At 38.5% G+C, this 144,179-nt stretch overlaps 1 pseudogene; it reads right to left on the reverse strand.

Moving 5' to 3' along the window:
• Positions 1 to 78,985: 78,985 nt before the first annotated feature.
• Positions 78,986 to 79,930, reverse strand: LOC149183452 (short-chain type dehydrogenase/reductase pseudogene; annotated as a pseudogene).
• Between the last annotated feature and the right edge of the window lie 64,249 nt (positions 79,931 to 144,179).

Consider the following 144,179-nt stretch of genomic DNA (forward strand, 5'->3'; position numbering starts at 1 on the left):
ACTTCCCTAAGCTCCTATTATATATCTTGAGAAATATGATGATGAAGTAAATGAGTTGAGGATTCAACTTTGTATTGTGCACATAAGCCACCTTATGACCCATGACCATTGTTGCCATGAAGACACTATGTTTGGTTCCCAGTCAACAAGGAGGAGAAGGTGTGACAAGGGGGGAGGTGAGGCGGGAAAGGGGAAGATGAAGATGGATCCAAGGAAAAAATTGAAGGCTATGAGAGGAAGCCAAGGATCTAAATAACTCAACCAAGAACTAGTGGTATAGACAATTGTGCAACTTGGAGACATGAATGAAAAAATAGATCTCTCCTAATCAATGAGGAAAGACGAGGGGTTAGAGAAATATTTACCACATGAGGATTGTTGATTTGGGGTAGCATCGAATGTGCTCTAAGCCTCAAATTTTGTAGGGTGGCTTGGGCACATGTATTCCAAAGAACTCAAAAATCATTTTGGGAAATTCCACCCATAAACAATTTTAGTAAAATAATTAATTTGTTAATGAGACCCTAAGTCTAAACTTAGAAAATTAAAAATACTAATGGGTATTAATCTAATTGTGGGTGTAACTTCTAGAAGAAGACGAGGATTAAGATAAAATGGTCTTAGCCACTGATTAGCTTTTAATCTAGGTCATTGAATGTCAACGAGAATATTATTTAAGGAAGCTTGAGGCTCATTTGGGAAATACACCAAGAGATTAAGAGATCGAATTTCTATTGAAGTGAGAAGTTCTCAGGAGGAAATTCTGATCGAGTAGATTTCTTGCAGTTGAGGGGCAGAGATAACATCCGAAGAGAGAGATATTTTCTCATCTAGAGAATCATCAACAGAGAGAGACAAAGAGTGATCCAGCGGCTCTCATGCAGAGGCTGATGCAAGGTCACGTAGAGGCAGCGTAGAGGGTGAGAGAGAGTCTGAAATTTTGCAGTAGAGTTAGTTTCAGAAGTCAGGAGCCGGGGTGTGAGACCGGGACGCTGAGAGCAATGACTCCAAGCAGAAAATAGATTAGCTGGCTGGGTGACGCAGTGCCTAAAGGGGCTGATGCAAGGACTGTGTGAGGATTGCACAGGCCCTGCCAGAGGCACCTCATCTAGTGACTGAATCAACCAATATTTTTCTCAGTGATTGTGTGAGGTAATCTCACAAATATTTCTACTAGTATTTCTCTCTATATAACGAAATAACCCTTTAGGTATTTCCAGATGTATTCAAAATTTTGATACTGCTTAATAATAATAAACCCTCAGATCTATTGCACAAGTTTTCCCGCATTGGGTTTTTTCGGGGTCATTTGTCCAAAAATAATGGTGTTATTGTGTTGTATTTTTTTTCTTGCTCAGTGTCTTGTTTCCACACCTAAATTAATTAAGTGAAGGATGCAGGGTATGTATTTCAATATTTGTCATAGGAGGCTGCAAATAACTTGTTCATGTAAATATAACAAGTAGGAGAAATATCATCAGTTACTGTAGTAGGGATTTTGGTTTAGGAATTTTCACATGGTATCAAAGCTACAGGTGGAACAAGAAGAGCAGTGCCAGAGAACCCAACGCTAAGTAGAAGAGGGAGATCGAAAAACTGCAAGAGGCAACAGTTTGAAACCCCAGAGGGTTTGCGTAGTTCTTAGCCGGAGCGCTGAGATTTCGAGGTAGTCTCTTTTTGAGTGAGTCGACGGAGAGAAGGGCTTCCAGATCGAGTTTTTGCCGTGGCAGAGGGATTAGCGTTGAAGCCACAGCGTGAGGAGAAGATGGTGGGACGCGGAGTTTTCTGCAAGCAGTTTGTTGGGCAAAAAATCGTTAGAAGAAAGAGGAGGAGCACGGTTGAGGGAATTTCTTCCTCAGAGAATTCCAAGCCAAGCAATTCGAATTTTGTAGAGTTGAGCAATAGAAAGGGGCAACAATTTTACTAGCTCCAACAGGGAGTGTGTAAGCTAGCCCAACAACAACACAGATGAAATAGGAGATTTTTGACATTTGTGGCAGAAATGGAAACCAATGGCTTGAGGGATCAGGACAAGTTGGATGGGGCATCCAACTACGTCACATGGAAGGCAAGAATGTCATTCCTTCTAGATGAGCATGCCCTCAAGACATACGTCAACAGTGTAGTGGTTGTCCTTGCAGATGGAGATTCGTTGAAGAAATTCAAGGCTGAGATGGCGAAGGAAAAAGGAATGATCCTTGACGGAGTGAAGGATCATGTGGTCTGTCACATCGATAGCAGAGGGACTACTAAGGAAATGTGTGATGCTTTGTCTACATTATATCAGGGATCTTCCGAGCAGCGAAAGATGTACCTTGAGCAGAAACTAAGATATGCTCAGATGCAGAAAGGGGAGCGTGTGGATCCATTCCCCACGAAGCTTCAGGAGACCCGTGATGAATTGTCTACTGTGGGGAATACAACTCAAGACTCATAGTTGGTTAGACTGGCCCTCGATTCTATCTCAGATGAGTGTCAAGTCTTTGTCCAGAGTATCCTGGGTAGAGAAGCTTTGCCAAAATGGGATGAGATGTGGGCGGCTCTAAAACAAGAGGAACTGAGGAGAGACTTAGTCAAGATTAAACTTAACAGAAGCAGCAGCAGTGGGTCGAAGCCCAAGGAGGAGGAGGAGAATGCAGCCCTTGCATCGAAGGGACAGCAGGAGCAATAGAGATGTAAAAAGGATGTATCGAAGATAGAGTGCTTCAGGTGTGGTGAGATGGGTCACTACACAACTCAATGTCTTCTCAGGAAGAAGGACAAGAATGAGAAACACGATCTAAAGGTTGCGCCCACGAAGATCGAAGAGGAGGAGTTCGCCATGAAAGTTGAGATACCTTTAGGAAGAAGGTGGGCTAATTTGGAGTTGTAGTTCGAAAGAGCTAAACATGACCAGGATCCTTGAGGAGCCCACCTCTTAGATCAATTCCTTGCTACGGGAGCCCAAATCAGAGGTAGTAGGATGGACTAGTGTCAGATGATATTGAGGATTGTCAAAGATATAGTTGTAGTGGGTAGGAGCGCCAGAGATTGAATAATACAGAGAAGAGTTGGCAGCAGTGTAGATGGCACAAAGCAGAGGTCTGCAGCAACGCAGTAGATTCAGAGGGTCAAAAGAGACTAGCAGCGGTCAGGCTTCAACATTCATGTGGTATCATACTGAATACGTTTAGTTTAGTAATTTGAGATGTTTTTCAATTGCTGATGGAGTAGCAACAATAGTTTGCAGTGTAGTGGCAATGCTATCAACAACACAGATGCAACACTTGAGAGGGAGTTGTAGTACGGATGTAGTGTTGACAGTGGCAGTGTCAGCGATAGTACAGTTGCAGTAACAACACAGTGGTTGGTGGACAACATGTCAGACATCAACAACGTAGAGGACGATGATATGAAGTCAGGGTGATGCTTTAATTGGAGGCATTACTAGAGCACATTCCTCACTAAGAGGTAGTGTTGATTTGGGGTAGCATTGGATGTGCTCTAGGCCTCAAATTTTGTGGGGAGGCTTGAGCACATGTATTCTAAAGAAACTAGAAAGGATTTTGGTAAATTCCACCCATAAACAATTTTATTAAAATAATTAATATTTTTTAATGGGACCCTAAGTCTAAACTTAGGAAATTAAAAATATTAATGAGTATTAATCTAATTGTGGGCGTAACTTCTAGAAGAAGACGAGGATCAAGATAAAATGATCTTAGCCATTGATTAGCTTTTAATTTGGGTCGTTGAATATCAACGAGAAGATTATTTAAGGAATCTTGAGGGTCATTTGGAAAACACGCTGAGAGATCAAGAGATCGAATTTATGAAGTGAGAAGTTCTCAAAATGAAATTTTGATTGAGTAGATTTCTTGCAGTTGAGGGGCAGAGATAGCGTTCAGAGAGAGGGAGAGATTTTATCAACCAGAGAATCGTCAGCAGAGAGAGACAGAGAGTGATCCAACAACACTCACGCAGAGGCTGATGCAGGGCCACGCAAAGGCAGCACAGAGGGTGAGAGAGAGTCCAAAATTTTGCAGCAAAGTCAGTTTCAGAAGTTGGAAGTCGGGGTGTGAGACCAGGAGGCTGAGAGCAGTGACTCCGAGCAGAAAATCGATCAGTTGGTTGGGTGACGCAGTGCCTAGAGGGGCTGACACAGGGACTACGTGAGGACTGCGCAAAGGCAGCACAGGGCCTGCCAGAGGCACCTCATCCAATGACCAGATCAGCTGGGATTTTTCTCAGTGATTGTATGAGGTAATCTCACAAATATTTATGCCATTATTTCTCTCTTTGTAACTGAATAACCCTTGAGGTATTCAGAGGTGTATTCAGAATTTTCTACTAGTTAATAATAATAAACCCGTAGATCTGCTGAACTGATCACTTTGATAGCTAAGTAAGATATACATTGTGAGTTTCTATTCTACGTCGTTGTAGCTTTGGGCTTAAGGTTTGACAACCTTGAGTATCCCTGGTTTCAGAGAGACATAGGGGCTCCCCCTAGTGAGATGGGTGTGTTTCAGTGGAAGAGCTTCAGTTTGTGAGACCTTAGCACTTTATCTTTTCTGGGATGAATTAGAGATAAAATTCAAAACACAGTTTCAAATTTGTGTTCATTTCAACAAGTAATTTGCATAGTTGTAATTCCTAATTTTTATAGGCAAATAAAATTTTAGATTTTGTTGTGCTCTCGTTTTAAAAAAAATTGTTATTTTTCTAGTATCTCTATTTGGAAATATTACACATTTTCCTCAACTAGTCAAAATTGTAATTGTTTATCAAAATTGTGATTGTTTATGATCTTACTTTTGCTTCTACAACCATAATGCTTACTAATCTCAGAATAGTCATTAACGTTATATCATTGCAACCAGTGGCTACCTACTTTGTACTGCAACGACGAGGAGTAATGGACGACCACTTTGGCTCCCTTCTCTGCCAAATGGATGGCGATGTCCTTGCCGATCCCGCCAGACGCACCTGTCACGATGGCAATTCGCCCTTCTAAAGGCAATCCCATTCTTTTCTATTGCGCAAAAACTACAAGTCTTCTTCTTGCTACGGCTTCTGCTTATCAGTGCTCGCTTCTGTATCTGAAGAAACCCTTCGCCCTTGTAAATATTTATAAATATAAATTGCCTCTGTATCTGAAGAAACCATTATGCACGCGGTGACGCCACAAGAATTGTTTATTTGGGTGCATTCAAGCAAACCTTTTTTAATATGGGATCGGATCGGATCGGATCGGATGTTTTGAGAAAAGTATTATAAAGTTTTACAATACAATATTATATATAAAGCAATGGTTAGGTAAATTAATATTGTTATTGTAGTTATTCAATTATTATGTGAGGAGAAGATATAATAATAATGACTTTTTATTTTTTCTTATTGTAAAATATTTTAATGATATAGTTATTGACATGTTTATGGCATTTTTTATTTAGTAAATGAAAAAGTTTGGGAAAATAATATTATACAGACTTTTAGTTAAGTCACTCTTGTTCTCAAATTTTTTATTTTATTTTTCAAACAAAAAAGAGATTATAATAGCTCTTTTTTTTCAAACAAAAAAAGATTATAATAGCTTCTCCATTGTAAATGAAAAATCACATTTTATGAAGGAGTCAATGTAATGAATCAATTCCTTATTGGAATAAGATATATACATGTTTCATGAAGTCTCTTTATTCCACATAGAGGGGCTTTAAGTACAACTACCTCCCTCAACGAATGAAGTTCAAGATTCAAATCTTCTACTTTATCCCATTAGGAAGGATTGGGATTCCCAATTAGTGCTTATTGTTGCTAATTTGCCTCATTTTAATCATACTCATAATCCAACACCAATTATTCCAAAATATTTCAAATTTGTTTATTTTCATTTGGTGTCATTTTTTTGGATCCCCACTTAGTGCTTCTTGTTACTAAATGGCCTCATAGTCATTATTCAACACCAATTATTCTAGAAAATTTCAAATTTTTTATGTTCAGCTGGTCTCTTTTTTCTTGAAGGATGATCTTATACATGGAGACAAGTATATTTTAGATATCATGTACGTAAATAGATCTAACACCAAATTGTTATGTTCTCCTAATTGAATACTTGACTTTATTTATTTATTATTATTGTTTTTTAATTCGAGAATAATTTTATAAAGACATTTAGTAAGGTTTGTCTCAACATAAACACTAGCTTTATGTGCACAATCTCACCACCGCTCTCTCAATCTCACCATAGCTCTCTCAAGACATGATTTTATGTAGGTATCCAAAGTATTCCCACTGTTAAATATAAAATTGATAAATACTAGAAATGTAATGGCCAAATGGGGAGGAAAAATCAAATTGACATTCTAATAATTGACATAGAGTTAGAATTAAATTATGTAAACCAAGGGTTTATTAAAATTTTTACTCCTACCAAAAAACATGGACCCTCCTCAAACACTTTCTTATGATTATCATGATTATAGAACTAACCAATACAAAAACCTTTGGAATAATGGAGGACCTCCCAATTGTTTGTCCAAGTTGAGTGGGTCCATTGGTACAAAGCCAATGAAGTAGGTGAATACCCATTAAATGTGCAAAAACCACATCAATTTTAAATATTGAATGTAGATGGGGGGATCTTTCATGCTCAGATCTCCACCTTTCACCTCTTCATCTTTGACCACTATATGTGCACCAACAAAAGAGGGGATTAATGAGTTAAATTGGACTATTTTTTTCCTAACCACATCTTTAGAAGACATAGGTTTGGAGGTTGGAGGACCCCTAAAAATAGGCATTCCTCCACACAACCATAGCACCAAAAAGAGAGTTTAATATTTACCGTGTAATAGATATAGAATGGATTTTTGATCCTCAAGTTGTTTTCCTTCATAGAGAAAATGTTGAGCCACATGAATTCCTTGTGGTAGCTCCAATTTGGGTTTGATATCCACCACAAAATCAATAGAAGTTACCCATAGATAAAGAATTTTCCTAGAAAGTGTTTATTATTGGCTAAAATATTATTGTGACATTAGAAACTAGTGCCTTGTTAGTATCCTTTAGAGCAAGCTAAATTGGCATATATTTTTCATATAGTCATTGCATCAAACACTTTGAATATAAATGTTTCATTAATCCCTTTGCATGGATCTTGAATACCAAATTGTATTACCACCACCAACACCAAAAAAGTGTTGAGAAACCATGGCCTCCTTCTATCCATGAGCACCTTCACAAACCTTGGTAGAAAAAACACTCCACTGAACAAGAAGAGTAACTATTACCAACCTCCTTGCAACTAAAAATTCATAAATGGTAACAACCTATGAAAATAGATTATGTCTCAACTTTTGACAAGACTTGTCCCACTCTCACCTTTATGAGATAAATAATGATTGATACTATCCCTTTTGTTGAAAAAACTTGACCCTGTGCAAATCAATATGTAAGATCTCATTCATTTTAAAAACATCAGACACCATCACCAGGGAATATTTAGCACATTAGGACAAGGCATCAATCTTTGAGCTCCATCGACAACACCCCTTTGCATGCCAAGGTTATCACCCCTAGTATAGAGGAATTTGATAGCGATGGAACTGATTTCTCTCTAAGATTTGAAAATTATAGGGTTTTTAACATGGCAGCGACTATTGTTCTAAGCCTATGGATCCATCCTCCAAAGGAGGGTTTGCATAAACCAAATCTACCTCCAGATCTGGTAAAGCAGGGGAAACCATTTCTAAAGGACTTATCTTCCGAGATATCCCAAGATGAAATTACAACTCCATATATCTTGCAATTTCTAGTCTTTGTCAGACCTTTCATTGGTGGGACTCTCTGCATCAAGATGAAAGAAATAGATTTGTTATCTACACTTGCTTCCCGACATCAAGAACGGATAGGAATCATTGTTGGTTTTATGTGGCTTCTTCTTGGAAGACGAAAACTTCAAGAGGGGCATTTATTTAGTGGTTATGGCATTACCAAGGATTCTTCTATCTCTCTTGTTGCAAGCTCAAATGATGGTGCCATAGGCGGGGGTTGGGGGCACATTCTGCTTCTAAGTACAAGTCCTTTAAGGATTCCCTCAAGCTAGGGCCCAATCCTCTGACACATAAATATCTCTCAGGGTATGCTTTCATTGTGGATCAAGCAAACAATATCCCATCTATTAAAATAGATCACTCCATCTCTTATGATTCTAGCATGGATTTTGGGCCACATGCCGTTATTTGTTGATTCAATGGGTTTTGGCCATCGACAATTGAACTTAGGAATTTGTTAAGATTAGGTATGTTCTATGCTAGAGCAATTTATTTCAATTTTCATAGTTAGCTTAATGTCTTTTCCAGATTAGCAATCACATCAGTATTAAAGTAAACTGCAGATAGAACATAAATATAAATCACAGAAGACAAGCCAAGACAAGAGACACAAGATGTGGCGCCAGCCAGGGACAAACCTAAATGTGGGGAAACCCTTGATCAATTATTTTTTTATGTTCTTCAATAATTCAGCAGAGAGAGAGAGATAGTACACATACATTTGAAGTCAACACTTTGACTTGCCAAGATAGAAGATCAGAGCTCTGAGATCTTCACCATGAAGATAACACAAAGTAGCAGATGATAGGCCTATAACAGTTCAACCAATTACTCAAGATACTGAAGCTTTCCTTACTGCTTCACTGATCATGTCAAGGTTACACATCTGACAACTTATATATGCTGTTAGGACTGAAGCATATCTTGGCAAATCTGATCTCTAGTTACGGCACGAGACCTAAGAGCTACTGCATCCTAAACATACTCCACAGTCCACCTATTTGCTGCGGATAGCCTTCATAATGATCTTCAATGATGTGCTGCCTTATAGGGTCTGAAAGCAGCACTTAAATAGGCCTCCAAATCTGTTGTCCCACGTTGCCCTTGACTGTCCCTAGTTAGGGAACTTTAGCATGCTACAACAGCCCTGAAACAATCCCAGAACAATCCTTAGACAACCTTCAATCCCTGTGGCTCACCTTAGTGTGATCCTTCTACTTCAACACTCGAGATTAGGGAACAATATAGCCCCAAAACATACCCACGCAAGTGTTTGCTATGGTGGTATGGCCTGCGGCCTACCACACAGCCTACCTGTAACTAACGGTGGAGCGTATAAGAGTTTTCATGACAGTAAGTGAGTGTCTCCATTAACTGCGTATAGACTATGTTTAGATGTCTTCAATGACCAGCGTATTAGGTCTCCTTGCTGTGCGTATTAGTGTCTCAAAGACCAGTGTATTAGGTCTCATTGCTACTGCGTGAACAAGTCTCTATTGATATGCATTTAGGCTTCTATAGGCAGTGTATTAAAGGGTCCTTCATGACAGCGTATAAGGGCCTCTTAGACAACGTATTGGTTGTCTGTATAAGGGCTTCTTGCATAGCATATTAGGGCCTCCATTTTTTCTGCTAAGATCATCATGCTGCAGCTAGGGCTTCATCTGTTGCTCTGCAACTAGGGCACCATACAAGACCAGCGTACACTTTTAGTGTCTCTCCTTCACCAAAACCCAAAGACGTGGAGAGGAGGAGATCACCTTAAGAGTATATGTGTGTTGCAAAATGACTTCAAGTCCTCTATATTTATACTAAAACGTAGAGGTTGAATAGACATGACCTTTGGGCTTCTTGAGCCTACATAAGTTGCTAGCCAACTTGACAATTAGTCTTATAACACAAATAAATTCATAACTCCATGAATACTTATCGGAATTGGATGATATTTAGATCAATCCTACACCTCTCGATGAGAGGGATCCAATAAAAATATTAGCTGCCATAAATAAGATGACCCACATGGAGTTTGGCCCTAGTTGCCAATTTTAACAGAACTGGGTAGTTCAAACTTGGACACCGAATGTAGATTTGTTCTTTTGATCAAAATGTTTCTTTATGGTGAAATTTAAGAATTTTCAAGATTGTGATAGAGCTTTTGATGAATGTCCTTGGTTTTGGGGTTGAGTTGGGCTTTGCATAAGGCACATTTTAACTTTTTAAGTATATTTCTATGTCATCTTTTCCCACGTCCATTTGGTTTAGGCTCCCAAATATTCCCCTTCATCTACTTCATCCTAATATTTTAGCCGAAGTGGGAAACTCTATCAGTTGTTTCATTAAGGTAGACACAATCAATCTGGATAAGGGTATATTTACATTCGCCCGCATATGTGTTGAAGTAAATTTCACTAATGCATTATCAAATAAAATCCTTCTTCACTAGAATGGCCTGACTTTTACGCTACCTATGGATTACAAAAATATACTTTGTCAACATCCAGGCCATCTGAAAAATGTCTTCCCTTCTTCTCAAGGGCACTCTCCTCCGACTTCCAAAAATAAACCCCGAAAATGGAATGACGCAAAAGTTTCAAAGGAATCTAATAAATTTCCAGTGAACCAGCCAAATAACGCACAATGTACCAAGTTTAGATCTGATTGTTGACGGTGGACAATGATCAGACACCGGAAGGCTAAAATCATTCACCTGGCGACTCTAAATTAGTTTCGAGATCATATCCAAATACTACACTAGAGGATGAACCTGACCAGCAAAAACATGAAAGGACAATATGGAAAGATCAAGTATTCAAGTTGGAATTTCATCCAAGACATTATGTTCTTTGTTATAAATTATTTCTTCTCTTTTCCCGAGAATGTCAAGAAGGATTTACAAAGTATATTGTATTTGAGAAAAGATCCTAGACCTGCATTTGATTCTTTCCCTTTGAAGATTGTGAATACAAAATGTTCGCATGCCTTTGATCTTGATCAAGACCCTTCTTCTGAATCTTATGATGACCGTCTTCAAACTGATGAGCCTCAAGAGATCAAGAATAATTCTACAGCTTTTGTATATACTCCTATACCTTGTAAAATTCCAGATAGATACAAGCCTCTGATTTTACCTCCTATATCCCATGCTTTCCCTAAAAATCATTACCTATATCTACCAAGATTTGATGGTGAATGTGACAACATCACTGCTGAGAGACATGTACTGAATTTTGAGTCTTTTCTTAACCTTTATGAAGTTGATGAAGAGGATGTCAGTATTAGGCTTTTTGCTCTTTCTTTGCAAGGCAAAGTCAAGAGTTGGTTCAAAACCTTGCCTAATGCGAGCATCTCAGATTTCCAGTAGTTCGTCAAAGTTTTCCTCAACAAGTGGGTGGCCAGACAGAACCCTTTCTTGATTCTAGAAGAGTGCCCATTGTTGACAGATGTCAGCATGCATTCATGGCTGGAAGTGATCAGCATCCATATGGACACAATGATATCCCTCTAACATGCTTGGAAGAACGTTGAAATGAAACCCACAATGTTGAAATCTCGGTCATCGTACAATACTGTCCATTTGCCATGTGGCATCATAATGGTTGATCATGATAGTTAGCAATGGTCTAATGTGATGGAGGACGAGGGTGGTGTCATGGCATGCTGACGCCCTCCCTCAATTTTATTCCTATCCAACTCCACCTCAATTGGAAGCAAGTGATCTGAGCAAATGTTGGGTGTAAGTTTAATGCAGAACAAATATTCCTCTAATGTTGCTCCTTTCATCACACTCGGTCATTGGCCCGTTCCTGAGTATTTTATGGTTGTCTTGGAGGTGGAACTTTGGTATTGCAATTGGGTGGACTCTCATCCCTCCCCAACCTCCAGTTTTTGCAGGATGATTTTGGCACCTGCAATGGCCTCCTAGGCTCACAATATTTTTCTGACCCTCCAAAAACCTTATATGTTTCCTTATCCTACGCGAGATGTAGTTCCAGAGAGCCATGGCTCGATTTGGTTCATCAATTTCCCTACTTTTAAGTCTATGGAGAAATTTGATAAGAGACGGTGAAATGGGAGCAGGGTGATAGAGCTCCATGGGAGAAATTGGGATGAGCTCAATAACTCAGAAAGATCACGTAAATTCGTGGCTTTTGAATTCCACTCTCTGGCTCATAAACACACATGGTATGCACCACGACACAACTGATTTCAATTTACCATGTCTAGTTTTCTCATGGGACCATGATGGTGTTGGTTGGAACCACACGAAACACCCTCTCTGCACATAATCTGGAAGAACTACTTGCACTACAAACAACTACAATGAAGTCCCAATGGTTGCTTAATGGTGTCTGGTCGTGACTGCAAGGAAATTCATGGAAACCCATCTCAAGGTATCAGTTGGAAGCACTGATAGAATCTCTCTCTTTAGACACATTGGCCTCAAAGGACATGGATATCACTTGGGTCTTAGAGCTCCACGCGATGGTCCATGGCAGTGCCTCAAGGGTCCAACTCGACAACGATAGAAGGTGGATGGTCAAAGACCCAGGTCAACAACAACCTTGGATGAGTGATCGTTGGTCAATACCTGTTTAGTTTTTCAATACTGTTAGTCTCTAAAATGTTTCAAACTAGTTATGGAATGGTTAATTTTTTTTTGTCCTAATTCATGTGACTCTCACGAGAAGAGCCATCCTTTTTGTACCGAAATGCATAGTAAATCATGTAAAGGTCCTCCTTTTTTGTTTGATACATTAGTTAAGATTCTTGAAAATTAGTAATCTCAAGAAACTCACTTTGTATTACTGGGTTGGTTTCCTAGCATGGCGACCAATAGTACAAAAGAAAACCATATGTATCTTTTGGATCCAGTAATATAAAGATGAGCATTACAAACAAAAAGAAAGGCTACGATAATGTGGGATATTGATATAGTGGGAGGATCCAAATCATGAACTTGATCTATTTTGTTGAATGATCATCTAAGTTTCATGTGAAATCCTAACTACTACTTTACCTTAATCTCATCTCTCTACACGATGACTCTTAAGTTTAAGATACAAAATGCAAATTCTTCCCATAAAGAATTTTTTTTATATATTATCTTAATATACCTAACCAATACTTATTTTAAATACGATGACACATATAATTTAAAATATTTAACATTTATCACATCATAAACTAATCTAATAAAATATATTCATTCTAATAACTTAAAGATAACACATAAATCATTTTAACAAGTGATGCTAGACAACTTGGTCCCTGCCACTCAAGATAGAAACCAATCGAGTTAGAAATTATGCTCTTACAAAAATTGCATATAAAATAGTTTGTCCAAATTAACTTAGAATCATTTGATGGGTATGCCAAATTCGAGCTTGAGCTATAATTAATAGGAATTTTGAAGAGTTAGGGGAATTAGAGAATGCAGGAAGATTGAAAATATTAAATGGTTATGTGTTAATCACAACACAAAAAGTTTCTAACAGACTATATTCCCAAAACAATTGTCACACTTAACTTTCATCCTATGGGCTATATGGTCCTAAGCATGGTCATCTCACTTAGCTTCCATCCTATGGGCTATATGGTCCTAGGCATGGCTAGAACACTGCAATGCCCTCAATGACAATTGAAGTTGCACAAAAACGTGTGGGGAGTTAATAATTCTAGTTTTCACTATCCTTAATTCCAGGGTATAATCGTTATTCATACGAACCTTAGCAATCATTGTGCTAGAATGGATTGATATACATATTCTTATAAGAAAATTGTAAGACAACAAATTGGAAACCAAACTCAAATGTATATTAAGAATTGATCTCAAATAATGATGTACAATGTATACATATATGTACATAAAGAAACTGTTGATTCAGTTTCAAGGTCTTCTTGGACTCTAATAACCACTCACCATAACACAAACCTAATCCAACCTTTATCCCGAGGATTAGATATCTAACATTCCCCCCTTAATCTGAAGGGATGTATCAAAGTCCAAGAATGAGAGATAAAAATGCATAAATGCATCTCAGCCAAGAGATTAATGTCTCTTAGAAATAGTTTTCAAAGGATGACCAAAATCCAAGGATTGTGGTTTTTAATAGAAAACCACAAACGATACCAAAAATGTGGGAGAACTCAAGGTCTAAACCAACACCAATTCTGGAACCTTCATAGGAGTTATCAGAACAACAAAAAACGTGGTTTTAAGGTGACTATTAACTCTGGAACTATCAATGGAGTTCCTCGATCAATTCTAAATATGGAAGTGTTCGTTCACAAATAACTCATTCAAAAAAGACTGAAGTCTCTCTTCCTACAATGCTGGATCTAACTAGTACAAGTTGTGGCTTGGGCTCACTTGTGGATCTTTGTCTCGGGCTTGCTTGACAAATCTTCAAACTTGTAGTAGACCATCACAACTCTTTCAATTCCCCCTTTATCGGATATAGGGTGAGAAGATGAATTATTATTCACCACTATAAGGTTGGTCAATACTATTGAACATATCCCGCGATAGACCTATAAATCTTCTTGACTGCTTTAGACCAATCCCAAGAAGCAATCCATCCAAAATTTTAGTTTCTCTCTTGTAGCAGTCTTCTTTCTAGAACATTCATTTAAATGCTCATTGCACTTTCCACAATGCTCACACGAGTGAAGATCAAAACATCGATCTTTCACATGTCCAACTCATTCACAATGTTGGCACTGATCAATTTTTTCTTGAACAACACCATCCTAAAATCCAGCACTGCGAAATTGTACAGGTTTAGAAAAATCAGGAATATGAAAAGATACATCCAAGACATCCTTGTTATATTCCAAACAAGTTTTGTGTTTGTTATGCGTAATTTCTTCCCACAGTCATATAAAGGTTTTGGGAACGATATGATTCACATATGTATACAAATAACTCTTCCATACCCTTGCCTCAAATAATGGTGGAACAGTTACATTAAATGGCGTGATTTGTTTGAGATTTGGTTGGCGCGCTGCCATATGGGGCCGCCCGGTGGTGGCTGACCCACTTGGGCCGGGCGGGTTCAATCCCTGCCGGCTACACATTTCGTGTCATATGTGCAAGTGGGGGCGTGGGCCAGGTCCACCAGAGGTGGCTCGCCACCCCATTACAATGTAGAACATATATGGTGGGTGGTTAGAGGGTCGGCGGGGGTCATGGCCTGTCGACCCAAATTTAATTTAAAATAATAAGATATGGTTTTGTGGTCTGAAGGGGGTGGCGGGGGTCATGGCCCGCCACCCAAATTAATATTTTTTGTTGGTTTTTAAAACTATAGAGGTCGTTTTCAAATATTTCGAAAATAAGGGATATTGGGCAATTTAACGAGGCCACAATTTCGCCCATTTTCGGGAGCCAGATTCCATGCCCGGGACTCAGTCAATTTGTAGGACACTTAAACCTTGCCCACAAACCAACTTTGACAAAAAAATTGAATGGCTCGTTCTCACTCATACGAGCTCGGATTTGAGTGTCATTCACACCGTTGGAATCAAGGCGAAGAGCACTTCGATCCGGTGTTGGGTTGGGAGCAATCTGACCACTTTGAATTTTGCCCCTTTCTAAGTCCTCTAGGACTTCTGCTTGTGTCTGGAGCCACCTGGATCAACTACCATCGTCTATACATCAACCAAAGAATACAGGGGCTTTACAGGGCCTGATTACATGACTTCTTGAGCTACTTCCAGTACTTTTTGCACAGAACAATCTTATGTATATATTTATTTTTTGACATGTAATTATGCACATACTACTAGTATACCCTACGGGGTTTTTTGTATAAGAATGGGGAAGGTGGTTCGCCACAACTTACATAATATGATTCTTCAAGCATCTACAATATGTAATATTGATGAAAATTACGATTTTTCATTTGGAAAAAAAATAATTTACAATAAAGTTATAATTTAGTTGATTTTTATGATTTTTTTAATCTGGGAGATCTGAGAGGTATAATGGGGTAAGTTTTTTGATGTTTATCATGTATTCATCCCTATCATCATTTAACATGCATTTAAATTATATGGTTGCATTAGTTCCTATCCATTTTTAATGCAAAAAATTGCTTAAATTATGATGGGCGCAATTGGTGGTAAATATGTTATTTACCTAAGCATGAGCTATTTCAAGGATTTTAGTTTTGGGTGGTTTTATTGCAAGGATTAACAATAAAAGATTACCACACAAATATCTAAAAATCATGGCATGAATATTGTAATTTTATCCATAAATAATGACATAAATTCGTAAGTTATCACATGACATTGTAAGACCCTCAAGTTATGGTCAAATCAAATGTATGAAAAATAGTTTTTTTAATAACACTGAAAAACAAATATATATTTTTTAAATTTAAACAATATAACTCACATTCATCAATGCTAAACTAATAGTTATTAATAGGCAAATTTATTGCTACAGTCCCTTGGGAGGGGCTAATAATAAGAGGATGAGAATTTAGAACCACCCACCAGGGATGAAGGACACAACTCAGAGGACTATATACATGCTTCATATCGCCTTAGTAGGTATGAATGGAATACATATTATATCAAATGGTTTATTCTATGGGAACTTTATCCTTCCCATGGATATTTTATATGGTGAGATGGTACAATAAAGGTAAGTTTTACCACCTAAAAATATCTCATAAGCATCACTGGTGACCACCAAAAACTTCATCAAATAATTACACCAAAAATTTCTCCAAAGGTTATTAGTCATCACCCAAAAATGACTAGTAAAAACTTTACAAAGTGGGTTTTTATTTATCCATGCAAAAGTGCTATTTTGATTTTATATGGATTCACATTGTCATTCCTTTGATAGCTATGTGGTCCCTCAAAACTAAAATTTCTATAATGGGTAGAATTCGAGATCTCACATATCCTTCTTAGAGGCACATACAAGTTGTGGATTGAGAAATCCAAATCCCACAGGAATTAATGGCATCTTGAAAGGTTCAATATGAACCACTAGTACTCATTGGGGTTAGCTTCTAGAAACACCTATAAAGGTGTGCCTTGGGGTACCAATTCAACAAGTGGTTAGTGAGGTTAAAGTTATGCTACATAAATCACTATGGATTCCCTATTTCAGTCCACACAACTCATCACTTGCATCTAGTGAGCAACATACAATAGAGTGTGTTCACAGTTTCATCAAGGAGGAGAGATCATGCGAAGGGTGAAAAGGGGACCTTCCATTGAGGGATTGTTGAAGGTCCGTTGTGCCTTGCATCCTTCATTGTGTCTCTTTCATATACTAGATTTGTCTCACCCTTTCACCAATAAATTACTACTGCTTCCCATTTAATGAGCCATGTCTTTCCTTGTTTACATATATTCTCTTCATTTGATCTATTTCTGTTATGTTTACCTCCATTGTTACTTTTTATTTCCGTTGTATTTTTACCTTTCTAACTAATCATGATTGTATTTTTATGTACTTACAACATCACAACATCAACTTGATTTTTGCACACTTGGCATGTGAAAACCAACACACCAATTGGCAATGACATTGCTCCTTTTAACCTGTGTTGTTTCTAGGACTTCTTATGTCCTTCAAAGACGAATATGAACCACCCCAGAGATGATTTTGGAGCTTTGTTGACTAATAGAAGCCATCATCTGGCTCTTTTTCTATAGATCTTTGCATACCAATATAATCCATCAACCAGATCTTTGTCTATGAGTTTTTGGCTAGAATATTCTACAAGATATTTATTAAATTTCATTTTTACATGATTAAATCATATTTTAATATTAACTGATATTATAGTTAGTATATAATAATTTATTTAAATTTATTGACATTATAGTAATTATGTTGATAGGCATGCCTATTTTGGAATTAGGCTTTTAGAATTTTAATTTAATTATCAATAATAATTATGTGGGTAGGAATCTATGGATGTAATACCTTGGATGTATTAAATTTAATACATTGGATGTATGCTAGTGGATGCAAATTTGATTGCCTCATATAAACATTTTAAAATGAGAACTGTTTAAATTAGGTAAACAAAACCATTAAAAGGCACTTGTTGAAGGGTTGTGATACTTGGATGGGTATTTACATTGATTGATAATGAGTCCATTCTTTTTACGAAGGATGAGAACCTTAGTGGTGATAGTGGGGTAGTTATTACCATGAATTAAGATTGTGTCTGATGTTTTTAAAATGAATGAGAGCTTACGTATTGGTTTGTATAGGGTCAAGGTTTTTCAACAAAAGGGGATAATATCAATCATTATTTATCTCATAAAGGTGATAGTGGGACAAGTCTTGTCAAAGGTTGAGACATAATCTAGTTTCCATAGGTTGTTACCATTTATGACCTTTTAGTTGCAAGGAGGTTGGTAATAGATACTCTTCTTGTTCAGTGGAGGGTTTTTTCTACCAAGATTTGTGAAGGTGCTCATGGATAGAAGGAGGCCATGGTTTCTCAACACTTTTTTGGTGTTGGTGGTGGTAATACAATTTGGTATTCAAGATTCATGCAAAGGGCTTCATGAAACATTTATATTTGTTGGGTCTCCAAAATGTCATCCACTTTCACCTTCATTTCCATCATTTTACCCTCATTCCGTAACTTTGTAACTTCATAACCCTACATTTGTAACCATTTTCATGATCATATGGATTTATCATTATTATTTTCCAAGTAATTTATTTTTAGTATTTTAAGAGAATTTATGATTAAATATTAGGAAATTAACATGTTTTCATATATATATATATATATATATATATATATATATATATCTAAAAGTGTTATGAGTTTTGTGATATTGTAGGTCTACTTAAATATTCTAGAAGGGTCCTATTTGGTCACCCAACCACAAATTCGAATTTCAAATTCCAACTCATGAAGATTTGTGGAATAATTGTAGAATATGTGAATCATTAACTATGCACATTCAAAGGAAAAGAATCATGGATGAGAGAATTTTGAGAGGATTTGTATCTTACATTTTTAGGTGATTGGTTGTAACCACAAGAGATAAATGTGGATGTAGGAGAGATCTAAGGATCTATATTTATTGAATAGTTATCTTCAATTTTTGTATAAATATGAGTGCATCCTTCATACAAAGGGTTTCAAGTTGTTAGTGTTAGTGTTAGCTTCTAAGTTAGTAGTTAGTTGCTAGTTTGAGATTCCAAGTTCCATCCAAGATGTGATTTGTAAATTGAGGATAGAGAATTCTTGTAATATCTTGTAACTTCATTTTATGAAATACATACTGCCACTTTGATCTCCAAGATGTGATAGTTGTTCAGTGTGCTTGCTGAGGAATGGAGGGTCCCCATCAACCACAACTTGCATACCATTGTACATATTGGTAACATAGTATAGTTATGTTATTTCATTTCTTTTTAGCAAGTGTGTTTTCATTTTATGCAAGTGTGTTTTTCCTTTCAGCAAGTGTGATTTCATTTCAACAGGTGTGAGTGTGATTTCAATTCTGCAGGTGTGATTTCAATTATGCAAATGGTTTTGATTTTCATTTATGCAAGTGTGATTTCATTTTCAAGCAACTGAGATTTACTTTATGCAAGTGTGATTTCAATTTCTTTATGTTTGGTTTGGTTTGGATTAAATTGATTTAATTTATTTTGTAATTAGTTTCAACTGCATTATATTAATCTATTCTGATAAATAACCACCTAGTACATATAGTACAGGTATACCTCATTAGTCTACGAACCCTGGGTTGACAATTAATGACAGGGATTTAACTCACAATTAAATCACCCAACAATATTCAAAGTGTTTGATGCAATGCCTATATGAAAAATATATGCCAATTTAGCTTTCTCTCAAGGGTACTAACAAGGCACTAGTTTCTAATGCCACAATAATATTTTAACCAATGATAGACACTTTTTGTATATGCGCAATTTCTATATATGGAATTTGTGCATATATGAAATTTATGTATAGATGGAAGATGTGCACAATTTCCGTATATGTGCAATTTCTATATATGGAATTTGCAAAGATACGATGAAGATACATAAACGACGTGCATATACGGAAGATATACACATATAAGAAAGTTAGGGATATACCAAAGATATGTGCATATCTTCCATACATGCACAATTTCCGTATATGCACAATTTCTGTATATGGAAATTGTGCATATATGGAAGATATGTGCATATCTTCCGTATATACATAACTTTCTTATATGTGCACATTTCCGTATACGCACAATTTCTGTATATGGAAGTTGCACATATACTGTAGATTCACATATATAAAAAACATGCATATACAAAAGATATACACATATAAGAAAGTTACGCATATATGGAAGATATGTGCATATACGGAAGTTGCGCATATATAGTTGATGCACATATATGGAAGTTATATATACTAAAGTTTCACATACATGGAGGTTATGTGTATATATGGAAGTTGCACATATACCTGGAAGATATGTGCATATAGAAAAGTTTCGCATATACAGAAGATATGTGCATATCTTCCGTATATGAAAAATTTCCATATATGGAAGTTGCACATGTACGATAGATGCACATACATAAAAAACGTACATATATGGAAGATATTCACATATAAGAAAGTTACACATATACGGAAGATATGCGAATATCTTCCGTATATGCACAATTTTTGTATATGGAAGTTGCGCATATACGATAGATGCACATATATAAAAGACGTGCATATATGGAAGATATGGACATATAAGAAATTTACGTATATACGGAATATATGCGCATAAACGGAAGTTGCGCATATACGGTAAATGCACATATACAAAAGATGGACATATACGAAAAATATGCACATATATTGCGTATATGCACAATTTCTGTATATGGAATTTGTGCATATACGATGCAGATACATAAAAGATGTGTATATACGGAAGATATGCACATACAAGAAAGTGATAGATATATAGAAGATATGCGCATATCTTCCGTATATGCACAAAAATGCAACTTTAATATAGGCGCAACCTCTGTATATACACATCTTCTATATATACGCAACTTCCGTATATGCACATATCTTCTATATATGGATAAAATTTTGTATTTTCACATATATGAAAGTTGTGCATATACAAAAGAGATGCACATATATGGAAGTTGCACATATACGAAAGATATGTGATACAGAAGATGTGCACATCTTTAGTATATGCGTAACTTTTGTATATGTGTATATCTTCCATATATGCACTTATTTAGTATATGTTCATTTCTTCCATATATGTTCATATTTGGAAGTTTCACATTTATAATAGATGCGCATATACAATAGATGTGCATATACGAAAGTTGCACATATATAGAAGAGATGTGCATATACGGAAGTAATCTCTGCTTCCCTTGCGTCTTGTAGGCGAACCTGGGCTAGCATATGAAAGTCTTCTTACACACTTGTGTTTTCCACCTCCCTTTAGTCACACATAATGTAGTAGGAGAAAGAGTAAGCGGCCCATTATCCGCACATCATTTCTTTTTCATGCAAGGAACAATTGAAATATAGTGTAATTAGGAAGATCTCTCATTCTTGGACTTTGATACATCCCTTCAGATTAAGGGGGGAATGTTAGATATCTAATCCTTGGGATAAAGGTTGGATTAGGTTTGTGTTATGGTGAGTGGTTATTAGAGTCCAAGAAGACCTTGAAACTGAATCAACGGTTTTTTTATGTACATATATTTATACATTGTATATCATTATTTGAGATCAATTCTTAATATACATTTGAGTTTGGTTTCCAATTTGTTGTCTTACAATTTTCTTATAAGAATATGCATATCAATCCATTCTGGCACAATGATTGCTAAGGTTCGTATGAATAACGATTAAACCCTGGAATTAAGGATAGTGAAAACTAGAATTATTAACTCCCCACACGTTTTTGTGCAACTTCAATTATCATTGAGGGCACTGCAGTGTTCTAGCCATGCCTAGGACCATATAGCCCATAGGATGGAAGCTAAGTGAGATGACCATGCTTAGGACCATACAGCCCATAGGATGAAAGTTAAGTGTGACAATTGTTTTGGGAATATACTCTGCTAGAAAATTTTTGTGTTGTGATTAACACATAACCATTTAATATTTTCAATCTTCCTGCATTCTTTAATTCCCCTAACTCTTCAAAATTCCTATTAATTATAGCTCAAGCTCGAATTTGGCATACCCATCAAATGATTATAAGTTAATTTTGCAAACCATTTTATATGCAATTTTTGGAAGAGCATAATTTCTAACCCAATTTGTTTCTATCTTGAGTGGAAGGGACCAAGTTGTCTAGCATCACTTGTTAAAATGATTTATGTGTTATCTTTAAGTTATTAGAATGAATATATTTTATTAGATTAGTTTATGATGTGATAAATGTTAAATATTTTAAATTATATGTGTCATCGTATTTAAAATAAGTATTGGTTAGGTATATTAAGATAATATATAAAAAAAATTCTTTATGGGAAGAATTTGCATTTTGTATCTTAAACTTAAGAGTCATCGTGTAGAGAGATGAGATTAAGGTAAAGTAGTAGTTAGGATTTCACATGAAACTTAGATGATCATTCAACAAAATAGATCAAGTTCATGATTTGGATCCTCCCACTATATCAATATCCCACATTATCGTAGCCTTTCTTTTTGTGTGTAATGCTCGTCTTTATATTACTGGATCCAAAAGATACATGTGGTTTTCTTTTGTATTATTGGTTGCCATGCTAGGAAACCAACCCAGTAATACAAAGTGAGTTTCTTGAGATTAGTAATTTTCAAGAATCTTAACTAATGTATCAAACAAGAAAGGAGGACCTTTACATGATTTACTATGCATTTCGGTACAAAAAGGATGGCTCTTCTCGTGAGAGTCACATGAATTAGGACAAAAAAAAAATTAACCATTCCATAACTAGTTTGAAACATTTTAGAGACTAATAGTATTAAAAAACTAAATAGGTATTGACCAACGATCACTCATCCAAGGTTGTTGTTGACCCAGGTCTTTGACCATCCACCTTCTATCATTGTCGAGTTGGACCCTTGAGGCACTGCCATGGACCATCATGTGGAGCTCTAAGACCCAAGTGATATCCATGTCCTTTGAGGCCAATGTGTCTAAAGAGAGAAATTCTATCAGTGCTTCCCACTGATACCTTGAGATGGGTCTCCATGAATTTCCTTGCAGTCACAACCAAACACCATTAAGAAACCATTTGGACTTCATTACAGTTGTTTGTAGTGCAAGTTGTTCTTCCAGATTATGTGTAGAGAGGGTGTTTCGTGTGGTTCCAACCAACACCATCATGGTCCCATGAGCAAACTAGACATGGTAAATTGAAATCGATTGTGTCATGGTGCATACCATGTGTGTTTATGAGCTAGAGAGTGGAATTCGAAAGCCACGAATTTACGTGATCTTTCTGAGTTATTGAGCTCATCCCAATTTCTCCCATGGAGCTCTATCACCCTGCTCCCATTTTACCGTCTATTATCAAATTTCTCCATAGACTTAAAAGTAGGGAAATTGATGAACCAAATCGAGCCATGGCTCTCTAGAACTACATCTCGCGTAGGATAAGGAAACATATAAGGTTTTTGGAGGGTTGGAAAAATATTGTGAGCCTAGGAGGCCATTGCAGGTGCCAAAATCATCCTGCAAAAATTGGAGGTTGGGGAGGGATGAGAGTCCACCCAATTGCAATACCAAATTTCCACCTCCAAGACAACCATAAAATACTTAAGAACATGCCAATGACTGAGTGTGATGAAAGGAGCAACATCAGAGGGATATTTGTTCTGCATTAAACTTACACCCAACATTTGCTCAGATCACTTGCTTCCAATTGAGGTGGAGTTGGATAGAAATAAACTTGAGGGAGGGCGTCAGCATGCCATGACACCACCCTCGTCCTCCATCACATGAAACCACTGCTAACTATCATGATCAACCATTATGATCCCACATGGCGAATGGACAGTAATGTACAATGGCCGAGATTTCAACATTATGGGTATCATTTCAATGTTCTTCCAAGCATGTTAGAGGGATATCATTATGTCCATATGGATGCTGATCACTTCTGGCCATGAATGCATGCTAAGATCTGTCAACAATGGGCACCCGTCATGGGGGAATAGCCTTTCAAAATTAATACCTTGGATGTATTCCACTAGATGCAAATTTTATTGCCTCATATACCCATTTTAGAATGAGAACTGTTTAAAATAGGTAAACAAAACCATTAAAAGGAACTTGTTGGAGGGTTTGTGATACTAGGACGAGTATTTCCATTGATTGATAATGAGTCCATTCTTTTTACAAAGGATGAGAGCCTTAGTGGTGATAGCGAGATGGTTATTACGATGAATTAAGATTGTGTCTGATGTTTTTAAAATGAATGAGATCTTACATATTGGTTTGCACAGGGTCAAGTTTTTTCAACAAAAGGGTATAGTATCAATCATTATTTATTTCATAAAGGTGAGAGTGGGACAAGTCTTGTCAAAGGTTGAGACATAATATATTTTCCATAGGTTGATACCATTTATGAATTTTTAGTTGCAAGGAGGTTGGTAATAGATACTCTTCTTGTTCAGTGGAGGGTTTTTTCTACCGAGGTTTGTCAAGGTGCTCATGGATAGAAGGAGGCCATGGTTTCTCAACACTTTTTTGGTGTTGGTGGTTGTAATACAATTTGGTATTCAAGATCCATGCAAAGGGATTCATGAAACATTTATATTCAAAGTGTTTGATGCAATGCCTATATGAAAAATATATGCCAATTTAGCTTGCTCTCAAGGATACTAACACGGCACTAGTTTCTAATGCCACAATAATATTTTAGCCAATGATAAACACTTTCTAGGAAAATCCTTTATCTATGGGTAACTTCTATTGATTTTGTGGTGGATATCAAGCCCAAATTGGAGCTACCACAAGGAATTCATGTGGCTCAACGTTTTCTCTATGAAGGAAAACAACTTGAGGATCAAAAATCCATTCTATATCTATTACATGGTAAATATTCAACTCTCTTTTTGGTGCTATGGTTGTGTGGAGGAATGCCTATTTTTAGGGGTCCTCCAACCTCCAAACCTATGTCTTCTAAAGATGTGGTTAGGAAAAAAATAGTCCACTTTAACTCATTAATCCCCTCTTTTGTTGGTGCACATATAGTGGACAAAGATGAAGAGGAGAAAAGTGGAGATCTGAGCATGAAAGATCCCCCCATCTACATTCAATGTTTAAAATCGATGTGGTTTTTGCACATTTAATGGGTATTCAACTACTTCATTGGATTTGTACCAATGGATCCACTCAACTTGGACAAACAATTGGGAGGTCCTCCATTATTCCAAAGGTTTTTGTATTGGTTAATTCTATAATCATGATGATCATAAGAAAGTGTTTGAGGAGGGTCCATGTTTTTTGGTAGGAGTAAAACTTTTAATAAACCCTTGGTTTACATAATTTAATTCTAACTCTATGTCAATTATTAGAATGTCAATTTGATTTTTTCTCCCCATTTGGCCATTACATTTCTAGTGTTTATCAATTTTATATTTAACAGTGGGAATACTTTGGATACCTACATAAAATCATGTCTTGAGAGAGCTATGGTGAGATTGAGAGAGCGGTGGTGAGATTGTGCACATAAAGCTAGTGTTTATGTTGAGACCAACCTTACTAAATGTCTTTATAAAATCATTCTCGAATTAAAAAACAATAATAATAAATAAATAAAGTCAACTATTCAATTAGGAGAACATAACAATCTGGTGTTAGATCTATTCACGTACATGATATCTAAAAGATACTTGTCTTCATGTATAAGATCATCGTTCAAGAAAAAAGAGACCAACTGAACATAAAAAATTTGAAATTTTCTAGAATAATTGGTGTTGGATAATGACTATGATTAGAATGAGGCCATTTAGTAACAAGAAGCACTAAGTGGGGATCCAAAAAAATGACACCAAATGAAAATAAACAAATTCGAAATACTTTGGAATAATTGGTGTTGGATTATGAGTATGATTAAAATGAGGCAAATTAGCAACAATGAGCACTAATTGGGAATCCCAATCCTTCCTAACGGGATAAAGTAGAAGGTTTGAATCTTGAACTTCATTCGTTGAGGGAGGTAGTTATACTTAAAGCCCCTCTATGTGGAATAAAGAGACTTCATGAAACATGTATATATCTTATTCCAATAAGGAATTGATTCGTTACATTGACTCCTTCATAAAATGTGATTTTTCATTTACAATGGAGAAGCTATTATAATCTTTTTTTTGTTTGAAAAAAAAAGAGAGCTATTATAATCTCTTTTTTGTTTGAAAAATAAAATAAAAAATTTGAGAACAAGAGTGACTTAACTAAAAGTATGTATAATACTATTTTCCCAAACTTTTTCATTTACTAAATAAAAAATGCCATAAACATGTCAATAACTATATCATTAAAATATTTTACAATAATAAAAAATAAAAAGTCATTATTATTATATCTTCTCCTCACATAATAATTGAGTAACTACAATAACAATATTAATTTACCTAACATTGCTTTATAATATTGTATTGTAAAACTTTATAATACTTCTCTCATAAATTTATCTATATACTTATTTAAAAAGATAAATATATTTATTATGAAAAACATATTTTGTAATATAAAAACAATTTTATCTAACATTTTAAATTGATATTGATAGGAGAATTGTCTTCACAATATAAAATAATGATTCTAATTAACTGAATGACTAATGACTAATTATTAACTAAATAACCAAATAATTGAAAAAGACAACACTCTCTGAACTGACAACAATTTGTTGTAATTATTTCATATCTTGTTTTAATAATTATAAATATTAAAATAAATTTTATAACATTTTTATCTAAACATCTAAAAATAATATTTTTTCATTTTAATATACAATGATATATTAATAAATATTTATATTTCATATTAACAAAATAAATAAGTAATAAAAAAATAACATTTTTTTAATTAACATTTTCTTAATCTTCTTTACATAATTATATTATTATATTAGAATAATTTTGAAAATATCAAAATTTCCATCTGAAACACTAACACTTTCAAGTGACTACCTTTTTAATAATTAAAACTTGCCATCGAAAATTATCCTGACTTCTTTTTACTTGTTTTTTAAGTAAGTGTTTTTATAAGAGAGATATTTATAGTGGTTGAAGTTATAGTGGCGTTGCCTACAGATACAAATACATGATACACCTCCGCAATAGAAATTTAAGATTCGTATAGTTTTCATGGGAGAAATAGAAAATACCCAAAAACCAGCCATCAAGCCTTTGTGAGGCTTGACTGTAAATATCATCACATATCGATCACTACTTGTCTGCATCGATGACAAGCTACAGGTCTTCAAGTCACTCCTATTCTTGCGCTTCTCGACCTCGAGGCTAACGGACGTGGGATATCCGCGGATGCTGTTAGCCCAAGGGATGATCAGAATATGTTCTTAGGCATACATTTTTTGCTACGATACTGGATCCTTGAAGGAGCATTTTTGCTCAATGATATTTGATGGTTGAGATTTTAAAATCTCAACGATGATGTCTTTGTCTTCTTACGCGTAAAGATCCCCAATTTGGGGGTGCAGAATTCATCCAAAACCTTAGTTTGACAGCTTCCAACGTGTATATTTTGCAGTACCATGTCGGGAGCCGAGGAGCAAGAAAGCTTCAACTACACGTCCTACATGACAACGCTCAGCAGGCCCCTTATGTGTTCGACGAAGGTGTCTTTGGACTGAAGCTTCAACTTTCTTGAATGAAAATGCACCACCGAATTCTTCTAGATGGCGCGGTTTCAATTTCAAATTTCAAACCAATTTAGAATAATGAATGGCCGGGTTCAAGTTCTTGTTTCGGCGAGTTTCCAAATTCAAATGAGTGTACCGTCTGGTGGCAGCGGTCAAGGCGGAGGCAACCGACTGACCGGAAATCCCATGAGAGAAGCTGTCGGAAACCGTAATTATCATATGCCATGATATGTATGATATCTCTGCGATGTCATATAGGGTGTATTGACTGCTCAATATTGCTTGCCCATGCTTATGGCTATACATGGTGATCTGCCGATACAGATGTGTACTTCATGCCATGGTGCCATGCACTGTGAGGGAGCATTAATGGATCTATAGAGTTGGAAATAGGCATTGCCGCATTCTACACCATTGTGCACGCAGTGATTGTACCATTATGTGTGTAGTGACGCCACAAGAATTGTACCATTATGCACGCAGTGACGTCACAAGAATTGTACCATTATGTACGTAGTGACGCCACAAGAATTGTACCATTATCCACGCAGTGATGCCACAAGACTTGTACCATTATGTATGCAGTGAGGCCACAAGAATTGTACTAAGACTTTTGATATGCCATCTCAACCATTAAGGGAGGAAGCTCAACTCTCAATTAGTTCAACACAAAATTAAGCCATAATTTTGGCATTTGCAAAGAGTAGGAAAAAACGTACCCACGAATCACACCATTCAGATAGTGGCAAGGAGCCAAGAAATATGTTGGAGCACTTGGAAATGTAAATATCTCAAGGAAAGGAGGTGGTTGTCTTAGACAATCCCTTGGTTTGGAAAGACGTCCAGAAGAGGAAAGGAAAAAAATACAAGCCAATGTATAATCTTGGAGCCTAAGTTGTGGAAAGAAAAATGTAATGTTGTGTAGCATGATTAGGGGAATATTGATGTACTATGATGCAATGTAATTCATTTTTGATGAATCAATTGAAAGAAAGATAAGTGCTTTCTCCCTAGAATTTTTAATCATAAATTTTTATTTTTATTTCATATAATAAATTGCACATAAATTTTTTAATTTTAATTTTTTTAATTAAATATTATATTAATATGCGAGTGGAATTAAAACTAGTAGTAAAAATAATATGTACATGTAATTTATTTATTTTATTTTTTTTTAAGTTAAATTTAGGATAAAGTTATTAGGTATAGAGGCATATTTTACATCCTAGTACGAGGGGAATGTGGAATTATTTCCATGTTTAACTTGGAGTTGAGATATGTTATTTTAAAATTAAAATAAAATATTTACTAAATAAAAATCAAAGGTGACTATAATCATACACAGACACATATTTTGTTAGTTTTAATTGAAAGCATTATATAACATTAATAATCTAATTCATTGGGTCTAGAGGATAATTTTACACCTTAGCATGAAGGAGATGTGTAATTCCGTTTTGATTTGACATGTGTCCCTTTTAAATTAAAAATAAAACATTTAGTAAATATAAAACTAACATAGATTATAGTAGAAAATAGACATACATATATGGGATTGGTTAGTTTTAGTTAAAAGTGTTATTGGAGGTCCATGGGGTCTTAGATAGACGGTGATCGAGTGCTCTATTAAGGCACTCCTTGATGTGAAGTCACTGGTTCAATTCCCTACCCCGATCGGGGTCATCTATTGGACATGATGAAGATGTAGTCCTGCCAAGCTTACAAAAAAAAGTGTTTTAGAGAATGTAATTTTTTTCCCTCGGAAAAAGCATAATTTTCATTAAAAAGATAAGAAAATTACATGTTGTATGATACTAATTTTAGAGAATGTATTATTAAGGAACTTCTTGTTTGAAGGTTTCCAATTCAAAGTTCAAAATTCATTTTGTCTAGCTAAACAAAAAAAAGGGAGAGAAACTTGATATATATACACCTAAACGACTCTGCAACTTTGCTGCAAACTAGGGTTTTAGCTCTACAGTTGTGCACCATGGCTTGCAAGATTGAAGGTGGGATTGTGACTACTAAGGCAGAATATTTAGACATGAGATCGATCAGAATGATGATCAACACACCGTCACCAGGGAGTATTTAGCACATTAGGACAAGGCATCAATCTTTGAACTCCATCGACAACACCCCTTTGCATGTCAAGGTTATCGCCCCTAGTACAGAGGAATTTGATAGCGATGGAACTAATTTCTCTCTAAGATTTGAAAATTATAGGGTTTTTAACATGGCAGTGACTACTGTTCTAGGCCCATGGATCCATAAACCAAATCTACCTCCAGATCTGGTAAAGCAGGGGAAACCATTTCTAAAGGACTTATCTCTTGAGATATCCCAAGATGAAATTACAACTCCATATATCTTGCAATTTCTAGTCTTTGTCAGGCCTTTCATTAGTGGGACTCTCTGCATCAAGATGAAAGAAATAGATTTGTTATCTACACTTGCTTCCTGACATCAAGAACGGATAGGAATCATTGTTGGTTTTATGTGGCTTCTTCACGGAAGACGAAAGCTTCAAGAGGGGCATTTATTTAGTGGTTATGACATTACCAAGGATTCTTCAATCTCTCTTGTTGCAAGCTCAAATGATGGTGCCATAGGCGGGGGGTTGGGGGTACATTCTGCTTCTAAGTACAAGTCCTTTAAGGATTCCCTCAAGCTAGGGCCCAATCCTTTGACACATAAATATCTCTCAGGGTATGCTTTCATTATGGATCAAGCGAACAATATCCCAACTATTAAAATAGATCACTCCATCTCTTACGATTCTAGCATGGATTTTGGGCCACGTGCTGTTATTTGTTGATTCAATGGGTTTTGGCCATCGACAATTGAACTTAGGAATCGGGTAGTTCAAACTTGGACACCGAATGTAAATTTGTTCTTTTGATCAAAATGTTTCTTTATGGTGAAATTTAAGAACGTGTAAGACTGTGATAGACCTTTTGATGAATGTCCCTGGTTCTGGGGTCGAGCTGGGCTTTGCATGAAGGCACATTTGAACTTTTTAAGTATATTTCTATGTCATCTTTTCCCATGTCCATTTGGGTTAGGCTCCCAAATATTCCCCTTCATCCTAATATTTTAGCCGAAGTGGGCAACTCTATCAGTTGTTTCATTAAGGTAGACACAATCAAGCTGGATAAGGGTATATTTACAATCGCCCGCATATGTGTTGAAGTAAATTTCACTAATGCATTATCAGATAAAATCCTTCTTCACTCGAATGGACTGACTTTTACGCTACCTATGGATTACAAAAATATACTTTGTCAACATCTAGGCCATCTACAAAATGTCTTCCCTTCTTCTCAAGGGCACTCTCCTCCGACTTCCAAAAATAAACCCCGAAAATGGAATGACGCAAAAGTTTCAAAGGAATCTAAGAAATTTCCAGTGAACCAGAGAGATAACGCACAATGTACCAAGTTTAGATCTGATTGTTGACGGTGGACAACGATCAGACACCGAAAGGCTAAAATCATTCACTTGGTGACTCTAAATCAGTTTTGAGATCAGATCCAAGGACTCCATTGGAGGATGAACCTGACCAGCAGAAACATGAAAGGACAATATGGAAAGATCGGGTATTCAAGTTGGAATTTCATCCAAGACATTATGTTCTTTGTTATAAATTATTTCTTCTCTTTTCCCGAGAATGTCAAGAAGGCTTTACAAAGTATATTGTATTTGAGAAAAGATCCTAGACCTGCATTTGATTCTTTCCCTTTGAAGATTGTGAATACAAAATGTTCACATGCCTTTGATCTTGATCAAGACCCTTCTTCCGAATCTTATGATGACCGTCTTCAAACTGATGAGCCTCAAGAGATCAATAATAATTCTACAGCTTTTGTATATACTCCTATACCTTGTAAAATTCCAGATAGATACAAGCCTCTGATTTTACCTCCTATATCCCATGCTTTCCCTAAAAATCATTACCTATATCTACCAAGATTTGATGGTGAATGTGACAACATCACTGCTGAGAGACATGTACTGAATTTTGAGTCTTTTCTTGACCTTTATGAAGTTGATGAAGAGGATGTCAGTATTAGGATTTTTGCTCTTTCTTTGCAAGGCAAAGTCAAGAGTTGGTTCAAAACCCCGCCTGATGCGAGCATCTCAAATTTCCAGTGGTTCGTCAAAGTTTTCCTCGACAAGTGGGTGGTTAGACAGAACCCTTTCTTGATTCTAGAAGAGTATAACCAGTTGAAAAGACAACCAGGGGAGACAGTACAACAATTTTTTGCCAGATTTAACCAAGTCTATTGTTCGATGCCTCTTAATATAAGACCTCCTCCTGATTCAACTCTCTTGCATTATTTGGAAGCCTTTGATCCGGAAACTTGATACATCATGTACCACTTGACTTAAGGCATCTATTGTCCGTGATTTAGTCCCTTCCTACACTATTAATGAATAACAAGTGCCAATATCCAGAAACAGGAAAAATGTGGGTGCTGCCAGTGATTAAGAATTGTGGCAGTTCATTTCATGTTCTTTATGGTTTCTAAATTGATATGTAATAAATTTTGAACACAGGGAAGTTACTAGGTAATATTTGCTAAAGATATCATTGGCACTTGGGGAAAATAGACTTGATCAAAGAGTTGTGTGGCTTCCAACTACTCATTGTTGATATGGATGCATAAGTTAGGGTGTTGTGGTAAAGAGAAGGAAAATGAAAACTACATGGATCTAGAAGATGATGAAAGTAAAGATCTCTCTGAACTCTCAGTTCATTTGATGCCATTGTTTAGTTTAACATTAGCTCTGATTTATATGTTAGTGACCACATTATGGTAATTCACTAGATATAAACTTTGGTATAAAGCATTGAGAAACCATAGTAGTTTTCATCAATTAAAATGTATGTTTCAAGGATATTTGATTTGGTTTCACATATCTTAGTGAAATTGCATGACTCACCTTTGTTTAAGGACAATGATGGGCATTGGAATGGTGGATGGTATGTTCAAGAGATGGAGTTTGGTCAGTGGGAGTACCATGACACGAGTTGATGGCTTTTGTACATATTACTTATCTCTTGGGGAAGATGAATCCAATTTCTCTTCTAATAAATATCTCTTCGACCCATTTTCCACTAGATGATCCCTAAGAAGACAATAGGAAGATCATTTGCATGAAGAATTATTGGATTCTCGAAATCATGTACATTTTAAATGTGGTGCAAATGGTAAGATTGGGTGACATATTTAGTGGGCCGATGTAGATATGATGAGGAAGAGATTCGTAAAGCTGCTTCTTGGAGAAGATATGTCTAGTGGAAGAAAAGGAGTTAGCATAGCCTTGGCATTGTCTAATGCCATTACCAATCTTTTACGTTTTTGTTCCCATTAATATCTATTTTATTATGGAAATGGTATGTTCTGCATTTTAATTCAACCCATATGACTGCACATATTTGTTTCACCACATGACTATTAAAATTATTAAAATTTGCTAGAGATCTTAGGTTATATCATAATGGATCCCCTAATGGTAATATAGTTTGGATTAAAAAATTTCTTTGACAACTTCTGTGTTTGGGGAACTGTGGAGGCTTGAGCCATTGCCAGAGGAGAGGAAGACCAAATGGTGCAAAGAGATGGATTAACTTCTTTCCCTTGCTAATTGCATGGTGGAGCTTGTTCCAACAAGGTATAATTATTCAAATGGAGGGAGAATTGAGGTAATGGGCATAATTACTCAATGATTAGATCATTTGATTAACATAGAAAAGATTGTGCAACACTAGATATATGATTTAGATGTCATGTACTTGCAGTACATTGTTTGGGTTGGAGGAAGGTTGTTTTTATGCAATGATAGTTTAGCATGTTTTTTCCATATTTGCATTGGTTAGTAGGGGGTATCTCTTGATGTAATGATAGCAAACATGTACTTTGTTGGATTAATATGTGGGATGACAACTTTGCGAATGGATATAGTTGTGTGGGGTTTTTGTAAATTAAAATAGTGTTTTTAATTTGTTTTTTGTTTCTCTCACTTAAATTATTAAAATAAATGAATACCACTGGATTAATCCATTTACATGATAGCTTATGAGCATTCCAGTATTGTAGACTGATAGGAATTCTACTTCTATATAGATTATGACACCCAGGCCTTGGTCCGACATCCACATGAATCTTCCAACATTGAGAAAGTTGGATGCTATGTTGATTGTAAGGAAGTAACTATTATAGTCATGGAGACGATTGAGGAAGGAAGGCAAAGTTTAATGATGTTGGTTTTTCTTTTTGTGGTGTGATCTAAAGTTTACTCAACTTATTATTTCTTAATTTTTTTTGGGTAAAAGCAGTCAACTCCACATGACCTCAAAATTGAAGATAAAGCTACTTTTCATGAACTTTATTGGGAAAAAGCCAACAGAAGCATGCATGATTGTCTCTTTCAAAATCCATAGAAGGACTTGAATATCTATTGGGATGCACATAATGCATTTTTTTAAAAGAAAAGTTCTATGAAAGGGGAAATAGAGGGTAGAGTAATGAGAAACGTACAACGGAAAATAGAACAGTGAAAGGGAAGAATTATTTACAGATTGTGCACATATCTTGAATCCAATCTTGGCCCATTGTTTGCCTTGAGTACATTTATTTATGTGTTAAGTGGGCTTTTCTAATCTATATTGTTGGGAAGGTCCAAGGTCAATTTAGGTTGTGGAGATAAAAATTAGTGCATACCCCGTTTGATTTAGATTGTTAGGAATCTACTATAACCAGTCCAAGTTCAAATTTCAGGGCATTCCTATATGGGCTCCACCTGGAACTTATTGAAATGAATCTTATTTTCAGTAGGCATCTATTATCAGTGATTCAATCACTTCATGCACTATTAATGAATAACAAGTGCCAATATCCAAAAAAAGGGAAAAATCTGGGTGTTGCTAGTGATTAAGAATTGTGGCAGTTCATTTCATGTTCTTTCTGGTTTCTAAAATGAAATGAAATAAGTTCTGAACACAGAGAAGTTACTAGGTGATATTTGTTGAACATATCACTGGAACTTGGGGAAAACAAACCCGATCAGAGAGTTGTGGGGCTTCCAACTACTCATTGTTGATAGGGATGCATAAGTTAGGGTGTTGTGGTAAAGAGAAGGAAAAGGAAAACTAAATGGATCTAAAAGACGACGAAAGTAAAGATCTCCATTACCCCAGCTGCAACTCTACATTGTTTGGGACCCTCAGATCTTGTGTTAGACGATTGAAATATTATTAATCGTCTGATGTGAGTTTTGGTTAGTTAGGGTTATGTTAGTTGTCACATTTCACAGTGTGAGTTAGTCCCTGACGAAGAACTCAAAGCCACACCTCTCTTCCAAACTTTTCTCACCACTTTTCCATGTAATACTCTCATGGTAACTAATTACTATTCATATGTTTATCTTTATGTAATGTAATATTGAGTTTTTGTTGGTTCAGGGATCACTACAACTTTTCCCCAGTTTTTTTATCCTTTTGGTTAGATTCATACTAACAATTACTCATTAGAATCCTTAAGGGGTCAAGTTTACAAAAAGTGTTCTCCATTAGTATACAGAAGCATTGTTGAGTTTTTCTGCAATTAATATCAGTTGGTTTGTGCATGAAGGATAAAATTATGGGGGAGTTGCGTGACCAGGGAAAGATGATAAGCGACATTGAACAAAGTTTGAAGACGAATCCTCTGTACCCAGGAATGATAAGAGCAATCAATTTTAGGCTTCTCCATGGGGTGAGTGGTGATATCATGGCTCTTTCTCCCCCTTTTTAGTTTATGAGATTTCATTGAAGAATTCTTAATTTATTGTAATCAAACATTCTTTGGTTGTTGTGATGTTGCAAATTTGATCTTCAAATCGTAAGGGATTCTAATATGTTCTTCATAAACACTATTCTTCAAGCCCAAATACCTTCTCCAATACTTCACTGAGATTGAGACAAATCCAGCATTGATGAGAAGGGGAGATTGATAATTCATCCTTTTCTGTTATGAAACCAACTCACAAAAAGATAGAAAAGAGAGATCAATGCCTTCAAAATAAGCCTCTTTGAGGGGGCAACCTCCTTTACATTACACAAATGAACAATTCTTGGATGTTACAAATGACAAGACCTCCTTTTTATATATACGAGTCGAAGGGGTCATAATATAATCAGAGCTGACATAACAATAATAATGTAAGGGCACAATAATAACAATAGTGGCCTTCTATGGGGCAAAATAATAACAATATGGGGACTACATGGGCACAACAATATAATAAGGGGGTTGTACTAATAACAATAAGGGGTTACACTAGTAGTATAGGCACCTAACATGTTCCTCTCCTTCAAAAAGTGTTGTCCTCAACGCTTGAGTAGTTCTTGTTGCTTCTATATAAAATTCTTGTCCTCCCATGTGAAATCTTTAGCGGGTAAGTTCTTCCACTTGATGAGATACTCTGAAATTGATCGATTTCATAGCTGTCGGGTTCTTGTTTCTGTGACTAATCCAAGTTCCAATATGATTTTTCCTTCCTCGTTAAGTTTTGGCAATATTGTTTGAACTGGGATCTTTTGCAACTTTTGAATGAGTGGCCACACTTCTTCATCCTTCTTACATTCATCCCTTTCTTCGTTTCTCCAATCTGGTTAGATAATAGAAATAGCACAAAACAATGCTTCCACATCCTCATCCTTTGTTGAGAGTGCATCTGCAACAACAATTTGATTCCCTTTTTGTAGATGATTTCAAAGTCATAACCCAACATATCTGTGACCCATTTTTTTTGTTCTTCTAAAGATAATATTTGTTCTAAAAAGTATTTAAGACTATCATGATCCATTTTTACCTTGAAGTATCTTCCCATTAGGTAGGGTCGCCATTTCTTAAGTGCATGTAGTATTGCCAACATTTCCTTCTCATAAATGGCTTGCTTGATATGTAGCCGTAAAAATACCCAATCGCCTACATCAAAACTTCTTTCACTGCGATGTTGATATGCCTGTTGTTTCATTCGATTCTACACCAAAGTTTCGTTATCCTTTAAAAGTTGGAGAACTTGTTGTTGATGCTCGATGTGATCTTTCACTGCTTGAATCTTTTTCTTCTTGATATGTCCTTCTATATTGAGAGTTTGAGGAGTGGTAATTTCTTCCAATGCATTACAAGATATGGTCGGATTCATTTCTTGATGCTCGATGTGATCTTTCACTTCTTGAACATTTTTCTTCTTGATATGTTCTTCTATCTTGATAGTTTGAGGAGTGGTAATTCCGGCCAATGCATTACAAGATATGGTCGGATTCATTTCTTCTTTCTCGATGTGATCTTTCACTTCTTGAACCTTTTTCTTCTTGATATGTCCTTCTATCTTGAGAGTTTGAGGAGTGGCTATTCTTGCCAATGCTTTACAAGATATGGCCAAATTCATTTCTTCTTTCTCTGGGGTTGGTTCCTGGTGTATATCCTCTTCTTTTGATGTTTCTTGATCCTTTTCTTCCTCCTCTTCATAATCTATGTAAAATAATTTCTTCTCAGCACACTTATGACCTTTAGTGTATTTTCTATCACAATTGTAACAAAGCCCTAAATCTCTTTTTTCTTCCAATTGTTTTGGTGTAAACCTTGTAGGTTGTGGAAAGCTAGGAGAAAAAACACTTCCATAATTATAGTTGTGAGTGGTGGGATTCCTTGTTTCCATAATTTCGCTTTCAATTTTTCTTGCCAACCTGAATGCCTTCTCCAATGAATCAGGTTCCCAAAGACAAACCTCATGTTGAATGTTATCCTTTAAAGTCCCTAAGAAGACATCAACCCTGTGCTTCTCTGGAATATCATTTACCCTTATATTCAATTTTTGAAATTCCTCAATGTGCTCTACCATTGAACCCTTTTGTTTGAGATTTATCAATTGGCTAAAGAAGGTGTTTCTCTTTGTATCCTCATAATGTGCTATCATTTCCTTCGTGAAAATTGACCATGTGACAAGTGGTTTACGAGAACAAAGCCCTTCATACCATCAAAATTGACTCGGTTCTAAATATAAAGATGCAATACGTACCTTTTGTAACAGTTGCACCTCATTTAGATCAAAATATTGCTCCATTTGTAGTATCCAATTTACCGGATCCTTGCCATCAAACTTCCTCATATCGCTTTTTCTTGTTTTTAGGAGCTTGATCTTGAAACGACTGCAACTCTGTAATTTTGGACCTTTAAGTTCCGAAATTGCAATTTGCAGTAGCCCTCTGAGTCCTCTTTCTAACCCCATAAGTCTTATCAATATTGGATTCTGCAAGGAAGAGTTATGTCAAAATGTATTTTCAATTATTTTAAGTGAATAGAAGAAGGTCAAGGGTGTTTTTCCAGGTATTCTAGTGTCAGATGTCTATCGGTATGTGTCTTCTCTTTGTTATTAGTGTTTCTTATGTTTCCATGGTGTGAAAACAATTCTTCATGCTCAACTAAGGGAATTTGAAAAATTCACTTTGTGCTCTGCTTTGGATCAGCTAAACATTTATGTGTTTCCCTTTCTTCTACTGGAAAATTGAATTCATACGTAGTTTGATGCTCTTATTGTCACCTTTTGATGTTGCACTCATCCACTCTCTACAATGGAATTTTTTTAATTATCAATAGAGTTGCCTATCTTGCCCCTGCTCAAAATATCATCATCATCCCTTATTCACTTAAATCATTAAATATAATGAGCCTTTTTGAAGTGGATATTCCCTTTTCCACATACCTTTAAGCAACAACTTAAACCTATTTTTTTAATCCTCATAACTGGCCTAAAATTCGAAATACTCAGCCAATTAATTGACTAAGAAACCATATAGAGAGAGCCCTCTCTAAAGCTAGAAGGGCTAGATTCTAGCTTACAAGTGGTTTTTGGTTACCTCTGGAAGCCCTTCCCTCAGCCTAAAGGGGTTTACGAAGTGCTAAAATAGTGGCGCTTTTGTCGGGGAACGAAGGTTTCATTTTATCTTAGAAAGATCATCAAAGTTTCAGATCTGGTTGTTGATGGTGAACAACAAACATACACATAAAGGCTGAATCATTCACCTGGAGACTCTAATTTCAAAGGATCCAGAATAAAGGTCATTAATTATGGTTGATTTTTTCAATATGGGTTCAAGAATAAATGTTGGGTATGCACTTATGGAAAGATCTCTTATTCTTGGTTTTCCAAATCCTATGCCTTATGTAGATTGGCATACTTATTTGCCAAAATTCAAAGATCTCAAAGGAGACGATCTTGCTTTACATCTTTTCAAGTTTCATTTGCATGTGCATAAGCTTGGGGTTAAGTTTCCTGATGACTGTTTGATGAAAATGTTCATGGAAACCTTAGTAGACTTATTTGCCAAAATTCAAAGATCTCAAAGTAGACGATGTTGCTTTACATCTGTTCAAGTTTCATTTGCATGTGTGTAAGCTTGGAGTTAGGTTTCCTGAGGACTATTTGATGAAAATGTTCATGGCAACCTTAGAAGACAAAGCTAGATCCTAGTATGAAAGTTTTCTAGCTGCCATTTTGTGTTCTCTTACAGATTTTCACATAGTCTTTTATGAGCATTTTAAGGAATTTTTTCCTCCCCTCCTCTGGTTGAAAAATGTTGTGCATGTTTTGAAGACTTCTTCCAATATTTGGAAAATATTTATGGTGATGAAGAATGTATGGATGATGAAATTAAAGAAGAACTTTGTGAATTTTCACCCCAATGTCAAGAAGATAAAACAGAAGAGGTATGTTGCTCGTATATTTATGAAGATTCCCAACAGGCAACGATTTTTGCAGTTGAAGATGAAACTGATCAGACAAAGATCGATGAAGAAATATAGCAGGTTTGTCCTCTTGAACCTGATGAATGTATTCAGCAAAATGTTAATGATCAAGAAGAGGAGAGCAGTGAAAAAGGAGAGGTTTTTTTAGAGCCTCTTACACATGAATATTTGCCTCCGGATTTATAAAATGAAGAGTCTGTTGAAGAAGTGCAGGTTGTCCAGAATCCTATGGATGTGCACATCAATGTTGTGGATAAGGTAGTTGCCTCAATTGAAGAGAGCGAGATTAATGAACTGAGTGTTCCCATTTTTCTAGAACATAGTACTCTTACTAATCATAAGGTGAAGGTAACCAATTATGTTTTTGAAGATCCTTTTTCTAGCCTCTTGGAACCATTGAAGGAAGAGGATTGTTATCCCATGGCTAGTATGTTTCAAAATTTATGGAAGTGTGTTCTCTTTATCAATGTTGGTTTCCAGGATCAGTTGAACTTGGAGTTTCCATTCTCTTTCTTCTTCTGCCTTCTCATGAGAAGTATGAGCAGAAGTCATTCAGGTAGTCATTTACTTGATTGGCTATACTAGAGGGATCACATCATATGATTTTACATGTTTTCAGCAGCATACAACTGTCATCATGGTTTGAAGCCAGAGGAGAAGGTCCTAAGAATTTGGTGATGTGCTGTCAAATTTATTATTTCTTTTAAATTTTTTAGCTATATGATTTAGTTAGTGAGTTTGCAATCAGTTGGTTAATTTTTTTAGTTTTTATGTTGACTCCATTGCCCGATGGTTAGGCTACTAGTCTGATTTTTGTTCTTGGCACCTCACTTAGAGGATGTCATCCCCATTGGAGCCGATGTTAGGGTCCCATAACAGGAATCAGTGGTGTTGGCCTCTTACTATTCATTTTGGTCAGTTTAGCCTATGAATCACTAAGGTGTCATAGCCTAAATATTTGCTTGTCCAAGAAGCCATTTAGTTCTTGAAGTTCTGTGGTTAAGACAGGTCTGAAAGTTTGGGAGGTTTTTTTTTTTTTTTTTGCATAAGAAGTCTGGTTCAGATCCCATTGCAAGTGTTTTCATTAAAAATTTCTCAGAAGGATCTTTCCAAGGATATATCAAGTTCTTCAAACTGACTTCCGAATCAAAAGTTAGAGCAAGTTGAAGTTTATTCTTCAAAACCAGAAAATAAAGGAAAAATGCCTGAGTGTAAAATCTTGGATCCCGCATATCAGAGTTTTTAAAGGAGAAGTAGAAGAGGTGCAAAGAATATTACAGATCAGTGATCGCTGATATCACATATCGGTGATCGAAGGTCTGATACACAACGCAAACAGAACAACAGATCAGTGAAGTGGAATATCAGCGGGGTCCAATCGGTAGTCGACGACCAGGTCGTATTGCATATTGGTAATTAGCGTTTTTAAAGGGTCAATACTAATCAAATTGCAATGTGAAATGTGTGATATACAATTAAATCTTTCAGTGTTAAAGCATCGGGAGGGCCGAAGATAGATTTACAAAGGATTTTATTGAAAATCATAGTAGTTCTAGGTCTTTTCTCTCTCCTCCAGAGAGACGCGTGGCAATGCGTGATTAGTTTTGATATGCCACGTGGCATATGATGTCAGAAATGATGTGGCGGTATAGTGGACACATGGAAAGCAGATTTGGAATTTTCAGGGTCCTAAAGGGGAAATTCAAAGTGACGCATGTCACCACTCACAAGATGACACGTGGCAGAGGATGACTTCAGGTTGCAGATCGGGGATAGCAGGTTGAGGCATGTCGCAACTCAAAAATAAATCCTCCGATTGAAATATTCCAACTGAGGGGCTCCAATGTGGGGGCTAGCCCATGGTCACAAGTAGCTTAAATAACCAAAGCTCGGGGTTTTTAACTAAGGGCTATCGCACATCGTCAATTGCAAAGGCGGGCGACGACATGATATATATATATGTATTTATGTGTTTAAATTAAATGTTGTGTGGAAAAGGTTTAACAAAGGTTTTATATGATAAAACCTTGCGCGGGCTCTCCCTCATTCCCTCTCCATGTGGATCAGGCCACATCACTCATCGAAGATCACAATTTTGGAGGGGTGTAACCAAGTGCAACGTTATGAAATCGCTAATCTCCGAATTCTGGTATTTAAAGGGCCTAGGCAAATATACGTTTTGGTCCCACGTATTACACATGGGGACCGTTTACAATGTGTCAATGTTACAAGGAATCGGCCCCCGTCCCAGTCACAACCCCGGTCATGAAAATTATGCCGAAGCCCTAGGACTAAGCGTATCACAAATTTCATCCCCGCACAGTTCAAAGTGGCACTCAACAGAAAAACAATGATATTGTTAAATTTATGATGTATTAGTCCTCGGTCTTACCCTTGGTTGCAGAAGAAAGAAATGTACTAAAGCACGCCAACAGGGACTGTCATACATGTGTAGCGCATCACAGAGAGGCCTTTGTTTCTTCTTTTTCATCCCAAAGGCAGAGGAACCTGATAAGCTCAAGCAAAGGAAAACAATAAGCTTTAAGGGATCTGACGAAGCAGAAGATGAACGAATCAAGGCATCCAAAGGATTTTGGTTGTTTTTAACAGGATTTTTAGCATGATGGCAAACAGTTTCAATTTTTTCCAAAGGCAATATTTTGAATTGCTATGTCTAATTTTTATGAAAAACATTAAGTTTATGGTTTCCATCTATTCTAAATGGATAACTCATACAATTAATTTGGTCATGATATATTTTTATGATCTAAGTCTATTTAAGACCTTGAAAGGCAATGTAGAAAGGATTAGTCTGTGTGTGAAGAAAGAATATTGGTATTCTGTATTTTCAAGTATTTTAAGTGAATAAATGAAGGCTAAGGGTGTTTTTCCAGGGATTCTCATGTCAGATGTCTATTGGTATGTGTATTCTCTTTGTTATTAGTGTTTCTTATGTTTCCATGGTGTGAAAACAATTCTTCATGCTCAACTAAGGGAATTTGCAAAATTCACTTTGTGCTCTGCTTTGTATCAACTGAACATTTATGTGTTTCCTTTTCTTCTAATGGAAATTTGAATTCATCTGTAATTTGATGCTCTTATTGTCACCTTTTGATGTTGCACTCATCCACTCTCTACAACGAAAATTATTAATTATCAACAAAGCTGCCTATCTTGCCCCTGCTCAAAATATCATCATCATCCCTTATTCACTTAAATCATTAAATATAATGAGCCTTTTCGAAGTGGATCTTCCTTTTTCCACCTACCTTCAAGCAACAACTTAAACCTATCTTTTTTATCCTCATAACTAGCCTAAAATACGAAATACTCAGCCAATTAATTGACTGAGAAACCATATAGAGAGAGCCCTCTCTAAAGCTAGAAGGGCTAGATTCTAGCTTACAAGTGGTTTGTAGTTACCTCTGGGATCCCTTCTCTCAACCTAAATGGGTTTACGGAGTGCTAACACACACAAACACCCATAGAGTTGATGGATCATGTAGTATGCCTAGGGGGGATAGTATGAGGTACAGAGTGTTAGAGTCGGTCAGGTCAGTCCTCCGTCAGAGATCAAAACTCTTTATGCATTTCATTTTTAGGAGTCCCGCTCCATTCACCCAGCTACATTCCGCTAGGAGCATGCCATAATCTGATGGAAAAGGTCATGTTAGTAATTTCCCCTCATGTCTGGCTCCTGCTGGCTTAGGTCTTTTGTCAATGATCACTAAAGTCCATGACAGTCAAGGTCTGGTCCTTTAATGGAAAAAAGTCATTTTCGATAATTAGGTCTAGGGATTAATCAATTTGGTCTTCAAACATGTCCAATAAAGCCATGCAGGCCAGAGGGAGGCCCTTACAAAGTTATGATTCAGAGATTTTCATCGTCATGTTGACAGATTTCGACTGTTCTTCAAAACTCTGTTTTGAAGAAAAGTCAAACAGTGTCATTTGTGATGAAATTTTCAAAAAAGTCGTCAGTTGATTTCTTCAGGTGCAGTCATGGTTTCCTTGGCCAAATGCCATGTCATGCGACCCCTACAAAAGTGCCAAAAAATTTCATCATTTTAGCTAAAAATTCAAAGGGAAAAGTGAAATTCAGTGTTGCATTAAATCAGTGAAAAGTGTCAAAGTGAAACATTATTAAAGTGGGTTTTGAAGAAGCAAAAATTAAACCCATGACTCCAAGGTCTTTATATACAATTTTCCACAAGCAACCAAACCATTGTGCACACCAAGGTCATAGAGAAACATAGCAAAGTGATTGAGAGTGCAAAGCACGTGTTTGAGTGAGTTTGGAGTCGGTTTCAGGAGCGCGCCGCACACACAGAGGGGCACAGCACATATAGGGAGTGCGGCGCACAGAGCGTGACCCCGCAGTGTAAAACTAAAACAGGCGCGACGCATATATCGAGCGCGACGCACTGGGTTTGTTGCAAGGCGCACGCCCACAGAGGCCCAAAATTGTTCCCAATTACATCAAATCTTTTGGAAGTCCTTCCAATTGCTAGGTAGGGTCTATCTCTTGGCTTGCTCATCAAATTTTGTGAACATATGGTGGTTCATGGCTATGTTTAATTGCAACAAAACTCATAAAACCAACAACAAGAAAACACCAAAAGCCATTGTTGCTAGGGTTGCATAATTGTGGTGTTGATGCCAAGGTTCCGTTATCACCCCTCATTTTCCCTTTCTTACCATTTTTCCCTATCCCCCCTATCCCATTTTTTCCTATTCTCCCTACCCTAAAATATTACCAAACCCCTATTCCTTATCCCTCCACTCTTTGGTCAATATAAACCCCAAAACCCTACCTTATCAAATCCCCAAACCCTCCTATATATCCCTAAACAAAACCTCTCCCCACAACCCCTATTCCCATCATATTATTCCCCTCCTAATACTCCCTTTTTTTTTTGTTCCCCTTGGTGGTAGACATCACAACAACACATAGTTTCACACCATCATCAAAGGGCAGCCCAAGTACAGTACACACAGCAGTCATGGCATCTGAGCATTCATCAGAGTATGAGATGGAGACACAAAGTGATTCATCCTCGGAAGAACAGGCTCCCAGGAGACATCACAAGAGTGGCAAACATGTTAGGGATGAGCCAACCACCCTCACTGAATTGCAGGCCTGCCCTCTTGCCATGTCATGCTTCCAGCATCTATCATGTTTTGAATTTTGTCAAAGGGTGGCTAATGTTCGAGTTCATCATGAGTTGGCCCGTCTTTTTGTGCTTCACCTACATGGAGATCACTCTATCTTGGCCGGTGTCACCTTCACACTGACACCCGAAACTGTCTCATTAGCAATCGGTATACCGAATGTTGGAGAACCATGGCACAAGAAACAGAAGGTTGATCGGCAGCATTATGAGCCTTACATTAAGGCCAGTTTCTTGAGGCGGCTCACAAGAGTCTTTCCATTCAGATATTTGAAAGATGAATATGCTCCACTCATGAAGTTGATCATGAAGTACTTCAGTTGTGAGGGGAGGTTCTCTCATCTATATGCCTATCACATCAGGTTGCTCATGCACTTTACCAGGGTACGGATGATGAACATCCCATTTTTCATTTGCAGGAACATAGAGAGGATGAACACCTTCATGCAACACAAGACCCCTCAACAGCAACTCAACAGTGTTTATCACTTTGCTCTTATTAAGATTTTGGTGGTTCATCAGCTGGGATTGCAGAGCATTACTTGGGATGATTTCATCTCCCGTGACTTCTTCAGCACTTCACAAGTATTATCAGAGGTTAAGCATGAGGGTGAACCTTCTCGTCGGTATGAGTGCCATGAGACTGCTAGTGTGCCAGTTTTCATCACATATCAGAAAGGCACCAGACGTTTGTTTGCAGCGACAAAGCGAGTGTTATCTCCACCCGGGGTGGAAGGGGCCTCGCTTCCTCCATCAGCATCACAGGAACAGGACAAAGGCAAGGAGCTAATGCAGGATGAGGGGCCTTCAGGTGAGCCATCAAGTGAATGAGAGACCGAATTCGTTCTCCTTCATGATGATGATACAGATACAGAACCGACAAGTGCACAGCTTAAAGAGATCATCCAGGAGCAGCAATCAGAGATCGAAGCCTTATCCCTTGACTAGGAGAGGGCTAAGTGGAACACGAAATATCTGGAGCAGAGGAACAAACAGCTTGAGGATCAGCAAGCGATCATGGAGCTACAAAACATTCGTAAGCATCGCCAAGCTGCACAAAGGAGAAGAGTTGAGCTCACGTCATTGGAGTAAGAGATTAATGAGGACCGGGAGGCCAATCTCGAAAGATTTAACATGCACTAAGAGAGGCTACTGGAAAAGGTTGACAAGGACCATGCATTGCTGAGACACATGGCTTTCCACTACATGGCACGAAACAAAGTGTGCAAGGCCCGAATAAGGAATTTGAAGGCGAAATTGAGGAAGGCAATCAAGAAGCAAAAGAGGCAAAGGGAGCTCGATCGACTTCAGATATTGGCTAAAGCCTCTTTGGCCAAGAATAAGGCTTGATAAGGAAGCTCCAAACCAATTTTCAAGAAATTTGGGGCATTTTTGGTGTTTTTGGAAATTTTTGTGCAAAAAACAGGGTTTTTCTCCCTTTGGCGCGGTGCTTAGGATTGGGAGCTCCAAATCACAAATGGTTTGCATTTTTGGATTCAGCATGAAAAATCATGACTGCTGGTGCATGGACAAGAAGTTTGGGAAAGTTTTGAGTCCCCAAGAGGTCAAAAACACTCAAAAAATGACCTCTCTACCCCTATTTTGACACACAGGAAGCAGTCTTGGGAGAATGAATTTTTGGAGGGGAAAATGAGCACCAAATTCAGAAATTCCACTTGGGTTGGAAAGTAGACAGGCCAGGATTTCCAACAAGCACACATGGGCATAATTTGGACTCCTGCAGGTACCTCCAAATTGCCTCCAAATTGGCCTGAAGCATATAGATTTGGGCGCGGCGCATATAGCCCCAAAGGCCAAAATCAATTCCGCTCCGCGACATTTCGATTCGCGACTTTCTCCAAGTGGGCCTGCTCATTTACACTACATTTTTTTTGGCACCTAAGGAAAATTTTAAAGAATATTTTCACTAAAGGTTGGCTTCTATCCAAGTGGCAAAGGAAGGCAAGCAGTCACCCAAGACATTTGTCATTTTTATAACGCTGCACCTGTAACTAATGGTTGGCTTTCCATTTCCAGTTTGTAATCATTTGGAAAACTCCCCAACTCTAGGTCGTTCTATTTCCCAATGGCATAGTCTATTTATTGTATGCAAACCATTTGCAAAGGGTTGGTTGGCATTTCTGGGAACTGTGGGAGAGAAACTCAGTCACTCACTGTACATTTTGACAGAGAATTAATGAAAGATTGCAGCTCTGGTTCATGAGATTCATGTGGCGTGAGTTTAGCAAATGTATCTTCTTTATGTTTCATATGTATTTTTTTATGTTTCATATTTTCATTCACATTCATTTCCAGTGAAAGCTTTCTAAGTAAAAAAGGTAGAATTCAGTGCACTGCTCTGCCTTGGGATAGTTTTCATGTTCTATGTTTTCTTCTGTTGAAAAGGATTCATGTATTTATGCCCTTTTCACACTCTCAAACAATCTCTCCACCTCACGTTTTTTCAACTCCAATTGCTGTACTTTCCGCCTGTCTTGCCTCACGAAATAACCTGCGTCTTTGAGTTAAATTCTCTGCTCATGCTGTTCCTTGGCCCCACACATCCTAGAAAACTCAGTTATTCTTCAAACATCTCCATCATATTTATTTACCTAGCCTAAAATCAGTATCCATTTTTTGAGTCATCTCAGACCCTATTGTTTATTTTCCTGAGTGTGACTCGGAGAGAGCCCTCTCCTGTTCTGGTAGGGCTAGCTACCAGACCGAGTGTGGTTTGTGGTTACCTTGAATGTTGCCTTCCTTCAGCCTAAGTCAAATTTAGGTGCTAACATAGTGGTGACTCCACTGGGGAAGAAAATGGTTTTCTTGAAGATTGTTTTGCCCCAGTACATATCTCAAGTTCAAAGCTGATTGTTGATGGTGAACAACGATCAGACATAAGAAGACGGCTGAAATCATTCACCTAGCGACTCCTTTCACTGAAGAATCCAGCAACCAGTGCTTCATGGTGACTCCACTGCAGAGGGATCAATAGCTTTGAGATTTTTTTTAAAATGGAGCGGATTGCAAGAAGATATGCCCATGAGCCGAGATCACATTCTAGGATTTCCAAATAAGATTCCGAAAGTAGATTGGTCAAGGAATTTGCCTACGTTTAAAGATGATGGTAAGAAGGGCGCTACTTTACATCTAGTTCGATTTCACATGCATATTCGCAAGTTGAAGGTTAATTTTCCTAAAGATTTCTTAATGAAGATATTCCTGGCCACTCTAGAAGATGAAGCCCAATCTTGGTATGAAAGTTTGCCGCCTGCTTGTATTTACTGTTTAAAGGATTTTCATGCCATGTTCTTTGAGAAGTATGAAGACTCTTATCCAACATTAAATTTAGTTCATGACTGTTGCAAATACGCTGATGGTTTTTTTGAAAGCCTTGAAAAATATTATGAAGATGATAATTTCATGGATGAAGAGATCATGGAAGCCCTGTGTGAAAACCCATTTCAGCAGCATGAAGATGATCATGAAAATTTGCAGCAGAATCAAGATTGTAGTACGGTGGAAGATGAAGGAATTTTTCATCTTGACAGTCAACAGGAATTACATGAAATGGATCAGCAGTCTGAGGAAAATTTGTACACTCCTCCACTTGAAAATATTGAAGAAAATCACTATTCGTGCAAGAGAAAACAAAAAGCCATATCTCCTTTGTCTGAAGATGAAATAGATCAACTCTTGAACAGTCATGTTCCAGCTCAAGTTAACACAGATCTGCAGTGTGCACCCGGTCAAGAAGGTGATGGTGGAAATTTTTCCTCTTCTGAAAAGGACAACAGTCCTGTGGGCAGCTTTATAGATCAGCAGGCTAAAGATTTCCATATGGCTGGAAATGATGAAAGAAGAAGTTTTGTTTCAGATCTTGTGGAAATAAAAGATGATATGCAAGAAAATGATGTTCCAATCTCAGATTGTAGAAATTTTGAATAATATGACACATATTCATAGAGATTATCCTGATCATGTACTATTGCGGAATACATACACAATACATAAGCTCCTCTACGTTGATCATCAATATAGCAGCATCAATAACAATAAAACATCAAGAGCATTCACACATTAACACAGTATGTAACCCGGGGAAAGCATCTCGCTAAAACCCCACACTATCTGTATATTAATGATTGAGACCATGTAACATTACAAAGTACAATGCTTATCACAAGCAATCCAGTACCAGCTCCACCTATTACACACAATACAGCTAAGATTTGATCTCCAAATCTATTCCACTACTTGCCTGCCTCCACTGCTCAATATCTGCTCAAGAATGAATGAGAATGGTCCACCAAACTCGTATTTCACCTCCAAAGAATCCCTTGATTGTGCATACTCAATCCCTTGATTGTGCAAGATCTGATGCACAACTATAGTCACAACTAATAGCAATCTGATTCTTTAACACCTGTCCCTGTTGAACTAAACATGCACTGACATTCAACTGAGTTAACTGATGTATTCTATAGTTGTATTATGAGTTAATAATTAGTTTAACAACTCATCATTAGTCTATTTGCAGTTAGACTAACTACAACTAGTTTAACCAAGTCAAACTGAACACAACTCCATCAACTCCACAATCAACTCCACCAAACTCAACTGATTGAGTTCTAACTGAATTCATGGATGCAACAACTCAACTGACTCATAAGAAAAGCGTACTTCCTTCTGACAGCTGCATGGGCCACACCTGTAGCTCAAACTGAAGTGCTCCAAGAGAATAAGATCAAGTTTATAGTCCAAATATTATTATGAGACAATAATATTTGACTTTTCTATTTTTGACAGCTAGTCTAAAAATAGACTTTGATCACCCACACTTTGGTCACCCACATTGTGATCACTCACACTGTGGTCACCCACACTGCGATAAAAAATAGAACTTGCACCATAATTTGCCTGCGGGCCCACTTAGTGAAGGCGACTCTTTTCACTAAGCTCCATCATCTTGTTGCAATCTCAACACTCCCTCTCGACAAGATATGGATTATCATCAACCCCTATCCTGCCTCGATGGTACTCGAATTTGCTCCCCGTTAGAGCCTTCGTCAGAATATCAGCATCCTGATCCTCCGTTGGAATGTATGAAAGCAACATGATCCTCCGCTGCACACAATCTCTGATATGATGGTACCTGATGTCAATATGCTTAGATCTATCATGAAATACAAGATTAGCCGAGAGTTTAATGCAACTCTGGTTATCACAGTAAATCACAGTAGGATCCAAAAGAGAACTGAACAAACCAACCAGGATCTTCCTCATCCATATAGCCTCGCATGCAGCCAAACTTGCTGCCATATACTCGGCCTCCGCTGAACTGAGTGCCACGGATCTCTGCTTCCTGCTGTACCAAGAAACTGCTGTCGATCCAATACTGAAGACCCCTCCTGATGTGCTCTTTCTGTCCGTTGGGATCCCTGCCCAATCTGCATCCGTGAAGCCACATAGCTTCACCTCATCCTCCTGTCTGTACCACAAACCATATCCCGATGTGCCTCTCAAGTAGCGCAATACATGCTTTCCCACCTTCCAGAAGAGCTTGGTAGGCTTAACCATAGCTTGTGAAAGCTGGTTAACTGCATAGCATATATCAGGTCCTGTATTGACCAAATACATCAGCGACCCCACCAACTGTTGATAAAAAGTGGCATCCACTTCTTCTCCCGAAGTGGCATCCTCCTTCCTCCAACCTCCAGGAAGAGGAGTATCAACAGGCTTGCAGCCATGCATGTTGAACTTCTCCAGTATCTCCCAAGCATACTTGCCCTAAGAAACAAACAGTCCACCACTGCGCTGCCATATTTCCAATCCTAGGAAATAGTGAAGGAGGCCCAAGTCCTTCATCTCAAACTCTGTAGCAAGATCCTTCTTGCATGACAGTATCAACAGCTCATCACCCGTTAGAATCAAATCATCAACATACAGTACAATGATAAGCAACTTACCCTCAACCACAATCTGGTATAGGTTAGGATCTGCCTCACTCTTGGAGAATCCAAGTCCTCTAAAATAGCTGTCTATCTGTGTGTACCAAGCACGTGGTGCTTACTTCAACCCATACAACACTCTCTTGAGCCTGCACACATGCGACTCACTGCTGAAGACCTCAAAGCCTTCGGGCTGCTCAATGTACACCTCCTCCTCAATGACTCCATTGAGGAACACAGTCTTCACATCCATCTGATGAAAGTGCCATCCCATCTGCGCTGAGAGAGCAAGAATCGTCCGTATGGAAGAATACCTTGCGACAGGTGCAAAGGTCTCCTCATAATCGATCCCCTCTATCTGTGAAAAGCCTCGTGCAACAAATCTTGCCTTGTACTTCTCCACACTCCCGTCAGCTACCTTCTTGACCTTGTAGATCCATCTCGAACCCACCACTGATTTCCCTTCCGGTCTAGGAACAATCTCCCATGCACTGTTTCTGACAATAGAATCATACTCTTCCACCATGGCGTCTACCCATGCGGGATCCTCCACAGCTTCCTCGAAAGAGGATGGCTCAGTCACAACACACTTGCTTGTCAGAGACATGTATCCAGTGTACCGATCAGGTGACTGTCTCTGCCTGTGTTGGGCTGTAGGTGGTCTTACAACTTTCTCTGCATCTTGAGCCAGTCGCTCAACTTCTATCAAGAGCTTTCGCCCTCTGATGGTTGGCGCTGCATGAGTGGTCTCTTCCACTCCATGAACCTCATCCTGTGGTTGATCCACATCCTGAAGCTCATCCTTATGAACTAATAGCTCCTCATCTGCATGCAAGTGTAGCTCCCTCTCAAGCGAACACTTCATGGCTTTCTCCTCCTGAAATTTTATATCTCATCGCACAACAATTTTACCACTGTCTGGCAAATACACACGATAGTTGTGGAGCGTATCAGTGTACCCCACAAATATCCCAACCTCTGCGGTCAGCTCCAACTTCTTCCTGGCATCCTTCGTCACATGCATGTAAACGTTAGCACTAAAAATCCTCAAATGAGAAAGATCAGGCTTCTTACCAGAATAAGTCTCCTCAGGTGTACTCATGCTAAGTATCCTATGAGGACAACGGTTATGCACATAAACTGCTATATTGCATGCTTCCGCCCACAAGTGAAGGGGTAGGCCCTGATCATGCAACATTGCCCGTGCAGCACCCACAATCGTTTTGTTCTTCCGCTCAGCTACCCCGTTCTGCTGTGGGTTATGGGGAGCTATGAGCTCTCTACGAATCCCTTCTGTCTTGCAGAAATCCTTGAACTCGTCCGAGATGTATTCGCCACCATTATCGCTCCTAAGAGCCTTCACCTTCTTCCCCGACTCCTTCTCGACCAGTGCTTTGAATTCACAGAACTTTGAATATGTCTCGCTCTTCTTCTGCATGAAGAAGATCCAGCACTTACGAGAGAAATCATCAACAAAAGTCACATAATACCTGTTTTTGTTGTCGAAGCAACTGAGAAAGGTCCACACACGTCTGTGTGAATTCTCTCAAGGATCGTCGTGGCGCAACTATCCTTCTCGTGAAAGGTGGCTTTCACAAACTTCCCCAAAGTACACCCCTTGCACTGATCTGACTGCGCAAGTGTGCCTTTAGGAAGCCCTGTAGTGATCTGCTACAGTATCTTCAAGGTTCCATGGTGAAGGTGACCCAATCTCCTGTGCCACAACTCGCCATCATCCTGACTCACCAATCCTTCTGCCTTGCCTGCCATTGCTGCGCATCCATCTACATGCAACTGATATAGGTTCCTCACTCGAACCCCTATCTTCCGGGTCTCACCAGTTGTCTTGCTGCGCAGGAAAGCCTTTCCCTCGCTGAAAACAACATCATACCCCTTTTCTTCTAACATCGCCACTAAGATGAGATTCTTCGTCAATCCTGGAACATGCATGACTTCCTTCAATACGAAGGGTTTACCAGACTCCCTCTCAAAGGAAATGGTACCGATACCGGTCGCACTGTATCTACCATCATCGCCCATCTCGATGTGCACTCCAAGATCTTTGTCCTCTAGATCAGAGAACAAATCTCTATCTCCCGTCATGTGAAAAGACGCACCACTGTCCAAGAACCACACTGATCCCATCACACTTGAAACCAAGCAAGCGATCAATGAAAAATCAAGCTCAAACTGTGAAGCTAGAGCCTCTCCTGTTGAAGATCCAGCCGCCTGCTTGTTCTTCTTCTTCTGCGGACAATTAGTGGCATAGTGTCCGTGCTGGTGACAGTGAAAACAATTCACCTTGGACATATCCTGCTTCTTGCCTTTCGCACCAGATTGAGAAGTTTTCTTGCTCTTCCCTTTCTTTGCTTTGGCAGCCAAAGCACAATTCTCTTCATCAGCTCCCTTTGACGAAGATCCGTCCCTTGTACTCCGCCTGATCTCCTCCTGCACAAGATCTGACCATAGTCTTTCCCATCCTGGCAATTTCTCCCGACCATTGACAGAGTCCTGATAGGAATGCCAACTCTGCGGAAGACCAAGGAGAGCCAAGCTCACCAAGTCCTCATCATCGATAGTAACCCCCACACTTCCCAGCTCATCTCGACACTGAGTGAACTTCGTGAGATACTTGAGAATACTGTCACCCTTCTCGCATTTGATGTTTCTGAGTTTATCTTTGAGCGCCAGCTTCCTCTGATCGCTCTTGCTTTGGAATAATTCTGTTAATGATTTCCACATCAAATATGGAGTAGCCTTTCCATGGAGGCCGGACACAATGTGATCCTTCACGCCCTCCAACAGAATCCTTCAACATTTTGCGGTCTTCTTTTGCCAAACTTCCGCCTCAACAGCATCAGTAGGCTTTGGGATATCCGTATCTATGAACTCCTTCAGCCCGTTATCATCCAATATTGCCTCCATCCTGTCCTTCCATGCAATATAGTTTGAGCTGCCCTCAAGAGCATACTCCAATCGCAATCCGTTGAAAGACATTGTTGTGTTGTCACCAAGAAAACACTGCTGCAAATTCGAATTCCACCAGCAACCAACTCAACCGCCTTGGATCTAAGATTCGTGAGAACACAATATTTCTCGTACAGAGATTGACTGTATGGAATTCACCAGATATCTCACCTTCCAAAGGAAGGATGAATCCAGAGGCTACCTGGCCCGATTACAGACTCTGCCTGAAGAAATAGAATGTAAACACTTCCTGAATAGTAGATCTGATGATCAACAGCTCTGATACCATGTAGAAATTTTGAATAATATGACACATATTCACAGAGATTATCCTGATCATGTACTATTGCGGAATACATACACAATACATAAGCTCCTCTACGTTGATCATCAATATAGCAGCATCAATAACAATAAAACATCAAGAGCATTCACACATTAACACATTATGTAACCCGGGGAAAGCATCTCGCTAAAAACCCCACACTATCTGTATATTAATGATTGAAACCATGTAACATTACAAAGTACAATGCTTATCACAAGCAATCCAGTACTAGCTCCACCTGTTACACACAATACAGCTAAGATCTGATCTCCAAATCTATTCCACTGCTTGCCTGCCTCCACTGCTCAATACCTGCTCAAGAATGAATGAGAATGGTCTACCAAACTCGTATTTCACCTCCAAAGAATCACTCACAATGTGTAAGACGTGAGCAGAAGCTACAAACTAGGAAAATGCATGAGAAAACTCATTGGCATACTCAATCCCTTGATTGTGCAAGATCTGATGCACAACTATAGTCACAACTGATAGCAATATGATTCTTTAACACCTGTCCCTGCTGAAATGAACATGCACTGACATGCAACTGAGTTAACTGATGTATTCTATAGTTGTATTATGAGTTAATAATTAGTTTAACAACTCATCATTAGTCTATTTGTAGTTAGACTAACTACAACTAGTTTAACCAAGTCAAACTGAACACAACTCCATCAACTCCACCAAACTCAACTGATTGAGTTCTAACTGAAGTCATGCATGCAACAACTCAACTAACTCATAAGAAAAGTGTACTTCCTTCTGACAGCTACATGGGCCACATCTGTAGCTCAAAATGAAGTGCTCCAAGAGAATAAGATCAAGTTTACAGTCCAAATATTATTATGAGACAATAATATTTGACTTTTCTATTTTTGACAGCCAGTCTAAAAATAGACTTTGATCACCCACACTGTGGTCTTGGTCACCCACATTGTGATCACTCACACTGTGGTCACCCACACTGTGATCAAAAATAGAACTTGCGCCATAATTTGCCTGCAGGCCCACTTAGTGAAGGCAACTCTTTTCACTAAGCTCCATCATCTTGTTGCAATCTCAACACTTCCTCTCGACAAGATATGGATTATCATCAACCCCTATCCTGCCTCGATGGTACTTGAATTTGCTCCTGGTTAGAGCCTTCGTCAGAATATCAGCATCCTGATCCTCCGTTGGAATGTATGAAAGCAACATGATCCTCCGCTGCACACAATCTCTGATATGATGGTACCTGATGTCAATATGCTTAGATCTATCATGAAATACATGATTAGCCGAGAGTTTAATGCAACTCTGGTTATCACAGTAAATCACAGTAGGATCCAAATTAGAACTGAACAAACCAACTAGGATCTTCCTCATCCATATAGCCTCGCATGCAGCCAAACTTGCTGCCATATACTCGGCCTCCGCTGAACTGAGTGCCACGGATCTCTGCTTCCTGCTGTACCAAGAAACTGTTGTCGATCCAATACTGAAGACCCCTCTTGATGTGCTCTTTCTATCCGTTGGGCTCCCTGCCCAATCTGCATCCGTGAAGCCACATAGCTTCACCTCATCCTCCTATCTATACCACAAACCATATCCCGATGTGCCTCTCAAGTAGCGCAATACATGCTTGCCCGCCTTCCAAAAGAGCTTGGTAGGCTTAACCATAGCTTGTGAAAGCTGGTTAACTGCATAGCATATATCAGGTCCTGTATTGACCAAATACATCAGCGATCCCACCAACTGTCGATAAACAGTGGCATCCACTTCTTCTCCCGAAGTGGCATCCTCCTTCCTCCAACCTCCAGGAAGAGGAGTATCAACAGGCTTGCAGCCATGCATGTTGAACTTCTCCAGTATCTCCCGAGCATACTTTCCCTAAGAAACAAACAGTCCACCACTACGCTGCCATATTTCCAATCCTAGGAAATAGTGAAGGAGGCCCAAGTCCTTCATCTCAAACTCTGTAGCAAGATCCTTCTTGCATGACAGTATCAACAGCTCATCACCCGTTAGAATCAAATCATCAACATACAGTACAACGATAAGCAACTTACCCTCCACCACAATCTGGTATAGGTTAGGATCCGCCTCACTCTTGGAGAATCCAAGTCCTGTGAAATAGCTGTCTATCCGTGTGTACCAAGCACATGGTGCTTGCTTCAACCCATACAATGCTCTCTTGAGCCTGCACACATGTGACTCACTGCTGAAGACCTCAAAGCCTTCGGGTTGCTCAATGTACACCTCCTCCTCAATGACTCCATTGAGGAACGCAGTCTTCACATCCATTTGATGAACGTGCCATCCCATCTACGCTGAGAGAGAAAGAATCATCCGTATGGAAGAATACCTTGCGACAGGTGCAAAGGTCTCCTCATAATCGATCCCCTCTATCTGTGAAAAACCTCGAGCAACAAATCTTGCCTTGTATTTCTCCACACTCTCGTCCGCTGCCTGCTTGACCTTGTAGATCCATCTCGAACCCACCACTGATTTCCCTTCCAGTCTAGGAACAATCTCCCATGCACTGTTTCTGACAATAGAATCATACTCTTCCACCATGGCGTCTACCCATGTGGGATCCTCCACAGCTTCCTCGAAAGAGGATGGCTCAGTCACAACACACTTGCTCATCAGAGCCATGTATCTAGTGTACCGATAAGGTGACTGTCTCTGCCTGCATTGGGCTGTAGGTGGTCCTACAACTTTCTCTGCATCTTGAGCCAGTCGCTCAGCTTCTGTGAAGCGCTTTCGCCCTCTGATAGTTGGCGCTGCATGAGTGGTCTCTTCCACTCCATGAACCTCGTCCTGTGGCTGATCCACGTCCTGAAGCTCATCCTTCGGAACTAATAGCTCCTCATCTGCATGCAAGTGTAGCTCCCTCTCAAGCGAACACTTCATGGCTTTCTCCTCCTGAAATTTTATATCCCGTCGCACAACAGTTTTACCACTATCTGGAAAATACACACGATAGTTGTGGGGCGTATCAGTGTACCCCACAAATATCCCAACCTCTGCGGTCAGCTCCAACTTCTTCCTGGCATCCTTCGTCACATGCATGTAAACTTTAGCTCCAAAAATCCTCAAATGAGAAAGATCAGGCTTCTTACGAGAATAAGTCTCCTCAGGTGTACTCATGCCAAGTATCCTATGAGGACAACGGTTCTGCACATAAACTGTTGTATTGCATGCTTCCGCCCACAAGTGAAGGGGTAGGCCCTGATCATGCAAAATTGCCCGTTCAGCACCCACAATCGTTCTGTTCTTCCGCTCAGCTACCCCGTTCTGCTGTGGGTTATGGGGAGCTATGAGCTCTCTACGAATCCCTTCTGTCTTGCAGAAATCCTTGAACTCGTCCGAGATGTATTCACCACCATTATCGCTCCAAAGAGCCTTCACCTGCTTCCTCGACTCCTTCTCGACCAGTGCTTTGAATTCACAGAACTTTGAATATGTCTCGCTCTTCTTCTGCATGAAGAAGATCCAGCACTTACGATAGAAATCATCAACAAAAATCACATAATACCTGTGTTTTGCTGTCGAAGCAATAGAGAAAGGTCCACACACGTCTGTGTGAATTCTCTCAAGGATCGTCGTGGCGCGACTATCCTTCTCATGAAAGGTGGCTTTCACAAACTTCCCCAAAGTACACCCCTTGCACTGATCTGACTGCGCAAGTGTGCCTTTAGGAAGCACTATAGTGATCTATTGTAGTATCTTCAAGGCTCCATGGTGAAGGTGACCCAATCTCCTGTGCCACAACTCGCCATCATCCCGGCTCACCAATCCTTCTGCCTTGCCCGCCATTGCTGCGCATCCATCTACATGCAACTGATATAGGTTCCTCACTCGAACCCCTATCTTCCGGGTCTCACAAGTTTTCTTGCTGCGCAGGAAAGCCTTTCCCTCGCTGAAAACAAAATCATACCCCTTGTCTTCTAACATCGCCACTAAGATGAGATTCTTCGTCAATCCTGGAACATGCATGACTTCCTTCAATACGAAGGGTTTACCAAACTCCCTCTCAAAGGAAATGGTACCGATACTAGTCGCACTGTATCTACCATCATCGCCCATCTCGATGTGCACTCCAAGATCTTTGTCCTCCAGATCAGAGAACAAATCTCTATCTCCCGTCATGTGAAAAGACGCACCACTGTCCAAGAACCACACTGATCCCATCACACTTGAAACCAAGCATGCAATCAATGAAAAATCAAGCTCAAACTGTGAGGCTAGAGCCTCTCCTGCTGAAGATCCAGCAGCCTACTTGTTCTTCTTCTTCTGCGGACAATTAGTGGCATAGTGTCCGTGCTGGTGACAGTGAAAACACTTCACCTTGGACATATCCTGCTTCTTGCCTTTCGCACCAGATTGAGAAGTTTTCTTGCTCTTCCCTTTCTTTGCTTTGGCAGCCAAAGCACAATTCTCTTCATCAGCTCCCTTTGACGAAGATCCGTCCCTGGTACTCCGCCTGATCTCCTCCTGCACAAGATCTGACCATAGTCTTTCCCATCCTGGCAATTTCTCCCGACCATTGACAGAGTCCTGATAGGAATTCCAACTCTTCGGAAGACCAAGGAGAGCCAAGCTCACCAAGTCCTCATCATCGACAGTAACCCCCACACTTCCTAGCTCATCTTGACACTGAGTGAACTTCGTGAGATACTTGGGAATATTGTCACCCTTCTCGCATTTGATGTTTCTGAGTTTATCTTTGAGTGCCAGCTTCCTCTGATCGCTCTTGCTTTGGAATAATTCTGTTAATGATTTCCACATCAAATATGGAGTAGCCTTTCCATGGAGGCCGGACACAATGTGATCCTTCACGCCCTCTAACAAAATCATTCGACATTTTGCGGTCTTCTTTTGCCAAACTTTCGCCTCAGCAGCATCAGTAGGCTTTGGGATATCCGTATCTATGAACTCCTTCAGCCCGTTATCATCCAATACTGCCTCCATCCTGTCCTTCCATGCAATATAGTTTGAGCTGCCCTCAAGAGCATACTCCAATCGCAATCCGTTGAAAGACATTGCTGCGTTGTCACCAAGAAAGCACTGCTGCAAATTCGAATTCCACCAGCAACCAACTCAACCGCCTCGGATCTAAGATTCGTGAGAACACAATATTTCTCGTATAGAGATTGACTGTATGGGAATTCACTAGATATCTCACCTTCCAAAGGAAGGATGAATCCAGAGGCTACCTGGCCCAATTACAGACTCTGCCTGAAGAAATAGAATGTAAACACTTCCTGAATAGTAGATCTGATGATCAACAGCTCTGATACCATGTAGAAATTTTGAATAATATGACACATATTCATAGAGATTATCCTGATCATGTACTATTGCGGAATACATACACAATACATAAGCTCCTCTATGTTGATCATCAATATAGCAGCATCAATAACAATAAAACATCAAGAGAATTCACACATTAACACAGTATGTAACCCGGGGAAAGCATCTCGCTAAAAACCCCACACTATCTGTATATTAATGATTGAGACCATGTAACATTACAAAGTACAATGCTTATCACAAGCAATCCAGTACCAGCTCCACCTGTTACACACAATACAGCTAAGATTTGATCTCCAAATCTATTCCACTGCTTGCCTGCCTCCACTGCTCAATACCTGCTCAAGAATGAATGAGAATGGTCTACCAAACTCGTATTTCGCCTCCAAAGAATCACTCACAATGTGTAAGACGTGAGTAGAAGCTACAAACTAGGCAAATACATGAGCAAACTCATTGGCATACTCAATCCCTTGATTGTGCAAGATCTGATGCACAACTATAGTCACAACTGATAGCAATCTGATTCTTTAACACCTGTCCCTGCTGAACTGAACATGCACTAACATGCAACTGAGTTAACTGATGTATTCTATAGTTGTATTATGAGTTAATAATTAGTTTAACAACTCATCATTAGTCTATTTGCAGTTAGACTAACTACAACTAGTTTAACCAAGTCAAACTGAACACAACTCCATCAACTCCACAATCAACTCCACCAAACTCAACTGATTGAGTTCTAACTGAAGTCATGCATGCAACAACTCAACTGACTCATAAGAAAATCGTACTTCCTTCTGACAGATGCATGGGCCACATCTGTAGCTCAAACTGAAGTGCTCCAAGAGAATAAGATCAAGTTTATAGTCCAAATATTATTATGAGACAATAATATTTGACTTTTCTATTTTTGACAGCCAGTCTAAAAATAGACTTTGATCACCCACATTGTGGTCACCCACACTTTGGTCACCCACATTGTGATCACTCACATTGTGATCACTCACACTGTGGTCACCCACACTGTGATCAAAAATAGAACTTGCGCCATAATTTGCCTGCGGGCCCACTTAGTGAAGGCGACTCTTTTCACTAAGCTCCATCATCTTGTTGCAATCTCAACATAGATAATGGGGATGATAAATCAGATCAAGAGATAGATGGTGAGGAGGAAAAGGAGAGTTGCATGGTTGAGGCTGCCTCAAATGGAGAAAACAGAGGTACAGACCTAACTGACCTTATCTCACCAGAACTAGACCTTCATGAGGAGGTAGCTCATTCCCTCTATGAACAGCGAGATGAGATCTTTGTTCAAGCAAGTGAAAAAGCTATGGGTGAATTTATGGTAGATGATATAAATGATTGTGTTGGGTTTCAAGAATCATTTGAGGTTTCTTTTCTCATGATTGATTAATGCAAAGACAATCTGGCTGTCATATCATATGAAGATGACCTACAATATATTCAGACTTCAGCAAACCAGACCATTCAGGATTCCCTTTCAGACTCTTCCTCATATGTCTCATGTTTTGAAATGTTCTTTGAAGAGGAAATCTGCTCACCTATTTTTTTAGAATTTTTTGAAGACTAGGAGCATACTCTTATTTATGAAGAAAGACCAGAATCAAGAGAAAAAGATACCTTGTTTTTTCAGCAGGAGGAAAAACTTCATGTTTTTAAGGATCCAATGGCAGATTTGTTGCAGTCAGCAGTGAAGGTGATTATTGCAGTATTCAGTGATGAAGGGGATCATGGTCAATTATGTTTTTGGAGGCCCAGTTACCAGTATCTGTTGTTGACCAGAAGATCTGATCCGGAGAATCAATCAAGGAGGCATCTACTTGATTGGTTACATTGGAAGACACATTACACATGATTGTACATATTGCATTAGTACACAGGTGGCTGTCATCATGATTTGAAACCCTTGAATCTTGATGGACTGCTACCATTGAATAAGTTTTGTTAGTTCTTGTTTTAGTTAAGTCAGTCATGAGTCATTTCCTTTTGCATTGAGTCAGTTTTTTCAGTCCTGATGGTTTCATAATTAAGTCGGTTTAAGTCAAGTTTCAATCAATAAATGAGTCGAAGTCTTGTGTTGTTTATCGAAATAATGACTCCATAGCCCAATGGACGAAGGCACTGTCTAGCTCTTCCAGAGATCTGCTGTTCTTGGCATCTCCAAGGAGCTACCATCCCCCATTGGAGCCAATGTTAGAGTCGGTCTGGTCAGTCCTCTGTCAAAGATCAAAACTCTTTATGCATTTCATTTTTAGGAGTCCCGCTCCATTCACCCAGCTGCATTCCGCTAGGAGCATGCCATAATCTGACGGAAAAGGTCATTCTAGTCATTTCCCCTCATGTCTGGCTCTTGCTGGCTTAGGTATTTTGTCAATGATCACTAAAGTCCATGACAGTCAAGGTCTGGTCCTTTAATGGACAAAAGTCATTTTCGATAATTAGGTCTAGGGATTAATCAATTTGGTCTTCAAACATGTCTAATAAAGCCATGCAGGCCAGAGGTAGGCCCTTACAAAGTTATGATTCAGAGATTTTCATCGTCATGTTGACAGATTTCGACTGTTCTTCAAAACTCTATTTTGAAGAAAAGTCAAACAGTGTCATTTGTGATGAAATTTTCAAAAAATTCGTCAGTTGATTTCTTCAAGTGCAGTCATGGTTTCCTTGGCCAAATGCCATGTCATGAGACCCCTGCAAAAGTGCCAAAAAATTTCATCATTTTAGCTAAAAATTCAAAGGGAAAAGTGAAATTCAGTGTTGCATTAAATCAGTGAAAAGTGTCAAAGTGAAACATTATTAAAGTGGGTTTTGAAGAAGCAAAAATTAAACCCATGACTCCAAGGTCTTTATATACAAGTTTCCACAAGCAACCAAATCATTGTGCACACCAAGGTCATAGAGAAACATAGCAAAGTGATTGAGAGTGCAAAGCACGCGTTTGAGTGAGTTTGGAGTCGGTTTCAGGAGCGCGGCGCACACACAGAGGGGCGCGGTGCATATAGGGAGCGCGGCGCACAGAGCGCGACCCCGCAGTGTAAAACTAAAATGGGCGCGACACATATACCGAGCGTGGCGCACTGGGTTTGTTGCGCGGCGCACACCCACAGAGGCCCGAAATTGTTCCCAATTGCATCAAATCTTTTGGAATTCCTTCCAATTGCCAGGTAGGGTCTATCTCTTGGCTTGCTCATCAAATTTTGTGAACATATGGTGGTTCATGGCTATGTTTAATTGCAACAAAACTCATAAAACCAACCACAAGAAAACACCAAAAGCCATTGTTGCTAGGGTTGCATAATTGTGGTGTTGATGCCAAGGTTCCGTTATCACCCCTCATTTTCCCTTTCTTACCATTTTTCCCTATCCCCCCTATCCCATTTTTTCATATTCTCCCTACCCTAAAATATTACCAAACCCCTATTCCTTATCCCTCCACTCTTTGTTCAATATAAACCCCAAAACCCTACCTTATCAAAACCCCAAAACCCTCCTATATATCCCTAAACAAAACCTCTCCCCACAACCCCTATTCCCATCATATTATTCCCCTCCTAATACTCCCTTTTTTTTATTGTTCCCCTTGGTGGTAGACATCACAACAACACCTAGTTTCACACCATCATCAAAGGGAAACCCAAGTACAGTACACACAGCAGTCATGGAATCTGAGCATTCATCAGAGTATGAGATGGAGACACAAAGTGATTCATCCTCGGAAGAACAGGCTCCCAGGAGACATCACAAGAGTGGCAAACATGTTAGGGATGAGCCAACCACCTTCACTGAATTGCAGGCCTGCCCTCTTGCCATGTCATGCTTCCAGCATCTATCATGTTTTGAATTTTGTCAAAGGGTGGATAATGTTCGAGTTCATCATGAGTTGGCCTGTCTTTTTGTGCTTCACCTACATGGAGATCACTCTATCTTGGCCGGTGTCACCTTCACACTGACACCCGAAACTGTCTCATTAGCAACCGGTATACTGAATGTTGGAGAACCATGGCACAAGAAACAGAAGGTTGATCGGCAGCATTATGAGCCTTACATTAAGGCCAGTTTCTTGAGGCGGCTCACAAGAGTCTTTCCATTCAGATATTTGAAAGATGAATATGCTCCACTCATGAAGTTGATCATGAAGTACTTTAGCTGTGAGGGGAGGTTCTCTCGTCTATATGCCTATCACATCAGGTTGCTCATGCACTTTACCAGGGTACGGATGATGAACATCCCATTTTTCATTTGCAGGAACATAAAGAGGATGAACACCTTCATGCAGCACAAGACCCCTCAGCAGCAACTCAACAATGTTTATCACTTTGCTCTTATTAAGATTTTGGTGGTTCATCAGCTGGGATTGCAGAGCATTACTTGGGATGATTTCATCTCCCGTGACTTCTTCAGCACTTCACAGGTATTATCAGAGGTTAAGCATGAGGGTGAACCTTCTCGTTGATATGAGCGCTATGAGACTGCTAGTGTGCCGGTTTTCATCACATATCAGAAAGGCACCAGACGTTTGTTTGCAGCGGCAAAGCGAGTGTTATCTCCACCCGGGGTGGAAGGGGCCTCGCTTCCTCCATCAACATCACAAGAACAAGACAAAGGCAAGGAGCCAATGCAGGATGAGGGGCCTTCAGGTGAGCCATCAGGTGAACGAGAGACCAAATTCGTTCTCCTTCATGATGATGATACAGATACAGAACCAACAAGTGCACAGCTTAAAGAGATCATCCAGGAGCAGCAATCAGAGATCGAAGCCTTATCCCTTGACTTGGAGAGGGCTAAGTGGAACATGAAATATCTGGAGCAGAGGAACAAACAGCTTGAGGATCAGCAAGCGATCATGGAGCTACAAAACATTCGTGAGCATCGCCAAGCTACACAAAGGAGAAGAGTTGAGCTCACGTCATTGGAGCAAGAGATTAATGAGGACCGGGAGGCCAATCTCGAGAGAGTTAACATGCACTTAGAGAGGCTACTGGAAAAGGCCGACAAGGACCATGCATTTCTGAGACACATGGCTTTCCACTACATGGCGCGAAACAAAGTGTGCAAGGCTCGAATAAGGAATTTGAAGGCGAAATTGAGGAAGGCAATCAAGAAGCAAAAGAGGCAAAGGGAGATCGATCGACTTCAGATATTGGCCAAAGCCTCTTTGGCCCAGCATAACACTTGATAAGGAAGCTCCAACCCAAATTTCAAGAAATTTGGGGCATTTTTGGTGTTTTTGGAAATTTTTGTGCAAAAAACAGGGTTTTTCTCCCTGTGCGCCGCGCCAGTGGATTGGGAGCTCCAAATCACAAATGGTTTGCATTTTTGGATTCAGCATGAAAAATCATGACTGTTGGTGCATGGACAAGAATTTTGGGCAAGTTTTGAGTCCCCAGGAGGTCAAAAACACTCAAAAAATGACCTCTCTGCCCCTATTTTGACACACAGGAAGTAGTCTTGGGAGAATGAAGTTTTGGAGGGGAAAATGAGCACCAAATTCAGAAATTCCACTTGGGTTGGAAAGTAGACAGGCCAGGCTTTCCAACAAGCACACTTGGGCACAATTTGGACTCCTGCAGGTACCTCAAAATTGCCTCCAAAGTGGTGCGATGCATATAGATTTGGGCGCGGCGCATGTAGACCCAAAGGCCAAAATCAATTCTTCTCCGCGACATTTCGATTCGCGACTTTCTCCAAGTGGGCCCGCTCATTTACACTACATTTTTTTCGACACCTAAGGTAAAGTTTAAAGAATATTTTCACTAAAGGTTGGCTTCTATCCAAGTGGCAAAGGAAGGCGAGCAGTCACCCAAGACATTTGTCATTTTTGTAATGCTGCACCTATAACTAATGGTTGGCTTTCCATTTCTAGTTTGTAATCATTTGGAAAACTCCCCAACTCTAGGTCGTTCTATTTCCCAATGGCATAGTCTATTTATTGTATGCAAACCATTTGCAAAGGGTTGGTTGGCATTTCTGGGAACTGTGGGAGAGAAACTCAGTCACTTACTGTACATTTTGACAGAGAATTAATGAAAGATTGCAGCTCTGGTTCATGAGATTCATGTGGTGTGAGTTTATCAAATGTATCTTCTTTATGTTTCATATGTATTTCGTTATGTTTCATATTTTCATTCACATTCATTTCCAATGAAAGCTTTCTAAGTAAAAAAGGTAGAATTCAATGCACTGCTCTGCCTTGGGATAGTTTTCATGTTCTATGTTTTCTTCTGTTGAAAAGGATTCATGTATTTATGTCCTTTTCACACTCTCAAACAATCTCTCCATCTCACATTTTTTCAACTCTAATTGCTAGACTTTCCGCTTGTCTTGCCTCATGGAATAACCTGCGCCTTTGAGTTAAATTCTCTGCTCATGTTGTTCCTTGGCCCAACACATACCAGAAAACTCAGTTATTCTTCAAACATCTCCATCATATTTATTTACCTAGCCTAAAATCAGTATCCATTTTTTGAGTCATCTTAGACCCTATTGTTTATTTTCCTGAGTGTGACTCGGAGAGAGCCCTCTCCTGTTTTGGTAGGGCTAGCTACCAGACCGAGCGTGGTTTGTGGTTACCCTAAATGTTGCCTTCCTTTAGCCTAAGGAAAATTTAGGTGCTAACACAGAGGAAGGTACCCAAGGGAATAATGTAATAATTGGATAGGCCATAGTAATAAATAAAGTGGTTAACCTGTATCATGTAAGGGACCACAAGTAGTTAGCAATAATGTAATAAGCCCATTGTATTGGATAGATGGTATTGAGAGAACCATGGTAATGACCCATAGTATTGTATGTATGAGACCTATATAGAGGCTAGAGACTCCCCATTGAGAGGAGTCAAGGAATATTCTATGAATAGGCATATGGCTTGTGGAGTGTTCTCCTTCCTTAAGGAGTGAATGAAAGGTGTTTCCCTACCTTAAGGGTTTGACCAATAAAGAAGCATTTCTATATCAAATCTTGTTATTTCTTGGGTATATTTGTATTTTCATATATTTTCAGGTCAAATCTATAAAAATTGGTATTGGATCACTTTCTTGGGCAAAGCGGAATATTTTTTTTCCAATTTTTTGTAGGAACGTTTTGGGGCGGCGAGTTTGTAGATCAGATCTGTACATTCTGGTGCAAAATCTATAGAATCTAATTTCAGGTCTGGGTTTTTTGTGAAAAAATACCCAATTTGAAAAAAAAAAAAATCAGTCGAATTGGAGTTCGGATGAGGGAGATATCGCTGATTTAAAAATCAGCTGTGTTGTAGACATTTTTCAGGGCGACGAGTTTTCAGATCAGATCTCTATGTTTTGGGCCAAAATTTGTAGAATCTAATTTCATATCTGGGTTCTTTGTGAAAAAATATCTAATTTCAAAAAACAATAAGTCGAATCGGAGTCTGAATGAGGGAGATATCGTTGATTTAGAATCATCGCTTTTTTCAGAAATTTTTTGTGACGGTGGGACAGTTGCAACGCGAATCTGAAATTTCAGTGCCTAGATCGGGATTTCTATCAAAAGGGAAGATGCAAAATGGTTATTCCATTTCTGGAAACAAGTCATAATAGGGATTCTGGGCAATATTGACTGAATTGTGGCCATTTCAAATTTTTTCCAAGTAAGCGATTTGTTTTCAAAACCCTCTTCATGGCTTATAATAGTAAGTTTTTTACAGGAAAAAATGATGGACCGACTATTGAAAAATTTATACAAAATTAGAAGTGTGACAGGCCATTCTTTTGGAAGGACATCATAGGGTATTATTTGAAAGATGAGGCTGATATATGGTGGAAATCACTTGATAGTGAGTTTCTGAAGTTATGTAGTGTTGATGAAATAGAAAAATTATTTTTGGACAAATGGTCTAGCAAAGATCTTATTTTTACAGGAAAAGATAATGGGCCTACTATTGAAGAATTTATAAAATATCACAAGTCTCGACGCAAACAATTTGGACAAGTTGCATACTATTTAATATAAAAGATGAGGATGCTAAATGGTGGTACTCACTTGACAATTTAGTGTTGCGACTTCCTCATGAAAAAATAGAAGAAATCCTTTTAGAAAAATGTCTCATACTAGAAAACAAGAGAATGAGACATGTAAGGGGTTATTTTCTACTGGTATCTCCTTATTGCAGGTTCATGGATATATTCAGAAAGAGAAGATCATTGTGTCTATAAATCCTAGCTACAAGCATAATTTTATCAATGTTAATTTGGAAAAAAAATTGCAAGTCCCAGCAAAACACATTGAAAACACACAGGATGGTAATGAGGATGTTCAAGTTTATAAATATTTAAAGCTTTCTATGGATAAGTATGTGTTGCATTGTGATTTTTATGCTTCAGATATGGCTAATGTGGATGTTGTTTTGGGATTCCCTTGGATGGAATCTGTGGGTACTATCAATATTAATGTGTGGAAGAAATTCCTAAAGCTCTGGTATAAAAAGAAGAAAATTACATTACAGGATATTTCCATCAATAAACAGGTAGAGTCTAGGGAGGCTGAAGCAGAAGATGTTCCAGGGATTGACACATCAGATGATGAGCCCTTGATGGTCGACAACCAAACAAAAACATCAAACCAGGTACGAGAAAAATTGGTAGAGTCCAAGGAAGCTGAAGCAGAAAATGTTACAGGTACGGATACATCAGATGAGGAATTTGTGGTTGAAGTAATATTGGAAGATAAGCAACAATAGCAGACACCACAACATGTACCAGATACCAATCAAGCTCCTTTAGGTGGTGAATTAAAGAAAGATACATCGTTGGCTAAAACTTCAGCATATCACCACCCACATCACCCCGCAAGAAAACAACCAACACAATGGCAACAAATTAGCCACAAGGACAATAAACCCTGCATGAAAAATAGAGAGGGGCGACGATCAGCCTGCTACACATCAATACAGAAGAGTCGCCAAGATCAACTTCCATCTCAAGTGAGTGAGGCACCAGCTAGATCGAGGGTTCACCTTTCTCTTGGATGGCTAGATGCTCGTGCATGGTACCAGTGGACTACTCTTTTGAGTAGATCTTATTATTTGTGTTCTTCTTATGTTTCGGGGACGAAACATGTTTAAGGGGGGTGGAATGTAGTATACCTAGGGGGGATAGTATGGGGTACAGAGGAAAGTACCCAAGGGAATAATGTAATAATGGGGTAGGCCATAGTAATAAATAAAGTGGTTAACCCGTATCATGTAAGGGACCACAAGTAATTAGCAATAATGTAATAAGCCCATTGTATTAGATAGATGGTATTGAGGGAACCATGGTAATGACCCATGGTATTGTATGTATGAGACCTATATAGAGGCTAGAGACTCCCCATTGAGAGGTGTCAAGGAATATTCTATGAACATGCATATGGCCTGTGGAGTGTTCTCCTTCCTTAAGGAGTGAATGTATGATGTTTCCCTACCTTAAGGTTTTATCAATAAAGAAGCATTTCTATATTCAAATCTTGTTATTTCTTGGGTATATTTGTGTTTTCATATATCTTCAGGTCAGATCTATAACAAATCATTCATCTCACTTTTCTTCTTTGGGTGCAAATCATTGTTTCAGAAATATTGCATGGTGATAATGTTCTATGTTGCAAGGAGAAATAATAGATGCGATGATGAAAAATTCCTTGGAAGGGGAATCAAATGATTAAAAACAATTGATTTATCCTGGAGATGGAAGTGGATATTTATGCCCTTCTTTGAATTTGAGGGATGGAGATCATGTTTTTCCCATAAAAGAGTAAGTGAGACCATTAAACCGAATTCTTGTTGCCCCATGTTTCTTTATGTGATGTTAAGGTTGGACAAATTCTCATGAAGGTGTGGTGTTGATTTAATGTTTTGGCAAATACCCTCTTTGGAAGCTTTTCACATGAACTATGATATTGTCAAGGCTGAAGTGCATGGATGGTCTAATGCAAAGGATGTTGCACATTTGTTTGTCAAATTGCTCAAGCCTTAATCATTGTATTCTCTGTCACACACAACATATATGCTAACCCCCTTTCCCTGCTATGTAAATTTTACATTGATTATTTGTATTAATGGATCATATTGGTACTGTTGTATCTCCCAGAGACAACCTTGGATTGCGTACAAGACCAATGCCTGGGCACATCTAGATTGGTGTCTCTCAAATGATTTACAAGAACTAGAGACAACACTTATGTTCTACAGATACATATATACATAGGAAATGGATTGGTTCATTAATCCAAAGAAATAAAACATGGATTTATGGTACTTCTTCACAGGTTCAGATCTCATAAATAAGCATAAAAATAGAGGAGGTCGAGTGCTTCAAGAGCTTACAGGTAAATAAGATTTTGCAGAGTAGATGAGAGAGGACCAAGAGGAGGAGAAACTCATGAAATAGAGCATAAGGCTTCAAGAATTCTACACTCAACACATAGAGCTTTAGGCTTTAAGGATTCCTATGCTTATTTGAGTTACAAGTAGAAATAATGAATGAAGGAGGAGTTGAAAGCTATGATTCATGTGTTCCAGATTTAAAGATCTAATTTCAATAGTCCACACAGGAATATACATAAACAATGTTGAGACAAATGAATATGTGAAACTATTACAGGCATTTGCATTAACATGTAGATACTAATGAATATGTGGGGGAGCTTGAAACACATCTAGCAACTATACTTACATGAATTCAGGGAAGAAGCATGAACATAAAAATGAGTTTGACAAGGGGAACACATACTGTAATATTTGAAGAGGGGATCACCATTGTTTCCTTGATATTCAGAAAATATCTATATTATAAAGAGATACAGTCTCCAAACAACATGTAGTGTTTTCTCTAGAATTTCTGAACATTTTCTAAGTCTTTCTTTCCCTTATTTATCTAGAGAGGGGAGCAAGAAGCTACATTAGAACAAACATATCTATCTCCTAGAATCAACTGTCAGGTTGACTCGCTGTATTAGTCGTGAATGGATGTGTGGCCCAAAAAGATATTATAGAAATAAATTCCTCATTGAAAGGGAGGCATGTTACAGGACATCAAAAATGATTATCAATCAAAGAGGAGCATTAACTGTCTTATTGCTCATCCTGGTCATAGCCACTGTTACAGATTGTAGTTGGCTTGCAGTATGGCCCTTCGTGCTACTCGGTCGGCTCCCATCACTTCTTCTTTTACTACTTGGAGGCCTTCCTCTGTGGAGTAGGGCCTTGGGTCAACTGAAAGTGCTTGCCTTTGTAGTCTGTTTCCATGTAGAGGGATGAGGCTCCATACTGAGCCATTAATCCTCCTGAGTCCTGTGTACCTCTCCAACACTGTGCCATGCTCCATTAAAATCTTCTAGCTGTCGGCCCATTAAACCTTTGTACCACACAATCAGGGCCTTGATGTAATGGGTGAAATCATTCCCGGGTAATCAACAGAGTCTCGCAGGCGCGATTTTTTCCTCTAAAACAGGCGAACAAGCGTTTCTTATTTCCCCCTTAGCCCCCACATTATTATAGCCCCTTGTGTGGCTTTCCTCATATGACCGGGGGCTAGAACTGTGGGCTTAGCCCTCAGGCGCTAAGGCCTTCAGACCTGTGCATGGGAGCCTTTTCCTTTGTTATCACAAATCCCGCACATTGGCATTTTAACCTTGCTTTACCCTACTTCACCTATTTCCGTGGAGCGGGCCGACAGTCTGGACGTGACATTTTTATAGGCCCTGCCATGATAATTTATCGCATCTAGGGGAGGAGTACCGCATACACAATTTCTTGCAGTAGGGGAGGACCCTTAACCTTTTTCTTTGGAGCAGGCCGATAGTCCGAATGCGAGATTTTTATAGGCCATGCGGTGATAATTTATCGCATCCGGGGGAGGAGTCTCGCATATCGCAATCGCACTGCACCATTATCTTTAGCCTCTCCCCCTTAACAGCTGCCATCATCAGTTCGCGGGGTGACATCATCACTTCCACGTGTCACCCTATGAGTTGTGACACGTGGCACCTGGAAATGGCCCCTCGTCACCCTTGACGACATTGAAACTGAGTGACATGTGTCCCCTACAACATCAGCATCTGTGCCGCCGCGTCACTTGCCATACTGCCATGTTGAGGAGAGAGAAGGTGGGTGGTCTACCTTGGTTTTGGTCCAGCTTTCCTTTGTTAAATCGTTTAGCTCTCCCCCAGTGATGCAACATTATATCGCAGATCAGCCCCTGCAAAGGTCTATTAGGTTTGGAGGTCAGCCGATACAACTATCTTGCGAGATGTGGGGTCGCCAGGATGTGAGAACCCGCCACGTGTAGGAGAGAGAAGGGGGACGACTAGACTCTGTTTTGCCCACCTTTCCTGTGTTAACTTTTTCAGCCCTCCCCCAATGGTGCAACCCTTTATCGCAAATTGACCCCCACATGGTCTTTGGGGTTTTCTTTGACTGCGTGCCTATGGTGACAGCTAATTTGCGGGAGTTTCCTCATACTTAGCCTTCATTTGATTTTCTGAGCTTTCTAAAGGGATTCTTCAATAGGCCCTAACTTCTGATCCAAGAGTCCTTTTTTGGAATTCTATATACCATTGGAAAGCTCTTTCTGAGCACTACGCATTGGAGGGGCGCTGATAAAGCTCTGAGATCTTTTGTGGCCTTGGACAGTGGCTCCAAACTTCATTGTTCTTGGGCAACCTTGACCAATTGAAACCCATATTGTAGTGAGTGACAACATTGGCTCCAACTGGGGATAATACCTTGCTGGCAAGGTGCTAAGGACTTGAAAACCAGTAGCATTTCCTACCATTGGGCATGGAGTTATTCTTAAAGAAAATATAATTCTGTGAAAAAATACTTTTTTGACAATAGACTGAAAATTTTAAATAACAATTTCAGCACACACACCATATATTTACAATGAGCAAGAGACAGATATCTCTAATTTTGAAAATAAAATTTTAGGAACTGAACTAAAATTTTGAAAATAAAATTTTGCCACAAAACTTTCCTACAATGGATTAACCTTCCAACTAAATCTTCCCCCACCACAAGTAAAACATCTTTTCCTTCACTTTCGTCCATGACTCCCTTGCACATTGGATAAGGCAAAATGTCTCCTCCTCACTACTCCACTTCACTGTGTTCATTCACTTTTGTCCATGACATGTAATGTTTGAAGACTAAGTAATTGGAAGCTCTCATGCCTTCCAAAGACTCCATTGAAAGATTCCATTGAAGAAGAAAAAGCAATCTGTCCCATAAGCTATCTGTGTTCCTTCACTTTCGTCCATGACATGTAATGTCTGAGGACTAAGTAATTGGAAGCTCTCATGCCTTCCAAAGACTATTAGGAAATTATATATTACGGAGCAATGGAACACATAAAATATTGCAGAAATATAAACACAGAAAACGCACAAAACAAGAGAGACACAGATATACGTGGTTCACCCAGTTTGGGCTACGTCCACCCCGAACAGCCAGTCCTTCCTTTCTATTATCCAGCAAAATGAAGAGACATAATCTATAGCAAATCCGCTGTAATATCCTTTGTTTTCTCTCACAGTCTCACCTCTCTGTTTTTCGCTCACAGAATACACATCTATCACACAGCCTCAAATACAATACCCTCATACAAAGAGAGGGGTTGCCTTCTAGGGCAAAAAACCCTAAACTAAACATAAGTTCTACCATCAGATCATCCGCCTAATGAACGGCCCAGATTGACTAGAAATTACTATACTTTTACAAGGCAATTTTACAGCTGTTTTTAGCTTCGGGGGCGCTGCCCCCGAAACCCGCCCTGCAGCGAATATTTTACGGGCGGCAACGCATTTCGAACTAGGGTCCTATGTGGCAATACCTTTGAATATAGAAGATAATCAAGCTCCACACCCAACAATCTCCCACTTGGAGACTGATTGTAGCAACTCCACCGCTGCTCCATTTGCTGGACAATGACTCCTCTTTGGACCTGGCTGTTTCTCATCTTCATCGTCATCCTTGAAGACCAACTGAAACTGAGCATATTCTCAGTTTCTCCCTGGTTAAAACTTTTGTTAGCATATCTGCAAGATTCTGGCTAGTGTGTATCTTTTCCAGCTTCAACTCTTCATCTTCCAACACTGATCGTATAAAATGGTACTTGAGCTGTATGTGTTTAGTCCTGGAATGAAATGTTGAGTTCTTTGCAAGATGAATGGCACTTTAGCTATCACTGTATAACGTGCCCGTATCATGCGCCTTACCCAATTCACCCATAAACCTTTGTAACTAAATCATTTCTTTACTAGCCTCTGTAGCAGCAACATACTCTGCTTCTGTTGTTGAAAGTGCAACAACACTTTGGATTTTTGAAACCCAACTGACAGTTGTTCCTCCAACAGTAAATACATATCCTGTAGTGCTCCCCCTGTTATCTCTGTCACCTGCCATATCTGCATCAACATATCCTTGTAGGGAGATGTTTGAACCACCAAAGCATAATGCTTGATTTGTGGTACCTTTCAAATATCTGAGAATCCATTTCACTGCCATCCAATGTTCCTTTCTTGGATTGTTCATGTACCTGCTTACAACTCCTACTGCATGTGCAATATCAGGCCTTGTGTAGACCATTGCATACATTAAGCTTCCAACTGCTGATGCATATGGAACTTTAGACATATGATCCATGTCTTCTTGGGTCTTTGGGCACATTTCCTTGCTAAGTTTGAAATGGCTAGCAAAAGGTGTACTAACTGGTTTTGCATTGTGCATGTTAAATCTTTTCAACACCTTTTGTATGTGCTCATTCTGATACAATGTTAATTTACGATTTTTCCTGTCTCTAGTTATTCTCATACCAAGGATTTGTTTTGCAGCTCCCAAATCCTTCATTGCAAATGAATTTGCCAATTTTCTTTTGAGCACATTTATTTCCTGCATGTTAGATCCTGCAACAAGCATGTCATCTACATACAATAACAATATAATATAGCTTCCATCATTTTGCTTTTTCAAATAAACACAATGATCAGAGCGACATCTAGTATAACCTTGTTCAGACATAAACTTGTCAAATTTTAGATACCACTGCCTTGGAGCCTGTTTTAAGCCACACAAGCTCTTCTTCAACCTGCACACTAGTTTCTCCTTCCCTTTCACCTCATATCCTTGTGGTTGCTGCATATATATCTCTTCCTCCAAATCCCCATGGAGAAACGTTGTCTTTACATCTAACTGCTGAAGATGCAAATCTTCAGCTGCTACAAGATTTAAAATAGTTCTGATTGAAGTCATTTTAACAACAATAGAAAATATTTCATCAAAATCAATACCTTTCTTCTGTGCAAACCCCTTCACCACAAGTCTAGCTTTATACCTCTGTTTTCCTCCATCTTCTTCCTTCAGCCTGTAAACCCATTTATTCTTCAATGTAGTTTTTCCTACCGGCAACCTGACTAAATCCCAAGTCTGGTTATGCATTAAGGAGTCCATCTCTTCTTCCATGGCTACCTCCCACTTCTTCCTGCTTTCAACCTGCATTGCTTCTTCATAACATTCAGGTTCACCGGAATCAGTCAACAATAAATAATATAATGAAGGAGAGTATCGTTCAGGGAGTCTACTTATCCTGGTAGATCTTCTAACACCACTTTCAGGTGTTTGGGGTGCCTGTTGTTGTTGTGGTGGTTGCTGTTGTTGTGGTTGTTGATTATTATTATTTTCAGGCACCTTTACTTTTTCAGTGATTTCATCAAGAACTGCGTATTCCTTGTTTTCCTTTTCCTGTTTCTTTTCCTGCAACTGATTCTTATACAAGACCTTTTCATTGAATATTACATCTCTGCTCCTAATGATTTTGTGATTTTCGTAATCATATAAGCGATAACCAAAATCATTAACACCATATCCAATAAAGGTACATTTCTTTGACTTTGCCTCAAGCTTTGTTATATTTTCTTTATCAATATGGACAAAAGCCTCACAACCAAAAGGCTTTAAAATAGAGTAGTTTACCTTTTTACCTGTCCATGCTTCCTCTGGAACACCACCATCCAAGGAACTTGAAGGCCCTCTGTTTATTAGATAAACAGCAGTATCTACGGCATCTGCCCAAAACTGTAAAGGCAATCCTGCATGCAATCTCATGCACCTTGCACGCTCCATGATTGTTCTGTTCATCCTTTCTGACACACCATTTTCTTGTGGTGTTCTTGGAACTATCTTCTCTCTGCGAATTCCATGCTCTGAAAAGTACCTATCAAACTCTTTGCTGCAATATTCACCTCCATTGTCTGATCTAAGACTCTTCAATTTCTTTCCTGTCTCAATCTCAACCAAAGCTTTCCATTTCTTGAAAGTATCAAATACATCAGATTTATTCTTAATACAATAAATCCAAGTTTTTCTAGTTGCATCATCAATAAAAGTAACATAATAACGAGAGCCACCGAGAGATGATACCTGAGCAGGTCCCCATACATCTGTATGCACAAGCTCTAATTTTTCATTCTTCTTTTCTTTCCCAACTCTGAGAAATCTGACTCTCTTCTATTTTCCATAATTGCAATTCTCACAGAAGTCCAAATCAACATTCTTCAAACCCAGCAACAAATATCTTGAGTGAAGAATCTTCATCCCCTTTTCACTCATGTGTCCGAGCCTATGATGCCATAATGCTGCATCTGTTCCTTTGGAAGTTAAAGCATTAACAGAGTTAGAAATACCATTGCATAAATACAATGTACCAACCTTTTCGCCTTTTGCTATTACCAGGGCTCCTTTGGTGACCTTCCAAGCTTTATCTGTGAAAGTTGTCACACAACCTTCACCGCCTAACTGCCCTGTTGAAATCAGATTTTTCTTTAGATCTGGAACATGCCTTACCTCCTTTAATAGCCATTGGTTTCCATTCTACTGTCTTACAAGAACCTTACCCATTCCAACGATTTTACAGGGTTTATCATCACCTAGACGAACTTGTCCAAAATCTCCTTGAACATAGCCATGAAAGTATTTCTTATCAGGTGTGGCATGGAATGAAGCCCCTGAATCTACCACCCAGGAATCAGTAATATTTTCGAAAGAAAGAATCAAAGCATCTTGTAACACCTCACCTGTCACATTTGCTTCATGATTGTTTTCTTGCTGTGCATCTCCTTCTTTTCCCTTCCGAGATCTACAGTCTTTCTTTAGGTGTCCTTTCTTTCCACATTTCCAGCACACTATCCCCGATCTAGACTTGGATCTGCCTTTCCTTGATTTACTGCAATATCCTGAGCTCTTTCCTCTTTCCATTTTTCTTCCTCTAGACTCTGCACTCAAAGCATTTCCCGATGTCTCACCGGAGCTTTTCCGTCACATTTCCTCGCTAAGGATAGCACCGACAACATCATCAAACTTTAAAGTACTAGATCCAGAAACAGAGTTACTAATGGCCATTACCAAACCATTCCAACTTTTTGGTAATGAGCACAAGAATAACAGAGCTCTAACTTCATCATCAAAGTTTACCCCTACAAAACTTAACTGACTTGTAACTGTATTAAAATCATTTAAATGGTTTGCAACAGATCCACCTTTCGACATATTCATATTAAATAACTGTTTCATAAGAAATACCTTGTTTGAGGCCGAGGGTTTTCATATAGTTTCGACAACGTCTGCATCAAACCCTCTATCGTGGTTTCCTTCGAAATGTTGAAAGCGACTGACGTAGCAAGGCACAACCGTATTGTCCCGAGTGCCTTTCTATCGAGAAGGTTCCATTCTTCGTCTTTCATACCCGTCGGCATCTTTGTTTTTCCGCCCAATGGTAGGTATAGATCTTTCTGATACAGATAATCTTCCATCTGCATCTTCCACAGCGAGAAGTTTTGGCCGTTAAATTTCTCGACCCTAAACTTACCATCTTCCGCCATTGCTCCCACTCGAACCAGGAACCCTTCTTTCCTGCGAGTTTATCAGCCAAATAGACCTTCGGCTCTGATACTAGTTGTTAGGAAATTATATATTACGGAGCAATGGAACACATAAAATATTGCAGAAATATAAACACAGAAAACGCACAAAACAAGAGAGACATAGATATACGTGGTTCACCCAGTTTGGGCTACATCCACCCCGAACAGCCAGTCCTTCCTTTCTATTATCCAGCAAAATGAAGAGACACAATCTACAGCAAATCCGCTGTAATATCCTCTGTTTTCTCTCACAGTCTCACCTCTCTGTTTTTCGCTCACAGAATACACATCTATCACACAGCCTCAAATACAATACCCTCATACAAAGAGAGGGGTTGCCTTCTAGGGCAAAAAACCCTAAACTAAATATAAGTTCTACCGTCAGATCATCCGCCTAATGAATAGCCCAGATTGACTAGAAATTACTATACTTTTACAAGGCAATTTTACAGCTGTTTTTAGCTTCGGGGGCGCTGCCCCTGAAACCCCCCGCCAGGGGGGGGGGCTCCCAAAGGTCGCAGCCGCCCCCCCCGGACCCCCCCTGCAGCGAATATTTTACGGGCGGCGTTGCCGCCCCCATTTCGAACTGGGGTCCTATGTGGCGATACCTTTGAATATAGAAGATAATCAGGCTCCACACCCAACAAAGACTCCATTGAAAGATTCCATTGAAGAAGAAAAAGCAATATGTCCCATAAGCTATCTTTAGCCTAGTAGTCGTTAAAATAATTTTCTTCCCTTCTTTTGATATCTACTCCCTTAAGACATTCAACATCCTATATAGTGCCTCTACACAAATTCCCAAATCCACAAATTTGCTCTATCAGCTATATAGTGCCTCTACATATATTCCCAAATCCACAAATTTACTCTATCAGCGAGTGTCAAATCATTTCACTAAGCTTATCTTTAACTTGATAGTCGTTAAAATAATTTTCTTCCTTTCTTTTGATATCTACTCCCTTAAAACATTCAACATCCTATATAGTGCCTCTACACATATTCCCAAATCCACAAATTTGCTTTATCAGCTACTGTCAAGTCATTTTACTACATAGTACTTACCAGAAAAAGTCATTTCACTACATAGTACTTAACAGAAAAACTAATCAAAGCATTCAAGCTTTCACCCTCATGGTATGACATGAGGACCTCAAGCTTTCACCCTCATGGTATGACACTAGGGCAAACATTATTCACCTTAGTACACAACATTCAATGTTGCATGAGAGTGGGTATGTGTCATAGGATTATTAATGATAATATTCAACAATACATATCCACCTATGTAGCACATTTGAGATTTTATTTGCATGGTATGACATAAATGTATGATATAAAGGTGAAAATTATCCACCTTACTAACCAACATTCAATGCGTGAGAGTGGATATGCAGAATTGGATGATTAATAGTAATAATTTGAGGATGCACACTCAAGTTTATAATAATTTGAGGATGCACATCCACTCTCATACAACATTCAACACTATGTTGAATACTAAATTAACATCGTTTGTATCTACTTTTTTAATAAGAAACCTAATAATTCTTCATGAGTAAAACCATTGTTTGAATTCATATTTACAATAATTTCAGAAAGTGCTAGATTGATATGGAGGGTCTATTGTTAAGAAATGTTTCAACTCATTATTCGCTGGAATCACAGAATAAATGCATATGAACATCTTGTTTAGGAGATCATTAAACACCATATTAGAAGGTAATTCTCTGTACCTTCAACTTTAAACTGTCTAATTTAAATAATTTTAAATATGATGATGTGAAATCCATAAAATGAGCTATAATATTACAGCCCCATATTAATTGCAGTACACATCATACATCTCTTAAATAGCCAAATCAGAAATTTAATGTATGCTAAATATTTAATGGACAAAACACCACTTGAAACACAAAAGTGAACACAATCCATTAAAACCCCGAGTGAAGTCTGAAAGCACAGTATAATAATCCAGGAAAAATAAATATGGAGAGAAACCATCCAGTTCTATGAATTAAACCCGGCCTCCATTAACTCGAACAACCTGAGCATTAACCCATTCTCCTTCATCACTCGCCAAGAACGCAACCACCAGAGCCACGTCTTCCACCTTCCCCAACCGATCAAATGGGCTGGATTTGGCTGCCGCTTCCACCGCTACCGCAGTCCTTGCGGTAAGGAACATATCGATGGCAACAGGACCTAGTGCCACGCAATTTGCAGTAATGTGAGTGTCCCTCAACTCCTGCGCCAAGATTCTCTTCATCATCTCCGCCACCGCCTTGCTGGCTGTGTAGACGTTGTACCCTGGTGTCGGTAACCCCACCAGGGAGCTGCTTAGGTTGATGATGCGGCCACCACAACCGTGGAAAACCCTGTTAGCAGCTTCTCTTCTAAAAGGAAAAGCCCCTTTGCAATTCACTTGGAAAATCTTGTCCCAGTCCTCATTGGAGGTCTGCACGAGGGAGGAATAGTTTGAATCCACCACTCCTACATTGTTTACCACGATGTGGAGGGTCCAAAACGTTTGCTCAGCCGTGTCGAATAGGTAGGCAACCTGGGAGGGCTATGCCACATCGACGTTGCACACATCGCCCGAACACCGTCATCAGAAGAAATTGAATTATTGATTTTGGAGGCCACCTCTTCCGTTGCAGCTTGATTGGAGGAGTAATGGACGACCACTTTGGCTCCCTTTTCCGCCAAATGGAGGGCAATTTCCCTACCAAACCCCCTAGAGGCACCTATTACAATGGCCACTCGTCCTTCCAATGCCATCGTCTTCTACTTTTCTCCTCCTCCTCCGAGACTTTTCTGTGAGAGGTATATATATATAGCCAAGCGGTGCAGTCCAGTGGTTTCCGTGTTAGAGTTGATTTTCAGAGCCTATACACCCAATGACATCATTGCTTATTTGAAGAGGCAAAAGCTAAAATCATATAAAACTGAATGATATCATCGCTGATGTACAAAATATTGGCATTTTAGCTGACCAGCTTTATGCATCGCTAGAAAATTCTATCACAAACATCGGAATGATGTTTTAACAGTTTTAGTTGTCGTTTGGAGAATGATAAGTTTTAAACTTTTATGGCATAGTTTACCTTTCATGTGTTTGGAGTTTGAATTTGTCTAGTATTTGGTAAGGATGCATTGAAGTTGATTGAATTGGTCTATAATCAACTATTTCCATATAAATATAGATAGTCGTCTATTTATTAAACTAGCATGTGTATTAAGAGGCACAAAGTAACGCTGATAGGACATGTAGATTCTGAGTTTATTTTCGTTTGAGCCAAAAAGAGCTTATTAAGTATTAGAGGTTTTAACATGACAAGCATCATAAATATGCGATATTGGAAAGTTACAACACAACAGAGGAAAAATCACACGAAAACATTATAAAAAACGAATCGCATCCGCATATGATATCGATGATTATTAGAGGTGACACTATATGAAAGTCGATATCGACAGTCGGAGGTCTTATGATATCGACAATCACCAGTCGGGGGGTCCGAGCTATGTAATTTATCTTTGGAATTGAGGCAGAGTGACCACATTTCAAAAACGTCGATATGCGATGAAATCGTCGGGAATGGGCCAATAGTGTTAATGTGTTGGGATGAGTGATTACAAATTAACAAAAGATTTGTCTACAAAACCAAAGAAGTTGGAGCCTTTTCTCTCTCCTCCCAAAAGGACGCGTAGTAGCAAAAGACTGGATCCGATAAGAGACACGTGGAAACCAATGACTAGATGTGTTAAGGGACGCATGGTAGCCAATAATTGGTTGCGAGAAGTGACACGTGGAGGCTGACGTCATCACGGCATGCCAACACAGTTGATACGTTGGTTGTGGATTCGACAATTTCAAGGCTCACAATAGGCCAAAAAAGGGTAACATGTGACATTACTCACAAGGTGGGAGGGGGCAGATAAGTGGTAGTGATGGCGTCACATATGGGAGATCAGCGATCAGAGGTTGAGGCATATTGTGTATCGAAGTGAAAACTTTGATTGAAGGGCTTCGATACGGGGGCTAGACTGTGGTCACGGGAAGAGCTACAGGACCAAGGCCCAAATGCAAAAGGTGATTGGCGATCGACAATCAACGAATTGACATGTTGTGCACCAAGATTACCACTCCGATTGGAAATGGTCGATAGAGAGGGCTTCGATTTGAGGGCTAACACGATGATCACAAAGAGTTCAAAGGAATCAAGTGCTATTGGCATATCGCAATCAGAGATCAACGAATGTAAGTGAATGTTTTATTCCAAAAACTATGATGAAGGGCGGATGCGATTTTATATTAAAGATGTTCTGATAAAATTAATCGGGTCCAAAGATAGATGAGATCGCAAGTTTTGTTAGGACAACCATATGATTTCTTCAATAAAAATCTCATATAAAGCTGGCGTGTTCAATATTACATTGAAGCCATTATAATAAAGGTAATCGGGGGCGTAAGACATATCGCAATCGGAGTTCGGCGGATCTAAGCGAAGATTTCATTCCAAGAGCTGTGATGAAGGGCAGATGCAATTTTATATTAAAGATGTTATGATCAAATTAATCGGGTTGGGTATGTATAATTGGTCATTTTCTTTAAGTGTAGGTGCTGGTCATTCTTATGTTTTTTTCCTCGCAGGCTAGTCCCAATAAACAGAATTAACGAGAAATGTCTAAACAAACGAAACCCAGAAGAAAATTTCCGTTCAACAACAGCTAGTTGCTCCTCCTCCTAAGGTCATATAAATGCCTGGGCTTTTTTCGAACACGACATGCACCCTTAATGCTAGGGTCGCTAGCTAGGAGGCCATGTATAAGATTTTTGAAGATGAAGGGCCAAAAGTCACACGAAGAATAGTCACAATAGAGGATAGGGTTCCTGTTTAAGAAATTACATACAGTGATGTGGCCAATTCGTTTCTCCCTAGAATTGGCACTCGGCCAAGCATCTTGCCTTATATGGATATGATCAGATGGGTCATTGAACAAATGAACATTGCAGATAAGAAATTCATGAGCAAGAGACAGACGGTCATCGACTCTTTCACTGGAAAAGATTTGTTTGCAATGTACCACTTCCCACAAGCTCAAAAGAAATATGATAAAGACTTCATTGAGAAGTTCATGCAGGGAAATGAACACCAATATGAGGTCATTTGAGGATGAAGAAGAGACCCAAGCAAGCATAAGCAGGAGGACAAGGGTATGTATGTTATAGCCTCTATTAAATCACCCTATTGTTATGCTACTGCAATGGTGTGTAGATTGTTTGGCTATGCCAATACCCAAAAGTTTTCAGACCAATGGGTACCCCTGATTGAAGTTGTCTCTGATAGTTATGTAATGGACTGGGGAACTATTCTGTCCAACAATTTAAGCAATGAAATCCTATAATATAGGAAAAAACGTATTTTTTTTTAAACTATTGTTGTCCCATTCTACATAAGTGCCTACATTATGGATTCTATTTGTTTCACTTAATATTTCCCATCCATGGGATGGAAATGGACTATTGAAGACCCTTTTCCTATTCACATTTACCATAATATTCTATGGGAGTCAAAATACCGACCCCATTTTTACAAGATTAGCCATGGTGTCGTCCTTCCTATTTACCAGTTTGTTTTCAATGAGAAGTGCCCTAGAATCTCCACTGAAGGCAAAATTGACCTCTTATCAGTTGGAAGATGGTTTGGGGAGGAATCATTTACCTATGTTCGAGTTTTTGGTAGCCTTGCACAGCCTCATGTGTTGCCCCTGTATGTCCCCGATAAGCTCCTAGCCCGAGAAATAACCTACTAGACTGTGGGAAATGACCTGTCTAAGGTCATGAGAGAAAGCAAGAAGATAATGTGGCCTATTTTTCCGTTTCGTTGTGGATTCTATTCTTTAGAGAATTTCAAACATGCTAGTAAGGAGATGGAGGAAATCCAACTGATGAAATTTCCAACCATTCCAAATAGATAGTATGATCTGATTGACAGTGCAAAAAATATTACAACACAGGCAAAGATCATACAGTTTACAAATGAGCTTGATAAATTTGATTATTTCTTTCAATTGGCCTGAAATTATGCAAAGGTTGAAAAAGAAGCAACAACATGGCTCAACCCTGAGGAATTAGTGCAGATTCATCAATATAGTGTTAAACGTATTTCACATTTGCCTAGTGAAATTATGAATCTAAATAAGCAGAACACAAAACAAGACACGGGAACGACAGATCTCAGAGTCAAGATGCAGTTCATGTAACTAAAACATGGACAACTAGTGAATCAAAGGCAGAGAAGGTAATGAAAGAAGAAAGTATGGATGTGATTTGGGATCAATTTCTTAAAGAGACTGACCCTAAAAAACAACAAACTCTGTCACAGGCACATATTGCTCAGACTCCTGTAATCACTGAGAATACCTCGTTCATTGTTGAGGATCCTAAAGAAACTATGGACACTGTTGATCTGGTAATCATCCCAATTTTCTTACTTTTGAGGTCATTCTCAATATTGAGGAGATTCCTCCTCTGGATGTATTTTACAATCCCAAACACAAAGCAGTAGTCAACTGGTAGAGAAGAGGAGAAGGACTGAACAAAGGAAGGCTTTGGTCCCTGCAAATACCTCCTTTCAAGTACTGTGGAAAGATGCCCAAGTGATACATGCTGAAGATCTTGGGAGACTATCACAATATGTAGGAGCTTATCCTAGTGCAACAATTGACAAAGCCACAAAAGTGCAACAACTCCTAGGGGAGAAAGATGATAGAATAAGGCACCTTGAACAAAATTTAGAAAATGAAAATCAAGGAATCATCCACTAATGGAAAGCTCAATTTGCACAATTGCAAACCATTTTCGATGGACTGAAGATTCAATATGAATCTAACATGAAGAGATGGGATGTCCATACACAGGAGCTAGAGTGCATGATTGAGCAACTGAAGGCTAATCCTGAGATAACAAAATTCATGAAAAAAACACAAAATCTTGCCATTATTGAAGAGATGTGCCAATCAACTGATGCACTTGTGAATCAACGATCCGATTTGAGGACATATAGCAAGGAAGTTGAAGAGAAATTATTCGATTTCATTCACTGGTAGAACAACTCTGAGGGTCGATTAGAAAATCTAACCAAAATAAAGAATCTCAGAAAGAGATTGTCTTCCAATAATGGGAGATAAGGCTTAAAAATGCAGAGATGGCAGTCTATAGTGCTAGGGACATATCTAGCAACATGGTTGAATCAATCAATGATAGCGTGTTGTAGGCAAATTTAATCTTGGAGTGCCCAAAAGATACGTTTCCCGATGTTAAAATATGAACAAAATCTTGGCAAGAATCATAAAAAAAAGAAGGTTGAGCGGATAAAAGCTCTATCAAAGATTGAGTTGGAATGCCATTGGCATTTCCTAGTCAAACAACATAAGCAATGGTTGATGTTGAGGTGTCTTTTAAATACAACCAGTGAGCAGCTGCCAGCACTCAACGATGCACTATTCACTGCATGAATGCACATTAGGCCTGAATATCCACCTGAATTGAAGCCGCTGACAGATATGCGAACTTCAACAACAATAGGCAGAGAAGTCTTCGTCTAAGTCTTGATCAACTTGTTGTAACAGGATTGTACTATTAGTTTGTATTTTTATTTTAAGTGTGATTTGTTGGACCAGCGCAAAATTTTATGGACTTTTCTATATTTGAGTTTTGATTTTAAACTTTAAATCCCCTTCATTGTTATGAAGAAAGGGGGTTCTAAAATTTTGCGAGAAGTATTTTTATTTTTACTAGTGTAGATGTAAAACAAGTCTTAATAGAAAGAAGAACCACACCGATTTTATTTTTGAGCAGAGTGAATGTGTATCAGGTATTATTATATTTATGTTGATGCTATGTTTTTGAGCTAAAGTACTGTTTTAATTCAAGTTTGTCATATATGTTATTGCATGTGATTAGATCAGTATCACCATTGATGTGTTTTAATCAAAATCTGTTAAGTATACAGACGAACAACGATATCATATATGTGCAATTGATGATTTGGTGTTTTTGTTATATGTTAGCACTTGAAACCCCCTGATCTTTGACTTGCGATAGAGCACTTCCTTCGATATCCATATCCCATCGATATTCTTGAAGGCATGTACCGCGATATGCGATAATCTCCAACCTCGTATTTGCTCCAATCTCTGATATCCGGACTCAATATGGTGTATTAACATTGATTAATAAGAATTTCGTGTCCTCCTTAATATCGAGACTTTTGAATGAAACCTTTGATATCAAATCACCGATCGCTGATTCACTTGCTAACCCAATATAATTATCAGATTGGATTTAATCTAAGACCACATCCGTTTATCAGAACTTTCGTTATGTGCCATCATCGAAAATGGCCGAAAATATGGATGCGATATTGATATTAAAACGAGTTTAATTGTAATTTGGCATCCACCATATCGGAGCTTTATTATAGCAAAAGTTTGCAAACTGTGGCATGTTGCGATTATCTCCGATATCAAAACCTCTGATATTATGGACCCGATATAGTTATTAAAATGAGTTAATTATGTTATCGCATCTGTTCCACATCAGAAGTACCCATATCACAAATGTTTTGTGTTGTCTCATTTTGAATGTTGCAATGAGTAAACCTTTGATTCCACAACTGGTTCTGGATTGAAGGATTGCATTAAGTTGATTATGTTTGCATATGTGGCACATCCTTGTGGAGATGAGTTATATATATGTGTGTGTGTGTGTGTAAAATTTGAAGGCAAAGATGTGTGTGTGTGTGTGTAAGATTTGAAGGGAAAGATGTGTGTAATCACTACTAACGGTAAACATAAAATGTTTGATTCTTAAGAGGCATAACAAATCACATGCTATAACAAACCGCATGATAACAAACATTAGGCAACATAACAAACCACATGCTATAAAAAACTGCATGATAACAAAGATTAATAACTTATTAAGGAAGAGACAGAACTCATTACATGTCATGGTCGAGCCATGAGAGGTTGGATCAAACTTGAAAGATAATGTGTTCTGAGACACTTTTATTAATATGAATATTACATGGAAGACTTGTTGGATAGTAGGGTCTTTATCCGCTTGCATGCCTTTTGTTTTCCAAGTTACAAGTTGTTGTGTTGCATGGAAAGCATTGGATTAATGTCAAGGGGAATTTTCCCTTGGGATGAGATGAGCCACCAGCTTAGCCTAAATGACCTTCAACCTGACCTTGATTTATGTGTTTTAATCAAAATATGTTAAGTATATAGGCGAACAACGATATCATATATGTGCAGTTGATGATTAAGTGTTTTTGTTATATTTTAGCACTTGAAACCCCCCGATCTTTGAATTGCGATAGAGAACTTCCTCCGATATCCATATCCTGTCGATATTCTTGAAGGCGTGTGCCACGATATGCGATAATCTCCGACCTCAGATTTGCTCCAATCTCTGATATCCGAAATCAATATGGTGTATTAACATTGATTAATAAGAATTTTGCATCTGCCTTGATATCGATACTTTTGAATGAAACCTTCGATATCAAATTGCTGATCGCTGATTCACTTGCAGACCCAGTATAATTATAAGATTGGATCTAATCTAAGATCACATCTATTTATCGGAACTTTCATTATGTGCCATCATCTAAAATGGTCAACAATATGGATGCGATATTGATATTAAAACGAGTTTAATTGTAATTTGGCATCCACCATATCAGAGCTTTATTATAGCACAAGTTTGCAAACTATGGCATGTTGCAATTATATCGATATCAAAACCTCTGATATTATGGACCTGATATAGTTATTAAAATGAGTTAATTATGTTATCGCATCCGTTCCACATCGGAGTGTTATCGGGAAATCTAGTGTCCACTCGGAGCTGCTAGTCCCACTAAGACTGGTAGCTATCTTAGAAACAAACAAACTAAAACTACTTTTGCTTTCCTTTATGAGAAGTAGATAAGAGGGGAACAAAGGACACCAACCTCAGTCTTGCGCTTAGTTCCTTGCTTGGTTCCTCTCCCTTCTGACAGATCCTTGCCGCTTTGCCTTCGTCTACCCAGCTTCAAAGAGCACCTGTGGAATCAAAGCAGCATAATACTATTGAAGAACAGAGATCTACAATCATAAACAATATAGGACCAGATATATATTGACCACACAAATGCATATATCATCAAACATACAAGAATGTGGAGGAAAACTTGAATAGCTTTATTAATATCAAGAATAGCAAAGAGGATTACAACCAATTGTTCTGACCCAACGTCATCCTCCTAGCATGAAATCCCTTCTTCACCTCATGAAAAGCTTAGATCACCCAACACTATGATATTCCACCAAGAAACCAACAGCACTTCCTTGCAAGATACAAAATTCCAGCCTCTGGATCTCTGTGATGAGGGATCCATATATAGATGATTGCAGGGGGGTGAGTCAGCTTCTAGGATTTTTATTAGTGTCCTCTCTCTGATAGTTCTTGATTCCACTTGGAGATTGATGATCTCTTACTCATCCCTGGGCAAATTTAGAGAGGCAAGTGTCACAGGAGAAGTTTCTGGAAGATTCCATGACGATCCACCTTGCAAATTGTCTCTGCCATTTGTCTACTCTCGCCCATTGCACCCTACAGAAGGGCTTTCCAGTATGCATCACACCTTTTACATTGAGTAGGTGGGATGCATCGCACCCTCTGCACTGGGCAGTCTGTATGGTCCTACTTTGACCAGTTCTGAGCAGTTTTCTGTGGAGAACTTCTGGGAGATGATGTAATCAGCTGACCTTGTTCCTTTAGGGTGTGGAGCAACACTTTTAGGGACTTAGGAGCCCTCGGTTTATGGACATGTATGATTGGGGTTGTAGTGCCCAAAAATGTCTATAACACGGAGGTACCCATATCGCAAATGTTTTATGTTGTCTCATTTTGAATGTTGTGATGAGTAAACCTCTGATTCCACAACTGGTTATGGATTGAAGGACTACATTATGTTGATTATGTTTGCACATGTGTCACATCCCTGTGGGGATGAGTTATATATATATGTGTGTGTGTGTGTAAAATTTGAAGGCAAAGATGTGTGTAATCACTACTAAAGGTAAACATAAAATGTTTGATGATTAAGAGGCATAAAAAATCACTTGCTATAACAAACCACATGATAACAAATATTAGGCAACATAACAAACCACATGCTATAAAACACTGCATGATAACAAAGATTAATAACTTATTAAGGAAGAGACAAAACTCATTACATGTCATGGTCGAGCCATGAGAGGTTGGATCAAACTTTAAAGATAATGGGTTCTGAGATCCTTTTATTAATATGAACATTACATGGAAGACTTGTTGGATAGTAGCGTCTTTATCCGCTTGCATGCCTTTTGTTTTCCAAGTTACAAGTTGTTGTGTTGCATGGAAAGCATTGGATTAATGTGAAGGGGAATTTTCCCTTGGGATGAGACAAGCTGCCAGCTTAGCCTAAACGACCTTCAACCTGACCTTGATTGATGTGTTTTAATCAAAATATGTTAAGTATACAGACGAACAATGATATCATATATCTGCAGTTGATGATTCAGTGTTTTTGTTATATGTTAGCACTTGAAAGGTGTGTGCCATGATATGCGATAATCTCCGACCTCAGATTTGCTCCAATCTCTGATATCCGAACTCGATATGGTTTATTAACATTGATTAATAAGAATTTCGTGTTCGCCTTGATATCGAGACTTTCGAATGAAACCTTCGATATCAAATCGCTGATCACTGATTCACTTGCGGACTTGATATAATTATAAGATTGGATTTAATCTAAGATCATACCTATTTATCAGAACTTTCGTTATGTGCCATCATCGAAAATGGCTGACAATATGGATGCGATATTGATATTAAAACGAGTTTAACTGTAATTTGGCGTCCACCATATCAGAGCTTTATTATAGCAAAAATTTGCAAATTGTGTCACGTTGCGATTATATCGATATCAAAACCTCTGATATTATGGACCTGATACAGTTATTAAAATGAGTTAATTATGTTATCGCATCCGTTCCACATCGGAGGTACCCATATCGCAAATGTTTTGTGTTGTCTCATTTTGAATGTTGCGATGAGTAAACCTCTGATTCCACTACTGGTTCTGGATTGAAGGACTGCATTATGTTGATTATGTTTGCATATGTGGTACATCCCTATGGGGATGAGTTATATATATGTGTGTGTGTGTGTGTGTGTGTGTGTGTGTGTATGTGTGTGTGTAAAATTTGAAGGCAAAGATGTGTGTAATCACGACTAAAGGTAAACATGAAATGTTTGATGCTTAAGAGGCATAAAAAATCACATGCTATAACAAACCACCTGATAACAAAGATTAGGTAGCATAAAAAACCACATGCTATAAAAAACTGCATGATAAAAGAGATTAATAACTTATTGAGGAAGAGACAGAACTCATTACATGTCATGGTCGAGCCATGAGAGGTTGGATCAAACTTGAAAGATAATGGGTTATGAGACCCTTTTATTAATATGAAGATTACATGGAAGACTTGTTGGATAGTAGGGTCTTTATTCACTTGCATGCCTTTTGTTTTCCAAGTTACAAGTTGTTGTGTTCCATGGAAAGCATTGGATTAATGTCAAGGGTAATTTTCCCTTGGGATGAGACGAGCCGCCAACTTAGCCTAAATGACCTTCAACCTGACCTTGATTGATGTGTTTTAATCAAAATATGTTAAGTATATAGATGAACAACGATATCATATATGCGCAGTTGATGATTCAGTGTTTTTGTTATATGTTAGCACTTGAAATTCCCCGATCTTTGAATTGCGATAGAGAACTTCCTCCGATATCCATATCCCGTCGATATTCTTGAAGGTGTGTGCCGCGATATGCGATAATCTCCGGCCTCAGATTTGCTCCAATCTCTGATATCCAAACTCAATATGGTGTATTAACATTGATTAATAAGAATTTCGTGTCCACCTTGATATCGAGACTTTTGAATGAAACCTTCGATATCAAATCGTTGATCCCAATTCACTTGTGGACCCAGTATAATTATAAGATTGAATTTAATCTAATATCACATCTATTTATTGGAACTTTCGTTATGTACCATCTTAAAAAATGGCCGACAATATGGATGCAATATTGATATTAAAACAATTTTAATTGTAATTTGGTGTCCACCATATCAGAGCTTTATTATAGTGCTTTGCAAACTGTGGCATGTTGTGATTATATCAATATCAAAAACTTTGATATTATGGACCCGATACAATTATTAAAATGAGTTAATTATGTTATCGCATCCGTTCCACATCGGAGGTACCCATATCGCAAATGTTTTGTGTTGTCTCATTTTGAATGTTGCGATGAGTAAACCTCTAATCGGAAAGCATTATGTTGATTATGTTTGCATATGTGGCACATCCCTATGGGGATGAGTTATATATATATATATATATATATATATATATATATATATATATATATATATATATATATATATATATATATATATATATATATATATGCATGTGTGTAAAATTTGAAGGCAAAGATGTGTGTAATGACTGCTAAAGGTAAACATAAAATGTTTGATGCTTAAGAGGCATAACAAACCGCATGATAACAAAGATTAATAACTTATTAAGGAAGAGACATAACTCATTACATGTCATGGTCGAGCCATGAGAGGTTGGATCAAACTTGAAAGATAGTGGGTTCTGAGACCCTTTTATTAATATGAAGATTACATGGAAGACTTATTGGATAGTAGGGTCTTTATCCACTTGCATGCCTTTTGTTTTCCAAGTTACAAGTTGTTTTGTTGTATGGAAATTATTGGATTAATGTCAAGGCGAATTTTCCCTTAGGATGAGACGAGCCGCCAGCTTAGCCTAAATGACCTTCAACCTGGCCTTCTCAATGAGTTGGATACCTATTATTGGTGTCTTAGGATGGTTGTCGAGGCACCCGAAGGTTTCGTCAAGCACCATGGAGCTGCTTGCAGGCTTGACATAGGGTCTGGTACTGTCGGCCTGTGGTAGGTGAGGTAGGAACCTCTTAGGAGTCCATACCAAACCCGTGGTAGGTAAGTGACGCAAGAGTGCCTATGCTGCCTTGGGTAGGATTCCCTCCCAGTGGGAAGGGAAGACTCACCGACCACGAATCCATTGGAGAACATATCACCCAAGGTCAGGAGGGATAACGCCGTAGATCATCCTAAGTAACCAAAGGTATCATCATCAAACCGTGAAGCACGTCTGGGAGTCTATGAGATTCCTAAGATAGAGACATAGTTGACAAGACTGGGTCAAAGAAGCCTTTGCAACAACAGAGCTTATAACCAGGGAGTTTCTAGAGCTCTTCGTCTAAGACACTACACGATGCAGAGTCGAGGTCCCTTGGCCGAGTCATGACAAGAATTAGGGAGAAGGCCTTGTTGTGGTACATAGGAGTGAGGCTATGAAATAAAAAGAAATTTTTGGATAACCTTATCCTTTGGATGGTCAAAACCCTAGTCAAGGGAGGCTTCTGATTGGTGGAACCAGATTTCCCCTCATGTGATTGGTCAGAATGACGTGGCAGAAAATCCATAGAGTGGTTGTAGTCTATTGGTGGGAGGAACCTTTTGATAATAGAGTTATATCAGAGTTATGACATTGGAGGAATTATTTTAGAAATATTCGATACTAAAACTCTAATACATATAATGTTTGTTCTTTATAATAATAAGACAATATCTAATCTCCAAAACACATAAGTGATAGCCACTATAAAAAAAAATGGCGTATTATAATAAGCACTATCAGAGGACCCCACATGGCATATTATACTTCACTTTAGAAAATCAGAGATTCCTTATCGACATTTTTGTTATGTGACATGATTCAAAATCTCTACTCTCTGATATGCGATAAAGGGTTGCACTACGATATTGCAATATGTTAATCTCGCAGGTTCTCCGATATTGGAGGTCAGAGGTAATCGCATATCGGAACAGACACCTTTAAGGATGAAAAGAGATTTGTGAGTAAGTGAGAGCAGTTTTGTTTTTTTTGTTTTTTGCTGTCAATTTTTTTGAAATTATTTGATTTGCATTAGAGTTGTAAAACCATGCTCACATCAACCAACGAAATGCGAACTTGTAAAATGTGTCCATTTTTTTTTCTCAACACAAGTGAACATTATATTTTTTTTAGAAAGGAGAAAAATTTTGGAATTTTAATTGAGTTTCGCAATAACTGTTCGTAAAAGAAAGTAGTTATTTTAAAATTAAATCAAAAGTATGCTTACTGGAATGAAATCAGAAGGGACTAGTTCAATACAAAAGGGTTAAAGTCGCACAACAATACAAGTGTTGGAATCGGGGGCTATTTGTTTAATTTATTCTAATTAATGAATAATAAAAAAGAAGATTAAGTCAAATTGAAAAATAAAACATGACAACAGGATAAGAAAAAGTGAAATAACAAATGATCCAGAAGGCAATTGGAAATACATAGGGGTCCCCATTACCAATATGATAACAATAAAGTCAAGTTGGGGGTGTTGAATTTTTTACCACAACAGTTTGGAAAGTTTGTTCAGAGTAGGTTTTGAGTCCTTTTGTTGTGTGGAAAAATCATTGTGAACTTCTGTGGTAAGTCACTCGGAGAGATGAAAAGAGATTTGGTAGTATGTGAGAACAGATATTTTAGTTTCTATTTTCCTGTCAAGCATTTTTTTAAAGTATTTGATTTGAAGCAAAGTTGTAAAAGCATGCTCATATCAATCAGCAAAATGCGAACATGTAAAGTTTGTCTTTTTTTTTCTAAAGATGAATGCACACAATAATTTTTTTTGTAGAAAGGGGAAAATTTATGGAATTTTAACTAAGTTTCGCAGCAACTATTGTGAAATTGAATGCAAAGTATGCTTACTGAAAGGGAATCAAAAGGGGCTAGACACAACGATCAGACTGCAGGTGGATGTAAATACTTTGATGCTAGTATGGATTCCTCATGCTACCTACGCTTGATGTAAGCATTGCCTTGCATGCGGGAGTAGAGGTTGAAGTAAAACGATGGAGAAATGTGAAGATTGGCCAATGTTCGAACTTTGGAGATAGCAGTGAATGTTAATCCTTGTCGGTCTATGTTTCCAATGTCCATTGTCGTCTTTGGTAATTTCATTCCTTACGATTTATGTATTGTTAAACCCCATGCCATTCGAAGGGGAATTTTCCCACAAGACCCTCACATTATTGGGGGAAGTGGAACATAATATGGGTTGAAGGTGTCCCATGGCGGGCCTTTGTATAGGAATAAGTAAAAAACAACAAAGGATGGTAATTGAGGGGGTTTTGATCCAGCTGCATAGAAAATGGAAATTACTTTTCCAAGTGCTCCGTTTACAAGACCTACTTCAACCCACAAATTACATGTGAGGAAAACCTGTTGTTCATTGCAAATAATAACTTTTGCATCCAACTATTCATCTTCTTCATGTGCACCAGTAGGATGGTGATTCATTTTCTCTACGTAGCATCGTGTAATTGGCATGTTCAATTTTTTGAGCATTTGTTTGTTATGCAAATTGAGAGCTAGGTTCGTTGGAGATAGGCAGATTGCATTGTCAAATTCCTGGTGCTCATTCTTGACAAAAAGGAAAATTTCCTTGACATGAGAAGGTTCTAGTCTTCGACTGTTGGTGTTGCATTTCTGAGATTCGTGAGAAATTGTTGGAATGCAATTTGAAGAGGGTTCATCCCTTGTTGACAAAAGATGGTAGATAGTGTGACGACCGTGTCAAAGGTGCGCCAAAGGGTATTGTCGTGTGATGTGCTGACATATATGGGGATGTCCTTCACAGGATGTAGTTGCTCAAGATCAACAACAAGTATGATAGACCGATTGCTGAAAGGCACATTTTGATACAACGAAAATACCTACCTTAAGCGATCATCTATGTGTGACAGAAGTTTAGGGTCAATAAAGCTCATTTCATTGATTAAAATGTATTTGATGTGATGAAGTTTTTCTTGAAGATGTAGAAGTGGTTGGCCCTCAAGAGGATGCATTGACACTAAAGGAATGTGAAGGGCAGAATGGATTGTAAGCGCCTTTATGTTAAACGTTGCAACACCTATTGGAGTGAGTAGGAGCAATGGACTTGAATTGGGAAGAGATTCAACAAGAAATGTATCTTTTAGGCAATCAATTAAATGAGACTTCCCCATGCCAACAATACCTTGGATGAGCATTCTAAGTGGAGGAATGGAGGAAGTGGTCCTAAAGTGGGTGAGGATAATGGTGAAAGAAACTTGTTGGGTGGGCGATAGTGAGGTGAGCGAGCAGGGAATTGGAGACGGGCTAGAATGGATTTGGGTGGATGAGCGACTAAAGTCTATGAAACATATGGCTGTCTCTTGCAAAGGGAGAGGGATGGTAGTATGGGCCCAATTGTGGTTAGAGTCAAAGTTGCGATGTCCAAGGATGTCAATGTCATCAATTTCAATGTTGTTTCTAGGGTGTATCCGAGAAAGGAATTTCCATTCATCGATGTCTATGGGTTTAGGGGGGTTCGACTATCATTAGTCGAGGTGTCATCAGAGAAAGAGGAAAGGGGGGTTTCAGGGGCTTGATGAACATGCCATGGAACATACGCATATATTTTTTGTTCCTAATGCGAAATGATTGCTTCATCAGTGGAGCCTATGTCTGATGGGAGTGTGCAGAAAGGGAAGTATAGAAGTAGTTCACTCCAGTAGAAAGAAGTGTAGGATGCATCAGCAGGAGAAGGGATTGAGGAATAGGAAGGGAGGACATGAACAATCTTGCAAGGATTTATTTATTTCCATTGGTTATGTTTTCGGCAAGCAGAGAAGGACCAAGAACATGCAGCTTCAAGAAGAGTTAGTGTTTCAAGCGAAGGAGGTCTATTCATGTATGCTACAATGAAGGGTGGTGTTGGGAAGGGGGAACCTAAACCATGAGAAACACGTTGAAAAATAGTTCAAGTAACATTGAGGGAAACAAATGAGTGGCTACAAAGTGAAAGGGGCAGTTTTTGTAGCATGTGGCATGTTTCCTGTGTGCCGATGTCCCCATCGGCACTTCTTTCTGTTAAATTTTTCCGGACAACATTAAAATAGGTGTTTCGTGGTGGACAACTTAGGAGACATGTGACAACATTTTCTGATAAATTTCTGATTTTGGTTTTGGTTTCGATGCATATTTTGCGATGTAGCAGAGAACAACATGCCGAGACAAAACTGGTTGGCAATCGATGTTTGCTGTCCATATGTATAGCATGTCAGAGTTGTGTGCATTTAACTTGTCATCATTACGAGCAGGGACATATTTCTTTCGTCCACTGCCATTAATGATCAAAAAGGAGGTGGGATTCAAATCCCATGGAACTCCATAGCGGAAAAAAAGAGTAGGACCTTTTTTATGATGACATGAAGAGGGTTGGCATTTTGTATGTTGTCGAACGTAATTAAGAAGATTCTCGTAGTCTTGAAGGCGAGAGGATGAAAATATCAATGGAAATGGGAGGATGCATGGGTCATTCTCTATAGAGATGTTTACATAAGGTCCATGTTGCTTAAGAGGGTGAAGATTCCAAGCAGAAATGTTTTCATTGAAAAAGGACCTGGATCTATCCATCGTGACTTGGTCATCCCAATCGAGGTTGTCCATATCAGGTGCGTTTTCGAGCCAAAGGAAACCATGTATGTGTGCGGAGCCCCTATGTTGCCACTCATACCTGCAAAGATGAAAAAGGAAATTTTGTGAGGCGACTATACATCTAGGCAAAGAAACAAAAAGGAGAAGGATGGTCAGGGAAAAATCTGCACCAAAAGTCCTTTGCATGTAAACCTTTTTGCAAGACCTCTTCGAGGAAGGTTGTGAATTGAAAATGAATGTACTACACAGCAATATGTGGATTGTTGATTATATTCTTGAAATTCCATCTAGACAGCTCAGATGAATCTGAGGGGGGGTTGTCAGGCATGACCATGTGTATGTCATGCCATTTAGTGTTAGCTGCACTTAGGGTGAAGAAGAAAGTAGGGCTACCTATTTGTATGATCATATTAGTGAGTTCACCTCTGAGTTTTTTTCTAGAACGACCATGTCCCTCTAAGGCCTGATCCGAAGCACATAATCTGGTCAAGAAGTATGAAATCAGGCATGTCATGGAGGCGTGCACAAAGGTTTGCAACGATCATTGGAAAGCCCTCTTCAAGGTTTCTCTTCACGAAAACAACAACAATTGCTTGACTATGATGCTGCAACATAAGATTGTACAAGTAATACCAGAATCTTGGATGCTGGGAAAAACGGTTATCATAGTAGCATATGAGATGAACAACATATTCTTGCATTTCAACTTTTCTAAGACGTGGTTGACCAATCATGGCAGCCCCTGCGGGGAAGAGTGTGGGGAATGCCATAACAAAGAGGCCTTTTGTGGTATATTCATTGATAGTGGAGGGGGAAACAGAGGGCCAAGAAAGTGAAGTAGTCGAATTAGGATGGGGAGAGTACAGGTAGTTACATATTTCTTCAAGCTTAGTATGGGAATTAGGAAGTGTTGATACAAATGAGGATGGTTGAAGGTTTTTGGGAGTGGGGTGTGCAGGAATGTTATCATCAAAAGTAGGTAAGCCAATTCATGGTTCAGGAGAGGAGGGGGAGATGCGACGGACAAGAGGAGACATATCTAAAGGGTAAGTCATCAAGGCAGATATTGCAGCTTGGCCCAGTTGGACATCCTTGTAATAGGGATCATGGGCTAGTTTGTACTCTAAATTTGCAAGAACATGTGTCCCGCTAACAATGAAATCATATGTTTTGTGGTTAGAGCCATGCCTAGTAACAACGACGATGTCCAATTCGGAAACCAAGTGTGGTAAAATGTTGGCGATGGTAGTGATGTCTTATGGGAAACAAATAGTATGACCAATGTATTTGTACTATCCACCTCGTGCATGGGTGACTTGCAAGATTCGGTTGACACGTGATATGAGCATTTTTTCTATTTGTGTTATAGAAGCAAGGACAAACGGTTGGTTGCTAGCGTCCATGTTGTTTGCAAGGGAGAAGCGGTGGGTGGATTTTGTAGTTGCACATTGGGAGAAACATAGGTTACCATGTAAGAATTTTGTTTTCATATTTGGGTATGATTCTTTGCTTATGGAGCAAATATGCAAGGAAGAGAGGTCATCTATCCTTTCACGAAATCGATGGCATGCATGGTTAAGGGCAGGATTGTCCAAAATATGGGAATGGGAGGGTGAAGGAGGATGAGTCAATGGTGGGGCGTGCGATGTATATGGGAAAGAAGTGGTAGTGAATGGAGGAAGGTGAAGGGTAGGTACAGTCGGAGTGGGGAATGTTGAAGGAGATGGGTTTGCAAGTGAAGCTTCGAAATGTTAGGGAAGAGAAACATTAGATGGCGGTATAGTTGAAAATGTTTGGGTGTTTAAATCAAGTTTATATTTGAGTTGTCTTTGTTTGTTGGAGGCGTCTTTATTCTGTGCATAAAGGAGTCTCTGCCGAGAATTTATTGAGGGGTTTGTAGAAGACGTTGGCATGTCTGTCCTGATACAAACATGGGGACACAATTTCAAGTGAATATAGGAGATGAGAAAGAGTTGTCTTAAGCACAAATATAGAGTACATAGCCCCAGAAAGCAAGAAATTCATTAGTTGGTATATTTTCAAAATAGTGCCTTCTACCTTATAAAGTAGATGTGTCTTTTGAAAATGTAGCTGAAGTTTAGTGGTCGGAGAAACCTTTTTATAATAGAGTTTATGTTTCTTTGATATTATGTACTAATGTTGTGTGATTCAAATTTTGTTGTTGGAAATTTGTCAAAGCTATCTTTGGAGCATAGAATGAGATTATAATCAATCTTATTTCAGTGAAGTATTTTTGTGGTGATTGATAACTATCTATCATTCATTTACCAAGTAGATTTAAGGCAACCAAATGACAACCCTTTGTAAGAAGCTAATGTTTGTATTTAGGTGCACAAAGAACAATATAAAATGATGTAAATATTTTATTTTGTTTAGAAGGAAGAAGAAAAAAACATATATACTATATGTAAAAGTAAAAGATGGAGAATTATGCAAAGGTGGAAGCTGCAACATGTATCATAGGTGTATATACATAAAGAAGATAAGTACAATGATGAAGTGAACAAAAATAAGGGGGTTGGAAAGGGACGAAACGACAATGAACGGAAAAGAATATAGAAGTTATTGTTTACACTTCAGGGTGGAATGGGGAAAAGAAATCGACTTTAAAAGATTGAACAACTGAAGCAATAGACATTTTTTCAATTTCCTAGAGGAGAACGAAACATGCAGAGCTATTGGGTATTTCCTTTGAATTGATTTGTACAAACTTCAAACGGTCCACACCATTGAAAATATATTTTTTTGCAAACAGTGTGAAGAGGAATGGATGACATGAAACCCTTACACAAAGCCTGTGCATATCACCAGGATCATTGGAGAGTATGAACAAGTCTTTTGCTTGGATACCCATGAGTTCAGTTGCAACATTATTAAATGCAATGACATTTTCCAGTACGCATGTGTGGTCATGCATTTCAAATTTTAGCAGATACTTATAGTCACATTCTGGGAAGGCCCCACCAAATTTTGTGCAGTGCCACATTCCATTTGAGTGTTTAACAACTTTTTTCATGCATTGCATGCCATCATATGAGAGAGGGAATGTAAGGAAGTATAAATTTTGCATGTCAATAGAGGTGATGGTTCCATGAATAGAGAACCATGTTGGTTTTCAGGCAGGATGCGAATCTATGAGGTCGACAATTGTACATTGTGGGTGGCCTCGCTTGGAAGACCCTGAGAAATTTCTACTTGACAATGGTGAAGAGGCCAAGTGGTCTCTTTGATGAAACCATGATTAGAGATGTTCAGTCTTTGGGATGGAAGGATCTAGCACGAGGTTGGTTGTCGAGATAGTCCCAACAATTTTTCCATTAAATTCGGCTATGCGACCCCCTTTCATTAAAAGCACGGTCGAAGCACCAGAAGAGGCGAGTTCAACGAGTTTCTTTCCCAAGGTGTGGCAATGCTCCCCCCATAGGGTGATGTCGATACTATATCCAGACATGTCTTCCAAGCTGAGAGTTTTCCTAGGTGTTTCAGAACCATCTCTTCGACGAATGGTGGAAGTTGGAGAAGTGGACTTGACAATGCCAATGATGTCGAAAATTGAGCCGAGGTTTTCAGATCTGATTTCATCTATAGATTTAAAATGGAAATGGTGGAAAGGAATTGTCGGAACATCATCTAAGGAAGGTTCAACAGTGGAAGTTGCAAAGAGGGAGACTTCCCATTTGCTATCTAGATGGTTGTAATTTGTGTTTGTTGGTTTCACAGTGCCATTTGAAACCATGTAAAGCTTCCCAATTTGGACAAGGTCATGCAAGGAATCTGTGGCCCAGATTAGTGAAGGTAGAGAGATTGATTATATCATTGGCAAAATCAATGAGGTCAAATCCAAAGACCTTTCTAGAGCCTCGAGCATTGTTGTAGGAGTGAACAAATGTTTTTCCAAGCACCCTACCCTAGATCAACCATTGTTTATAATAGGGGCTTAGCTCCATGAATGGAATGGCAACAGGCAGTGCGGAGGACAACTGAGTTGATGATGACACAGAATCCTGTGTTGAAGCAACAATAGACGAGGCGGGGGCATGTGACGTTGAAGAGCCTGGTTGATATGTCGACGTTTGTACAATTTGAAGAAGGTCCGAGTCCCCAGTCAAAGTTGCATGACATTCGAGAACTTCCAATTCAATAATTTGCAAAGTCCTGAAAAGAAGGAAAGAAAGATAAAAGCAATGCAGCATTAGTCAGAGTGACAGTGGTGGAGAGAGGGAAGGAACACAAAAACATCAATAATATGGTGAAGATTGAGCATACGCATAATTTTGCAAAAAATTGCAACTGACTTCTTTGAGAATGATAATCAAGCCCAACTGGAGAGCACTAGAGACGACATGGCCATTGTAAACAGACAGAAGCAAATTTCTGTGCTGAGAGGCACCAACGGAGAGGGAAATGTGGTAGCATTAGGACGATGTCTTTGTGGAAGCAACTAGGTCAAGTTCAACAATTTGGAGTGATGTTTGGATCGTTGTAGAGCTAGTAAGAACAAAGTGATTCCATTCGTTGTCAAGGCAAATTCCATGATGACGAGGAAAAGAGGTGTCCTGAAAGGTGAAAGCCCATAAAATGCTATCAACATTGGAAGAGAAGCGAAAATAAAGCAACGAGCACGGTCATTCACAGGATTGGCATAGTTGGAGCCAAATGAAAGAAGAACAATTTACAATTTATATTGTTGCCAATAGTCAAAGGTAAGGTGAAAGGAAAATTGAAATGTTTAAGCATAGAAAGTCGATTGTCTATATATGGCATTTCAAAAACTCTATAGGCGGGTGTGCTGTACATTGTGACAACACATTTAGTATTCTAAGCTATATACGCACTATGAAAACATTGATACTTTCCATTTGAGTGCAGAAGACAATATGGTTAGCATGTTCTCGATTCTCACCTATTTGTTTTTGAAATTTTGGGGCAGTTATCTAGTTGAAGGAAACAACATGACGTGTAGTAGCAACAACAAGAGTAACAATAAGAGACCAACAATAGCACAACAACACCAACAAAAACTTCAACTCGAAAAATTAGCAAAATAGTGTGACGTGAAGCGGCTAAATAAAGCACATGCCCATCTACCAGCTAAGCAGAGGGAGAAATAAAGCATAGTGAGGACACATGGCAGAGGTCGCAAGGTTAACAATGACAGAGATGCTCGTCTGAGCGAGAGTAAAGTGAGAATACATGCAAATATACGGGCCATTAATTAGGGTATTGAATAGAACAGTCCTTGATGTCAGGATGTGTGGATAAGTTTCAAACCTTAATCAAAGGAAAATGTGACATATTGATTAAATATACATGGGAGTTTTGGGATTTTGAAACTTTGACATGAGAAGAATCCTTTTCAAAATCTTGCAAGTCAAAAGTCCGATCCAACATATCAATGTGGATCATTTGAATAAACACATAAAATAAAGTGTCCATGGCATAAAATATATCAATTTCGTGTGAGCGAGAATAAAGAGAAAATAAATGCACATGGTTGGTCCATTAATTAGATTAATGAATAGAGTAGTCGCTGAGACCAAGATGCGTGTAGAGGTTTTAAGTTGCAATCGTTAAAAAAATGTGGCATATTGATTAAATATATATTGGAGTTTTCGGGCATTGAAACCTTGACACCAGAAGAAATATTTTGGAAATCTGTGGAAAAAAAGGCCGATTGATCATATTAATTTTCCTCTATACAAGGGCATAAAATATACGATCTTCATATGAGGGAGAATATGACAACAATAAATGCACATTCTCAACTAACTAGTGTTAATTAATGAATAAAATAGACAACGAGAGCAAGATACATGCATAGATAGTGGATCTTATCAGAGGTCGTATTCCAAAAGCTACGATAAGGGGCAGATGCGATTTCACATTTAAGTTTGGTATGATAAAACAATTGCAGTTTCATATTAGCGGTTGGAGGTCCATAACACAGTTCAAAGATTCAGAATTTAGATATTTGTTTATTATTACACAAGACCAATGTTAAATGTATTGGAAATTTCGAAAATAATTTATTAGTCTGATATAAATCTATTATAAAGAGGTTCGTCTGACCAATAGACCAACATGAATGTCCCGTAGGTCTGAGGTGTCACTGCCTTATCTATTTAAGATATCTAGCGATCCTTGTCGGTCTCCAAATGCCCTATTTTTTCAAGTTCCAACTTCTGACTTTGAAAATTTATATTCATTCCGATATACAAACCCTCCAAAGGTATGAAATAACATCGCATTCGCTCTCAAGCGGAACTTTCCAAGAATGGACCACATCTTAAAAGTGTTGATATTGTGAGTTGCGATACGCAATGAAACCGTCGGCAATGGGCCGCTAGTGTTAAAGTGTTGGGATGGACGATAACAAATTAACAAAGGATTTGTTTGCAAAACCAAAGAATCTTGAGCCTTTTCTCTTTCCTCCCAAAGGGACATGTGGCAAAAAAAAGACTGGATCCGATAAGAGACACGTGAAAAAAAACGAATGGATGTGTTAAGGGACGCGTTGCAACCAGCAATTGGCTGTGACAAGTGACACGGGGAGGCTGACGTCATCGCGATATGCCAACAAGGTTGACACGGGACAAGTGGATTCGGAAGTTTCAAGGCTCACAATAGGCTAAGAAAGGGCGACACGTGATATTATTCAAAAGGTGACACATGGCAGATATGTGGCAGTGATGGCATCACGTATGGGAGATCAATGATCGAAGGTTGAGGTGTATTGTGCATCGAAGTAAAAACTCTCATTAATAAGCTCCGATTGAATGCTCTGATACGGGGGCTATACTGCAGTCATGTGAAGAGCCACATGACCAAGGCCCAAACGTAGAAGGTGATCAACAATTTGAAATCGACAAATTGACATGTCGTGCACCAAGGTTACACCTTCGATTGGAAATCGCCGATAGAGAGGGCTCCGATTTGGGGGCTAGAACCATGGTCACAAAGAGTTTAAAGGAATCAAGGGTGTCACGTGGCATTATTCAAAATATGACATGTGGAAAATATGCGACAATGATGGCGTCACGTATGGGGAGATCAATGATTGCAGGTTGAGGTGTATTGTGCATCGAAGTGAAACCTCTGATTTAAGGGCTACGATACGAGGGCTAGACCATGCTCACGTGAAGAGTCACAAGACCAAGGCCCAAATGCAAAAGGTGATCGACGATTGGCAATCGGAAAATTGACATGTCGTGCACCAAGGTTACACCTCTGATTGGAAATCGCCGATAGAGAGAGCTTCAATTTGGGGGCTAGCACCATGGTCACAAAGAGTTCAAAGGAATCAAGGGCTATCGGCACATCAGAAGGGTGGCGACAATTTAATATGTGTTCTATCTATCTAACTCATGAAGTTGGGTGGAGATAGGTTAATAAAGGTTTTCATGTAAAGTTGGGCGGGAAGAGTTAACACATGTTTTATATGATAAAATATTGCATGGAGGGGCTTGACTCATTTCCTCTCCACTTAGATCAGGCCATGTCACTCATCATAGATCGCAAGTTTTGGGACTCCAAGCAAATGCTACATTGTGAAATCACTGATTGTCATTCCACAATATTATAAAGGCCTAGGCGCGTGTGATGTGGTCCCATGCGTTACACATTGGAACAATTTGTAGTGCAATATTCTAAAGAATCAACCCCCTATCCCAAGCTAAAGGGCTTAGCCCCGGAAGGCACTACTCAGTGGATTTATGACATAACATCCTTTCCACAGTCATGATGTCATACTCCGCCATGTTTCTGGCACATGATTATTAAGAGTCAAAGAACCTCGAGCAGAGAAAATCGGAGATTGGGGGCCCACGGTTAATCACACCGTCAAAATGGTATATTCTTTGAAGGCCGATGAATCTTCTATAGTTTCGTGAGGAGGAACCTCGCCATAAAAATCCTATCGTCTTAAAAATACTTCTTATATATTGTTAAAATTTAAAAAATTATAAAGACTAATTAAACTAGCAATTGTACCAGATGTTGCAAAGGAAACGTCGTAAGGCATAAATTCGAGAAGAATAATGACATATAAAATATCATTAAAGATAAAAATTAGTAAACAAAATGTCATTCAAAGCTAGAAGATGAAGAGAAATCAATTATTGGGTTCTTCCTATTCCAAATGAATCAATTTCTAATTATTTTTTTGTTTTATAGGATTATCCATAGTCTCATGATTTTGTAGTTGGGATTTTTAATTCTCAAGCATTCGTCACTATGTTTACAATTTACTACCGAGTATAACCAATCTATCTGAGCATGGATTGAATTGAGTAAAAACAAATCTAATTGGGAATTCGTGTTTAGACGGTATCAATGTAGACTCGTGCAATGTATAAGACATGATTGGCAGGACTGACAAATTGGAGCCCTAATGTGAATATATTTAGTGACCACCGAGGTCAAAAATAACCAGACAGGTAAAGAAATGGTTAACCCAGGGAGGGACCACGTTGCCATATAAGGAGCACCAGTATTTCCAAAAGAAGGAAAAGGACCAGGATTCCCATCCAAGGGGAACCCTTTACTGGTAGACTATGGAAATGTTTCCATTGGAAACGACCTTAAAGAAACACTAAGGAAGATAACTTTTACTAGGAATATTTCGTGGGAAGTTAATTTTAGAACACTGAAACAAAACTTTTCCTTTTCATGTTTCAAGAGTTGAGAAAAGGACGAAAGGTGACTCTATCACTTCCGAAGTTAACGAGCTCGAAAGGACAAGCGCTCGAATGATATTTTAAATTCAATGAGTCAAAAAGATCAAATGACTGCTCTGGGAGATCTAGGTAAAGAGGATTACCAGGCAACCGTGAACCGCAGAATACCTCCTGGCAAACCAGAAAGTACAGGCATGCAATCTCTCCAAATTTTGTGTTCGGTGTATCACGTTTGCAAGGCGGCCGACTCAGCTTCCTATGGATAAAGGATTGCAGCCTAGAGGGGTCTCCTGTTATATACTCGACGATACGGGGAGCACAAATCCGTACTAGTGCTGTCTAATGCCGAAGCTAACGACAACTACTAGGTTTAAAGACATCGAAACACGTCTCTAGCCTAGACCACTAAATGTGAGCGTTAAGTTTCAATGCTTCCTTAGGTTAACTCAATAAATTTTAACGGTTGAGCTTGAATTAGGTTTCAATTACAAGGCCCTACCGCTGTCATCTGACGAAACTCCTACATGCAACGATATGAGAAAATAGATCTTTATTCTATGAAAGTTAACACTAACTGAGAGATAGGGAACACAAAATCAATGCAACAATCAAATAATGAAATCTTTCTCTAATAGATCTCCTAAATGCACTTAATATTCCTTTAACAACAAAAGAAGTTTCATTTCATTTCCAATGCTTATGATGATGCAATTCTAGCTTCTCAATGACGCTACTAATGCAATATTTTTGCTTAAGTAAACTAGAATGATGTTCTTCTTTTCATAAAATGCAAAATGAATTTTTCACATAAAGCACTATAATGAAAATTTTCACCATTCTGAACAAACAAGCATCAATAAAATCCAAAGCATTATAAATGAAATTAAAAGAAACTTCTTCCCTGAATCGAACAAACCAAACACATAAATGCTTCAATAGACAAACCAAGAAATGTAATCTATGCTTGGAAAGAGAAAAGAGACACTCGAAATAAGAGAACAAATGAGACTCTTTCACTCATTCAATTGAAAATGAAGCAAACAAAGCATCCTAGTCACCTCTGGTAGAAGAAGAGAGTCTGAGGGTCAAGACACACTGGCACTGGAATGGGAGAAATTTTGATTTTTCCTTACTCCTGAGACCGGCGTGACTGCCTAACTAACAACTAGCACCGATAGGCACAACTGACACGACTGACTAGTACTACAACTAGCGCTGATTTCCTGATCGACAGGACTGCCTAACTGACAACTAGCATTGATCGAGGGATTCAAAGAAAAAATAAGAAAGAACTTCACACAGGGCCAAACTCAACACATCAGAGGGTGGGCTAAACCAAGCAAGCACACAAAGCAAGCTAAATGAAGTTTTCTAGTCAGGGAGAAGATGGTCCAAAAGGCTTACGAGGTCAAAACCACAAGAGCAGAACACACAGGCCAAGATTGGGGTGAAGCCCTAATCTTCACTTATAGGCATCGATGTGACTGCCTAACTGACAAAAAGCGCCAAAGGCTGGTCAGCACGACTGTTCCTTAGCAATTCGCGCTGATCGGTGCGACTGTCAGTCGATTAAACGCGCTATCCGAGGAAACTAAGGAAAAAAAAAAGCAGGGACCAGATCTGCTACTATGGATTTTAGACTTAGGCCAGTAAGCAGGAGAAAAGCAACAAAACAAAAGGGAAAACGCGAAACTAGCAAATTTCTCACAAAATCATGAAATCCAAAACAAACAAAAGGATGGGATCTCCCCAGCGGAGTCACCAATTTGTGGTGAAGTAAAATTATAAGTGTGGACACAAACGAATTCCTCTAGCCCAACAATGGGTCTAGCCACAACAAATACATTCTATGGAAGATTTCCTTAGGTTAGAATCAATCAAGAGGGCTTACCTCTTGGTCACTTATCCTGCTTGATGACATCCTTGCTTGCTCGCTCCAGCCATCTCTCGCTTCCTTCTTCAAGCTCTTGAAACAAGTAAACAACAACGAAACACAAACAAAATAATAGACAAATTGCAATTCAACCTACTTAATGAGTCAAGAAGCATCAAGACATGAATATGTAATATTACAAAACACGTAGGAAATCAATCGGTAGTTGCATATATTAATATCAAAGAAAGATTACAACCATTCGTCTTGACGTCGCAGTCTTCCTCTGACAAGACCAAGTTCCCACACACTTATGCAAGCACTTCATGATGGCTTCAAACAACAATATTTTAAAGACTCTTCCCTTTAAGCTTCACTCCAAACCAAACACACTTCTCCCTCACACAACTAGATGGCTACAACTAGTAATAGCTTGCTTGTCTAATTTTGATTTTCACACTAATCACTAGTTTGTGCTTGGGAAGAAGGGAGGTTTATATAGGAAAGATGGATGGGAGATGGATCCTCTTCTCATGGGATAAGGACTTATCCCTTGAGGCAGTTCCATCATTATAGGGGAAAGGAACCCAAACTGTCATCCTCGAACCCATCCAGCCAAACCATTTACCAGACTTCCGTTACAGAGCTTCTAGATATGGAAGCTTCAGCGCTAATTTTAAAAACATTCCATAACAGGACCAGTGCGACTGGAACATAGCTCAGTCACACCGATCGGCACGGGGAATAGTGCTATTCTCTGCACATCGGCGTGGGGGAGACAGAGGCCATTAGCGTCGGTCTTGTAAATTGGGAAAACCAAAAGTTTCAGGGGAAATGGTGCAAAAGGGAAATGATCTGCTCATGAAGAGGGACATAATGGGATTTTCTTCATGAGGGCAAAGCATGCGGGGTTCACTGTAGAGGTCCTCCAGGATCAAGGAACGGGGAGTACAGGGACAGTGACAAAATGTTGTGTAATAAGTTCCACCAGGATTTGGTCGTCGATATGTGATTATCGTCTGTCTCATAGGATTTGGTCATCGATATGTGATTGTCGTCCGTCTCGTAGGATTTGGTATCGACGTGGGTTTGTCATTCATTTTGCAGGGTTTGGTTGTCGTCATCATGTGACTGTCGCAAATGTCACTTTGTGACAATTTGATGTAAATGGTCATATTATAACAAAATGATGAATGACAAACCCTAACCTAAAGCATTAAGCCATTACCCTAAGTCCTAAACCCTATCAAACCATGTTACATTACAACCTATGTAATAAAACAATTCTAAATGTATTAAAATACATAAAACCTATGTTATACCCCTCTTAGCCTTTGTAAAACTAATGCAAAAACATTATAAATTAAATATCAGTCCCTAACTGCGGAGGAGACCGCAGCAGGACCGCAGGACATGTGAACAGGCAGAGGTAACATATATAACATAGTCCTAAAACCTTCAAACTAGAGCGTGCGGAGTCTCTAACCACAGCATGACAAGGGGCATGTGAACACATCTGCCAATGGATAAACCTTATCGAGACCGCGAAGAGGGGAAGCGGTTAGGCTAACGCAGAGCAGCTGTCACATGCGGGGATAGACAACCACGTCGGTAGCTGGAACTGCCGGGTCTAAATGTCACCATGGCAGTTTATGGTTGGACCGCCCTGATCACATGGGCATGGTCAAGGTCTCCACGTTGTTACCTGATTGCCAGTGGGCTAATTATAATATAAGGTCTATTTTTGGGTTTTTTGGTTGTTTTCACATTAAAACTAATTCAAAGACCATGTACCCTTATCCCTAGGTGTCAAACAATGACAAGAACGAGGGCATATGAACCCTAATTGAAACTCTTTCATCCTGAACTCAGCCTGAGGAGGTTAGAGTGCACTTGCAGGGTTACAAAGGAAGTTTTGTTCATGAAGAGGAGAGGAGAGTGGTTTTGAGTTTTATGTGCATGTTCTGGAGGATATAGTCAATTTTGTTTTCAGTGTAACAGGGGCATCGGGAGTCGGAATTGGAAACTGAGATAGGTGTTGGAAATATGGTTCAGAGGGCTTTCTTATGACAGTAACCAGAAGTGACTGTGTGCACATTTCATTTGGTCAATTTTCTATGTAATCAAACTCTTCGGAATCAATCCTAATAAAGCGGTCGCCCATCTTGAAAGCGGAACAGGAGACGTATTCCATCAGGGATGAACTCCGTAATCAATCTTGTTGTCTGGTATCATTGTGTATTTGCTGTTTTCACTTTTGTTTTGCATATTTCTTATGTTTATCATCTGTCGTAAAGTATTTCTTCTCAAGAAGTTCTCACGGTTTCAACACTTTAAGTTAACATTCATTTCACTATTGGCATAATCAATTCTGAAGACGTACCAAAATGAAGTGTGGGATTTAATTGACAATTTCTTCCTTGCCTTTAAATTCTAGTTTCTTCCCACAAAAGAAAATAGGATGGCTAAATTTCTTGCAGTAGTTGCAATCACTTTTAGGCCCCCACAGAATCCACTCAGATATGAGATAGAAGTCAGACACAGGCCTTCAATACCTGATAATTTCAAACACTGGCAGGTATTCGAAGATGATGAGCAAGTAAAAAGATTCATAGAAGTTGTTGGGGAGTTTGCCCACTCCACCATCAATCAAGAAGAAGAAGAAGCAGAACAAGAAGCCACTTCGTGGAAAGACACAGTGGCTGGGAAAAAAAATTGCAACTAAAAGGGAACACCATCCCTCATGGACTTGTTCCACTAGAAAGACTTTTCAATAAAGATGACATAGCGTCCAAACCAATGGCCCCAGAGAAAGATGAGCAAGTCAAAGACTACAACATCAGATCAGAGGAGGAACCCCAGACGATTAGGCTGTCCAAGGAATCCCCTTGCAATACAAACAGATCTATTTAGATCAATTCAAAACTTACAAAGATGTATTTTCCTGGTCTTATGATGATTTGAAATCGTTTGATACAAATATTATTCTGCACAAGATTCCTCTGAAGTGTGGGATAAATCCATGCAAATAGAAACTCAGACAAATAAACCCACTCTTACTCCCCTCCATTGAAAAGGAGGTAAGGAAGTTGTTGCAGGCCAAGATCATAGTCCCTTTAAGATACTCTGAGTGGGTGGCTAATTTGGTCCTTGTCCGAAAGAAGAACGGAGAGATAAGGTTGTGTGTGGACTTCTGAAATTTAAACAGGGCGTCTCTAAAAGATAACTACCCTTTGCCCAAGATGGATAATATATTGCAGAAGGTAGTGGGTGCAACTAGAATTTCCATGATGGATGTATTCTTCGGATATAACCAAGTGGCAGTCCACCCTGAATACTAGAAAAAGACTGCTTTCACTACCCCGTGGGGAACCTTCATGTACACTTGCATGCCATTCGGGTTGATAAATGCAGGAGCCACATTCCAAAGAGCTATGGACATAACTTTCGTGGGCAAGAAAGATATATTTATGGTAGTATACTTTGATGACATCACAGTGTTTTCTAAGACTGATGAAGATCGTATCCTCCATTTAAAGCTCACTTTCGAGAAGTGCAGAAGGTATGCCCTCTCTCTGAATCCGAAGAAATCTAAGTTCGCCTTGAGTGAGGGGAAGTTGCTTGGACACATAGTAGCGTAGGAAGGAGTAAAGATTGATCTTGAATGAGTCAAAGCCATCAACCTTATTCCCTTGCCAGAAACAAGAAAGAAATCCAAGCCTTTTTGGGCAGTATAAATTTCTTAAGGAGATTCATACCCACCTATGCTGAGATAGTTAAAGGCATCACAAATATGCTAAAGAAGGAGAACAAAGTTAAGTGGAGCTCTATCCCCCGCGATTCTTTCACTAGGATCAAAGAAGCTTTGGCTGAGGCCCTAGTGCTAGTCAGCCCCGATTATTCAGTTCCCTTCTACATCTTTTCTTTCGCCTCTCCACATACCATTTCTGCTATGCTCTTACAAAAAAATAAAGAAGGTTACAAGCAAACCATTGCCTTTTCATAAAAGTCTTAAGGGACACTGAGCTGAAGTATAATATATTGGAGAAACAGGTCTATGCACTGGTCAAGATGCTAAAATCATTCCGCATGTAGGTGTTGCAATTAGGAATCACAATATTCATCCCAACGCTGCAATCAAGGACATCCTGGTGTAGGGAGATAATGAAGGAAAGAGGGGTAGATGGATAGCTAAAATACAGGAATATGAGCTAGAAATAAAGCCTACCAATCTCATCAAAGGCCAGGGGTTGGCCAAGATTTTATCTGAATCCAACTGCCAAGCTCTAGGGATAAGCCTGATCATAGAGGAGGGCAAACCAGAGGATGAACAAAGCAAAATTAAAACGGCTGAGCAGAAGATCTATGCCAAATATGAGGGATCGCCCAGGTATAAGAACATTTTTCATTACCTCTTATTTATAAGATGCCCGTTGGGACTGGATAGATCTAAATACCGAAGTCTGAGATTGCAGGCACATAAATACATTATATCCAACAGACTGCTTTACTGGAAGGACCTGGTGGGGGTGTTACTGCTATGCTTGGTTGAGGGAGAAACCCATGGAGTGATTGAGGATTTTCATGGGGGTGTCTGTGGAGGACACTACAGTTGGAAGGAAACAACACACAAAATCCTCAAGGTAGGATTTCACTAGCCCACATTGTTTGGGGATGTTTGTTCTTAGGTTAGGTCATGCCAAAATGCCAACTGTTTGCTGAAAGACAAAAGTTTTCTCCTCTCCCCGTGATTCCTGTGCATGTAGAGGAGCCTTTTAGACAGTGGGGATTGGAATTCATTGGAGAAATCAACCCACCTTCTAGAGGCCAACACAAATGGATTTTAACAGACACTGACTATTTCATCAAGTAGGTAGAGGCTATCCCAGCTAGGAATGCTACTGATTTAGTGGTGATAAAATTCATGGAGGAGAACATACTGTCTCGCTTTGGGTGTCATTTTAAAATCATCATTGATAATGCACAGGTCTTCAAATATGACAAGTTCACCAACTTCTGTCACAAATTCAACATCATTATTGGACACTCCACTACATACTACCCTAAAGGGGATGGCTTGGCTGCGTCTTCTAATAAAACTGTGGTGAGAGTTCTAAAGAAGACCATCACTGAAAATCAAAGGATCTGGGACTCTCAACTAAAGTTTTCTCTATGGGCTAACTGTGTAACACCCAAATGATCCACTGGGAAATCACCTTTTGAGCTAGTATATGGCAAGGCTATTGTCTTGCCTACCCAATTAGCAATGCTAGTAGCTAAGCTGCTACAAGAAGCCGAGGAAGAGACTAGCGCCTTGAATAGAAGGATAAATTAGCTGGTGGCACTTCACGAGAACATAGAGCAGGTGGGGACAAACTATCAAACTACCATCAAAGGATGAAATCTCTGTCTGACAAGAAGGCTAAGGAAAAACCTCTTTAGCAAGGAGATTTAGTTCTCAGGTGGGATTTCAGACGAGAAGACAAAGGCATACATGGGAAGTTTGATCTGTTATGGTTCAGCCCCTTCAGGATTGCAGAAGAAAGGGGAAATAACACTTACATGCTCAAAAACCTAGATGGTGAACTAATGGAACTGCCAGTAAATGTTTAGTTCCTAAAATTTTATTTTCAAAATTAGAGATATTTGTCTCTTGCTCATTGTAAATATATGGTGTGTGTACTGAAATTGTTATTTAAAGTTTTCAATTTATTGTCAAAAAGGTCCTTTTTCATAGAATTATATTTTGTTTAAGAATAAATCCATTCCCAATGGAAGGAAATGCTACTGGTCTGCAGGTCCTTAGCACCTTGCCAGCAAGGTACTATCCCCAATTGGAGACAATGTTTTCACTGCATTGTGGGTTTCAATTGGTCAAGGTTGCCCAAGAACAATGAAGTTTGGAGCCACTGTCCCAGGCCACGGAAGATCTCAGAGCTTGATCAGCCCCCCTCCAATGCCTAGTACTCGGAAAGAGCTTTCCAATGGTATATAGAATTCCAAAAAAGGACTCTTGGATCAGAAGTTAGGTGTTGAGAAATTTACTGCATAACATAAATAATTACTGAAAGGAATAAATATAAAAATAACCAGCAACAACCATAAACAGATAAACACACATGTTTATCCGGGAAAACCCCAAATCCGGCGAAAAACCCAACCATAATGAGATTTCATTATCCTTGGCCAAAACCCTGGCCAATCCGACCAAGTGAGCCTTCACCGCTCACCTCCAGGTCTTGCATTACAATGAAGTCCTTCCAACCTTTTATAAGCTCCATTACATATAATACCACGGACAGAATACTATGGGTGCACAATACCATGTGCCCCAAAACCATTACTGTTTAACCTAGTCAAATTTGACTCTATCCTGAGTCAAGTTTACCTAACAATTCCCCCCTTAAACTTGACTTGGGGTTCCTTGACTAACTCCAGCCAAACCTGCTAAGTGAGACAATCCCGCTCACTCTAGCTCTTACCCCCCTCAGAGTTTTTACTTGGGGTATTGTTAACCTGACATCCCCCCTATCACCTAGGTCTAACCCAGACTTTACTGGTGATCACCGAGGGGTACACATGCCTTACCAGGTCTTACAGTAGTATGCCCATTTACATGCAATAATTTTGACTTCATTAATTTTTTTTTTGTTTATTGTTGCTACGATTCTGATCCATCCTCTCTCAATTTGATTTTCTCAAAAACTTCTATCAAACCGCTCCAACTGCGAGCCCGACAAGAACCTCATAGATTCCAGCACCAGTGGCCTCACGTAGCAGAAAACGAACAATTTTCGAAGCCGCATGAACAATTTTCTTCTGCTGACCTGCATGCAGCCCACGCCTACTCCATCTTTCAACACGGCATAGAACACACAGGAAATATCCCTTATCGATTCCCTACGAAAAAAGCTCCGAACAAAATCAGCCTTGAATTTTAATATTACCAAAGGTATCTCTCAACCTTCTTTAAATAGCCGCATGAATCCCGAACAATTCGTCAGCATGTTCCAAACCGGTAAATATCGCAAATGCACTGTGATCCCTGGCAGTTATGACACTATCTTCTGCACATTCTCCTCGAGGTTCTTCCACGTACGATTGTTCCACCATTATTTTCCAGACCCAGATCTGTAAAAAGGCTGCATTGATCTCATCAGGCACTATAAACCCCTGGCATCAAAGAATCCCTTTGAAGCCAATATCTGGCTCTGATACCAATTGTTAAGAAATTTACCCGAGAACACAAATTAATTACTGAGAGAAACAAATATAAAAATAACCAGCAACAACCATAAACACATAAACACAAATGTTTATCTGGGAAAACCCCAAATCTGGGGAAAAACCCAACCTAATAAGATCTTATTAGCATTGGCCAAAACCCTGGCCAATCCGACCAAGTGAGCCTTCACCGCTCACCTCTAGGTCTTGCATTACAATGAAGTCCTTCCAACCTTTTATAAGCTCCATTACATATAATACCACGGGCAAAATACTATGGGTGCACAATACCATGTGCCCCAAAACCATCACTGTTTAACCTAGTCAACTTTGACTCTATCCTGAGTCAAGTTTACCTAACATTAGAGCCTATCAAAGAATCCCTTTAGAAAGCTCAGAAAATCAAATGAAAGCTAAGTATGAGGAAACTCCCGCAAATCAGCTGTCACCGTAGGCACGCAGTCAAAGCAAATCCCAAAGACCATGTGGGGGCCGATTTGCGATAAAGGGTTGCACCATTGGGGGAGGGCCGAAAAATTTAACACAGGAAAGGTGGGAAAAACAGAGTCGGGTCGTCCCCCTTCTCTCTCCTACATGTGGCGGGTTCTCGCATCCTGGCGGCCTCGCATCCTGCAAGATAGTTGTATCAGCTGATCTCCAAACCTAATAGACCTTTGCAGAGGCCGATCTATGATATAATGTTGCATCGCTGGGGAGAGCTAAATGATTTAACAAAGGAAAGCTGGACCAAAACCAAGGCGGACCACCCTCCTTCTCTCTCCTCAACATGGCAGTACGACAAGTGATGCGGCGGTACAGATGCTGAAGTGGCAGGGGACACGTGTCACTCAGTTTCAGTGTCTTCAAGGGTGATGAGTGGCCATTTCTGGGTGCCACATGTCACAACTCGCAGGGTGACACGTGGAAGTGATGATGTCACCCCACGGACCAACGATCGCAGCTGTTAAGGGGGAGAGGCTAAAGATAATGGTGCAGTACGATTGCGATATGCGAGACTCCCCCCCCATATGCGATAAATTATCACTGTAGGGCCTATAAAAATCTCGCATTCGGACTATCGGCCTGCTCCAAAGAAAAAGGTTAAGGGTTCTCCCCTACTGCAAGAAATTGCGATATGTGGTACTCCTCCCTCAGATGTGATAAATTATCATGGCAGGGCCTATAAAAATCTCGCGTCCAGACTGTCGGCCTACTCCACGGAAAAAGGTGAAGTAGGGTAAAGCAAGGTTAAAATGCCAATGTGCGGGACTTGTGATAACAAAAGAAAAGGCTCCATACACACGTCTGAAAGCCTTAGCGCCTAAGGGCTAAGCCTATGGTTCCAGCCCCCGGTCATATGAGGAAAGCCACACAAGGGACTATAATAAGGTGGGAAGCTAAGGGGGAAATAAAAAATGCTTGTTGGCCTATTTTAGAGGAAAAAATCGCACCTGCGAGACTCCGTTGATTACCCGGGAATGAATCTCACCCATTACATCAAGGCCCTGATTATGCGGTACAAAGGTTTAATGGGTGGATGGGCCGACATCTAGAAGATTTTAATGGAGCATGGCATAGTGTTGGAGAGGTACATAGGACTCAGGAGGATTAATGGCTCAGTATGGAGCCTTGTCCCTCTACATGGAAACAAACTGCAAAGGCAAGCACTTTTAGTTGACCCAAGTCCCTACTCCACAGAGGAAGGCCTCCAAGTATAAAAGAAGAAGTGATGGGAGCTGACCGAGTAGCAGGAAGGTCCATACCGCAAGCCAGCTACAATCTGTAACAGTGGCTATGACCGGGATGAGCAATAAGACAATTAATGCTCCTCTTTGATTGATAATAATTTTTTATGTCCTATAACATGCCTCCCTTTCAATGAGGAATTTATTTATGTAATAACTTTTTGGGGCACAAATCCATTCACGACTGATACAGCGAATCGACTTGACAGTTGAATCTAGGAGATAGATATGTTTGCTGTAATGTAGCTTCTTACTCCTCTCTCCAGATAAATAAGGGAAATAAAGACTTAGAAAAGTTTCAGAAATTCTAGAGAAAACACTACATGCTGTTTGGTGACTGTATCTCTTTGTAATATAGATATTTTCATAATATCAAGGAAACAATGGTGATTCTCTCTTCAAATATTACAGTATGTGTTCCCCTTGTCAAACTCATTTTTATGTTCATGCTTCTTCCCTGAATTCATGTAAGTATAGTTGCTAGATGTGTTTCAAGCTCCCCCACAGATTCATTAGTATCTACATGTTTAATGCAAATGCTTGTAACAGTTTCACAAATTCATTTGTCTCAACATTGTTTATGTATATTCCTATGTGGACTATTGAAATTAGATCTTTAAATATGCAACACATGAATCATAGCTTTCAACTCCTCCTTCATTCATTATTTCTACTTGTAACTCAAATAAGCATAGGAATCCTTAAAGCCTCAAGCTCTATGTGTTGAGTGTAGATCGCTTGAAGCCTTATGCTCTATTTCATGAGTTTCTCCTCCTCTTGGTCCTCTCTCATCTACTCTGCAAAATCTTATTTAGCTATAAGCTCTTGAAGCACTCGACCTCCTCTATTTTTATGCTTATTTATGAGTTCTGAACCTATGAAGAAGTACCATAAATCCATGTTTCATTTCTTTGGATTAATGAACCAATCCATTTCATATGTATATGTGTATCTATAGAACATAAGTGTTGTCTCTAGTTCTTGTAAATCATTTGAGAGACACCAATCTAGATGTGCCCAGGCATTGGTCTTGTACACAATCCAAGGTTGTCTCTGGGAGATACAATAGTACCAATATGGTCCATTAATACAAATAATCAATGTAAAATTTGCATAGCAGGGAAAGGGGGTTAGCATATGTGTTGTGTGTGACAGAGAATACAATGATTAAGCCTTGAGCAATTTGACAAACAAATGTTGAAAAATGTGCAACAAGAAATGCTAAATTTAGAATGTGCTAAAAATAGACCTGCTAAAAATAGCATGTCTAAAAATAGCAGTTTGGCCAGTGAGGTCATTGGCCACATTGGGTGAGAGGTGAAACTGCTAAAAATAGAAAGTTCTAAAAATAGCATTTCTGGGTCCCTTCCTATTTTTAGCAGTCCCTGGTCTAACTATAGGAAGTAAAAACGAATTTGGTCTTAACAACAGTTTAAAATATTAATTAATTAATCTCCATGAGTTAATTAATTATGGAAAATTAAACTTGAAGTCTTTGTGAGATCATGCAATTATTTTCTCCCTTGATTTAGGAATTTATCCCTTGATTAAAGGAGATAAGGTTCAATTCTATAATGAGAGGATCAGTTGACTTAGTTTTACTTAGTCAAGTCCAGTTAGATTAATTTAACAAGTTGTTAAATTAATGAAATATAGTTTGTTAATGCTTGCATGCATGTGACAACTATTATTTTAGATAATTGAGAATTCACTCATGGATAACTGTTGCATGTCAGTTCTGTCAGAGATCCAGTTGAGATCAGATGTGGGATAGTGTACTATCAGATGCTTGGATATTTCTAGTAAGTATTCCTTGCATGGAGAAGGATCTATTATAGGAGATTGGAGGACTTGTGGCCCATATATTGAGGCCTAGGCAGTCCATTATTTTTATCTTCTGATTGAAGATCATGAGGATCTTCTGATTACAGAGAGAGCAGGATAGCTATTGAGCTGATTCTTTTTGTATGTTGAAGAGGATTTCTACTTGTATGATAATACAGAGATGGGGTTTTAGGCAGGTGCTTTCCCCGGGTAAATTCTTCTATGTTATGTGTGATTGATTCCTTCTTATCAATTATATGTGTTCTTATTGATGATGCTCATGGTTGATTAAGTTTCCGCTAAATTGGTTGTAGAAGTAGATCAAGTGTTTTTCTTTAGTACATTGCGTTACCAGGTGATCTACGGGTGGGAAATTTCTACATGGTATTAGAGCTAGCTGATTTGTAGAAAAAGTTCTACATGGTATCAGAGCTAACTAATTTGTAGAAAAATTCTACAACATATGTGCAACATCCTTTGCATTAGACCATCTATGCACTCCAGCCTTGACAATATCATAGTTCTTGTGAAAAGTTTCCAAAGAGCGTATTTGCCAAAACATTAATCAACAACACACCTTCATGAGAATTTGTCCAACCTTAACATCACAGAAAGAAACATGGGGCAACAAGAATTTGGTTTAATGGTCTCACTTACTCATTTATGGGAAAAACATGATCTCCATCCCTCAACTTCAAAGAAGGGCATAAATATCCACTGCCATCTCCCGGTTAAATCAATTGTTTTTTATCAATTGATTCCCCTTCCAAGGAATTTTGCATCATCTCATCTATTATTTCTCCTTGCAACATAAAACATTGTCACCATGCAATTTTTCTAAAACAATGATTTGCACCCAAAGAAGAAAAGTGAGATGAATGATCTGTTATAGATCTGACTTGAAAATATATGAAAATACAAATATACCTAAGAAAAAAAAAGATCTGAATATAGAAATGCTTCTTTATTGATCAAACCCTTAAGGTAGGGAAACACCATACATTCACTCCTTAAGGAAGGAGAACACTCCACAATCCATATGCCTGTTCATAGAATATTCCTTGACACCTCTCAATGGGGAGTCTCTAGCCTCTATATAGGTCTCATACACACAATACCATGGGTCATTACCATGTTTCCCTCAATACCATCTATCTAATACAATGGGCTTATTACATTATTGCTAACTACTTGTGGTCCCTCACATGATACGGGTTAACCACTTTATCTATTACTATGGCCCATCCCATTATTACATTATTCCCTTGGGTACCTTCCTCTGTACCCCATACTATCCCCCCTAGGTATACTACATTCCACCCCCCTTAAACATGTTTCGTCCCAAAAACATAAGAAGAACACAAATAATAAGATCTAATCAAAAGAGTAGTCCACTGGTAACATGCACGAGCATCTAACCATCCAAGAGAAAGGTGAACCCTCGATCTAGCCGGTGCCTTGCTCACTTGAGATGGAAGTTGATCCTGGCGGCTCTTCTGTGTTGATGTGTAGCAGGTGGATCATCGCCCCTCTCTATTTGTCATGTGGGGTTTTTTTTCCTTGTGGCTAATTTGTTTCCATAATGTTGGTTGTTTTCTTGCGGGGTGATGTGGGTGGTGATATACTGAAGTTTTAGCCAACGTGTATCTTTCTTTAATTCACCACCTAAAGGAGCTTGATTGGTATGTGGTACATGTTGTGGTGTCTGCTGTTGTTACTTATATTCCAATATTACTTCAACCACAAATTCCTCATCTGATGTATCCGTACCTGTAACATTTTTTGCTTCAGCTTCCTTGGACTCTACCTGTTTTTCTCGTACCTGGTTTGATGTCTGTGTTTGGTTGTCGACCATCAAGGACTCATCATTTGATGTGTCAGTCCCTGGAACATCTTCTACTTCAGCCTCCGTGGACTCTACCTGTTTATTGATGGAAATATCCTATAATGTAATTTTCTTCTTTTTATACCAGAGCTTCGGGAATTTCTTCCGCACATTAATATTGATAGTACCCACAGATTCCATCCAAGGGTTTCCCAAAACAACATCCACTGTATCCATATATGAAGCATAAAAATCACAATGCAACACATACTTATCCATAGAAAGCTTCAAATATTTATAAACTTGAACATCCTCATTATCAAGTTGTGTGTTTTCAACGTGTTTTGCCGGGACTTGCAATTTTTTTGCCAAATTAACATTGATAAAATTATGCTTGCAACTAGGAATCATAGACACAATGATCTTCTCTTTCTGAATACATCCATGAACCTGCAATAAGGAGATACCAGTAGAAAATAATCGCTTACATGTCTCATTCCCATGTTTTCTAGTATGAGACCATTTTTCTAAAAGGATTTCTTCTATTTTTTCATGAGGAAGTTGCAACACTGAATTGTCAAGTGAGTACCACCATTTAGCAGCCTCATCTTTTACATTAAAATGTAGGCAACTTGTCCAAAATTGTTTGCATCGAGACTTGTGATATTTTATAAATTCTTCAATAGCAGGACCATTATCTTTTCCCGTAAAAATAAGATCTTTGCTAGACCATTTGTCCAAAAATAGTTTTTCTATTTCATCAGCACTACATAACTTCAGAAACTCATTGTCAAGTGATTTCCACCATATATCAGCCTCATCTTTCAAATAATACCCTATGATCTCTGTATCTCAAAATCAGACCCTGGAAGGCTGCTGACCAGGAAGACCTTAAGTAACTATTTCAAACCTACTTTAGGCTAAGGCTTAGCCTCCCCAACCTGAGAGGGCTCTCTCAAAGGATTAATGATCTTTGATTATGATTAAGATGGCTAACTCTTATGAAACAAATGTACAAATATGAGTGTTGGAAACACAACTAAAAAGTATCCATTGGGCTTATGGAGTCAAATTCGTTTCAGTATAACAATGATATCAACCTTACATAGAAGTCAGGACATCTAGAATTCAACCATTCATAACACACCAGAAACATACAGGACAACACAGTTTATAAATATGTGAAGGAAATTAGAGCACAATCAGTGATTTCTAAGTAATCACATATCTATACCACTGCAAATACTAAAGAGAGGATGATACACAACATTCTGAAAAGTAAATTCCTTCTGATTCCTAAGAAGTAAAGCTCAGTATTGTATTACTAAAACAGAGTCATATACATAGCACAATCGTTCCAATTTCTCTGAAATTTTCCAACCCCTAGTACATTGTTGTTTCTGCTATATATAGAATTCTTTACAAAGCCGAGATTCCTCCTCCAGCATGAGGGGAACTCGAATTCTGCTTGCTATGACACCTATTCCAATTTTAACTACTTATTAAATGCAACAAACAGCTAACTAGATATTTTAGAAACCTAAGACAATTAGGAGTCTAACTCCACATCATGCTGGTAATAGCATTGATTACAATCAAATCTCTTTCTCCGACAAGTGGTCTCCTTCAATTTAGCTGTGGTGGATGTTCAAAGCTCCTTGTTGGTCCTTAATGTCTTATCCCTTTACGGCTGCTGAGAAGTAGAAAACTGCCCCTGTTTTTGTGCTTTTGGTTTCCTCAAAGATATTCGGAACCAATTAACCATGTTGATCTTCTTTAATTAGCCAACAATCTATTGGAGTGCCACGTTCTTCATGTGTTGTAAGCCTTTCCCATATACATGTGTGATGACAAAACTTCTTTAAAGCTGATTTAAAAGTCATTTACAATATTAGAGGTGATCATTTGTATAACAAAAAGTTTAAATTTCATATAACTCCGCTTTCTTTGCCGTGGCTAGTTGCTTGCACATTGTAAATGATCTTTTCTGAGATTTCCTTTCAAAAATGTCCCCTTGGTCCCTCAAAATTGGTCGACTGAGCTTTAATTATGCAGCTACAGCAGTTTCGTAGCGCGCTACGAAACTGCTGTGCATTATGCGTCCTTTTCAGCAGTTTCGTAGCGCACTACGAAACTGTTGTGTAATCACAAAACACAGTTTAACACCAAAATCTGACTGACTTGAGCCTCTTTTATCTTGACATATCCCTTTCAACTGCCCTGAAGCTATCAAAACTGAGTAGAGATGTATCATTCTTCAAGAAATTGTAACAAGGTAAATCATCAAAATTTTAATATAACCTTACTTGCTGTGTGGTTTCCTTAAGGAGATCTTTCCCGCTGGCTTAGCTGCAGCTTCAACTCTTCAATTTGTCTCTTCATAACCCTGATCCCAACTCTAAGTTTCATATTAACTCTTCTGATGAACTTTGCTTCTTTTATCGCAGGGACTGTCCAGGTATAATATTGTGCATTACAGTCGACCAGCTCGGGTATTTGAAATGTTTTGTCTTCCCACAGAGCTTGCATTTTGTCAAAATGGGCTTCCTTGATTGCATGCTTCCTAGAGGCTTTCTTCAATCTAGCAATTTCAAGATTTGCTAACCTCAACTTATCTTTCAATTCTTCAACACTATATTCCTTTTGCGGGGTAATTGCCTTCCCTCTATCTTCTTTATGCAGCTGTGATGATGTTTCTAACGAAGTCACAGGTCTGTCATGAGTTTTCACGATTTCCTCTATTTCACCTGCTTCTGGCAGTATCTCCTGTATCTGTTTGAAATTCCTCGTCATGGGTCTTCTTGGCTTAAAGACAAATTGACCAACCTGATCATCAAACTTGAGCTTTTTCAAGGCTTTGATTCTCTTAGTCTTGTCTTTACCTAATTCTATCAAATCTGCTTGAACCAAGGGAGATTCTTCAATATCAATGGCTTGCAGTAAGTCATTCAAGTTTCCCTTTGAAACAGGGTTTTCCTCAACAACCACCTTCTTGCCTTTTTCCTTAGCTAATTGACTTCTGGTCATTCTTCTCTGGACTACTTCTCCTGCAGATGATTCACGTCTACCTTCTTTGATCTGAGTTTTCTTTTTCAGGGACTGCTGGGGTGTGTCTTGGATAACCATTGATCTGGCGGGCTCCCTTACTTGTTTCCTAGCTTTCAATTTTGTGAATCTCTTGGATCTTGTTTCTGTATGATGACCAGTTGTTGGTGGAGAATTTTTTACAGCTTAAGGGCTAAGACCAGTTTCATTTTCAAAACCAGACATAAACATGAATGTGGGCCAGTCCCTACCTACTCTCTGGAGTTCATGCAGAACGATCAACTTAACTAAGCCATGGTGAAACAATGAGGTCTCACAGGCTTCTTTCCTTAGCTGCACCTTGTCACACATTTTGCTTAGGCTACGAAATAAGTAGAAAGGTAAATCAAGAGATATCTTTCCTGTGAAATGCAGCAGAAGCTTGAAATGATATGAATACACCTTATTATATCTCCCTTCACAGGTAAGGTACCTCTGTATGCAGGTAAGCAAATTGGCATATGAGTCCTTGACATAATTTCTAGGCACAGACTTGTTTAAATCTGAGTCAATGAACTCCGGCTTCAGAAATTATTTGCAGGGGGTCATATCAAATTTGAAATTTTTAAACCAACTTTCTTATCCCCTTGGAATCTCAGTAACTGTGTATATTACCTTTGGTGAGATTTGCAATTCAAGCATCTGAACCTTTGAATTCAGTCCTGTGAAATTCAAGGCAAATTCCTTGGTGATTTGTGCATGACCTCCCTGGAGTTTCTCGCAAAAATTCCAACATCCAACCTACTTGAATGCATGCTCAACTTCTCTGTTCTTCAAGATAATGTCTAAACCTTTAGGTTCGTTCCTCAAACATCTACCTGACCTGTGCTCTTTTCTTTCTGTAGATCCTTCCATGAGACTTCAGCGTAATGAAGGTTTGAAATACTAGCACTGCTCAATCTTCGATCCCTTCCTCGCTTGATGGTTGCCTCGCTTGATAACTGCCTCGCTTGATGTACAATGAATTCAAATTGAATGCTTGCAGATTTTTTCCTCATGCAATGAATACAATCATAATTATGACTGTGAATGTCTGGCTCTTCTTGAAACTTGCAATCTAAGCGTACCAAGGTACCTAACGACTCTAATGATGAAGATAAGAATTTGGACATGATAGGCGAAGTGTATAAGCTGACAATGGATGATGCAACCATAACTGAACTTGACAGATATGACAGTTAAGAAAGATTTGCTACGGATTGCACGAATCTCCGATTTCGTAGCGCAGCCAGTGTAAAATCTGGGTTATGTGCTACGAAATCACCTAAACTGCGTTGCGCTATGAAAACACCTAAAGCATTTCATAACACATAAGAACCTTTACAATAAGCTTGATACAGAGATTCTATGTAAGTTATGGGACCAATGGTGAATGAGAACAAACTATTGACTTTTATTTAACCATCCTACCAAGACTCTCAAGACACTAAGACTTTGACACTAAAGTAAACATGGAAAAACTGAACTTGGACTAACACCTAACCTTCACAAACAAACTGATGTGAACAATTTGGTAATTGCTTCTTAAGTGATAACAGTCTCCTTCTAAAATAATGGCCTGTTACACTTCTAATTTTGTATAAATTTTTCAATAGTTGGTCCATCATTTTTTCCTGTAAAAAACTTACTATTATAAGCCATGAAGAGGGTTTTGAAAACAAATCGCTTACTTGGAAAAAATTTGAAATGGCCACAATTCAGTCAATATTGCCCAGAATCCCTATTATGACCTATTTTCAGAAATGGAATAACCATTTTGCATCTTCCCATGTGATAGAAATCCCGATCTAGGCACAGAAATTTTAGATTCGTGCTGCAACTCAAAAAAGAGTTAATTTTAAATCAGCGATATCTCCCTCATTCAGACTCTGATTCGATTGATTCTTTTTTGAAATTAGATATTTTTTCACAAAGAAATCAGATCTGCAATTAGATTCTGCAAATGTTGACCCAGAACATACAGATCTGATCTGCAAACTCGCCGCCCCGAAAAATGTCTACAACACAGCTGATTTTTAAATCAACGATATCTCCTTCATCCGGACTCCGATTCGGTCGATTTTTTTTTCGAATTGGGTTTTTTTCACAAAAAACCCAAATATGTAATTATATTCTATATATTTTTCACCAGAACATACAGAAATGATCTGCAAACTCGCCGCCCCAAAAAGTTCCTACAAAAAATTAAAAAAAAAAAAAAAATATTCCGCTTTGCCCAAGAAAGTGCTCTGATACCAATTGTTATATATCTGACCTGAAAATATATGAAAATACAAATATACCCAAGAAATAACAAGATCTAATATAGAAATGCTTCTTTATTAATCAAACCCTTAAGGTAGGGAAACACCATACATTGACTCCTTAAGGAACGAGAACACTCCACAAGCCATATGCATGTTCATAGAATATTCCTTGACACCTCTCAATTAGTAGTCTCTAGCTTCTATATAGGTCTCATACATACAATACTGTGGGTCATTACCATGGTTCCCTCAATACCATCTATCTAATACAATGGGCTTATTACATTATTACTAACTACTTGTGGTCCCTTACATGATATGGGTTAACCACTTTATTTATTACTATGGCCCATCCCATTATTACATTATTCCCTTGGGTACCTTCCTCTGTACCCCATACTATCCCCCCTAGGTATACTACATGATCCATCAAATCTTTGGGTGTTTGTGTGTATTAGAACTCCGTAAACCCATTTAGGTTGAGGGAAGGGACCCCAGACGTAACTACAAACCACTTGTAAGCTAGAATCTAGCCCTTCTAGCTTTAGAGAGGGCTCCCTCTATATGGTTTCTCAGTTAATTGATGGCCTAAGTATTTCGTATTTTAGGCTAGTTATAAGGATGAAAAAGATAGGTTTAAGTTGTTTCTTAAAGGAAGCTGGAAAAGGGAAGATCCACTTCGAAAAGGCTCATTATATTTAATGATTTAAGTGAATAAGGGATGAAGATGATATTTTGAGCAGGGGCAAGATAGGCATCTTTGTTGATAATTAATAATTTTCGTTGTAGAGAGTGGATGAGTGCAACATCAAAAGGTGACAATAAGAGCATCAAACTACAGATGAATTCAAATTTCCATTAGAAGAAAAGGAAACACATAAATGTTCAGTTGATACAAAACAGAGAAAAAAAGTGAATTTTGCAAATTCCCTTAGTTGAGCAAGAAGAATTGTTTTCACACCATGGAAACATAAGAAACACTAATAATAAAGAGAAGATACATACCAATAGACATCTGACACGAGAATCCCTGGAAAAACACCCTCGACCTTCTTCTATTCACTTAAAATACTTGAAAATACAGAATACTAGTATTCTTTCTTCACAGACAGACTAATCCTTTCTACATTGCCTTTCAAGGTCGTAAATAGACTTGCATCATAAAAATATATCATGACCAAATTAACTGTATGAGTTGTCCATTTAGAATATATGGAAACCATAAACTTAATGTTTTTCATAAAAATTAGACATAGCAATTCAAAATAGTGCCTTTGGAAAAAATTGAAATTGTCTGCCATCATGCTAAAAATCCTGTTAAAAACAACTAAAATCCTTTGGATGCCTTGGTTCGTTCATCTTCTGCTTCGTCAGCTCCCTTCAAGCTTATTGGTTTCCTTTGCTTGAGCTTATCAGGTTCCTCTGCCTTTGCAATGAAAAAGAAGAAACAAAGGCCTCTTTGTGATGCGCTGCACATGTATGACAGTCCCTGTTGGCGTGCTTTAGTACATTTCTTTGTTCTGCAACCAAGGGTAAGACCGAGGACTAATACATCATAAATTTAACAATATCATCGTTTTTCTGTTGAGTGCCACTTTGAACTGTGCGGGGATGAAACTTTGTGATACGCTTAGTCCCAGGGCTTAGGCATAATTTTTATGACCAGGGTTGTGACTGGGACGAGGGCCAATTCTTTGTAACATTAACACATTGTAAACGATCCGCATGTGTAATACATGGGACCAAAACATATATGTGTCTGGGCCCTTTAAATATCAGAAGTTGGAGATCGGCAATTTCATAACATTGCACTTGGTTACACCCCTCCAGAATTGTGATCTCCGATGAGTGATGTGGCTGATCCATGTGGAGAGGGAATGAGGGAGAGCCCGCGCAAGGTTTTATCATATAAAACCTTTGTTAAACCTTTTCCACCCAACATTTAATTTAAACACATAAATACATATATATATCATGTCGTTGCCCGCCTTTGCAATCGACGATGTGCGATAGCCCTTAGTTAAAAACCTCGACCTTTGGTTATTTAAGCTACTCGTGACCATGGGCTAGCCCCCACATTGGAGCCCCTCAATTGGAATATTTCAATCAGAGGATTTATTTTTGAGTTGCGATATGCCTCAACCTACGATCCCCGATCTGCAACCTAAAGTCATCCTCTGCCATGTGTCATCTTGTGAGTGGTGACATGCGTCACTTTGAATTTCCCCCTTAGGACCCTGAAAATTCCGAATTTGCATTTCATGTGTCCAATATACCGCCACATCATTTCTAACATTATATGCAACATGGCATATCAAAACTAATCACGCACTGCCACGCGTCTCTTTGGAGGAGAGAGGAAAGACCCAGAACTACTATGATTTTCAATAAAATCCTTTGTAAATCTATCTTCGACCCTCCCGACGCTTTAACACTGAAAGCATTAATTGTATATCACACATTTCACATTGCAATTTGATTAGGATTGACCCTTTGAAAACGCTAATCACCGATATGCAATACGACCTGGTCGTAGAATACCGATTGGACCCCGCTGATATTCTACTTCACTGATGTGTTGTTTTGTTTACGCTGTGTATCAGACCTTCGATCACCGATATGTGATATCAGTGATCGCTGATCGGTAATATTATTTGTACCTCTTCTACTTCTTTAAAAACTCTGATATGCGGGATCCAAGATTTTACACTTAGACATTTTTCCTTTATTTTTTGGTTTTGAAGAATAAATTTCAACTTGCTCTAACTTTTGATCCGGAAGTCAGTTTGAAGAACTTGATATATCCTTAGAAAGATGCCTCTGAGAACTTTTTAATGAAAACACTTGCAATGGGATCTAAACCAGACTTCTTATGCCAAAAAAAAAAAAAAAAAACCTCCCAAACTTTCAGACCTGTCTTGACCACAGAACTTCAAGAACTAAATGGCTCCTTGGACAAGAAAATATTTAGGCTATGACACCTTAGTGATTCATAGGCTAAACTGACCAAAATGAATAGTAAGAGGCCAACACCACTGATTCCTATTATGGGACCCTAACATTGGCTTCAATGGGGATGACATCCTCTAAGTGAGGTGCCAAGAACAAAAATCAGACTAGTAGCCTAACCATTGGGCAATGGAGTCAACATAAAAACTAAAAAATTAACAAATTGATTGCAAACTGACTAACTAAATCATATAGCTAAAAAATTTAAAAGAAATAGTAAATTTGACAGCACATCACCAAATTCTTAGGACCTTCTCCTCTGGCTTCAAACCATGATGATAGTTGTCTGCTACTAAAAATCTGTATAATCATATGATGTGATCCCTCCAGTGTAGCCAATCAAGTAAATGACTACTTGAATGACTTCTGCTCATACTTCTCATGAGAAGGCAGAAGAAGAAAGAGAATGGAAACTCCAAATTCAACTAATCCTGGAAACCAACATTGATAAAGAGAACACGCTTCCATAAATTTTGCAACATACTAGCCATGGGATAACAATCCTCTTCCTTCAATGGTTCCAAGAGGCTAGAAAAAGGATCTTCAAAAACATAATTGGTTACCTTCACCTTATGATTAGTAAGAGGACTATGTTCTAGAAAAATGGGAACACTCAGTTCATTAATCTCGCTCTCTTCAATTGAGGCAACTACCTTATCCACAACAATGATGTGCACATCCATAGGATTCGGGACAACCTGCTCTTCTTCAACAGACTCTTCATTTTATAAAACCGGAGGCAAATCTTCATGTGCAAGAGGCTCTAAAAAAACCTCTCCTTTTTCACTGCTCTCCTCTTCTTGATCATTAACATTCTGTTGAATACATTCATCAGGTTCAAGAGGACAAACCTGCTACATTTCTTCATCAATCTCTGTCTGATCAATTTCATCTTCAACTGCAGAAATCGTTGCCTGTTGGGAATCTTCATAAATATACGAGCAACAGACCTCTTCTGTTTTTTGTTCTTGACATTGGGATGAAAATTCACAAAGTTCTTCTTTAATTTCATCGTCCATACATTCTTCATCACCATAAATATTTTCCAGATATTGGAAGAAGTCTTCAAAACATGCACAACATTTTTCAACCAGAGGAGGGAAGGACAAAATTCCTTAAAATGCTCATAAAAGACTATGTGAAATTCTGTAAGAGAACACAAAATGGCAGCTGGAAAACCTTCATACCAGGATCTAGCTTTGTCTTCTAAGGTTTCCATGAACATTTTCATCAAATAGTCCCCAAGAAACTTAACCCCAAGCTTACACACATGCAAATGAAACTTGAACAGATGTAAAGCAACATCGTCTCCTTTGAGATCTTTGAATTTTGGCAAATAAGTATGCTAAGGTTTCCATGAACATTTTCATCAAACAGTCATCAGGAAACCTAACCCCAAGCTTATGCACATGCAAATGAAACTTGAAAAGATGTAAAGCAAGATCGTCTCCTTTGAGATCTTTGAATTTTGGCAAATAAGTCTACCAATCTACAGAAGACATAGGATTTGGAAAACCAAGAATAAGAGATCTTTCCATAAGTGCATACCCAACATTTATTCTTGAAACCATATTGAAAAAATCAACCATAATTAATGACCTTTGTTCTAGATCCTTTGAAATTAGAGTCGCCAGGTGAATGATTCAGCCTTTATGTGTATGTTTGTTGTTCACCATCAAAAACCAGATCTGAAACTTTGATGATCTTTCCCGGATAAAATGAAACCCCCGTTCCCTGACAAAAGTGCCACTATTCTAGCACTCCGTAAACCCCTTTAGGCTGAGGGAAGGGCTTCCAGAGGTAACCAAAAACCACTTGTAAGCTAGAATCTAGCCCTTCTAGCTTTAGAGAGGGCTCTCTCTATATGGTTTCTTAGTCAATTAATTGGCTGAGTATTTCGGATTTTAAGCTAGTTATGAGGATTAAAAAAATAGGTTTAAGTTATTGCTTAAAGGTAGGTGGAAAAGGGAATATCCACTTCGAAAAGGCTCATTATATTTAATGATTTAAGTGAATAATGGATGATGATGATATTTTGAGCAGTGGCAAGATAGGCAGCTCTATTGATAATTAAAAAAAATTCATTGTAGAGATTGGATGAGTGCAACATCAAAAGGTGACAATAAGAGCATGAAAGTATGAATGAATTCAAATTTCCAGTAGAAGAAAGGGAAACACATAAATGTTTAGCTGATCCAAAGCAAAGCACAAAGTGAATTTTTCAAATTCCCTTAGTTGAGCATGAAGAATTGTTTTCACACCATGCAAACATAAGAAACACTAATAACAAAGAGAAGACACATACCGATAGACATCTGACACAAGAATACCTGGAAAAACACCCTCGACCTTCTTCTATTCACTTAAAATACTTGAAAATACATTTTGACATAACTCTTCCTTACTTAATCAAATATTGATAAGACTTACGGGGTTAGAAAGAGGACTCAGAGGGCTACTACAATCCACAATTTCAGAACTTAAAGATCCAAAATTACAGAGTTATATTCATTTCAAGATTGAGCTCCTAAAAACAAGAAAAAGTGATATGAGGAAGTTTGATGGCAAGGATCCGGTAAATTGGATATTGCAGATGGAGCAATATTTTGATCTACATGAGGTGCAACTATTACAAAAGGTACGTATTGCATCTTTATATTTAGAACCGAATCAATTTTGATTGTATGAAGGGCTTTGTTCTCGTAAACCACTTGTCACATGGTCAATTTTCACAGAAGAAATGATAGCACATTATGAGGATACAAAGAGACACGCCTTCTTTAGCCAATTGATAAATGTCAAACAAAAGGGTTCAATGGCAAAGCACATTGAGGAATTTCAAAAATTGAATATAAGGGTAAATGATATTCCAGAGAAGCAAAGGGTTGATGTCTTCTTAGGGACTTTAAAGGATAACATTCAACATGAGGTTTGTCTTTGGGAACCTGATTCATTGGAGAAGGCATTCAGGTTGGCAAGAAAAATTGAAAGCAAAATTATGGAAACAAGGAATCTCACCACTCACGACTATAATTATGGAAGTGTTTTTTCTCCTAGCCTTCCACAACCTACAAGGTTTACACCAAAACAATTGGAAGAAAAAAAATATTTAGGGCTTTGTTACAATTGTGATAGAAAATACACTAAAGGTCATGAGTGTGCTGAGAAGAAATTATTTTACATAGATTATGAAGAGGAGGAAGAAAAGGTTCAAGAAACATCAAAAGAAGAGGATATACACCAGGAACCAACCCCAGAGAAAGAAGAAATGAACTTGACCATATCTTGTAAAGCATTGGCAAGAATTTCCACTCCTCAAACTCTCAAGATAGAAGGACATATCAAGAAGAAAAAGGTTCAAGAAGTGAAAGATCACATCGAGAAAGAATAAATGAATCCGAACATATCTTGTAATTCATTGGCCGAAATTACCACTCCTCAAACTATCAAGATAGAAGAACATATCAAGAAGAAAAATGTTCAAGAAGTGAAAGATCACATCGAGCACCAAGAAATGAATCCGACCATATCTTGTAATGCATTGGAAGAAATTACCACTCCTCAAACTCTCAAGATAGAAGGACATATCAAGAAGAAAAAGATTCAAGTAGTGAAAGATCACATCGAGAGTCAACAACAAGTTCTCCAACTTTTAAAGGATAACGACACTTTGGTGCAGAATCGAATGAAACAACAGGCATATCAACATTGTAGTGAAAGAAGTTTTGATGTAGGTGATTGGGTATTTTTACGGCTACATATCAAGCAAGCCATTTATGAGAAGGAAATGTTGGCAATACTACATGCACTTAAGAAATGGAGACCCTACCTAATGGGAAGATACTTCAAGGTAAAAATGGATCATGATAGTCTTAAATACTTTTTAGAACAAAGATTATCTTTAGAAGAACAAAAAAAATGGGTCACAAATATGTTGAGTTATGACTTTGAAATAATCTATAAAAAGGGAAGCAAAATGTTGTTGCAGATGCACTCTCAACAAAGGATGAGGATGTGGAAGCATTGTTTTGTGCTATTTCTATTATCCAACGAGATTGGAGAAACGAAGAAAGCGATGAATGTAAGAAGGACGAAGAAGTGTGGCCACTCATTCAAAAGTTGCAAAAGATCCCAGTTCAAACAATATTGCTAGAACTTGACGAGGAAGGAAAAATCATATTGGAACTTGGAGCAGTCACAGAAACAAGAACCTGACAGCTACGAAATCGATCAATTTCGGAGTATCTTATCAAGTGGAAGAACTTACCCACTAAAGATTCCACATGGGAGGACAAGAATTTTATATAGAAGCATCAAGAACTACTCAAGCGTTGAGCACAACACTTTTTGAAGGAGAGGAACATGTTAGGTCCCTATACTACTAGTGTAACCCCTTATTGTTATTAGTATAACCCCCTTATTATATTGTTGTTCCCATGTAGTCCCCATATTGTTATTATTGTGCCCCATAGAAGCCCACTATTGTTATTATTGTGCCCTTACATTATTATTGTTATGTTGGCTCTGATTATATTATGACCCCTTAGACTCCTATATATAGAAAGGAGGTCTCGTCATTTGTATCATCCGAGAATTGTTCATTTGTGTAATGTAAAGGAGGTTTCCCCCTCGAAGAGGCTTATTTTGAAGGCGTTGATCTCTCTTTTCTATCTTTTTGTGAGTTGGTTTCATAACAGAAAAGGATGAATTATAAATCTCCCCTTCTCATCAATGTTGGATTTGTCTCAATCTCAGTGAAGTATTGGAGAAGGTATTGGGCTTGAAGAATAGTGTTTATGAAGAACACATTAGAATCCCTTATGATTTGAAGATCACATTTGCAACATCACAACAACCAAAGAATATTTGATTACAATAAATTAAAAATTCTTTAGTGAAATCTCATAAACTAAAAAAGGGGAGAAGGAGCAATGATATCGTCACTCACCCCATGGAGAAGCCTAAAATTGATTGCTCTTATCGTTCCTGGGTACAGAGGATTCATCTTCAAACTCTGTTCAATGTCGCTTATAATCTTTCCCTGGTCATGCAACTCCCCCATAATTTTATCCTTCATGCACAAACCAACTGATATTAATTGTAGAAAAACTCAACAATGCTTCTGTATACTAATGGAGAGCACTTTTTGTAAACTTGACCCCTTAAGGATTCTAATGAGTAATTGTTAGTATGAATCTAACCAAAAGAATAAAAAAATTGGGGACAAGTTGCAGTAATTCCTGAACCAACGAAAACTCAATATTACATTACATAAAGATAAACATATGAATAGTAATTAGTTACCATTAGAGTATTACCTGGAAAAGTGGTGAGAAAAGTCTGGAAGAGAGGTGTGGCTTTGAGTTCTTCATTAGGGACTAACTCACACTGCGAAATGCGGCAACTAACATAACCCTAACTAACCAAAACTCACATCAGACAATTAATAATATTTCAATCATCTAACACAAGATCTGAAGGTCCCAAACAATGTAGAGTTGCAGCTGGGGAAATGGAGATCTTTACTTTCATCATATTTTAGATCCATTTAGTTTTCCTTTTCCTTCTCTTTACCACAACACCCTAACTTATGCATCCTTATCAACAATGAGTAGTTGGAAGCCCCACAACTCTCTGATCAGGTTTTTTTTCCCCAAGTTCCAGTGATATGTTCAACAAATATCACCTAGTAACTTCCCTATGTTCAGAACTTATTTCATTTCATTTTAGAAACCAGAAAGAAAATGAAATGAACTACCACAATTTTTTTTTTTGGTGACTAGTGGAATCGGCAACAGAGGTGGTATCGTACTCGCGTTACACGAGGTCGAATCCCACCGACTGCCACTATAACCTCTAGGAGGAACTGCCCAGCGCGCAAGGATGGCCCTTTGGTAAGACGAGACTTGAACTCGTGACCTGCACAGCGGCACGAACGACTTAACAGATCATCTGTTGGCCATGAGACCAAACCTTTGTGGGCAAACTGCCACAATTCTTAATCACTAGCAACACCCATATTTTTGCTTCTTTTTTTTTTTTCTGGATATTGGCACTTGTTATTCATTAATACTGCATGAAGTGGTTGAATCACTGATAATAGATGCCTAGTGAAAATAAGATTCATTTCAATAAGTTCCAGGTGGAGCCCATACAGGAATGCCCTGAAATTTGAACTTGGACTGGTTATAGTAGATTCCCAACAATCTAAATCAAACGGGGTATGCACTAATTGTTATCTCCACAACCTAAATTGACCCTGGACCTTCCCAACAATATAGACTATAAAAGCCCACTTGACACATAAATAAATGTACTCAAGGAAAACAATGGGCCAAGATTGGATTCAATATATGTGCACAATCTGTAAATAATTCTTCCCTTTCACTGTTCTACCTTTCGTTGTACGTTTGTCACTAATTTACCCTCTATTTCCCCTTTCATATAACTTTTTCTTTAAAAAAAATGCATTATATGCATCCCAATAGATATTCAAGTCCTTCTATGGATTTTGAAAGAGACAACCGTGCATGCTTCTGTTGGCTTTTTCCCAATAAAGTTCATGAAAAGTAGCTTTATCTTAAATTTTGAGGTCATGTGGAGTTGACTGCTTTTACCCAAAAAAAAATAAAAAAATAAGAAACTGAGTTAACTTCATATCACACCACAAAAATAAAAATCGCCATCATTAAACGTTGCCTTCCTTCCTCAATCGTCTCCATGACTATAATAGTTACTTCCTTACAATCAACATAACATCCAACTTTCTCAATGCTGGAAGATTCATGTGGATGTCGTACCAAGGCCTAGGTGTCAAAATCTATCTATAAATAAAATTCCTATCAGTCTACAATACTGGAATGCTCATAAGCTATCATGTAAATGGATTAATCTTGTGGTATTCATTTATTTTAATAATTTAAGTGAGAGAGAAACAAAAAACAAATTAAAAACACTATTTTAATTTACAAAAACCCCACACAACTGTATCCATTCACAAAGTTGTCATCCCACATATTAATCCAACAAAGTACATGCTATGCTATCATTACGTCAAGAGAGACCCCCTACTAACTAATGAAAATATGGCAAAAACATGCTAAACTATCATTGCATCAAAACAACCTTCCTCCAACCCAAACAATGTACTACAAGTACATGACATCTAAATCATATATCTAGTGTTTCACAATCTTTTCTATGTTAATCAAATGATCTAATCATTGAGTAATTATGCCCATTACCTCAATTCTCCCTCCATTTGAATAATTCTACCTTGCTGGAACAAGCTCCACCATGCAATTAGCAAGGGAAAGAAGTTAATCCATATCTTTGCACCATTTGGTCTTCCTCTCCTCTGGCAATGGCTCAAGCCTCCACAGTTCCCCAAACACAGAAGTTGTCAAAGAAATTTTTTAATCCAAACTATATTACCATTAGGGGATCCATTATGATGTAACCTAAGATCTCTAGGAAATTTTAATAATTTTAATAGTCATGTGTTGAAACAAATATGTGCAGTCATATGGGTTGAATTAAAATGTAGAACATACCATTTCCATAAAAAAAATAGATATTAATGGGAACAAAAACGCAAAAGATTGGTAATGGAATTAGACAATGCCAAGGCTATGCTAACTCCTTTGCTTCCACTAGACATATCTTCTCCAAGCAGCAGCTTTGCGAATCTCTCCCTCATCATATCTACATCGGCCCACTACATATGTCACTCACTCTTACCATCTGCACCACATTTACAATGTACAAGATTTCGAGAATCCAATAATTCTTCATGCAAATGATCTTCCTGTTGTCTTCTTAGGGACCATCTAGTGGAAAATGGGTCGAAGAGATATTTATTAGAAGAGAAATTGAAGTTATCTTCCCCAACAGATAAGTAATCTATACAAAAGCCATCAACTCGTGTCATGGTACTCCCACTAACCAAACTCCATCTCTTGAACATGCCATCCACCATTCCCATGCCCATCATTGTCCTTAAACAAAGGTGAGTCATGCAATTTCACTAAGATATGTGAAACCAAAATCAAATATCCTTGAAACATACATTCTAATTGATGAAAACTACTATGGTTTCTCAATTCTTTATACCAAAGTTATATATCTAGTGAATTACCATAATGTGGTCACTAACATATAAATCAGAGCTAATGTTAAACTAAACAATGGTATCAAATGAACTGAGAGTTCAGAGAGATCTTTACTTTCACCATATTCTAGATCCATGTAGTTTTCATTTTCCTTCTCTTTATCACGACACCCTAACTTATGCATCCTTATGAGTAGTTGGAAGCCCCACAACTCTCTGATTTGGTCTATTTTCCCCAAGTGCCAGTGATATCTTTAGCAAATATCACCTAGTAATTTCCCTGTGTTCAAAATTTATTACATGTCATTTTAGAAACCAGAAAGAACATGAACTGAACTGCCACAATTCTTAATCACTGGCAACACCCACATTTTTCCTGTTTCTGGATATTGGCACTTGTTATTCATTAATAGTGCACGAAGGGACTAAATCACTGACAATATACGCCTCAAGTCAAGAAGTACATGATGTATCAAGTTTCCATATCAAAGGCTTCCGGATAATGCAAGAGAGATGAATCAGGAGGAGGTCTTATATTAAGAGGCATCGAACAATAGACTTGGTTAAATCTGACAGAAAATTGTTGTACTGTCTCCCCTGGCTGTCTTTTTAGCTGGTTATACTCTTCTATAATCAAGAAAGGGTTCTGTGTGACCACCCACATGTCGAGGAAAACTTTGACGAACTGTTGGAAATCTAAGATGCTCACATCAGGCAGGGTTTTGAACCAACTCTTGACTTTTCCTTGCAAAGAAAGAGAAAAAAAGCCTAATACTGACATCCTCTTCATCAACTTCATAAAGGTCAAGAAAAGACTCAAAATTCAATACATGTCTCTCAGCAGTGATGTTGTCGCATTCACCATCAAATCTTGGTAGATATAGGTAATGATTTTTAGGGAAAGCATGGGATATAGGAGGTAAAATCAGAGGCTTGTATCAATCTAGAATTTTACAAGGTATAGGAGTATATACAAAAGATGTAGAATTATTCTTGATCTCTTGAGGCTCATCAGTTTGAAGACGGTCATCATAAGATTCGGAAGAAGGGTCTTGATCAAGATCAAAGGCATGCGAACATTTTGTATTCACAATCTTCAAAGGGAAAGAATCAAATGCAAGTCTAGGATCTTTTCTCAAATACAATATACTTTGTAAAGCCTTCTTGACATTCTCAGGAAAAGAGAAGAGATAATTTATAAAAAAGAACATAATGTCTTGGAGGAAATTCCAACTTGAATACTTGATCTTTCCATATTGTCCTTTCATGTTTCTGCTGGTCAGGTTCAACCTCCAGTGGAGTCTTTGGATCTGATCTCGAAACTGATTTAGAGTCACCAGGTGAATGATTTTAGCCTTCCAGTGTCTGATCATTGTCCACCATCAACAATCAGATCTAAACTTGGTACATTGTGCGTTATCTGGCTGGTTCACTAGAAATTTCTTAGATTCCTTTGAAACTTTTGCGTCATTCCATTTTCGGGGTTTATTTTTGGAAGTCGGAGGAGAGTGCCCTTGAGAAGAAGGGAAGACATTTTTCAGATGGCCTGGATGTTGACAAAGTATATTTTTGTAATCCATAGGTAGCGTAAAAGTCAGGCCATTCTAGTGAACAAGGATTTTATTTGATAATGCATTAGTGAAATTTACTTCAACACATATGTGGGCGAATGTAAATATACCCTTATCTAGCTTGATTGTGTCTACCTTAATGAAACAACTGATAGAGTTGCCTACTTCGGCTAAAATATTAGGATGAAGTAGATGAAGGGGAATATTTGGGAGCCTAACCCAAATGGACGTGGGAAAATATGACATAGAAATATACTTAAAAAGTTAAAATGTGCCTTCATGCAAAGCCCAGCTTGACCCCAAAACCAGGGACATTCATCAAAAGCTCTATCACAGTCTTGAAAATTCTTAAATTTCACCATAAAGAAACATTTTGATCAAAAGAACAAATCTACATTCGGTGTCCAAGTTTGAACTACCCAATTCTGTTAAAATTGGCAACTAGGGCCAAACTCCATGTGGGTCATCTTATTTATGGCAGCTGATATTTTTATTGGATCCCTCTCATCGAGAGGTGTAGGATTGAAATAAATATCATCCAATTCTGATAAGTATTCATGGAGTTATGAATTTATTTGTGTTATAAGACTAATTGTCAAGTCGGCTAGCAACTTATGTAGGCTCAAGAAGCCCAAAGGTCATGTCTATTCAACCTCTACGTTTTAGTATAAATATAGAGGACTTGAAGTCATTTTGCAACACACATACACTCTTAAGGTGATCTCCTCCTCTCCACGTCTTTGGGTTTTGGTGAAGGAGAGACACTAAAAGTGTACGCTGGTCTTGTATGGTGCCCTAGCCACAGAGCCGCAGATGAAGCCCTAGCTGCAGTATGATGATCCTAGCAGCAAAGATGGAGGCCCTAATACGCTGTGCAAGAAGCCCTTATACAATCAACTAATACGCTGTCCAAGAGGCCCTTATACGCTGTCATGAAGGAGCCTTTAATACGCTGCCTGTAGAAGCCTAAACGTAGATCAATAGAGACCTGTTCACACAACAGCAATGAGACCTAATACGATGGTCTTTGAGACACTAATACACACAGCAAGGAGACCTAATACGCTGGTCATTGAAGACATCTAAACACAGTCTATACGCAGTTAATGGAGACACTCACTCACTATCATGAAAACTCTTATATGCTCCACCGTTAGTTACAGGTAGGCTGTGTGGTAGGCCGCAGGCCATACCACCACAGCAAACACTTGCGTGGGTCTGTTTTGGGGTTGTATTGTGCCCTAATCTCCAGCGTAGAAGTAGAGGGATCACACTAAGGTGAGCCGCAGGGATTGAAGGCTGTTTGAGGACTGTTCTAGGATTGTTTGAGGGTTGTTGTAGTATGCTAAAGTGCCCTAACCAGGGACAAGCAAGGGCAACGTGGGACAATAGATTTGGAGGCCTATTTAAGTGCTGCTTTCAGACCCTATAAGGCAGCACATCATTGAAGATCAGTATGAAGGCTATCCGCAGCAAATAGGTGGACTGTGGAGTATGTTTAGGATGCAGTAACTCTCAGGTCTCGTGCCCTAACCAGAGATCAGATTTCCCAAGATATGCTTCAGTCCTAACAGCATATATAAGTTGCCGATGTGTAACCTTGACATGACCAGTGAAGCAGGAAGGAAAGCTTCAGTATGTTGAGTAATTGGTTGAGCTGTTATAGGCCTATCATCTGCTACTTTGTGTTATCTTCGTGTTGAAGATCTCAGATGTCTGATCTTCTATCTTGGCAAGTCAAAGTGTTGACTTCAAATGTATATGTACTATCTCTCTCTCTCTGCTGAATTATTGAAGAACATAAAAAAATAATTGATCAAGGGTTTCCCCACATTTGGGTTTGTCCCTGGCTGGCGCCACATCTTATGTCTCTTGTCTTGGCTTGTCTTCTGTGATTTATATTTATGTTCTATCTATAGTTTACTTTAATACTGATGTGATTGCTAATCTGGAAAAGACATTAAGCTAACTATGAAAATTGAAATAAATTTCTCTAGCATAGAACATACCTAATCTTAACAAATTCCTAAGTTCAATTGTCGATGGCCAAAACCCATTGAATCAACAAATAACAGCATGTGGCCCAAAATCCATGCTAGAATCGTAAGAGATGGAGCGATCTATTTTAATAGATGGGATATCGTTCGCTTGATCCACAATGAAAGCATACCCTGAGAGATATTTATGTGTCAAAGGATTGGGCCCTAGCTTGAGGGAATCCTTAAAGGACTTGTACTTAGAAGCAGAATGTGCCCCCAACACCACCCCCCCCCCCCCACGCCGCACCATCATTTGAGCTTGCAACAAGAGAGATAGAAGAATCCTTGGTAATGCCATAACCACTAAATAAATGCCCCTCTTGAAGTTTTTGTCTTCCGTGAAGAAGCCACATAAAACCAACAATGATTCCTATCCGTTCTTGATGTCGGGAAGCAAGTGTATATAAAAAATCTGTTTCTTTCATCTTGATGCAGAGAATCCCACCAATGAAAGGCCTGACAAAGACTAGAAATTGCAAGATATATGGAGTTGTAATTTCATCTTGGGATATCTTAGGAGATAAGTCCTTTAGAAATGGTTTCACCTACTTTACTAGATCTGGAGGTAGATTTGTTTTATGCAAACTCTCCTTTGGAGGATGGATCCATGGGCCTAGAACAGTAGTCGTTGCCATGTTAAAAACCATATAATTTTCAAATCTTAGAGAGAAATCAGTTCCATCGCTATCAAATTCCTCTGTACTAGGGGCAATAAACTTGACATGCAAAGGGGTGTTGTCATTGGAGCTCAAAGATTGATGCCTTGTCCTAATGTGCTAAATACTCCCTGGTGACGGTGTGTTGATCATCATTCTGATCAATCTCATGTCTAAATATTCTGCCTTAGCAGTCACAATCCCACCTTCGATCTTGCAGGCCATGGTACACAACTGTAGAGTTAAAACCCTAGTTTGCAGCAAAGTTGCAGAGTCGATTAGGTGTATATATATCAAGTTTCTCTCCCTTTTTTTTGTTTAGCTAGACAAAATGAATTTTGAACTTTGAATTGGAAACCTTCAAACAAGAAGTGCCTCAATAATACATTCTCTAAAATTAGTATCGTACAACTTGTAATTTTCTTATCTTTTTAATGAAAATTACGCTTTTTCCGAGGGAAAAAAAATGCATTCTCTAAAACACTTTTTTTTTTTTAAGCTTGGCAGGACTACATCTTCATCATGTCCAATATATCACCCTGATCGGGTCAGGGAATTGAACTGGTGACTTCACTAGATGCAAATTTTATTGCCTCATATACCCATTTTAGAATGAGAACTGTTTAAAATAGGTAAACAAAACCATTAAAAGGAACTTGTTGAAGGGTTTGTGATACTAGGACGAGTATTTCCATTGATTAATAATGAGTCCATTCTTTTTACAAAGGATGAGAGCGTTAGTGGTGATAGCGGGGTGGTTATTACAATGAGTTAAGATTGTGTCTGATTTTTTTAAAATGAATGAGATCTTACATATTGGTTTGCACAGGGTCAAGTTTTTTCAACAAAAGGGGATAGTATCAATCATTATTTATCTCATAAAAGTGAGAGTGGGACAAGTCTTGTCAAAGGTTGAGACATAATCTATTTTCCATAGGTTGTTACCATTTATGAATTTTTAGTTGCAAGGAGGTTGGTAATAGATACTCTTCTTGTTTAGTGGAGGATTTTTTCTACCAAGGTTTGTGAAGGTGCTCATGGATAGAAGGAGGCCATGGTTTCTCAACACTTTTTTGGTGTTGGTGGTGGTAATACAATTTGGTGTTCAAGATCCATGCAAAGGGATTCATGAAACATTTATATTCAAAGTGTTTGATGCAATGCCTATATGAAAAATATATGCCAATTTAGCTTGCTCTCAAGGATACTGACAAGGCACTAGTTTCTAATGCCACAATAATATTTTAGCCAATAATAAACACTTTCTAGGAAAATCCTTTATCTATGGGTAGCTTCTATTGATTTTGTGGTGGATATCAAGCCCAAATTGGAGCTACCACAAGGAATTCATGTGGCTCAACATTTTCTCTATGAAGCAAAACAACTTGAGGATCAAAAATCCATTCTATATCTATTACACGGTAAATATTCAACTCTCTTTTTGGTGCTATGGTTGTGTGGAGGAATGCCTATTTTTAGGGGTCCTCCAACCTCCAAACCTATGTCTTCTAAAGATGAGGTTAGGAAAAAAATAGTCCACTTTAACTCATTAATCCCCTCTTTTGTTGGTGCACATATAGTGGACAAAGATGAAGAGGAGAAAAGTGGAGATCTGAGCATGAAAGATCCCCCCATCTACATTCAATGTTTAAAATCGATGTGGTTTTTGCATATTTAATGGGTATTCACCTACTTCATTGGCTTTGTACCAATGGACCCACTCAACTTGGACGAACAATTGGGAGGTCCTCCATTATTCCAAAGGTTTTTGTATTGGTTAGTTCTATAATCATGATAATCATAAGAAAGTGTTTGAGGAGGGTCCATGTTTTTTGGTAGGAGTAAAAATTTTAATAAACCCTTGGTTTACATAATTTAATTCTAACTCTATGTCAATTATTAGAATGTCAATTTGATTTTTCCTCCCCATTTGGCCATTACATTTCTAGTATTTATCAATTTTATATTTAACAGTGGGAATACTTTGGATACCTACATAAAATCATGTCTTGAGAGAGCTATGGTGAGATTGAGAGAGCGGTGGTGAGATTGTGCACATAAAGCTAGTGTTTATGTTGAGACAAACCTTACTAAATGTCTTTATCAAATCATTCTCGAATTAAAAAACAATAATAATAAATAGATAAAGTCAAGTATTCAATTAGGAGAACATAACAATTTGGTGTTAGATCTATTTACGTACATGATATCTAAAAGATACTTGTCTCCATGTATAAGATCATCCTTCAAGAAAAAAGAGACCAGCTAAACATAAAAAATTTGAAATTTTCTAGAATAATTGGTTTTGGATAATGACTATGATTAGAATGAGGCCATTTAGTAACAAGAAGCACTAAGTGGGGATCCAAAAAAATGACACCAAATGAAATAAACAAATTTGAAATATTTTGGAATAATTGGTGTTGGATTATGATTATGATTAAAATGAGGCAAATTAGCAACAACGAGCACTAATTGGGAATCCCAATCCTTCCTAATGGGATAAAGTAGAAGATTTGAATCTTGAACTTCATTAGTTGAGGGAGGTAGTTGTACTTAAAGCCCCTCTATGTGGAATAAAGAGACTTCATGAAACATGTATATATCTTATTCCAATAAGGAATTGATTCATTACATTGACTCCTTCATAAAATGTGATTTTTCATTTACAATGGAGAAGCTATTATAATCTTTTTTTGTTTGAAAAAAAAAGCTATTATAATCTCTTTTTTGTTTGAAAAATAAAATAAAAAATTTGAGAACAAGAGTGACTTAACTAAACATGTCAATAACTATATCATTGAAATATTTTACAATAAGAAAAATTAAAAATTCATTATTATTATATCTTCGCCTCACATAATAATTGAGTAACTACAATAACAATATTAATTTACCTAACATTGCTTTATAATATTGTATTGTAAAACTTTATAATACTTTTCTCATAAATTTATCTATATACTTATTAAATAAGATAAATATATTTATTATGAAAAAAATATTTTGTAATATAAAAACAATTTTATCTAACATTTTAAATTGATATTGATAGGAGAAATTTGTCTTCACAATATAAAATAATGATTCTAATTAATTGAATGACTAATGACTAATTATTAACTAAATAACCAAATAATTGAAAGAGACAACACTCTCTGAACCGACAACAATTTGTTGTAATTATTTCATATCTTGTTTTAATAATTATAAATATTAAAATAAGTTTTATAACATTTTTATCTAAACATCTAAAGAAAATAATTTTTCATTTTAATATACAATGATATATTAATACATATTGATATTTCATATTAACAAAATAAATAAGTAATAAAAAAATAACATTTTTTTAATTAACATTTTCTTACTCTTCTTTACATAATTATATTAGAATAATTTTTAAAATATCAAAATTTTCATCGGAAACAGTAACACCTTCAAGTGAGTACCTTTTTAATAATTAAAACTTGCTTATCCTGACTTCTTCTTACTTGTTTTTTAATAATTATAAATATTAAAATAATTTTTACTCCCATCAAAACTTTATTTCTAACGTAACACCTTATGTTGATTGAAAGTCAGAAGGTTTATTTAGTTATATAGAGAGAAATACTAGTAGAAAGATTTGTGAGATTACCTCACACAATCACTGAGAACAATCTCGGCTGATTCAGTCACTAGATGAGGTGCCTCTAGCAGGGCCTGTGCATTCCTCACACAGTCCTTGCATTAGCCCCTTTAGGCACTGCGTCGCCCAGCCAGCTGATCGATTTTCTGCCTGGAGTCATTGCTCTCAGCCTCCCGGTCTCACACCCTGGCTCCCGACTTCTGACACTGACTCTGCTGCAAAATTTCAGACTCTCTGTCACCCTCTACGCTGCCTCTGTGTGGCCTTGCATCAGCCTTTGTATGAGAGTCTCTGGATCACTCTCTGCCTCTCTCTATTGATGATTCTCCAGCTGAGAAAATCTCTCTCTCTCTGGATGCTATCTCTGCCCCTCAACTGCAAGAAATCTACTCGATCAGAATTTCCTCCTGAGAACTTCTCACTTCATAAATTCGATCTCTTGATCTCTCGGTGTGTTTTCCAAATGACCCTCAAGCTTCCTTAAATAATATTCTCGTTGACATTCAACGACCCAGATTAAAAGCTAATCAATGGCTAAGATCATTTTATCTTGATCCTCATCTTCTTATAGAAGTTACACCCACAATTAGATTAATACCCATTAATAATTTTAATTTTCTAAGTTTAGAGGTAGGGTCTCATTAAACAAATTAATTATTTTAATAAAATTGTTTCTGGGTGGAATTTCCCAAAATGTTTTCTGAGTTCTTTGGAATACATGTGCCCAAGCCTCCCTACAAAATTTGAGGCCTAGAGCACATTTGATGCTACCCCAAATCA

Source organism: Pinus tabuliformis, chromosome 3_2 (genome assembly GCF_031772625.1).
Source record: "Pinus tabuliformis cultivar Carrire ecotype Pingquan chromosome 3_2, CPIR1, whole genome shotgun sequence".
NCBI lineage: Eukaryota > Viridiplantae > Streptophyta > Pinopsida > Pinales > Pinaceae > Pinus > Pinus tabuliformis.